Below are 129,987 nucleotides of genomic sequence, written 5' to 3' on the forward strand. Positions count from 1 at the left end.
TATAAGAACATCTTTATAATAATATGCCAACTTATAAAAGAGCGCCACTACATCCTAACTAAAGGCGTAGCCATTAGCGATATTACTAATGCCTTCCTCTATAAAGTTTACCGACTATATAGGTTACCTAACTTAATTACGTCCGACTAAGGTATATAATTTAACTCTAATATATAGAAATAAATCTACTAACGCCTTAGTATTTTTATTAAGATATCTATATTCTTTTATTATAAAACTGCTAGGTAACCGGAAAACGCTAATGCTAGTATAAAAGAGTACCTACAATAGGTAGTTGCCTATAGTTAAGATAACTAGGTGGATTACCTCCTACTAGGTAAATTTATAGCGAATAACTATATCTTAACCACTATAGGACTTACCCCGTTCTTCGCGAATAAGGGTTATTATTCTTAATCTAGTATAGAGCTACTAGAACCTATTAATAAGAAACTGCTATATAGAAAACGCCTTAAGATACTACTTACTAACTAGTATACAGACTATATAAAAAATCTACTTAACTACTATAAGGGAGAAATGGCCTAGGCTTAAGTAAAGTAGGCCTACTTTACTAACTGTTATAAAACACCACCACCGGAGATACGTGTTAGTAACTAGGTATAGCTAAATATATATAATATCTCTACGCAGAGGCCTATAAAGTTACTTAATTATAAGAACCTTGGCCCCTATTTAATTAAATAAGTTATTAATAGGGGAGCCGTATATAAGCTAGAACTCCTACCTACCCTAGCTACCCGCGGGATATAGCCCATATTTTACCTATAGCTACTATACCTCTATTAACCTAACCCCTTACTAGGGTAGACACAGCCTAAACCCTTATTAGTACTAATCTAAGATAAGAATAAAGACGAGAACTATAAGGAGTAGACCGTTAAACGAATTATTAACTTTAAATACTTTAGCAAAGGTAGAAGACGACGGCTCTACTATAGAGCTATATATACAGGATTCGATAGAGATTAGCTAGAATAGCAACTATAAGAAGACTTTAAAAATGTAAAGGATCTAATTAGTAACTTTTATTATGTAAACCTATAGAAACCGGGCCTAAGTAGAGACTTTATACCTAATCCTCTATAGGAGCCCTTATAGAGTTAAACCGTTATATATTACTACGTAAGGGTAAATTGCCGTTAAATTGCCGTTAGATTGCGGTAAAGTGCAATTATATAACCGGAATATTGTTAAGATATCCAGGAACTTTAACCGGCGGTTAAAGTTATCTAATTAGTTAGATTTTTAGATGCCAAGCCCTATTATATAATATTATTTTAAGCCTTTAGTAATACCCCCCTTTTCTTCGTTTCTATACTTAAGTGTCCCTCCTATATATATATAGTAACTATAGCGTCGCCAGAGCTCCGCCTCTATAAGAGGGGGGGTAGTATTACAGAACCCTACCGCAGGGGCCTCTATAGGAGAGCCCCGTGCTCTTACGTATACCTTACGTATAGCTTATGTTAGCTACGCGTAGGTATATTACCTCCTTACGCCCTCGACCCTTATAATCGATTGTGTAACGTCTTACAGACTCCTTAAATACATACGCTTTATAGCTACTATTTACGTCCCGTGATATAAAGAATAGGCCTATTTATAACCGGGGTTTATAATATACTAGTAACTTATATACTATATAGATAATATATAAGGCTAAAGTATAGGTTAATAACGAATTTAATAGGTATATAGCCTTACTATTTATACATCTAGCTATATATAAGTAATTTATAACCTACTTATAAAGTATATATAGCGCTATACTAATATAGCATAAGGCTAAAGTATAGGGTTAGCGGTGGATTTAACGGGTATATTATCTTACTACCTGTAAGTCTGGCTATATATAAATAATCTATAACCTACCCGTAAGGTACTAGCAACCTACCTATATAAGTAAGCTTTTAGAATATTTTTAATAGTTTACTAAATTTAGGTAATAACGTTAAGCTCTACTAGCTCTAAGTATTAAATAGGCTAATTAGGATTTTCTATACTAGGTATAGAAAATTATTATTAGCTTAGTTAAATATGGAAAGTTTTAGTAAGTTAAATCTAATTAATTAAATAACTTTAACTAGTGGTTAACGTTCTTTAATATCTTCGCGCTATGCATATATACTACCTATCTCTTTATATATAAAATTAAGACGCTCTTTCCCCTTTAATTTTTTTCCTTATTAAGGGATTTATAGGGATTTATTAAGGCTTAAGTATATAAAGAATTAAGGACAATCCTATTAAAGGGGGGGGCATTATTAGGTAAAACCTAAGTAAATAGTTATATAGTTGTAAGGTATAGGCGACCCAGGGGCAACCTACGGGTAACTCGCCTATAAGGTATGTACGCTGCATATGCCTAAGGAAAACCCTTCCTTACCTCGTATATAGACTCCTCCTTTCCCTTAAGGATTTGTCTGTCTATATAATATACCCTATTATTCTATTAATTGGACTCCCTATCTATATCCTTATCTTATAATTTTACTTAATAGGTAGCTTAAATTTTAGCCTATAAATATTTTCCCAATATAACTAGCTTAATTTATACTAATAAAGAGGTAAGCTTTTTAATAAAGGTCTTTTATTATAATCTATTAGTCCTTACTAATACTAATATAGAATGCTGACTTACTAAAGTTATATATATCTATAATAATTAATATAGCTATAAAGAGTAAGCTCTTATTAGAAAGCCTTTTATCTACTATAGGTCTTCTCTATTAAGCGCGGAGATATAATTTATAAACACCGTATCGGCGCGCAACCTCTATGACATTAGGCTTAATAGACTTTTAGAGTTCTTTAAGAGCCCCCTAGATCTTATTTTTAATGCAAATACACTTAGCAATTATAGCGTTAATAATATATAATATTAATATTAATAATATTTTGGTGTCTTGGCGAATCTGGCGTTAAGGTGGCCCTACTCGTTGAGGTGGCCGGCACTTACCGGAGGTAAGTTCATTTGCGACCTCGGGACGGGTAAACTGAGGGGATTAATTGCAATATTTGAAGAGCAGATTGGCTAGAAGCGGATTCAGCCAAGACATATGGCTGTAGAGAGCGTGACCAAACACGCCATCACTCTACCTAAGGGGTGCAAATGCATGGATCTACGCGAGCCGAGAGGGTCATCAAAACTTAAAGCTGCTGTTGCCAAGGCTCCTAAGATCGTGAATACTGATAGCCTTAACCTCTGGGAACGAGATAGTGCGTCTCATTGGGTTGGGGCATCGAGCTACGGATCATGGGGAAACAACTCTAACCACGTCTAAGGGGGATCGAAAGACCGCGAGATACAATGAGTGGAGCTGAAGTTGCTGTGGTGAAATGTTTTTTGTGTGCCCGGTTTGAAGATTCACTTTCCCGCCCGCCCATTCAATCAGGAATGCCCATATATCAGCTAATCTAATTGGTTGGCTCTTACCGATGACAGCACCGCGGGCGACGAGATCCTGCACGGCGACCGAATGACCAAGCCTTGTTCGCTGCTGAGATGGTGAGCTGAGGCAGCTGAGGTGCATAAGACGGGGTATGTGTTCTCCCTCTTAAGACCATCAACCTTCGCTTTTGACATAATAGGGGATTCCTTCGAACTGTTAAGCTTTGTTAATACATTCGCAAAAGACAACGGAAGAGTGTTCTCATTCTACCATAGTGATCCGCTCAAAATGTTAGCTCTTGCGTCGTTATGCTCAATTCTCTTCTTCGGTTGGCTCGGCCATGCCACACAGGTGCTCTTTCTCTCCACTCTCACAGGAGCTGAGCTTTCTCTCGTACAAGACGGATCCTTGACATTCGAAATTCTTAGTCCGAGTCAGTGGGCTCTCAAGGATACCAATTACTTCAAATCATTCAATGCCATTATTATCGGTGATCCTAATTCTAACGACGTTTCCTTGCTTGATCCGCTAGTCTCCAGCCGGGCAGCATGGTCTCCCGCGATCAAAGGAAATGCAATCGTCATCGGTTAGAGCTCACAACTCGCAGAAAATAGCGAGGACTTACTCCGTGCACAGGCTCCGACCCAGCCGGTCACAGACCTCGCTCCGACCAGCTCATGCTCAACGGTATCAGATTCGCGATAGCTGGCGAAGGCACCGGTCTCTATATCACTCTCAGCGAGTATTACGAATCCTCATCCCTCGCGACCCTCGCAGTAATGCAGGAATTCGGCAAGTTCACCGTCCGTGGAACCGGCTGCTACGACGCCGCGCACATCGTGGCAAACCACGCGGCGCTCACCTTGCTCACCGACGCCGTCCTCAGCGACTGGCAATGCTCAGTCCACGAGGCGTTTGCAGAGTACCCCAAAGAATTCAAACCTCTCGCCATAGCCTTGAATGCGACGGGCGACGGGGCTAGAAAGTTCCCCGATGGTAGCTCCGGCGTCCCATACATCTTGGCGACGAACATCACGATCGGTTGCGATATCTGTCTTCCGTACCCTGGACAGAACCTGTGCCATCCCACGACGTCCTGCACGCCCACTCCGTACGGAACAATGTGTCTGACAAGGCCTGGGTACAAGGCAGATGACGTGGCTAACGATGACGTGACGTTGCAGTGGCGGATGAAGTGGCCCGTACCTGGCCACGAACACCGTGTTGCCGTCGCACCGGGTAGATCAGCAAATACGCTGTGCGACCCGAAGAATGTGGGACCGGATGTCTGTAAAGAGGTTGCTGTTGCTGATTGCTCGGCGGTGGTGCCGGAAGATAGGAGGTTTGAGAGTGCGCACTATGATACTGATCAGCAGGCGATACACGAGGGAGAATTGTGATTTGGACGGGTATGGATATGATGCTACGAGGCAGCAAGAACTGTGACATACAAAGATCCGGTGGCTGGCGCCTCATCGCCATTGCTATTGCCGCCCAATTCAGCCGTAATGGGTTCTGTTCCGCTTTTGTTCCCAATGTAATTGAGTACGCAATAGGCGCTCTATTTGGCGTATTTCCGAAAGTGTTATAAATAACCCCTCTCGTCCCGATATCCCCTCACAAATGAACTTGTCGCGATCTATATGCCCTGGGTGGAGTTGGCGGCCTCCATTGCTCTGCCCGCAAGCGGAAGGTAGCAGGGTTAAGTCAGTTCCCTAAAGATACTCAACTACCAAGTTTAGAGGTCCTGGAGGGGATAATTAGTGAACGTTCGATCAAACTTTGCGAGATTGCCTGGCGCGTCTAGAGGCCCAAAACGCGGTGCATGGTGTGAAAACTCGGGCTACAGCCAGCAACGAGAACAGCAACACAAGCCGCGTTAAGAGGCTTCACGCCACTACGCTAACAGCTCGCCAAGCCTCGCTTAACTTAGCCTACTACTAAAAAAGTTTACCTTACCTATTACAACTTTTAGTTACCTCTAACGTCTTAGCCACCCGGTCGAGCCAGCCACCCAGTCGAGCCACCTTAAAACACACCAAAATCTACCAACTTTAGCCTTTTATAACTCTACCCCTATTAAAGATATTTAAATAAAAATTTAAATATAGCTACTTATATATAAAAGGATTTCATTTATAATATTTTTATAAAAAATATTATATATTTAAGCTAATATAATTATTTTTAAAGAAACATTTTTAATTTTTAATATTTATTAATAAAAATATTATATTAGCTTAAATATATATATTTAAAAACATTATAAATATAACACCTTTATATATAAGTAGCCATATTTAAATTTTCATTTAAATATCTTTAATGGGGGTAGAGTTATAGGAGGCTAAAGTTGGTAGATTTTGGTGTGATTTAGGGTGGCTCGACCGGGTGGCTAAGACGTTATCCCTTGCACAGTTGAATTCGTCCAATAACTTGCGGCCCGTGCGCAACTAATCAATCAACTGCATTCGTAGGCGGTTAGGCGTCCCGCCATACACATCAGGTTTGACATAAAGCTTCAAATATATATATATTTGTATCTACACTTAATCCTTAGTGTTGATTCAATCTTGGATTTAAGATTTCGTAACATTGTAGTGGTTTACTTAACTGATGAAGTTTTGTTTACACTACTGGCGTTAACGAATTGATGTTACTGACCATCGCGTATAGGCCACAATCGATTGAACACTAGCTGTGCAAGGGACAGCTACTTTATAACACCTTTTAAATTAATATATATATTTAAAATATATTTAATATAAAAAAAACATACAACTAGACCTAGACGCCGGGACACAACTAAGTAGCAAGAGATACGCAATTAAAAGGCTCGATATACACAGCTTCCTTAACGCGGTTAAGCAACAACTCCAAAACCTCCACGTGTAACGGGACAGTCCCGTTACAGTAAAGACGTCTTGGTGAAACACTCGACGATCGAATTCTGTCGAAGCCTGTCGAAGCCTGTCGAAGCCGGTGCACGCACCACGGCTACCCCTATTTATTGACCACGTCGACTCGAATCTATTCTGTTCTTTGTCCGAACGTCTTGTTGTTTGCAAGGTCTATATAGCTTGGCTTTCAATAGAATCTTATTTCCTTTGAAGCTGCTTCAAAGCCCCCTTACACCAAGAAATCCACCTAGTACCGAAATAGCGATATATATTAGCTACTTCGGAGAAAATCGACGAGAGGCTAGAAAAGATTTAGGAAGCGGTTAAAAATAGGCTTAAGGAGCACTGCCTAGAATCAAAGCCAAACCCCCACGCGCGATACGTATGGTCCGTATGGTACGCGGTCCTTAGAGCTAGCTAGCGGAGAGCAAGAAGAAAATAATATAAGAACGTAAGGAACTAGCTAAAAAAATACCCTTAAATACAAAACAAGGAAGAACTAGAGATAATTTATAAATAAATATACTATTAACCTAACCCTCTTCTATAATAAGAGCCTCTAGGCTATAGTAAAATAGGTAATTAAAAAAGACAGAACCCCTAGTAGAAGACCTATACTTACTACCTCTAAAAATAATAATAGGCGAAACGTAGACTATAAATAATAATAATAATAATAATAATAATAATAATAATAAGGTAAAAATCCTTATAGAAAGGTTCTTCCTATTACAAAGCGAAGATAAGTAGCGATAATATAAAACGAAGTAGATATTATTAAGCTATATATATAAACTACATATTAAAGTTAAGAGGTTATATAAGGAAAGAAAGTAAAAAGTAGGAGAAAGGGGTATATATTATTTACTTAATTATTATATTAATAGGTACCGTGCTATATACAGAGTATAATCTAGTAGGCTTATATTAGGCCGTAAAGACGTATATACCGTAACCGGCGAGGCGCCTATATAACGCGGTCGCCCCGTATAGAAGAACCTCAGAATTTAATCTTATTCCTCTTACTTCCCTTAGGGCCATTACATTGCTATAGATCCTTTTAACAGCTTAGTAGAATTTAGTAAAAGTTGTGGATATTATAGATATTATATTAGTAAAATATAGTAGAATATGGTAGAATATAGTAGAATATAGTAAATGGCGTATATAAGGTGTTATAGAGTCGTCTTATAATAGTACCCCCTTTTTTAAACTTAAGTTCTTATAAGATAAGGCTATAGTAGTTCTAAGTTAAGTTTATAAAAGTCTTTATAACTTATATAGGTTCTATAGAGTTAGTAGGTTCCTATAAGTATTATAAACCTTATATTAATAGTAGTAGCACTACTAAAAAGAGATATAAATAGGTTAGTTAAGATAGTATAGGAGGCACTAAAACCGATCGAGTTATAGGATAAGGGGTAGTCGAGTTATATAGTTAGTTACGTTATAAGTTTGGAATATAAGAACGTAGGTATATAGGGACATAATATACTGACGTACTAACGTACTTAGTATATTTCTTAGGCGAAGTATTATATATTTAAAGGACTATAGTCCCTACCTAGATAGTTTTCTTCTTTATAGTAAATCTTAGAATATAATTAGAGTTAATCTATTAGGTAACCTACTCTACTAGTTATATTAGTTATTGTTTAACTATTCCTAAACCTATATACCTAGCCCTTTAATAAGTCCATTATAGTATTTCCTATAAGGCTTCGTTATATATTTACTACTAAGGTTATAGTAAAGGAAGTCGAATAATATGCCACCTAAGATAGTAACTATAATGCTACCTATAGTAATAACTACTTTCTATTACGGCACTGGTGAATATTAGTAGATTGTAGTAGACAATCGCAGACAGTTTTAGACAGTTTTAGACAATTGCCGTTACGTAACCAGAGGATTGTATATAACGTTAAGTAGCGCCACCCTTTGTCTCCTTTCCTTTCTCTAGCTTTAGATCCTTGTTTATAGACTACTAATTATATAGGCTTGCGCGTCCCTCCTACTATACTCGTGCCTTAATTAACTAAGTCACTAATATTATTTAAAGCTTATCTACTCTTATTCCTAAAAAGGAACATAAATATATTTATAGGACTATAAATAAGAATAGAATATAAAAGTAGACCTAAAGACTATTACTAAAACTAGAATAATAAAAAAGAATAATAAGACCTATAGAATACGCATAGACTAGAACCCCTGAATTCTACTAGAAGTTACCCTAATAACTATACCACTATACTAAGAAATACAGCGGCTGGCAAATTAGCCGTAAGACCCTTAAATACCTCCAATAGTAAAATAGTAACTAACTTAAACTTTTAGGTAGAGCTTATAGCAGCTAATATCGAAATTAAACGACTTTAAGAGCTGCTTAAAGCTAAAGAACCCCCTATACCTAGTAAAGAGCTATTAGATACCTAGAGACTTACTATAGTCCTTAAAACCCTAGCTTAATATATAGTATTAGTATTATTGCGATCCGCGAAGGTCGCGGACCCCCTATTACTTATAGGTAGAACCAACCCTATATTTAATAATTAGAAGCTTTAATTATAGAATAAGCTTAAAGTTAATACGGACTACTTCCCTACTACTTAGGCTAAAATAGCCTACGTCTTTAGCTATACTAGTAGGAATGTATAAATACACCTACGTCTGCAATACGTATAGGACTTAGCAGATCCCTTCCTCTTTAGAAAAAAGATAATTATCTACCTATCTTCTATTTATAAGGACCCCTTTAAAGTATAAAACGCCTAACTTAATTATAAAAGTCTAAATATAAAAACGACAGAGACCTTCTTGGTCTTTTAGACCCGCTTTCTATACCTAGCTAGCTAGGCTTAAATTCCCTAGGAAGATTTAATGCTAAACCTATTTAATAAGCTTACCCTAGACCTGCAGCAAGCCGTACTACTAGTTTTTACTACTATATAAACGCTAAAGGAACTTATAGACTAGTGCTTAGCTATTAACTAAGGCCTCCACTAAATTAAAGTATGCGCTAAACGGTATAAAGCCAGAATTTTTTTAACTTAGACTATAAGCAATATAAGAACGGCCTATAATACCCCAGTATAATTAGCAACCCCTATAGCACTACCTATACTACCCACCACTAATTTAGCAGCTAGCTATATAGTTAGTTATACTATAGATCTAGTAAATGCTCGGCCTATATATAGCAACCCCTATATATAGGCCCTTAGTAATTAAGAAGCTTGCTTTTCTTATAGTTAAAAGGGCTACTATATAAAGGATTACCTAATAAACGCAAAAGTAGATAAGGTTCTGTTAATCTAGGAGAATAGTATAAAGTTAGAAAAAGAGAAACCCTAGAAAAAGACTCCTCTTTAGGGTTAAAAGGGATTAATAAGTTATATATTAATCTAGGTTGGCTAGTTAGTAAAAGAAGCTATACTATCCCTTATACTTTATTCCGTAATAGATATTAAGTTTTAACCTTTACTTTAGCTAACTCTAAAGTAAATACCTTTATCTTAATAGATACCTAGTATACTATAAAGCTAGCTAACCTTTTTAATGCACCTATTAAAGAACTACCTAAACTAATTTTTATTTACGGGTATAACGGGTAAATAGGGCTACCTATTATAACCATTTTATGGATTTACCTCCGTATTAACAAACAAAGGTAGTATAATATCCCCTTCCTTATTACGGACCTAGGAAGCTATAATATAATCTTAAAAAGAAAATAGCTAGCCTATTTAGGCTTATAGCTTAGCGTACAAAGTAGGCGGCTTATCTAGCCTAAAACCCTACCCCTAACCCCTTCTTTTATAAAAGAAATTAGCATTATAATAGAAAACCTTATATAGCTTTAGATTAATACTATTTACTAGGTAGATGCTATACATAAGGACTAGGCCTTTAAGAAAAATATACAGCTTAACCCGTAACAGATCTATATACTATACCGCCCCTAGACTAGCTATATTATACTACCTATATTAAAGACCTAGGAAGCTAGTAGTAACCTAGCTAAATTAACTATAAAGGACTTAGGCCCTACGTAGCTATAAAGGAAAGCTAGGAATATTAGACGCTATACTAAACTAATAAATAGGAAAGATAACTTATAGAAAATAAAATATAAGCTAAGGAAGACTATAAACCTTATACCACAAAATATAACCTAATAAATATCCGTAAAGAAACTAGCGGACCTCCTACTAGTTAATATCTGCTATATTAGTGCTATAGGATTCTACTAGAACTTAGTTTAGCCTAATACTATTACCTTTATAACTAGCTTATATAAAATTAATTAAATAATTAAGGAAAAGAAAAGTAAGCTTAGTAGATAAAAAAGCGAGCTTATAGATAAGGAACTAGTAAAATAAAAGCTGCCCTATTAACACTAGAAATTTAAGGATATATTCTCTAAAGTAGCGTCTAATATACTTCTACCTTACTAACTATATAATTATAAGATCGAGATTAAATAGGGCAAGGAAAATACCCTTAGCTTTAGTCCCCTTTATAAGTAGTTTATTGCTAAATTATAGGCTATAAAGTAGTATTTTATTAATAACCTAAATAAGGGCTTTATTAAGCTTAGCTAAGCCCCTTTTACCTTATATATTTTCTTTATTAAAAAGCTAAATAGATGACTCCGCCTCTATATTAACTACTATAAGTTAAATAATATAACCCGCAAAGACCGCTATCCACTACCCCTACTTAATAAGACTCTAGCCTAAATAAGTAGAGCTAAGGTCTTTATAAAGCTTAATATCCGCTAAGCCTTTTACTAAATTAGAATAAACCCTAGGTCTAAAAATCTTAACGGGCTAAGGCACAGCCTAGTTACGGGGTATATTAATAATATAAGTATAATAGTTAATAGAAGAAACACGGAAGAGACAATAAAGACGCTATTAATGCTGCATAAGAGAGTAGAGAAGTAGGCATATATATACGCCTTAGTATTCGCACTATAGAAGTATAAACTTATCTACTTTATATAACTAGGGAAGAAGACCTTAAAAGAGGAACATAAACGTCCTCTAGCGCTTACGCTAAAAAATAGAAGGACTTAAATAATACAACTAATAACGAAAGCTAGATACCTTAGTGTTATACTAGACAATAAGCTAATAGGAAAGGTGCACTTAGACTATATAGTGGAAAGATTAATAAGCTAATTTATATGTCTCTTAGGTATTATAGGATCTATATAGGGTATTATAACTAGATATATGCGCCAACTCTATATAGCTACCATTATACCACGTATACTCTACGCAGCCTCCTACTAGTATATACTAGAAGAAGGGCGTGGTTTTATTAATAAAATAAAGAACGCCTACCAAGTTTTATTATAAATTTAGTATAAAGCACTCTGTCTTATAATAAGAGCCTTTAAAACTACCGCTAAGGCGAAACTAGAAGTAGAGATGCATATACCACTAATTAAAATATTGCTTTACTAGGCGGTTAAGTCCTCCCTAAATTAAATTAGGGGGTTACCGTTATACTATAAGATTTAATAACTATAGAGACCCACCCTATTAAAGTTTAAATGGTACAGCCCTCTTTAAAAACTAGAGTATATAGTAGCGCTCCGCCTTAAGGAAGGGACACCTTCTATAGAAGTAATCCGCCTAGAAATTATTTGCCCGTAAACTAAGCCACTAAAGACCTATATTACTAAAGGGACAGAAGTAGGTAAGCTAGAGTATAACTAGATTATATAGAAAGCTAAGAGTAACCTAGGATACGTATTAGTATATATAAACGGCAGTAAAATTAACGGAGAGGTAGGAGCTTTAGTATATATTCCTAAATTAGGAGCTAAAATAGCTAACTATATAGGAACGAATTAAGTTAGTATAGTATACGCAGGAGAGCTAAGAGGGCTATAGCTAGCTCTTAACTTAGCACTTAAGTACTTACTAATAATTAGAAGATTAATAATATTTATGGATAACTAAGCAGTAATATAAGCAGTAGCTAAACTACGGAACTACTTAGGCTAGTATCTGGTTTATAGAGTACGTAAGAGACTATAAGCCGTATAGATGCTAAGTATACGGGTAGTAATATACTAGGTTCTGTTATATGTAGATATTAATAAAAATAAACAAGCAGATGTTTTAGCGAAGATAGTAATAGGGTAGAGAGAAGGAGAAGGAGGAATAGGACCTAAAGTACCTACCTTCCCATTACTTTAAAGCCTATTATTAGTAGCAAAGAGAACAATAAAAGTAAGACTAAAAGCTTATTAGGCAAATAAATAGAAGAATAGAGAGACTAGAAGAGAGCTATATAGATTTACACTAAAGATCTTAAAGCAGAGACTAAGGGTACACAGTAGCTTACTAAAGGCCTTCTCCGCCACCCTCACACAGATCTATATAGGCAAGGTAGCCCTTAAAAGCTACCTCTATAGGATTAAACGTACGCCTAACTTAAGGTATACGTATAGGGATAAATAGATAGGGCGATACGTCCTAATCAAATGCCCTAATTTTAAAGAACTAAGGAAAGCAGTCTGGCCGTATAATAGCTAGCCTTAGAGCTTTAAAGCGATCTTAAACCAAATATAGTTAGCAAAGAAAGCAGCACAATATATAGTATAAATAGGCCTCCTAGTGCAGTTTCTGGAGGCTAGGAATAGACTTAAAGTAACTAACTAAGTCTCTCTTAGTGGTGGATATAATGTGACATTAGCGGAAGACGGATAGTACTAGAGCAAAAACCCTAGGCCCGTAAAACAGGCCTGGCTCTAATATACAGTACAAAACAGAGGTAATTTACATACTTACTACTTTTTAATTATTTAATTTTAATTATCTCCTTTATATAGGAACTTACCCTACTTACATATATCCTACATTGCTCTAGCGTACGATTCTTATTTCTTAATTTAGACTTAGCGATTATAGGCGTTTGCTTCTCTCCTAGGCACTATATAACTATAGCACGTAGTAAATAGGCGGATAAGGGCCTCACGGAATCACTGCTGTAGGTAAGACGGGTGATTACCCAGGATCTACCTCTGTAAAATAGAAGACCCGGCATGGCGCCCTTAGGGCAGCTAAAACGGTATATAATTTCAAAAAAAAAAGTAAGCTGCCACCCCAAGCGAGCCGCCACCCTTAAAACCCCACCGAAAATTCACACCTTAATATCTTAACAACCACTCAATAATAAATTCTAATAATTTAGATTTAGACTTTTATATATACTTTATAGCTTCTATTAAAGTTCTATAGTAAATAGTTAAGTAGTTTTTAAGATATATTGATTTGGCCTTAATTTAGCCCCTAAATTAGGCTAAATTAATATATCTCAAAAACTACTTAACTATTTACTATAGAACTTTAATAGAAGCTATAAAGTATATATAAAAGTCTAAATCTAAATTATTAGAATTTATTATTAAGTGACACGTTATAGGTAAGTAGAAGATAAGTTAAGGTAGAACGATCTTTATGTAATAAAGGATAAATGCTTTCTAACCTCTTTTATTTAGAGACTAATTGCTAGTTCTTCTTTAGAGGAGAACTAGCTCCCTATATAATCCTTTTAAGACGCTAGCAAAACCCTTCGCCCCTTATCTATCTAACTGTGTCTTTTAAGACATAGATAGAATATAGATGGGATATAGATAAAACCTCTTACTATCTTATCTAATATGTACCTTCCAAGGGATTCTATTATAGTAGGTTAGTAGATTATCTAAGGCTATTATAATCTTCTCTTATAGTTAAAACTATTAGTTTATTATATAGATCCAAATAGTAGTTCTTAAGGGGAGCCTAGCCTTTATCCGCTAGGTATAAGAATTATATCTAAAACTTAGTAAAGGATTAGTTTAACTTTATTATTAAGCTATTATAGTTATAACACGCATCCTATACTTTATTTAGGTTTATATATATAGTAGCTAAATTCTATAGCATTTTACTAATAGATATAAAGCGGGTAAGGGAGTTGTCCTTAAATTTAGCTTAAAGGTAATATTAGGCATCTCCTATAGTTTAACTAAAGAGGTAAAGCATCTTAGCTTCTTTAGAGGGGAAATAGTTATAGTTAACGCGGAATTCTCCTTATACTTAGATCCTCTAATTTTTAAAAGTAGGGTTTATCCTATTAGATAGGAGTTAGGGGTTAAGGAGCTTAATAGACTTTAATTACTTTATTATTATATTTATACTCCCTAGTATATTATATTTAATAGAGTAAGTAAATTAGCTAGGGCTTTAAAAAGGGGAAGTTAGGCTATTTTATAGGGCTGTAAGGCTTTTTAGGATCTTTTATAGGGTCTCTTATATATTTCTTACTTTAAAATAATTGGCTTTCTAGCTAACCGCAAGGGCACGAATCTACTTGCGTATATCTATAATGTTATTATTATCTTTAATTTCTAATCCTAATTAGATTTTAGGTTCCTCTTAAATAGAGGCAGCTCTTTTAAATAAGCTTGCTTTAGGTACTATTACTAGCTTCCTAAGGTTTATTAGTATTATATACTTTGGTTTTAATTTTAGGAGTATAGGTCTAATCCTATCTAGCTTATAAAGTAAGATATTATTAAGGCCTTCCTAGGCAGTATAGTATTGTTTAGTATCTAAGTATAATACGTTAACGCGTTATTGCAGATAAAGTTTTTTTTAGAGTGGGATATTAATTAAGACCTTTCTAAGTAATGTAAAGAGAGCTTAGTATAATATAACGGCTTATATAAATGCCTCTAAACTAAAGCTTGTAGAATGCTATCTTATAAAGATACTAAGCTAAGGAGAAGAAAAAGGGGTTGCTAGGGCCAATATAAACAAATATATAGGGTAAGCCGCTAAGGCGCTAGCTTTGGGCGAGCTAATCGTAAGTCGGCAGAATTTGGCAGAATTTGGCATGTAACGTGCGATAGCGCCGTTATACCTATAAAGTAGCTGTTTAAATACTTATTAAAAATACGCGCGTAGAGTTCCTTCCTCCTAATTATACCTTAGTATATTAGCCTTTTAATTAAGGGATAATTATAAACTTTAAGCTGCTCTACTGGTAATATTAGCTATAATTTATAGTAGAGGTCTTGCTTTAAGATAAGAATCTAATTAAGTAAATGCAAGTCTTATAGGCAATTTAATGGTTAGTTAAAGCTTAGAAGGAAGTTACGCTATAAACAATTAAGAATTGCTTTATTAAATCTACGTTATTTAGCTCTCGTATAGGCCTACGGCCTTACCCTTAAGATTATCTAGATCCTTCTATGGTTAATAAAATATAGCAAATAGTAGAATAACTACTTGCAGTAGGGAGAATTTACGCCGTAATAAATATTTAGGAATTTATTAAGCAACCAGGTAAGGAAGTAGAAAATTCGTTAGAGGATCTTATTAAGTATATAGTGAGCTCTACGCAGGGCCCGATCGCGATATAGAAACGGATAAAGAAGTTATTAAGCTTAATAAGGCGCTTATAGCCTTCTAAAAGCTTCGTCTCTATAGGGAGTAGTAAGCAATTCTAATAGAGACGTAATTATGACTCTATTAAGGCACGAGCGTCGAATTCAAGGCCAACGACCTTAAAACACCAAGCAGCAATCAATCGCGATGTATTTTAGTATAGCCGATCGCTTAATTACGCGTTCACGCACGTAGATACATAATACCATTACCTAATTTTGATCTTGGGTGCATTTTATATACAAGTATGCAATACAACGATACCCTTGGTATTACGATACGCTCGGCCGAATAAACGGTATCGTACTAAAGAGATTTTACTGTATTAAGTATTAGAAGAGGCATAGCGTCGATAAGGCACGCTAGAAGTGCTATTATATTCTTAAGGTCTACTATTTCTAAAGGGAGAGAAGGGGAACGGTTTTAGGACCCTTAATTTCTATTTTCCAGGAATAATCATAGTGGGGTTCAAACTTGAGCTAATAGGGATCCTAATATAAGCTATGGTCAGGGTTATTCTTAGCATCGAGGGAAAAGTCTCCCTCAAAGTGGCCGGAACAACCTCTAGATTCGGCAGCGAATTTCCTGTCAACCCGCGTTGGGGGGTAACATTAAGGCTAGTATTACATTTTATGGTTGCAGCAAGAGCTTCCCCGTCGTTTTCCTACCCTCAATATCCTGCGAGTCGTCAGTACGCTCTACCATTGCACGGGAAAAGAGAGTTTGGGCACTGGGGATAAGAAGCCTTGCATACCTGATGGGCCTGCACAATGTCCTCGAGCGGATAGATCTTGTGGATGTTGACATCCATCTTGTCCTTGGTCATGAAATCCCACAGCTCGTTTGCGTACGTCTCCAACTCCTCGCGCGTAGTGAGGTAGCCAAACAAGTGGGTCCGCATGAGTCTCAGGTTGTTGGGCGCGAGACGTCTGCAGGCTGCGTTAGCTCCTTCGCCGGTCCCTGAACCATCCCCACAGCCAGTCCCCAGACGGCTCGAAACGCCTCCCTAGAAAAAAGGAGAAGAAGAGCAAACCGCACTCACGCAATCGCCACGGGCGGCACCGCCCCGCTCGCATTCCCAAAACTAACCATGGTCCCCTTGCGCTTCACGCACGCCAAACTCGCATCGAACGTCGTCTTCCCCACGCCATCAAACACCACCTCGACGCCCTCCCCTCCCGCGGTATCAACCACCTTCCTCACAAACGCCTCGCTGTCCTCCCCATGATACTCCATCAGCACCTCGGCGCCATGGCGCGCCGCCAGCTCGCGCTTCGCCTCGGTGCTCGCCGTCGCAATCGTGCGCGCCCCGACGGCCCGCAGCAGCTGGCACAGCCACAGCCCGACGCCGCCCGCCGCCGCGTGCACGAGCACCCAGTCCCCCCGCCGCACGCGGTGCGCCTCGCGGATCAGCGTCAGCGCCGTCAGGCCCTGCAGGATGGCGGCGGCGGCGTCGCGGAGCGAGATGGAGCCCGGCACCGGGATGCAGGAGGACGCGCTCACGGCCGTGTATTCGGCGTAGGCGGACGTGCCCATCCACACGACGGGCGTGCCGGGTTGTAGGTTGTAGGTCGAGCCGGGACCGATGGCGGTGATGGTGCCAGAGCCTTCGCGGCCCAGGATGTAGGGGAACGAAGGGGGTGGGTAGAGGCCGGTGCGGAAGTAGCTGGGGGCCGGGGGCCGCGGACGTGTCAGTGGAAGGGTCCTGTGCGGTGGGTGGGAGCGGGGGGAGCAAGCAAACGGGCTAGGGGAGCGGGTTCGAGGGAGCGGGTTTAGGGGGTAAAATGGGAGGAGAGGAATGAGGCGATTGTGTCCTACGTGTCGATGTAGTTTATCCCGATGAACTCGTTCTTAACGAGCACTTCGCCCTCCTGCGGTTCCGGCACGGGGAGGTCCGTCTTGTACTGCAGGACCTCGATCCCGCCCGTCTTCTCGATAATCACGCCCTTCATCGTCTTCGGGAGCGATGCCATGGCGCGGAGCTGGAGCGGGTGTCGCGGGGACGGTGTCAGCTGCGAGCGGAGGGAAGATGGTCTGAATGAGGCGGTCGAGCGTGCGATTGAGGTTCTGGAAGCGGATGAGACGAGGCGAGGCAGGAGGAGGGACATGGGCGAAGAGGGCGGATTTATAACATCAATGGGCGGGGTGGGGAGGAGCAGGAAGTTATGTATGCTGCTTTGTAACTACCGTGCAGGGCGTCATTGCTGCGGTGGGAGAGCTCTAGGGCCACGGAAGTGCCCCGCCCTGTAATGCCCCGCTCTGTAATGCCCCGCTCCTGAAACGTGGGAGCTGTTGCATGACACCCGCATAGAGACTATTGCTGTGCCGGGTTGCTCGTCAGTAGTAGGGCCGGCGCCTGTTCTCGCGGTTCAAAGTGTATTTAGTCAGACGTCAGATTCGATGATGACGGACGACAGGGCTCCTACTTAAGCTGGGAGTGGGGAACGTGGATGGAAAGCTTGACTGGTTAGGGCTGACAGATATTCGCGGTGGGCCTATGGCTGCAATGTAGCCCTTCTGCAATAATTTTACCAATTGCCTTATCAATTAATTCCAGGTGTAAGTGATATCTAAAGAGCGACGGCATCTATCATGTGGTTACGCTTGGTGATGTGCAGCGCCGTCTCTTGAGGAGTTCTTTTGAAAGCAATTGCACCATGTGTGAAATCACACTAGCTAGCAAAGGAGAGTGATGATGATAGAATGACTATGTTCAATTACAAGCTACAGGCTCTCTAAAAAACCCCTAGTGCTGAACAATCAATCCAAATCATTCACTCCCCGATTCTACATCCGCACCATCTCCATTCTGCAACACAGGATGCTGCCGCCCTTCGGAGAAGGGTTTGCGAGACTTGGCCCTGACCCATGCCTCTAGCCTGTCCACTTCCTCCTGTAGGAATCCTAGATACAAGCTCAGCAACCGAAGAGAAAACACAGGCCATCGGTTGAAGAAGTTTGACACGGCAAGCCTGGTAGAATCCGACTTGGTATGACCGCTAGTCGGAGCTACATGTTTGCCATGACGACCGGTGCCAGACCAAGTCTAGGTAGAATATGTGCGGTTAGCACCAGAAGAAGAGCAATGAAATCACCCCAAATCAATATAAACAGTTGAAGACGATAAAAGACACCCGGCCTGCACCTTCGAGCAACAGCTGAAGGAACGCTTACTTTAGTAGGAGAAGGAAAAAAAGGACATCGTCAAAGCACCTATTATCCAAACTAGGATTAGTAAACTAATGGAAGAGATAACTAGATAATTCCTCCATTGTAAGGTCATAGCATGAGCAGGGCCGTTAGAGCAATTACCAGTAGGCTTCCGGTAGCCACACTGTAGTTCTTACCGGCAGCACCCTTCTTGGTTGGGCTTGCTGAGGGAGAAGCTGTTGTGGTGGTATTGGCGCTAGTGCTCTCACCCCCAGGGGTATTGCTTTCATCATTTGGCAGAGGCTTAATGGCCAAGTTCTGAATCTGGTTCCCGTTGCTTGCGTAGACGGCCATTGGAACAGCGGTAGCTGTGACCTGCACGAGCTTCCCGTTGTTCGGGTTCTCGATGCCATTATTAATTAAGTCAGTGGCACCATCCGGTGGGGAGGGAATAGTAAAGTTCTTGCTGAAGCCGGGGTCGTCAATCATGTCAGTAGAGCAGGCCGGCGGAGTCAATGCGGTGGCTGTTGAATCCGCTGACTCAATGAGAGTGATATTCAACTTGTTGTACTGGGCCTGCAGGTTGTCGTAATCTGTACGGAGGGAGACGGTCGAATTGTCGTTTATTACAACGAGGCCGAAATCAGCAGGCTCCTCGCTGTATTCATAAACCAAGCCTCCACTCAGAGCTGTCATTTCGGGGCTGTAGAGAGCTGCAACCTCATTAAAAACTCGCGGAGTACCCTGAGGCTTGTTGCAGCCATACTCCGAAAAGAAGACAGGAATAGTACTATTCTCGAACATGGTGGTGAGGACATCGTAGCCGGAAGTCTGGAAAGTTGCAGTACTGCCACACCAGGAGTAGGAATTGAGTCCGAAAAAGTCCGAGCGGGATTCGTCCGTAGTGCCATCGATGGCGCATTGAAGGTATGCCCAGGTATCTTGTAGGATTTGGCGGACATCAGCTGCGGAGTATCCGACTGGGATTGTTCGAGTAGAGTGCTTTGCAATGTAATTCTTTAGGTCTCTTTGAACGGCCTGTTCAAATGTTAGCTGTCAAGTACTCAAACCTAAAACCCCAAGCTTGAATGAGGAACAGTCGTTTACCCTGATATACGGCGGATTATCCTTGGACGTCGAAATATCGTTCATAACCTCGTTAGCAGCAAAGAAAGCCAAAGTATTCGGATATCCCTTAAACGCCTCCACCACCCCAAATATACGAGTCAGGTATCCAACATTGTATGAGCCAGCCGGATTCGACCTATCAATGCTCTCACCAGAGAGTGGCGAGTTAACATCCAGGATCATGTAGATACCAACGGCATTGAAGATACTCGCGCACTCGTCGTGGTTGGCTGAGGGATCGATATTGTAGACGCGAATCGTATTCACCTAGGTTCATTAACTCTATTCCCCGCAAGAAAAATCTCCGAAGCAGCCAGCCATGACGTACCCCGAGTCTCTGCAGCATTGCTGCGTCGCGAAGGCAGACGGTGCCATTGCTAAGCGCATCCTCACCGGCGTCGGGATTGTAGCCAGATTGTCCGCCAGGCTGGTAGCTGTCGCACCAGTTATCAGCAATTGTTTTCAATTAAAGCTGTTATAGAGCTGGAGGCGGGCTTACTCGACGCCAATGATCATCAGCCGCTTGTTTGTCACCGTGTCCACAAAGTCCTGCCCGTGCACCTCAACCGTGTGTACCGCATAGGTAATGCCGATGAGCGACGCGAGCAGCAGCGCGACTGTGCGCGGAATCTGTAAGCCTTGGTTAGAACAGTGAGTTTCAAACATGTAGCAACGCAATTGGCACTCACGGATAACATTGTAAGTAATTAGCTGGCCGACGCAGCTGTCCAGAATACTTGGTTGATATATGTAAGATTGCACGGCTCCCCAGTCAAGATATGCGGTCGAAGAATGCACTAGTTCAACTTGCAGAGCAACGGAGTCGCGAAGCAACGAGTGGAAGTCGACCAGAAGTCGTAGAGTCGGTGGCACCAGCCAAATAAAAAAAACAGGAAAGGCAAGTTTGTGGAGGAGAGAAAGAGAAGAGGGAGGCTCACTTCACCGAGATGGCGCGCTCCGCGTCCCAGTTAGGGCAGCTCAAATGACGATGCAGCCGATGATACCGGGGGTGTGAGATTAGACCTAATCAAGGCAACCCTATCATCAAACTTGGCAGCGAATTAAACGTCATTGGCGGCAATGGTGAATATGAAATTTCTCTTAGTTTCAAGCTCCCACAGATCCCCTACGAACCCGCTCCGAGAAATGCTTTGCGCTAGTGCCAAAGTCCCATCCTCTTTGTATCATATTCTACATTTCCCCAAGAAATCCTGTCGCAGCCCTATTCCTACACCTTATAGTTCCTTACCCTTCCTAAGAGTCCGCCTTTCCCTCGCCAATCGCTGCCTCTCCCGATGCCGGCCCCTGCTCATCCGCAACCGACTTCCTCGCCAGTGTTGGTTTCTCAGCTTCCTCTGGGAAGAGTTCCGCGAAAAAATTGGGCAAGAACCTGTCTAGTCGCGTCCACGTCTCTGTCCATAATTCCTTCTGCTCCGGGTTCTGATCAGGTGGAGCTAGGTATCCACCATTAGACATGACCAACAGGATGTTTTTGAGATTTTCCGAGACGGCTTCCTCCTATTTAATGTTAGCGGGTGCGCAAAGTAACTATACAAAGTTGTATTCAAGGACATACCAAATTATCTCCTTGGCCACTGTTCGTCAGTCGATCCATTATGGAGATGATCTTGAGCCATAGATCAAGCATGCCTTCCCACTCCGAAAGCATAACGAGATAGTGTAGGAACACCTTGCAAAGCAATGTTGACGCCCGCACTCTCGTTTCACTCATACCCACTGGATCCGACTGGTATACCTCAGGTTTGAGAAGCTGGGTAATTAACGGGAACAAAACCTCGCCGAAAATAGCTGTCCACTCTTTGTGGTCCGGTGAAGCTAGCTCGTTGGACAACAATGTCCGCTGGAGAGAAGCAAAGGCTTGCTGACGGATTTCGCGGCAAGGATTGAAGCATTGCGTAGTAAGCGCGCGTAGAATGGGTGACCAGTATGCGGTCCAAGCTATGTGTCGTAAGTATGTTGTATCATGCAACGTAATAAGATCATGCTCACCTTCGTTCGTCTCCAATTGTGATTGTTCAATAAAATGGGGCACCCGACTCGACATCTGGTAGATAATGGCCATCGCTTGAGTTCCACGGGTGACCACTTCGTTATTCCTTCAAACTATTAGCACCTCCAACTGCCACATGATGAACAGGAACTTACTCAGGCTTCTTGGGTTTCGGCGCCTTCGCTCTCCTTTGCGCTTGATCTCGTCGTTGTTCCTCCAAAGAACCAATGCTACCAGCAGTCGCAAACTCATTCAGAAGGGCAATAGCCGCCTCATAGTTGTCTGCAATTATGCCTGGATTAGTAGAATTTGTCAATTCTTCTACAATTTGGAAAACGTCTCCTGCTGCTTCAGAAACTGAATGTAGTGTGTTGAGGATAGACCAAAAGTCAGGCGAGTTGGCCATCTCATTCCTAAGACCCGAAGATCCTTTGATGCAGTCAGACATCCCTTTTAGAAGTGGTTGCGCGCATTGCTTCAGAAGCTCCTGGTCGAAGCTCGAGAAGCTGTGTAGGACTACCGGAGCTCGGATGAAATCGAAGTTCTGTCTTCAGTTAGTGCGAGCAGATAATCAGAAGAAAGTGAATTTCTTACATTGCTAGCTTTTAGAAGACTCAACAGGTAGTAGACAGACCTAGCTATCACCACCGGGTGCAGTTTAGCGGCGTCTCTTATCACCGTCTGTAAGGCATCTGTAACGTCCTTCGCTAGTTCCTGCACCGTTTCTTCGTCTCGTAAAGCCAAGACAGTCGCTAATTCCAGCACAAAGACAAGGCTTGGGTCATATACAGGCTGATTGAATTTGGCCTTGTTTCCATTTGGCCTTGGGCTAGCTGGAGGTAACTCGGGCTTCACCACAATGACCCGTGGAGAAGTATCTTCTGGAATCTGCTCTAAGAGAGAGAGAAGTAGAGATTTGAGTGACTCGACAGGCAGCTGGCTGATATTCGAGAGGATGTCCTCGAAATGACACTCTTTGACGGTGTCTACAGTGCAAAGAGTATACTCGATTTCCTGATCCGAAGGCTCAGGAGGCTCATCATTTGCAAAGCTGGAGACATAAGATGTCAGAGCGGAGAAGATGCCTGTATCGGCTGGCCGGTCGGCGCGGTCGATGACTTGAGCAGGGCTTTGGAGGGGAATAGGAGGGAGGGCGAGAGTCTTCTGGAAAGATAGGAAGTATGGAGGTATTAGTGAGTTGACGAAGAGGTTTAGCATTATATGAATTAGCTATTTGCTGTTAGCAAATCTTCTCATAATGTGAGCCGGGGGTTCAACTTACATGATTCCAGCCATCCCTTATGGAGACTTCATTTCCTTTAATAACTTTGAAGAGCACAACTGTTGCCAATTGCGCTCTTTCATCACGACCAAATCTGACAGCGGTCTCGCTGACCATTACACTCTTTTTGTCAACCTGAACCTCAGTGTTAAGAGCTGTGCTAGGAGGCACCTCAAGGGCTAGTGTGCTGATATATGACAAGCAAGAGATGATTCGATCTAAAGCGTCACCGAGTCTGTAGTTGGCAGCAATTTGAGCGCACTGGTCAAATCCAATTACAACTCGAGAGAAAACTGCATCATCGGTAGCTGACATAAAGACATAGGACAGGGTCGCTACAATCGGCTTCCACGCGGCGGCAAACATGTCTGCATCGAAGATGTTTGTATCGCATATCACAAGATCAGTGGCGGATTGGATCTTAATTAGAAGCTCCTTCCACGCATGGTCGTAGGCGTGCTTGTTGTCGTGCTCCTCTGGCAAGATGATCTCGCGCGTTTTTATGGAGTCATAAATGTCTTGCAGATAGGTGGGGTCGAAGTCTTTACCACCGTTCACTCCACCAAGATTCTTAGAGAAATCATGGAAAGACATGCGATTTGATGATTTCAGATTCGGATTGTGTTGGTCAGTATTAAGCATGATAATAGCGTACGTAAGCACGAACACGGCGTCTTGATTGGCGATGCCTTCGGGGGTGGCTTTGGAACAGTACTTATCAGAGAATTCTGTAACAATTCTCTCAATGAGTGCAGATTCGCCAGGCAATCGGAACGAATTGAGAAGCTGTCTGAGGGCTTCATCAGCACGCTGACCTGCAAAGTCGAAAAGGTCCATGAAAGCGCTTAGGATAGACTCATTTGACTTCTTCGAAATAAACTCGCCGAGGACTTTCTTGTCTACTCTAGTGGTGCCTTTGACGAATTCGGCTATGCATCGAGGATCATTAGGGTCTTTGATGATTCCCTGCGAGGCGAGAAATGCTATCCCGGCTTTGGGGTTTTCGTTGAACTTTGTTGCACCGCGAATGATAATCTTCTTCCGTGCACGCTGCTCTCTCAGACGGTCTGTGTCGGGATAGCCTTCTGTCACTGGCTTGTCTTCTAGTCGGTCAGCGATGGATTGGACATAACCAAGCAGAGCATCCAAGCATAGCGGAGGCACATTGACAGTGCTCCACGTTGCGGAATCTGGGAATGCATTTCTTGATAGAAGGCCCACAATATCCATGCAAAGGTCGCTACGGTCAGTCTGGCAATCGTAGTTGACAAAGAGCTCGACCATGAATGAAGATATTCGAACCAAAGCTCCTACATTCTCAACCATTGCTTCTCTAGCGTCCGGTTTCCTCGAGCCACCTTCTAGGCCAAGCCGCTGCCGATCTTTCACGGGGACTGGCGTTGACCTGCCACTGCCGTTTGACTGGGATGGTGCTGGCTTAATAAGGCTTGGAGCTTGCGGCACACCTTCGTAAAGAGATGGCTCTATCCCTGGCTCTAGCGGTATTTCAACACGCGGGAACAGACAGGCGATAAGATAAGACAGGTATAATTCTTGCTGAAGCTTAAGAACCCCTCTGCAAGTCGCCAACAAAGTTCCAGCCACACGCAGGGATTCATTGAGGATGGCCATGTTTTCGGAGCGCACAAGCTGGAATAAATGGCGGCACATGGTGTCTTTGGCTAGATTTGCAAGACTTGGATGGTTCGCAATAGAAGGTCCGGCAACCTCAAGCGCTACATCTACAATTCGTAGCGCCATTACCCTCATTGTGTCTGTATGCTGTCGATCATGGGGATCTAAAAGATCCACAAGGACTCGAAATAGCTCCCGTATGGAAGGTAATGAGTATGGCTTAATCTCCACCGGCCTCTCTGCCTCTGCCGTCGTTGGTAGCTCCAAATTACTGCCATTGACGTTGGTTGACGCGGTCTCTTCAGTCTCCTCTTGACTCTTCTCCAAACTACTCGATGACCGGCTATCTTCGGGTTTGACTCCAGGGACAGCAAGGGTGTCGCCATTGACCGCTGGGTCCATCCTGACAGCGTCCATATCATCCTTGGTATTCTCATCTAGTGCTCCAGGTTCTTCACCAGCCTCAATCTCCAAATACTTTAGGCGCTCAAAGATCACCTGGCACATTGATACCATTGATACCTCTGCTGACCTCCGCAGCAATTCCGATAGCCTAGCTTGACAGCACATGCTCAGCCCAGTCTCCATCATTTCACATACACTATCGTCCCCAAGTATATCTCCGCAAGGCCCGGATATCGTGCGCTCCATAAGGTTGAGAATCCTAAGGAGAACAATCTCGTCTGCGGCGGAATCAGTGGCCTCGAATCGGCAGTGTGTAGCTGCTGACGACAATAGCTGCATAGCTTCCGACAACCGGGGGGAATCGCGACTTATAATGTTGTATGAAAGAAATTTGGTGATAGCAATGAGCGCGAGAGAAGTTATGGGGGCGGAGGTCGAAGACGAGCGAATGACTTGAAGGAAAGGATGGAGGAGCGAAGGAGTATCAAAAGTGCGAATATCTTGATTACATTTAGTAGAGCTCCCACATATGATCTAACACAAGGGATTTACCTTTACAATCCTTGAGATCGTTCCGTAAACGCGCAAATGCAGACATCAATGGATTATCTTGCATGCTCTTGCCCTTCCTCCCTCGAAGCCCCCATCGACTAGCCACCGCATCGTCTTCCTCCACAGCGGGTGCTATTCCCCGGCCTGACCTCTCGCGCCTATGGCCCCTAGCTGGTCTAGCTGAGCTCCCCCCTAGTATAGCAGATACAGAAGAATGCGCCCAACGGGCATGCTTCCGCATTGCGGAGGTGACTGTGATGCATTCTGTAACAACGAGAGCCACCGGGTCCACCGCCACCGATATCGCCGGGGGATGCTCGAGAGCCATAGTAGAAGCTTCTAATGTGGACGTGGAGCCCTCCTGTTCAACGTCATTGCTCATGGTGAGCTACTCTTCGGTGGTGTCGAAGATTGTATGGGGGTGCGAGCTGCGTGAATTGCCTAGCTTGGCGAAGGATATTAGAATTTAAGGGCTAGAAATGCCACAGAAATGCAGACCCAAAGACATTCTCATGAGGTCAGAACGCGTGGGGGTAGGTTGCCGTGGTCCTCTGGCTGCCTTGATGCAGGACTACTTTTACGATTCGCCAAGCGAAAAGCGAAGCGGGACTTGAGGACACCTCGGCTTGACTTGCGGACTTCTCCTTTTATGTCGCCGCCTGAGTAAGACTCATCTACGCAGTATCTCTACACTTTTTGAAGAACAATTACATTAAGTTTGAAGTTTAAATATGGCTCATCTATTGATACAACACGCTGTGCCGTCCATATTACACGGCGCCCAAGATGCTGGAGGTCTATATATATAACATCCCCTCCGGCCTCCTTCCTAAACTTCGACAAATTTCGAAGCGCAAAAAGATGAGAACAAGTATGCATAGAATGGAGGCCTGAAAAGAGACCTGCTCGCATATGCTTGCATGGTCCTCTACCCTCCGTGATCATTAAATTCCTTTGAACTCCATCCATGTCCTGCATTTTCTGTGGAATGATTGGAAAAAGTGCACACGCGATGGTGAGAACCATGATGCAATGTTTCAAAAGATTGGTCCCTGGATCTAGCGGGAAATAAATTTGAACGCGAACTCGCTATCAAAATTGAGGTGCGGGCTTCTTGCCTATTACTTTGATTTCATCTAGAGGATCGATGATCTTCACTTTGCCATTATGGGCCTTTTCAACCTTCCTGTGGTTTCATGCATTAGCTCCATTGTGTAGAACCAAGGTAGCAATTGCCTGTCAGGCGTCAAAGTAAAATCCGTTGCACTTACAGCTCGGTTGGCGGTTTCTTCTCCCCGTTAACGTCAGCGTCCTCGCCAGTGGCTTGCTTAATCCTTTCTGTTTCAACATATTCTTTCTTTGCCATGTCACGGATATCAGACTTATCCTGGTCCCATTGACTAGAAGGATTATCGAATTGCTCGTGAATTTTGTCAAGACGCTCTTTCCTGGCCTTCTCTTCGGCCTCTTTGACTTTTCGCTCCCGCTCCATCTCCTCCATATGGCGTATATCATCCACGCTAGGCTCGTAGAGATGCCAAATTGTGTAGTGGGGAAGACCAACAACTGAAAACTTCATTCGCTTCGCCATCTGAAGACAATGTCAGTAATAAGATCTGTCGGATAGTCATAGTTATATGCTGTACCTTGCCGAAGCCCTCAGTCTCTGCATGCTTCTCAAAGCTAAATGCTGGGAAGTGGACTCCAGAACGGAAGACCTTGGCTTTTGCCAGAATACTAACACCGCCAACACCGTCAATCTCCATCTCCATATCTGGATCGCCGTATGGATCCCGTAGATAAGCAAGGTGTGGACGCCATGTAGCGTATTCTGCATATCCCTCCACAATGACGGCATCCTCATCAAGCGTCTCCGCTAGGGCGAGTGCTGTTTCAGACTCTTGCCATGAATTCAAGTCATACGGCTGCTCTCCTCCGAGCCAGTCAGGTAAGGGTCGCCATACATCTAATTGTGCGATTAGCCCGAGCTGCACCCAAAAGGTCACCTGGAAACTTACTAGGAACAATAACGTCCTTGTTGTGGCGCATCAAATCCTCCAATATTGTGAAAGGAGCCGTCTCCACATCGACATCTCGCCAATATACCCAGCTATGTGTTGGACGAAGAGCTGCACTTAGGAGCCAATTCCGAGCCTGGGCCATTGACTTCCTCCGCCCTGCTTGTGCTGCAAAACCGTGTCGACTCTCAACGTCCTGGTTAACCTTCTGGCCGAAATCCTTCTGCATAATAGAAATTTCTCCAAATTGTTGCTTCGGATCCTCATGTGCTTGCAGATCGGTCAACAGATCGGAGAGGAGGGTCAAGGTGTTATCCTTAGAATCACCAACCAGAAAAGCCAGATCGATGAGATTGTGCGGATAAGTGAGATTTCGAAGGTGTCCGAAAAACATGGGTAGATGTGGCGCCGCGTCTCTCAATGGGGCGCAAAGAAGTATCCTCTCCTCTCTCTCCCATCCTCTAGCTGTCCCTTGAACATTGTTCAAATCATAATAGCGGACTGTTTCAAGCAGGAAATTTTCGGAGGCTGAGAAAAGGCCCAAAGACAGGGCGGGTATTAAGCCGGTTCGTAGAGTAGGGAAGACAAATAATAGAATGATGATGAAAATCGCAGTGACTAGTCCTAACCGTAGGATAAGCTGCCGGCGCCTTCTTAGTGCAGGTTGCGATCGAGGTTGAAATCTGCTGTCAAGATATAAGTTAGCATGAATGCTAGTCTGCTACCCTGGTCCCCCGGGTGCAAGGGGAGGGCAATGCGTACTTGTGAGGTTGAATGGAAAAGGTTCCACTACCACCCAAAGGATATGCTGCATGCCCGTTCAAATAGGCATGTCGGTGCATCTTTCCTCTGGGCGATGATGCATGTAATGGTAGCATCCAGCAAGGTACGCAGCGCTCCTGAGATGTCCCAAGACCCCCCGTCACCCTTCAACCCGCCAAATTCGATATGTGCAACCGGCGACGAGAGCGCTTCCAGAGAACTCCAAGGGATGGCCGGGGAAGTTGAATTGATGGCCTAGGTGAGCCAAGTTGGATGGGTGTGCTTTCGGTCCAAGTCGCTTGGGTCTGGGGGGTTTTCCCAGGTCAAGGTGCAAAACTGGCCCGTGATTTCGCTAGTGGGCACTGTTGAATGATGGGAGGCGCGCGATAGCCACGCGGCGTTAAAGCGCTGAGGCTGAGAATTTTAAGGGGTTAATTGGTATTCAAGCTGCTTCCGATAGGAGAAAGAGTACAATGAACGGTGAGCGCGATTCTTCCCAAGTGTCGCTTGAGTTTCTTTTCAGAAAGGTGAAGATGTCCCTGGTCGAGGGTCAACTCTAAGCTTTTTGATGGGAGAGCTGAGCCCAAAATTAGATTTGCCTCGTTCAGCTGCACCACCAAGCATCACCAAGCAAGCAAGGAACTTCAAAGATCTACCACAGCCGTGTATCAGCCACCATGATCCTTTTGCCTTTACTCCAATATACAAACTATTTTGGTTTATGCTGGTTATACCTTGCTCGATTCCAGTGCAACCATGCCGAAGATAAGGGACACCTATCCCAAGTACACTACCGGAAACGGTCAATGGCGCTCTTCGTAAGCCGGCTGGTGGGGACTCAACACGCAGACAAAAATTATGTATGAAACCTATACGAGGATCTAGCAGCACCTTGTCCCTTTTTGTTGTACATATAGAGTTCTGACGTCACATGCCGGGATAATCGTCACCCGTATGCATGCTTAACGATGAGTTCCTGTCGTATTCACAGTAATCATCACAATAGAATGTACACCACCCTGGCACATCTGGTTGAAAGCGTGTCGATCAAGCCTTCTAATAGCCATATCCAGATCGATCGCCGATATCAAATGGAAATATCCGAACAACCTCAACTCGTGATTGTAGAGCTGAAAAAAACGAGGTCAAAGGTGTCGCGATCGCATTAGGTTGTAATGCGGCTATTCTTAGTTTCGTATTACTGAGCAATATTTACGACACCTAACGCGTTCCCATACGCCTCTTTTAGGCTCTTTAGAAGATGATGAAGGAGCGAATTACCTAGCGTCGCAACAAGCCTCGTATAAAGGAGCAGATGTAACAGGTAATTCGGGAGGAGTGGGACAAGATTATATAAGAAGATCTATACGACGTAGTTGCAGCTAAAGGGGGCATAGCTGAGTGGTAGATTTAGGTGAGAGCTTGAAGGAAGGAATTGGACACTCGTTTGGCAATTTAACAATCGCTTGATTGCTTCTTTATAGAAATTAGTATATAGGCAATTACTTATAATCGTTTGATTTAAAAAGCTTTATTTAATTTTAAATGGGCACTCCTAATCGCATACTCTCTAATTACTGCACGTACAGTACCCCTTACCTAAAAAGGTTCGATCCTTCTACTTCAAATTAGAATATCGCGTGTGTTTGACTTGTTGACACCTAAATCGCGAAAACAATACCACGCGTTTGCCTTACCTTCTTATCCAAGAGCCTGCAGTTATAGAGCGTCGTTACGGTCGCCCGGCTGGCTATCCCTTTGGAGTCCTACACTTGGCGCCAAGCCTAGGAACATCGTGCTCAGCTGTACACACGGGCGCCCAATGCGCGCCTCTTATTGGCCAGGCCCTTATCGATACCGTAGGACGCAAACCAACGTGCGAAGGGATACAGCTGGCTCTACGAATCGCATTAATAACTGTACTCAGCAAGCTATACTACCCGCAGTTGCGGGCGCGGGCGTGCCCGTAGAGGCAATCTACAGACGTTAAAATAGAAGCAGCAGCACCTAATCTAGTTCTTGCAGCGCCTTGTAGAGCACTCCGTAGTCCTATCGGTCATTAGGTATGGGCGCGTGGTGTTATTCTTTATCTCAGGTGCCCCAGACCCTCGTTGAGGAATTCGCCTCTCACTTTATGAATATTATACAATTCTGTCATAAAATTCTGCTAAGGAAGGTACCGTGCGCAAGCGATCTAGCCAATTAGGGCACGTGTGAGGCAATTCCTCTCCGAGGGTCTGAGGGAAAATGGTTACGTTTTATACTCTTACACCTTATAGTTTTCTTATGCTTTTGAGATAGAACTTTCCCACTATAACTTATTTTTCCCTAAGATTGGGTGAGCTACTTTTTAGCTATAATAAGAAGTAGCTTACCTAATCTTAGGGAAAAATAAGTTGTGGTGGTAAAATGCGATCAAGGTTCCAATATAGCTGGTTGGGTGGATACGGGTTCAAAAACACGTTTTTAAACTTTAAGGCTGTACTTCGCCCCCTAATACGTTAGTTAGCTAGTTTAATTAATTAGAATATATTAGTAGGAGAGATTATAATGCAAATGCATCGCGAACTGTAGCAATAGCTGCTAAATTAACCCTAATATAGCTATTTGAATTTGACATATGTTGGAAATGGTATACGAGTTGCACCAAACACGCGCCCATAAGCTCTCAGACGCTTCGCAGAGGATTGCTGGGTCACGTGGAGTTGAGGGTTAGTAAGAAGTTATGCAAAGGGGCGGGCCTGCCAATCATCTACGAAGCGGCTGAGGCACCTGAGATAAGTTATTCTTGCGATTTGGTGTAAACAAGTGAAACACACGTGATATTCTAACTTGAGGTGGAAGGATCTAAGCTTGTTTGGGTAGGATATACGCGTAGTAATTAGGGAGTGTATGTGCAGTAATTAGAGGGTGTGATAAAGAGTGCCCTTTAATATAGGCGTATTTTAAAACACACTGATCTGTCGGAGATTAACCCCATTTTAATTAGTTAAACAAGCAGCGTTCTCCGAACGATCGGCAGCACCAAAAAGGCACTTTCAACCAGATGCGCCAGGGTGGTGTAAGACATGTGAATGTTATGATTGGTTCTAAGGTCCACTATCAACTTCTGAAGCCGAGACAATATCCCTTCGTCCTTTCTAATTAGCACCCATATCTCGAAAATCTCGCTAAAGCCAGGGTTTGAGGCGAAACTAAAAAGAGACAGTTAGTGCCTATTTAAGCATAAACAATCACAATAATGAAAGCGATCAACAAAAGCGCTCAGAAAAGCCGGTTTGCTCATGCCCCACTGCCGGCTATAGGTCCGCACAGATCCAACACGGACTGCATGGCCTATAACTCGAAGACCACAATTATACGCAGTTGAACATTAATCAAGAAGATAGATGTTTTCCACAAAACTCCACAACCCATCATCCCAGCCGAGACTGGTAAGGTGCGGGAGGGTGACCCGTCAGAAAGGGCGTCGTTGAATGGATAGACTTCTGTCATCTTGGCGCGAATATCATACAGTACAAAATAGCATAAGCTTACCAACTAATACTTGCAACATGCAGCACATTGAGCTACATTATCTTGCCAAAGCATTGTTTAGCTTCTGCTTCATGCCGACTTAACATCTATTTATTTTAGTTATCAGCAACAACCAAGTACCAGAAGAGATGAAACATGACAATAAGATCTCCAAGTTCAGACAATTTGGTAAGTTGGTATATATTTTCCTCAAAGTGATTCAGTAGCAGAACTGAAAAAGATACATTCATCATAAAGAGATTCGGTGCATATATGAAAGGCTGGGTTGACTTACCCAAAAGAAGTTTCATTTTGCGGTTTCCACAATAATTACTCCAGTAATATTTGCTATCTCCACCCACTGCGCTCTCAGGTATTGTTCAAGTATATCAAAATCAATTTCGCGCTTCTTGACCTTATCCGCAGCCCGAATAATACACTGCTGTGCTCCCAGTAATTTGGCGACACAATCTTGCAATAAGAAAGTTTCGTGGACCGGTCCAGCATTCTTGGGGGGTTGACTTTCGCAAACGCGGCTGCATAAGGCTCTGGAGGGAACTGTCTAATAGCAGCACTATTGTTGAATGTAGATTTTCCTCCAGCATGTTTCTTATGACGCTCAGTCGAAGTGGAAGGGCGGCCAATGTTTGTTCGGCCAGCCAATAAAGCACCTTCTTCGCGAGTATGCTCGAAGATTGAAGGAACATATAATGAAAATGTTGGCAATGAATTCAAGGCTCTCATACGCTTCAAAGAGACATGGTTTGGAGACGGGGAGGGATCAACGGGTTCCTCTTCGTTCTGATATTGTTAGAACGTATAGTGGAGAAAATTGAAAACATGGCGAGTCGACTTGAACTCCGAGTTGGGCGCGTAAACACGGCATTCAACGTGATAGTCTCTGCACATTGTGCCCAGCAAGCATATCCATTCGCGCCTCTTCCGGAACAAGTGTGATTCCAGTCCGATAGGACGAATACACGTCCTAAAGGGGTCATAGCCACACTGCACAAGGAGCTCTGATTGCAGCTAGCTGTTGGATGCGATTGTTGAATTGAAAGTTGGAGCGATCACCAAAGACATGAAGGATTATCCTAGGGCCGCCATTGAAGTGAGGATAAGGTGAATGTGCAAAGGGGTTATTATCCCGCTTCATTTCACCCTTCCGATTCACATTTCATACTAGCGGACGAATGTTCGGTATCTGTAACGCAGTGAAGAGATTAGCTGACAAGCTCCTCAACAAACTTGAGAATTCTTAGATATCAGATGAATGAATCAGATGGTAGTGCATGTTGTTCAATGGCTCATGGAAGAATCGCCAGAACGAAATTGGTTTAGATTTCCTCATATTGCTCGCAGTGGGAGGGACAAGGAAAGCTTTCAGGCATACGTACAGATGAATGGCCATATCTCAAACATCTTTCCTATCCCTAAATACATCAGCGTGGGATGCATAATCTGTTCTGAGCTTTTCGTGGTGAGGGAATGAAGCAGCAAAGAACTCGCTCGCTCGAAGAAAAGTGCGGCACGAATCTTCTCGCCTAGAATCTTGGCGCCATGCCCGCAAAGCGCAGGGATACTGACTTCAAGAAAACCCACCGCGAGTATCTCCAGCTCCCAATGCCACCACGCACACCTCAATCATGACAGACCGCAGAAGAATAAATGCCCCCAGCGGCGGCACCAGCGCTCCTGTATTCGCCCGCACCGTTAAAGACCCCGATTCCCTGCATACGTTTCGTCCAACCCGCACCAGGCAGCCGGATGAGCTGCGCAAGATCTGTAAATCCCCGCCTACACCCCTTTTTAGCTCCTAGTTACCTCTTAGAATACTCTAACAGGAGTATGCAGTCCTAAAAACCGGCCTCACACCCTCGGCCAGCGGCTCCGCCTACCTCGAAATCCCCCCTTCGAACCCCACCACCCCTCCCTCCCATTCCTCCATCATCCCGCCCCGCAGCTCCCTAAAGCTTACCTGCGCTGTTCATGGCCCCAAGCCGCTCCCGCGCTCCGCGCCATTTTCGCCGCACCTAATCCTCACCACCACCGTGAAGTTCGCGCCGTTCGCTACACGGGCGCGCCGGGGCTACATCCGCGATACCTCTGAGAGAGACTTAGGTGTGCATTTGGAGACTGCACTGCGCGGCGTAGTTATTGGCGAGCGCTGGCCGAAGAGTGGGGTTGAGGTTATTGTAACGGTTTTGGAGGGCGAGGAGGATGCGTGGTGGGGGGATGAGTTTACAGCGGGGCTTGGGAAGACAGGAGGATGGGGGCTTATAAGCGTGTTGGCAGGCTGCATTACTGTTGCTAGTGCGGCGATTGCAGATGCTGGGATTGACTGTGTAGATTTGGTTTCGGGGGGTGTGGCAGCGATTGTAAGGAATCCGGATGTGAAGGGGAAAGGGAGAAGTGATGGAGAGATAGAGACGAAAGCGGAAGGGCCTTATGCAGTGCTAGATCCGTGTCCGGCGGAGCATCAGGAGATTGTTGCAGCGTGTGTAGTTGGGTATCTGGTAGGACGGGATGAGATCACAGAGCTCTGGATGAAAGGCGGGGCTGGAGAGTTTGCAGAGCAATTGGTGGATAAAGCTGTGCACGCTTCAATCGCTACGGCGACTGTGTTGAGGGAAGCGGTTAAAGAAGCTGCGGAGCTGAAGTTCCGGGGTTCAGCTGGTGGAGCAAAAGAAGACATGAAGAGCTTAGCCGTCTCGAGGGATGTGGAAATGGTAGGATGAATTAGTGTCGAGATGCTACTAACGCTCTTGGATTATTGATTATAGCATAGCGTTGGCGTTTTGGACTGGCGGGATTGGTAAAGCTCCAAAAATTACCGGTATGGCAAATCCAGATGCTCGTAAGCATCTAATGTTTTATTGACTACTGGGATGCGTTCACACGCTTATCTCCTAAAATATATTGCGTGCAGCTCTCAAAACAATTGTTTCAACAGTACTAAATGTGTTGCTCAACCTGCCTGCGACATCTATTCAACGATACGCCGAACGTGAATAGTTAGAGTCGAATCAAATTATTCAGGCGACCTCGTCATCAACTTGCTGCTCACCAGTGTTCGCAGAACTATGACGAAACCCGCTATAGCCATCATAGCCTGCAAAGACATCGTAATCTTCCACTTCAGGAGCTGTGTCCCAACCACGGTCATTATATACCTTCGAGCCAGCCACTAACCTCCTTGATCATATCAGTAGCTTTCCTTGTAAGGCTTTTCTCGTAAGGTGTGCATATATTAGGTTGGTCAGACTCACGTGTATCATTTTCAAACGAGGTGCCCGTATAAGAGTACTCTTGCTCGATGCCGAATTCATGTCCCTCCACATCTTGGCCCAAATTAGCGTGATCAGACACTTCCTCCTTAACCTGAGAAGTCTTCGAGGCCTTTGTAGCTTTTGGAGCCTTCGGCGGTGGGGGAACCTTTGTCTTCAAAGTAGCCTTTGGCTTTGCGGCCGCCTTCCTGCGTTTGGGAGTCGGGACGGGTTCATCCAAGACTGCATCATGAACACTTTTGTCCTCACTGAGACTGTCTGGTTCGATGGACTGAGGCGCATCCCCCTCGGCGTTATCAGTCACTCTCTTGCGCTTCGACGTAGTTGCTTCGCCAGATTCGCCAGCACCAGTGCCAGCGCCTGGCGCAGCAGCTCCAGTTTCCATGGCCTTCTTCAAGCGAGTGAAGCGCATGGACGCGGCACCAGGTTTGATATTGCAAGCATCAGCGATGACTTTCCAGTCAGGAGACTGGACATGAGGTCAGCTATACGGTTTGCTGTTTTGGGATAGGAGCCATAAAGCTCTCCGAGCAGTGTGAATGCACCACTAGGGTTCATAGCGAGATTTTGAGTTGCAATGAAAACGATTGAGATTTATCGGGATTGAGCCTAATTTGCTAATCACCAAGAATAGACATACCTTGACACGGGTGCTGTTCTTAACGGCAAGCCAAAGGAATTGGTGAGCAGCAGGACCTGGAGGTTTGCCCTTCTCGATAGCTTTCTTGAGCCGAGTCCAACGCATAGAAGTAGCTCCCTTCTTGAGGTTCAATTCGGCACTCATGGCATCAAAGTCAATCTGCATAAGGCATGTCAGCAGCATGTTTTAATTAGGTACAGTGGCTTTAAGAAGATGTAGAAGGGAACCGTGAGAGTAAACTCACCGAGGGCATGCCGCCGGCTGTAAGCACCATCCACAAGAACTTCACGTTCTCTTCGTCGGTAGGCATGATTGCTGATATTGTCTGCCGTCTGATGCTTGTTGTAGACGTCTTGTGTGCTGGGGTGATAGACGAATATGTTTGTGGTGGAGATGTTGAGAGACAAAAGAAGGTAAACAAGAATGTAAAAGTGACTTTAGTGGACGCGTGACTCTTTCATAAGTCATGTAGTGGAGTGAATGTAACTTGGTTGCGTGATATTTTTGGTAAGGAGGACCATAGAATCTTTACGTTGAATACTTCATGACAGCTCACCCCGAATCCGAAATGCTCAGCTCAGAGAAACCACGCCGAAGCAAACATTCACTCACAAAATCGAGATACTGACCAGAAGAAAGTCTCAATATGGGTATCTTCGCTGCTCGTAGTCGAAATATTAATATGCAGTAACCAAACCCAAGCGCGTCATGAGCTCACTCCCAATCCAACTGGACTTATACCTTCTGTGCCATTCCCTCCATTCCCATCCTCCGCGCCCTTTCCAATGAGATCCCTAAAGTCAACTCCCACCTCTGAGAGCATCGAGGCATGCGCGTGTGCTTGCTCCATGCACTTTTCCCAAAGGTCGCTTTCCCGATCTTCGCTGCTTAACTGCCTTGCAAGAATCACGTTGAAGTTGTCGACATGCTCTTTTGCCCATTTGACACAAGCTGACATCATGGCTTGCGGGAAGCAGTTCTGGTAGATATGGACTGTGTTTTTGATGACAGTGAAGTAAATGAAGGAGATTTGATAAATGTAATCCGGGAGATTGCCTTCGAAGATACATTGTCTGGACAAGGTCAACACTGTCAATCAATCATTTCAAATCTTGAAGCGTACCTAGCCCTTTTTTTAATCACTTCGCTTCGTGTGTCAAGATACGCCTCCCTAGCTTGGTCCTCAAATCCAAGCCTAATAATCCAATCGGCATATGTCTTTGTTGAGTTCATCCAAGAGTGGCTCTCGACTAGTTGCCGTATCAAGACGGATGCAAGCTTTGCAGCTCGCTCATTGACTTTGAGCGTGACAATCTCTTGAGCTACAAGATTGCCTCTAATGTTCTTAGCTAGATTCTTCAACCTCTCTACTCGTTTCACTGCCTCTTCAAAACGCCGAAGCGCAATGTCGATATCTAAGTCGTCTAGCTGGCTCTCCACCCATCGAATATTCTGCTGTTTACCATCGACATCCACGAGCATACTCGCCCTGTTGTTTACAGAATTGTCCGATAAGCTGTCCAATAGATCAGTCTTTTTAAGAATACTCAGATCCCTCGTAGCAAAGTAGTTGACCGAGTCTTGAGCCTTGCCTCTTTCCTCAGTCTCGGGACCTAAAGTCCTACGCAGGTCTTCCACAGTCTTACGGAAAGCGGAAAGCAGCGTGCTTTTCTCGCTACCATCGCCTCCCGCGGTGGCAAATGTATAAGATTCGGTGGCGACGCGGACGTTGATAGCATTCGAAGACCCCTCGCGATCTCGGCTTCCTGGAGCGGAGCGAGATGTTAGGTCTGCCATTTGCACATCTTGAAGTGCCCAACACCGCTGAGCAACCAACTGCATCGGAGCTTGGTTCTTTTGCTTTGCATCCCGTGCATTCTGCGCTGCCATATCCGTTCGCTTCTTCTCAGATGCTACTAGCAGGTGGTCGTTTAGGAGAATCATATGTACCCGCCGCCTCACTTTCCACGTGGCAGCATTGAGCTCTACCCATCGCGCAGACTCGTATACAATATGTCGTCCGGGTATGGCGGGCAGGAACTTCTGCGATCCCTCAACACGCTTCCATAGTGTTTGTAGATGCGTGTTCCATAGGGCCTCAAGGTTAGCAACTGAGCTTCTGTTGGCCTGCTTCCGGGTTGTTTTAGTATCCCCAGCCAATCCAGCGGCCGACGTCGTCTGTCCCAAAGTTTGCGTCAGCTCAGACATCAACGTCCGTAGTGTCCGCATCTCCCCTTTGAGCTTCTCAGCCTCCTTACTGATCTTGATAAATTGGGTTCGGTTCTGATACACGTTGTGTTGGAGGTCTGTGGAGGTACGGTTCTTAACTTTACGCAGCTCGTTTTGGTAGTCACGAATATCTTGTTCAGAGGCATCTGCCAACATTGTCGCAACATCTATGTTAAATCAGTTTCGCATATTCAAAAAGTCAATGTAGCTCCACCCACATTGCTCAGGCCGTAGATTCGGGTCCCTCAACGCCTTGGTATCGACCTTAATCCTCTGCCCATCTGAGCTTCCAGGCGGTCTCCCATCCCTCGAGGGCGGCTGCGCAAACTGGCCCGGCATACCCGGCATAGAAGGCACCGGGGGAGCTCCAGATCCGAAATCCGTAGGCAGTTGCGTATACCGCGTTGAGTATCTCCTTTTGACCAAATCTGACGTCTTGCCGCTCTGCTGTGGGCGCTCCCGCGATGCATCAAGCCTTCTGGGTCCATCAGAATCGCCAGGTTTTGTAAGTCCTACTCCTTGACCCGATGAAAGCGTGCCCGCAGCTAGGCCGGCTGGCATAGGTGCACTGATCTGCTTCGGAGCGCTGATTTTGGGGCGTACGGTGCGCTTCTTGCGGAGAGAAATTCCCCTGCTCTTTTCTTCAGACATCTTGCTAGCAAGGTATTCTTCTTCGTATAGGTGTGAAAGGTATACGGTAGTTGTAATTGTGCAATTGGTGAATCGTGACCTTGGTGCTACCGACGATGCGAGCAGTATGTAAGCAAGATCGACGCTCGAGCCGCCTCCTACCAAAAAATCATCGAGGAACCAACCCGGGCTCAGGAATCATCGACTCTCCATTACAGTCTGCCTTCTACTATTCAAACAGCTCCTTTAATAAAATCAATTGCTTCGACCCCACCTCTTAATTACCCCTCCCCTGCTACACATTCCCCATGTCTTCTTCCCTGAAACCATCAACAGTCGCCATGATGGGCGCCGGCGTAGTTCTTACGGGCGTCCTCGCATACGCCGTGTATTTCGATTATAGGCGGCGGTCGGATCCTGAGTTCAGGAAGATGCTAAAACGGGAATCAAAAAAGCAAGCGCGTGCCGCAAAAGAGGAGGCCGAGGCGCAGGGAGCGCAGCAAAAGAAGGCTATCAGAGAAGCCGTGGATAAGGCCAATGAGGATGGCTTCCCGAGGGACCCAGAGGAAGTCGAGGCGTACTTCATGCAGGAAGTTGCGCGCGGAGAGGGCCTTTGCCAGGAGGGTATGTCATGCCAATTCTTGAACACCGTATTGCCGGTTCAATGTATGAAGAGGGGTGCTAACACTACGGCGGCACAGGCGCGGACACAATAGAGGCAGCCTTGTGCTTCTATCGCGCACTGAAAGTTTATCCTCAACCCAGAGAGCTGATTAACATTTATGACAAGACAGTTCCTAAGGTATTTCCTCACTAAACGCGTCTTATTGACCATATCCTAACATCACCTAGCCGGTCCTCGACGTCCTCGCCGAAATGATCGCTGTAGACTCCAGCATCCCCGTTGGCAAAACACCATCCGAATCCGGCTCCGCGGCTGTCGATGAGTAGATACCTCTCCCATCTCGACTTATAGAACGGGGCACAATTGCTTGCCCCAATATCTGCGGACGATCCTTTCCGCATTAGGCCACAATCCCACCTCATGCCTGTATACTTTTTGTACATATGTATTGCTCGCCTTGTTGGAGTTTGGGGCTCGGGATGATATGGGGGATACTTTGCTGGCATAGAAAAACGACGTTTTTATGAATGGCAATGCGATTAATGGCAGCGTCAATTATGGGATGACTACTACAGGGAAGTATAGATTATGCAGGATTAGTGATTCGCATCTTCCTGATCCGGGTTTGGCGCATTTGTTCTCCAAAGTAGCTCTCAATGCCAGATGTATGCCATTGCCATCCTGCTCATTCCAACTGCAGTTCCATTAGAAAGTCAAGTGGGAAGCCGTTCAGTTAGCGTGAAGAATGACCATGTACACTTCATTCTGATTAAGTATACGAGTTTTACATGAAGCGAGGAAGCACAAGCATATACTACAAGAAATGCACTAGGGATTCCCTACTCTCTTGCCATGCTCGCTTCGTGGAGACACCCCCGGCCACCGTTTCCCAAGACGCCTTGCTTGCAAGTGTTGCCCCAAGAAATATGAGAGGCAGAAAAGGAAATCTGAAATAATTACGTTTGCGACTCTAGTAGCAGATAAGAGAAAGGGTAATGGTGTAGCGAAAGTTGAGTGGACAGGGAGGGGATCCTAACAGGAGCAGCCTTGATTTTCGGTGGGTTGGCTGGGGTTGATGTTTACGTCAATCACTAAATATCTCGTCAGTACTTTGTAGTTGGTATTCACGGTTTGGAAGTGATTCTCGAGCTATGCAAGACGAGCCCCTTTCCCCCACACAATCTGTATAGGCAACCGAGACCACTCACTTTGACTCTGTCCCTGTTGGCTCTCCCCTTCCATACCCGGCAGTGCCTGTGCGATTCTCCTGAACAACGTCTTGACGTTGTGTCCCACTTTTGCGCTTGTCTCGATAAACATCAGGTTGTTCTTCTTGGCCTCCTCCTCTCCCTGTGCTTGGGTAACCTCCCGCTTGTCGTTCAAGTCGGTCTTGTTGCCCACTAGTACAATTATCACATCATTTCCACGTTCCCCACGCACATCGTCAACCCATTTTCGTGTGTTCTCGAACGTTTTCCTGTCTGTTTGTCCCGTTAGGCATCAATTTATCGTTGCGTGCAAAGAGGGAAGCGAGTAAACGCACTCGTGATGTCATATACAACAACTGCTACGCTAGAATCGCGGATGTATGAGGGTATTAGACTGCGGAACCGTTCCTGGCCTGCCGTATCCCAAAGCTGTAACCGCACTGTCCGGTCTTCCAAATACATGGTCTACGATTGTTTTCTGTAAGCGTCTGCCTATTCACGCCGGCTAATATGATAACCATCTCGTACCTTTGACAAGAAATCTATGCCAATGGTTGCCTGATATGTATTATCGAAAGAATCGTACATAAACCGTGTAATGAGAGACGTCTTCCCAACTATTATTACGGAGGCAAATTAGCATATTCCCGCGCAGATCAAAGGGCTGTTAAGAACACATGCATACCACTCTGCTCCCCTAAAAACACCAGCCTGTGCACCTCAAGATCAGTATTTGCACTTCAACATTATTCATAGGTCTTTGATCATCGTACTTGAATTTCTTCAACGGATTTGAATAACCGGCAAGCGCCATTGTGAAGCAAAGTCAACCCTTCGACTAGGACAGAAGAGCGAAAAGCAAGTCTGGAGAAATAGGCGGCACAAAATATATCGTGTGTTGAAGGGAGTAGTTAAATAGGAGGGAGCCTCGGTGAACTTTATGGAGTTTCTGGAACCCTTCCAACCAGCCGCCTCCAGATCAAAACGCCAAGCACGATTTGGGCTTGGGCCGCGGCGGTCAGAGGCGGCACAAAGTGACAACCACGAAAATTCCCAGCATCGCCAAATCCTCATTCGAATTTTATGAATACGACTATTTCCTGAGGTTAACCAGGAATCTCAACATGTCTATCTCCGTTGATGCACCGGCACAGCATAAGCAGCCCTCCAGGAAGGGCAAGAAGGCATGGAGGAAGAATGTTGATGTTACCGAAATTCAGGAAGGTCTTGAAATTGTGCGGGACGAGGTGATCAAAGGGTATGCTCTCTCAATCTCTGCTTGTCTAAGATATGCAATGCTAAAACATTATCTAGAGGTGTTATTGCTGAGAAGCCGTCTTCTGAACTCTTTACCCTCGATACGACTGGCTCTACAGAAATTCAGAAATCAGTTACTGAAGGCCGGAAGCCACTCAAAGCAGACGAAATTCTCGCGCAGCGCTCCGCTGTCCCCGCAGTTGATTCCCGCAAGAGGCCATCATCGCGGATTACCGATGGAATTGTACAGCCCGCTAGCAAAAAAATGCGCGTTTCAAACAAAGAGCTGGACCGACTTCGAGCAATTGCCTATGGTGGAGACAGCGTACAGAAAGACGTGGTGAAAGTGGATGATGCACCAAGCCATGACCCTTGGGCAATGGAGAAAAAGGAAGAGGACCCGAAGTTCTCTTTCTTAGAAGAAAAGAAGCCAATCCGGGAACCAAAGACATTGAAGCGTGCTCCAATTTCTCTCGCGGCGAGCGGCAAGGCGCTCTCGGCTGTCAAGAAGCCAGAAGCTGGCAAAAGCTATAACCCCACAGCTGAAGACTGGGTCCGACTGCTCGCCCGTGAAGGAGAGAAGGAGGTCGAGGCTGAGAAGAAACGTTTGAAAGAGGCCCAAGAAGAGCAGGAAAGATTGATGAGGGTGATGGCAGCGGCTGCTGAACCGGATCCAGAGTCTGATGACGGCGAGAGTGCTTGGGAGAGTGAGTGGGAGGGTATCCAGAGCGAAGTTGAGGAACAATCTCTAAAGAAGAAGCGTCCGGAGAGGAAGACTCCAGCACAACGAAACAAAATTAAGAGGAGAAAAGAAGCTGAAAGACAGGCTTTGCACGAGGCTAAGATGAAGGAAAGGGAACGGCAAGCGACGCAGATCAAGGCACTCGCCAAGGTTGTGGATGAGAAAGAGAAGGCCAGAGCTCAGGCTTTGGTGATTGTCGAGAACGCCAACTCATCAGATGAAGGAGAGGAGGTGCTGAGGCGCAGGAGACTGGGCAGATCAGCGTACGTATAAAAGTCCCGCAGAAGTCTATTGACTTCGCTGACACCTTGACTAGTATTCCCGAACCACCGCTTGAAGTGGTACTGAGTGATGAGCTGCAAGATTCCCTGCGGCTCCTCAAGCCAGAGGGTAATCTTCTTAAAGACCGATTCCGCAGTATGATGGTTAGAGGCAAGATAGAGACCAGAAAAGCGATCCCGTATCACAAGAAGGCGAAAACTACATATACTGAGAAATGGTCATACAAAGACTGGAAGCTAAAATAGTTTTGTTCATTATACAATCAAATTCCACTTCAGAAATGATGAATTAATGAGCCAAGTTTGAACGGATTTAAGAACGCACTTAAACTGTTAAAAACCTTCTCGCGGTCTGCGAAGTTTCTATTTGCATTCCGTATACTTTTCCGCGCTCTACGTAGTTTACTACGAAACATTTTGGGTATTGCAGTCCTAAGTCATCCAAACATCCGATTATGACAGACATGCTTCCCATGTTTATCGAACAGTAGCGCCCTTGAGCGTCTTAACAGTACACACGCCAGCTGATGTCTTCAGCTTGCCCAATTCTTCCTTCGACCCGCCCTCATTAGCCAGCTGTGGCACTGCACTGACCTCAAAGCCCACCTCCAAGTCTTCCGTTGTCGTAAAACCAGGCTGGATAGTCTCCCAGATTTTCTTCTTGGGATTGAGAACGCCATCTGGCTCTCCCTCCCAGCCCTCGAAGAACACCCTATCGCCTGCCTTTGAATCAGCAGGTGGGTTGACCAACTCCACAGGACCTTTGTGGCTGTCCTCGCCTTCGGCTACTCGAGGCGATGCAGCTAATACCATGGCAGCGGACTTAATGCCACGCATTGTCACCGGCTTGAGGTTACAGACAACCACAATTTTACGGTTCTGCATCTCCTCCAACGGAATGAGTCCGTTCAGCCCTGAGCAGACAGTACGGACGATTTGGCCCTCGTGCTCGGACGTATTCTCAGTCCCAGGAGGATCACCACATGCGATGGTGCTAACATAGAGACTGTCAGCGTTGGGATGTGTTGTGGCCTTAAGAATGTGGCCGACTCGGAGATCAATGAGACATGGTGATAAAGGTTTCTCGACCGGCGGTGCTTTCTGGGGTTTGGGCTGCTTCTCCTTCTTCTCTTTCTTGCCCTGGTTCCGCCCTGCGACACCAGGTGTCTCTTTGCCCACTACAGACGCCACAGCGTCGCCGACTTGCTGGACTTTATCCTTAGCTTTCTCCTTGCTCTTCCGTCCACCCTGAGCCTCACCCGCCGGCTCTCCCGTCATGGTTGTTAATGTAACGCCTCCTGCAGCTACTGCACCTGCAGCCGCTGCCTCCTTCTCCTTCTTCTTTCGCTCCTTTTCAGCTTTGGCATCAATTGGCTTGATCTTGAAAATGACCTCATCCGGGTCAATCTTAACCTTCTCATCCAACTTCAGGCCAAACGTCGGCGAGTACTGCACAAAGTCCAAGTGCCTAACAATGTGGTGATAGCCCCGCTCGCCTGTCCTCTCCTCAGGTGTCCATTTCGAGACCACCGGTGCTAAGTTTTGGTACAGCGCAATGTCTGCGACGGAGGGCTTGCTGCCTAGGAGGGTAGTGCGACTAGATAGATGTGTGTTAAGGGAGGCGAGACGTTCGTCTATCTTTGCTCGGTCTTCGGCAGGAGAGGCAATGTGTGAGGCCGTGATAAGCCATTGGTTGATCTCGGCCTTTTCAACGTCGGAGTAATGCGCGGTAGGAAAGATGGATGAGGAGGCTTTAACGGCGTCGGTTTCAGTAGATATGTCCGTGGAAGGGAAGGAGGATTTAAGGAGGGAGGCGAGTTGCCCATCCAGAGCAGAGGTCGCCATGTTGCGCGTTTGTATCGTAGTGGGGCAGAATTTGAAGCTGTTTATTTGAGAATAGTCCGCAGCTTTGGCTCCTCTATGGTAGCCCCTAGTGAGAGATAAAAGACGGCAGTAGGTTGTGGGTGACTGCCAACAATGTTTCAACCAGGAAAACTTTTGTGGTCGAAGAACTGCGGTGTAAAGAGAGTTGATGTTCTTATGTGGCATGGCATTTCATTGAGTCACAAAATGCTCGAAAATCGTTCGAAGTCTAGTGTTACCAATCAGGCGAATTTCATCCAACCTCAACCCACCTCTAATAGTACAAAAGCTAGCAAAAATAAATCTATAAACTGAGACCAGGTGCTTTGGTTAATCGAAATTCATACCTGATTGGTCAGATAATCCATTTCCATTTAACGCAGTGCTTTAACTAAAGAGTAATGCAGCGCAAGCACCTCCAAAATGTGCCCCTCTATGCTACCATGACTACTTCGAATAAAATTTTTGCATGCAAAAATGATGCGATCAATTCTCTCAACCCCCATGCTTTCGCTGTGCTAGCAACTTGTCAACAAACTCCTTTGGTGGACTTTGGTTGTATCCTTCTGGATTGTTCTTAGTCCACTTCCACAAATCACGACAAGCATCCTCTAAAGTCAACTCCGTCTTCCAGTTTAGCTCGGTGTTTGCTAGAGTAGGATTTGCAGTTAGGTCCAAGACATCCCCAGGACGACGGCCTACAACTTGATAAGGGAGGTCACGTCTCACAGTCGCGCTGAATGCTTTAATCATGTCGAAGACGGTTGATCCTTTGCCGGTTCCGAGATTCCAAGCGCGAACACCCGGATGGTGCTCACGAAGATAGTTAAGAGCGACTAAATGGCCTTTGGCCAAGTCAAGAACATGGATATAGTCCCGAATAGCAGTACCATCCTTTGATTTATAATCTAATATTCAGTCAGACATCGTGTACTCTGGTTAGAAAGGAATATGCTTACCGTCTCCATAAACTAGCAGTTTCTCCCGCTTGCCGATCGCAACTTGAGCGAGAAGAGGGAGCAGATTGTAAGGAACTCCTAGCGGGTTTTCACCCATGACACCACTAGGATGCGAGCCGGCCGGGTTGAAGTATCTCAGAAGAGCTGCATTCCACTGCTCACCCGACTGGCCTTGCTTCTTGGCGTTGTTACGCTGGGCCTCGATATGGTCCGTAATGACCAACTCGACAGTAGATTTTGTTCTGCCATACGTGTTGGTTGGGCCAATCGGGCAGTGCTCGGGAATAGGGATCATGTTGGGGAAGCGTGTTGCATCTCCATAGACGGTTGCAGAAGAGGAGAAAACAATGTTGGTCACATTGTGCTTGGTCATAGACCGAAGCAGGCAGATGCTGCCATAGACATTGACACGATAATATTCCAACGGGATCTCAGCAGACTCGCCGACTGCCTGTACAGAAAATGATATTTAGCTCATCACTCGATAAATTCCTCGTACTCTAGCTCACCTTCAGGGCAGCAAAATGGATAACATTGTCAATATCGGGATGGTCATCGAAAACCTTGTCCAGTGCAGCCTCATCAGTGATATCAAGTTTGTAGAATGCCGGACGCTTTCCGCATATTAGCTCGATCCGATTGACCACTTCTTCGGACGAGTTGTATAGACTGTCGACGATAACAACTTTGTAATCAGCTTCGAGAAGAGCAAGAGCTGTGAACGAGCCGATATAGCCCGTGCCTCTGAGAAAGTTAGATATTTAGAGAGAGATGACACAAGCAACGACTCAGCTTGACAGGTGTCGTGCAACCGGAAAGCTGGGCCAGGAACGATGCAAGATATTGCGCCAGGGCGCCCCATTGCACGGGGTGGTCCCCGAAAAACAAAAACCCGCCACAAGACCCCACAGCCGGAATCGACGAAGTTGAACGAAAAACCAGACGAGTGAGAGGGGGGGGTTGCCCTTACCCTGTGACCAAGACCGATCCGACTGCCATCTTAGCTAGAATTTGAAGTTCTCTTTGACACGTGTAGCGAGTAGAAAAGAAGAAAGTCTGTGGCGGGGGGAAGATGTTGCTGCGGGTCGTCCCATCTTCCCTGCCTCGCATGCGCCGCTTGAGGCGCTCGCACTGGGCAGTCTGAGGAAACATGGCCCGTGCACAACTTTCCGAAAACATCAACAGCTAGCCTGGAGGAATGCAACGCGACTTCGTCACTATCACCTACTTCCCGCATCTAGCGTGACGAGACGATGCCACATTCTTTTGCAGAACGACAACCCCGACGCATTCGCATATGTCAAGCGCCATCGTTACTGCCCCTGGCCCCTTGTTCTTTCCGCACGTGAAGCCGCGCCCTACATCTGCCCAGGTGCCGATTATCTATCGCTATCAAGAAACCCATGACCATTATTCATTATTATTAGAGACAGCGCAGGTAAATTTATAGACAGGGACGGTGGTGTCACTGTACTTGTGGTAAGCAAAATCTCTTCGATTCACCATGGTCAGTCTGAATATTCTCCGGTAAATCTCCATCTGGCCTTTCCGCTGGCAGATATCCTTAGAAACGCTCTTCAACACATAAATTCATCCCTCTGCATTTCTTTTCCATCTCTAGCAATTTCTGCGAACTGTCTCATTTCGTCTTGTCTTCTCCTGCAAACCTCGATATTTATCAACTTAACGATTCACTCCCATTGACGCAAGCCGTCAGAACATCCTGTATTCCCTTAGAGTTAGTACTTACTTTGAACTTAAGACGAATTTACGCGTCCTTTGGTGTGATACGGTGCTAATTCTACACAGCACGTGTTCCTTACCGAACTAAACATGTCTCAAACGCCTCGACGCTCCACCCGTCTTGTATCAGCGACTGGATCCGTTGCTGGTTCAGTGGCTGGCTCTATCGCAGCGTCAACCGCGACCCCATCGAGAACAGTTGCTAGGCGCAAGGGACCACTCCCAAAACTCAAGGTCAACCAGTCACACGCATACGGAGCTTCCGGCCAATTCAATCCTGCTGTCGATCTTCAAGTTCCCACAAGCGGCTTTTCACAAGCCTTTGACAGCCAACGTGACAACGCAGTCCAACGCGACGACATCAGCCAAGCTGGGGGCAGCCGTCGCTTCGCTTCAGTAAGCTCAGCTTACGGTTACGATGAAGCGGGCCCCAGTCATCATTATGAGCCTACCCCAATTGCTGAAGAGGCTTCATCCGTTATTGGTGAACGCACTTCTGTTCTCGACGTTTCCAAAAGCTTTGGAACCAACCATGAAGGCGGCATGAACACGAGCTCCATCCTTAATGGCCATATCAGCCCACATACTCCGGCGACTCATGACCATGCTATTGATTCCAACGAAATTCCACAGCCTTCGCAGGTTAGAGTCGCTGGTCGATTCCTCCACCGCAACTGGTCGGACATTCTGAAGATCATGATTTTCCTCTCCGCCATCCTCTCAATGGCCTACATCTTTATTGGCGCTACTACATATGGTCATTCCGCACCGAATCCCTCCGACGATATGGTGGACGTTGGCATGATTGACGCAATTAAGCTCCGTGCCGTCCACACCTGGTATTCTCTCAAGCATGGACTTGCCTCAGGGGCTCATCGCAAAGGCTATGAAGTATCTGATGATATCTCCGAACGGGTAGATAATCTTGAGGGCCGGTCTACCATCCACGACCGCTCAATTAAGCATATCCAGGAGTACTTGCCCGAGAAATTGGCTGTCCCGATCAATCGCCAATCTGGAAAACCCGAGATCACGGATGATTTCTGGCGTGCTTTACTCAGCAAGATGCAGAGAGAGGGATTTGGCGACCCTTCCACTGCAAAAGAACAAGATTGGGCGGCATTCCTGAAGAAGAATGAAGCAAAGGTGGAAGGCATGTTCGGAAATGCATTAGAATCTAGATTAGCAAAACACAACATTCTCACCCGGGATCGGTTCATGGAACTGATGGACGAAAACTACACGAGACTTTCGGATAGAATCCAGAAAAAGCTCGACGCGAGTGTAAAGGAGATAGGCAATAAGGCTGTCCGTGATCAGATGAGAATTGAATCCCTCGCGTACGCCAACCTCGTCGCTAACAGCGAGCTGGCTTTGAGGACTATCAATTTCTTTTCCCCCGGCCTCGGCGCAAAGGTCGACCCATATCTCACATCGCCAACTCAGAGCAAGGATATACCATGGAAATCACGGATATACACATCCATGTTCTGGATTCCAGCCCGACGTCCTCCTGTCACGGCGCTTGAGCGCTGGGAAGAAGCTTCTGACTGCTGGTGCGCTGCAGCCGCAGAAGGAGGCAAAGCCCAACTCGCCGTCACAATGGCGCAGAAGATTTTCCCAACTAAAGTTACAGTCGAGCACGTCCCGAAGGAGGGAACACTTGACCCACGCAGTGCACCAAAATGGATGGAATTATGGGTCGAGATCAAAGACGTTAACAAGAGATTGGAGGTGATAAATGCCTGGAATGAGGTGAACACAGAAGGGTGTAGCGAACCACGAGTCAGTACGAACTTTGTCTGTATAGGACGATTCAGATACGACATTCACGCTGCCAACCACGTCCAGACTTTCAACCTAGAGCTTGATTTAGCAGAGTCTGGAGTCGCGGTAACGAAGACGGTTGTTCGAGTTACCGAGAATTGGGGTCGTCCTTGGACTTGTATGTATCGCATTCGCATGCATGGTGAGCTTGTCGAGCCAGCCAACGGGATGGTTCAGTAGCTTGGAGGACATGGTTCTTGGAGGTGATATCATTGGGCGTTTGTTTGCTAAATATATTGTATGACCACATGGGGTGATTCGGATACCCTACGCATTTCTTTCAAAACGTCGTATGGAGTTGATTGTGAGGGAATCTGGTTTGTGTTAACTGTAGCCACGGTCCGTTCTCATTGGAGGGGTACTTGGAAAGGGCTAAATAATTACCTTGAGATTGGCAATTAGACTCAGAAAAAATGAATATTGATCCACGCTTCGACGTCACACCTTTCCGCCTGCATGTGGCTGCCTACCCCTCGTGCCAGGCGCCCACCGCAGCTCAGAGCTTAAGCTGTTATATATACCAACCACCACCGCTACCTTCTTCATACTCGTTCTTTACTGCTGTTTCTGCTTAGCTTAAGCATATAATCATGGCCTCGACCGGCGGATCAAGCTCATCTCAGCACGCGAAGAGGTTCATACCACTTGGTAAGACGCCACCCTCCACAGCGGTATAATATTCGCCAATAAGAGATGATTTTTAATGCAGAGAATAACCCGGAGGTTATGTCCTCCTTGGTACACAATCTTGGCCTACAAGAGAATCTCGCATTTCACGATGTCTTTAGCATCGACGATCCTGAACTCCTCGCCTTTGTTCCTCGGCCGGCATACGCACTCCTCTTGATCTTCCCAGTTAGCGACACGTACGAAAAATTCCGGGTGCAGGAAGACAGTGATAAAAAAGAATATGACGGGTCGGGTCCGGAAGAAGAAGTTATATGGTACAAGCAGACGATTGGAAATGCATGTGGTTTGATTGGGCTGCTTCACGGAGTTTCCAATGGCAAAGCTCGATCGTACATCGGTTCGTGAAAAGCGTCGAGCTTATGAGCCACACTTGCGTGAAAATCTAGACACTAATTACTTGCAGAGCCTGAGTCAAATCTTTCGCAGCTATTAGAGAATGCAATCCCACTGAAGCCTGCCGAGCGCGCAAATCTCCTATACGATTCAAAAGCCTTAGAAAATGCACACCAATCTGCCGCCGCTGGTGGAGATACTGTAGCTCCATCTGCGGATGAAAAGGTCGACCTGCACTACGTTTGCTTCGTTAAATCGGAAAAGAACCATCTCTGGGAAATGGATGGTCGCCGTAAAGGTCCTCTTGACCGGGGCGTGCTCACTGACGATGAAGATGTGCTTAGTGAGAAGGCGCTGAATCTGGGGGTTCGTAATTTTCTCAAGCGGGAACAAGAGTCAGGAGGAGGTGATCTCCGATTCAGTTTGATTGTGCTGTCTCCAAGTTAGGCGATGCATAGACTAGCGTTCTCGACACTTCAAGGGGTCATTTCTTTCATGAAACATCATTAGACTAAGATCTGAATTCTTTGCGGCATGGGCTCTGCATAACTCATAAATTTACCACCTTCCAAGTTTCCCCGCAGCAAATGAGAAAAGAACTAAACGCTACCATGAACAGACTACATAATGAAGCGGTGTCAGACGGTGTTTGATAGGTGGTTGAATGCAGGTGAGACAGCGCGTTTATTGGGATCTGGCACAGTCTTCTATTAGCAGCCTTTTGCTCGATTGTCTTTGTTGGTGTGCTGGGCTCCTCGTGCAGGGTAGATCTGCCGCAACTCTTGCCACCGCATAACAAACAATTCTTCAAGCGATCTTGCTGCATACGGGCTAATACGCTTTGCTAATCCTTGGGGTGCAGTATCCGTATACGCGAGTACTACGTTCAGGAACACATCTCGATAAGTTCGATGGGCTGAATTCGGATAATTTTCTTTGTCTTCTACGACTTTTCCGCGTTCATCCATTATAAAACCGCAAAGAGCTCCTGAGCTTGTAGGTATGCGTCTAAATAGCACTTACCGCTCCGGTTTGCGTCCGAATCACTATCTATCGTCATCAGCTTGCCGCTTATCCCGCAGTTCAAGATGGATACTCTAGAAAGCTACCTGTCCTCCCCAATATTCTTTCCCGTTGAATAATTTCTCGTGAGAGTTGTGTTTTGAGTGCTAAAGCGTCACTACTGCTCAAGGCAGAAAAGGAAGCCTCAGTATGCCAGCTGTGAGAAGGTGGTTCTCTGTGTCCGCTTATATCAAACGAGATACTAAATGGCGCCAATTCCCTCCTAATTTCTATTTCTTTACGTCCATTCTTAGTGTCCCACACCCACAGCCCTTAGTCGATGCCCCACTACAGCATGCTGCTATTCCTTCAAAGCCTAAACTCTTGTCTCGCGCCTTCGATCCATCTCGCCTCGTTAGCGACCATCGCAAACTAGTTATACAGACTATCGCGGTTACGTGCGCGTACTAGCCGCTACAACTACGTTCTACTGGCTCTGCCGAATGAGGAAGAGGTTTCGACATAGGTAATGATCGGCCGATCGAGACCTCCTTGTCATGACGCTAACATAAGGCATGTTCAGGCTCATTATGCTACTCATCTACGGTGACTTAACTCGAGCAACTTGGTATTTTATATTTGCCATAGCCTCATTTCGAGGTGGAGCTATACCTACACAATCGCCCTTTTGTCAAGCCAGTGGGTTCTCAATACAATATGGAACTGAAACGAGCGGTCTGTATTTCTCAAATCCACGGAGAATATAAACTCTAGCTTACTGAGAGTTCAAATAGACTACGCAGTCCTCACCATTGCGATTCACAGCGCGATTCAAGTTTTTCGACCTTCTGTATCAGTCCGTTCCGACGTCTTCTACAGACAGCATTACTACATCTATGCAGGAGGCCTCACCATGCCCGCGCTAATGGCTGGGCTAGCATTTGTAAATCCCACCGCTGGCTATATATCGAATGGGGCATTTTGTTCTCTCCCATTGCGACCATATTGGTACCGTCTCGCATTAGCATGGATTCCTCGCTATCTTATTGGGTTTACCATTCTTGGACTAGCTGTGGCTATCTATACCCACTTTGGATTCGAGTTCCGTGCTTTTACCAAAGCAGCAAATAGGTCCACATCAGTGTCCACCTCTACAACTATACCAACATTGGTAGCAATGGAATCTAGAACAGCTACAGGATCATCAATATACCGGAAGCAATCAGACACCCCAGGTCAGGAATCGGAAGATCCAAGTAGCTTCATCAAACAGGAATTAGATCGCACGCGGAGGGTCTCAGGTGTTATGTCGATAGCGGAGACCATTAATTCGAAAAGTAGCTCTGCAGATTGCCAAATCACTAGCTCGCCACCTCCTCAACTGAGCAATGCACCCGAGCACAATGACCGTGGCCAAGTTCGGCAATCAATCGCTAGTGTGTCAACAGCATATACGGCGAACACGGGCAGAACCATCACCTTTGATAGCGATGCTCAAATATTCCCCGCTCTTGGTGATGCCCCCGAACCATGTCGGTCGACCGAACGGACCAACTCGACCCATCGGAGCCACGCCGACAGTAATGACACGGCCCTTGAACGTATGGCCCTACAGCGCAGCCGAATCAACCGACAACTACGTCTCCTCTTCATCTACCCTATAGCCTATATCTGTATGTGGATTATCCCTTTTACTATTCACTGCATGCAATACAACAATTACTGCCCAGCACCCTCCCTATGTCCTCAGCTGCTTGTCCATATTTTGCGTTACCATCATGGGTGCAGTAGACTGCCTAATTTTCAGTCTGCGCGAGAAACCCTGGCGTAACATTCCTGCCTCAGATCGGACTTTCTGGGGCAGCTTCTGCTTCTGGCGCAAACCGGTGCCTCCCTCAAATATAGAGCAGGGTGAGGATGAAAAGCGCAACAGCAGCGTCGGCACTGATCCCAACTCTGCCGCCGTAAGATCGCCGTTGCAGGTCCCCGAGCCATTCCAGCTACCCCGACTAGCACAATTTTGGTTATCGAAATCATCAGATCAGCAGAAAGCGGCGGAAAGCGAATCGAGCCAAAGAACCTACTACGGTAGAGCAGGGCGCTGGAACGCTAGAATGTAGGGACTAGTTTGAGCGGAAGGAGTCGCTGTCATCTAGCAAGAGAGAGTTCAGAAGAGCCCGAATCAAATCCCGAGTCACAGAAGTCGGGCAACATTTAGACTTCAGAAAACAAAGAGGCATCGTGAAGATGTGATTACGTGCAGCCTGGTTGTCAAGTGACAAGTATACCGATTTATGCTTAATTCTCACTTTCTTGACGTCTTGTTTTGCACATAGGTAACTCTTTAGCGGAATAATCATGTGTGTTTTACGAGAGATTTTTTCTGATGCCCTTGATACCATTCCAATGCTCCAAAAAAAAGGTTCAGAAGCTCCCAGTGTTGTTCTAAGCAACCCTATTGTTCCCAATGGCCGTATGCTGAACGCAACCCATAGCCAGACATCCTCGAACACCGTCTTTAATTTTTAAAACAACCAAAACCTCATAATAGTGTGCAAGCTGTTTAGTAATACACAACACAGCTTGGTTACATCCAAGCCAGATAATGTGCTCCCGAGCGAAACACGACGGAGCACCCAACAGCACTTCATTACACAGGACGGATTATCAAGCCATCTTTCAACTCTCGTCATCCCTTTCCAAGAAACCCGGATCATGCTCAATTCTCTTCTCAAACTTCGACCACCAATCCTGGAAGATCTTCAACGGCACGACCTCATTTCCACCGGGGCCATTTCCCGCAAAGCTCGCGAGAAAATTGAACGCATTCTTGATGATTTTTTGCGCCAGCGCCTTCGTCGAAACCGGCGAGTTCCCAGGCGGACATTTCACGAGCTCTAAGCCCAAAGACGACTGCGCAGCCTGCGCCTTCATCTGAGTGATATTCGCCGCAACCTGCGCCGCCGGCTCGATTGAGATGCCCAGCGTGACATTTCCGGTAACACTATTGCTCAGCGGGGGCGCAGCGCTCTCATCGACCATTGCATCATCATCGTTATTCACGCCATAGATCCCAATCGCCTTGTTATTGACCTTGAAAATCGCAGTGGGTTTCTCGTTCGCGATGCCGCCTAGCAATTTGAACTCGGGCGAGTCGGGGAGCTGCACGTATACTGCGGCAGCCGTGTCAGCAGGCAGCACGGTGCCTGGGAGCAGGAAGATGACGATGTGGCTAAAGGGTGGCGCGGCGGGGAGTGTGAAGGCGAATTGGGTTTGTGAGATTGTTTGTACGTCGGTGAGCACCGGGCGGCCGGAGACTATAACGCCGAACATCGTGGGCCGTATAGGGAGGACATTGGGACAAGTAGGCGGAGGGGTGAAGACGAGGGTTTTGTGGGTGCCCGCGGAGAGTGAGGGTTATTCTGGAGCATTCGGAATGAGTCCATGGAGGTCTTCAGCCCTATGCTTATCGATAAACGTGGCGCAGGAGGAACCTCCGCGACACGGGGCTTACACTAAATCGACTTCAGAGGCCGATAGGCCATCACTTTTAACAACAGTCAGCTTCAAATATGCCTTCCGAGTCCAATTTTAGATAAAAATACTAACAACATACTGTCCACTGCCTAAAACTTATCCACTGTCTAGAATCTCCCAAAATTCGGTCAAAAAAGCCAAGCCAAAGGTGCATCGATGCTATTACTTTTCATTAACTCACTTTGTAAATGTGTAACAAGCAAAAATCTCTCGATATGCTACGCATTAGCCTAGCGGCCGTCAAATTTCGCCAAAGATTCAGGTTTACAAGTAAGAAACAAAGCTTCGGGATTCTTACTGCCTCCAGCAATGCCCTAACCTCTTACTCCAGAATGAATATTATTCCCGAGAGCACTGTATTCTCCCAAGAATTCTATGCAGCGGCTATGATATCCTCGTGGATAATAATCAGATGCGAGCCCCGCACACTCTCAAAATCCTTTACTTTCATAATACGGAATCCAGTTTTACGGAAATCGTCGACTTTCTTTAAAATATCTGCAGTTGAATGCCGCCAGGAGTCCACAGCTACGCTATTCCAGACCTCTACAGGACTTTGTTTTGGCTTAGGTTTCAGTATTTGCCTCCATGATATGTCCGCAAATACGCCCCCTCTATTAGAGAAGTAAGGATCCACTTGACCAATAGAGATAGCGGAATCTCCAGTTCCCGAGCTTGAGGAATTAGTCTGACTTGAGGAGTCTCCCAAGTTGTTCAATAGCTCAAGCGGTTGGCCCTCCCTCGGGATTTCGTGGAGGACGTCGACAAACTTGCGTAGAAATGCACCAGGAGTAGATTCGATATCTCTCGACATGCTGTCTACAGAAGAGCATACGTCAATTTTTGATCTATTCAAGCTGACAGCTATTCTATTGAATGAAGCTTGATCGGTTTTTAGAAGTTCAAAGCAGGAGTCCCGCACAAAGGTCACGGTTCTGCGAGCTTGTTTTTCTCGGTTTGACGTCGCTATATGATCCTTAGCTTATTAGAATAACTAGGTGCGGCACAAAATATACTTACAAATTAGGCCCTCTGGAAGACCTGTTTCAAGAGTATTTGGGTCGGCATATCCCTCGCGGAGAATTTCTGCCGAGGCCTCCTCAAACACATCTCTCCACCCGAAAACGAGCGCAATGAATGCCCATCCTTCGCAATTATTACCTCGACGACAATCTTCAGGCCATGATCGATCTCTTATGAGCTCTGCAACGCTTCGAAATGGATTTACTGCGCACTCGTATTCCCATAAAGCTCGCGACAGCTCTAGAAGCTCTTTAAGCTCTTTAAAACGCCATGTCGTTGCCTTCGGTGTTCCACCATTAATCACCTTAACTATGGCCAACAGGGCTGGGGCACTGATGAGCTTTGTTGACTCTATTTGTGTTATTTCCCTTTGGTGCCTCCGGTCTTCTTCAACCGCCCCGTGCAGACGTCTGGAGAATTCTCTAATCTTCCCCGCTTGGACTACCACCTCTGCATCTGGATCCAGTGGCCGTACAATTACTATCGTGTGGTTTCCAGACATTCTCAAGGGTTTTTGTGGCAGATGCAGCTATAAAGATCGGTCACCGACACAGCCCCGAATTGCCGGCCAGGCTTGAACACTTCAGGCCTGCAGGACTGCCAGCTGAGAGGCCGTTGATAACGGGACAAGCGGTAAGAAAGGAGTCTTTGGAGTTGTTGATGTTGCTGGAAGCTTTTTGGGAGCGGAACGTAGCCAAGAGAAGTCCACGATACAAAATTAAGAGCCGCATGATAAGCAGACCCTCGGTCCTTCACTCTAAAGTCCGTGAATCTGCCTAACAAACACATGCTCCATGATAACGCACTCGCTCCTAATTCGCCAGAGAGGCCATTGTTTGCCTGGCAGAGGCTGATGCGGAGACAGAAGAATTCTGGCCACGAATTCATCAGCTGGGACCAATTGGAAGCGTTCAATATATTGGGCTGCAAGCCATGTGTAGGCGTGCGTCCATCACACGCCACCGCCGAATTGGGCCGGAAATTAAAGACGAAGTCAGCCTCACCTCGTGAAACCGTTTCTTTCACGAGCTTCTTGTCCTAGGCTCCAACAAAGTGACCAAATGATCCGCACCTTCTCATTTCCCCTAAACATGCTACGATTTGGATACCGACTTCCCCCATATTACTTACACGAAACAGACGTCCTTCAACTAATAGTCTACGCTTGTTCTTCTAAACCCGAGTAACAATGAGTGATACTTTCAAGTTCGACGTCATCCCAGCACTGAAATATAATGTCACAGCTACGGCTCAACAAGTTCATGATCAACCATTTCTGTATTTTCAGGTGAATACCGGCCCATGAATTTCACTTTTAGCAATTCATATTCTTATTAANCGGAAACATAAGGGTGCCGACATAACTTGGATGTTAATTTCCAGCGCTCTAGTTCTCCTCATGGTACCAGGAGCTGCTCTTTTCTATTCGGGAACTACTGAACGCCGATCAACATTGTCAATGATCTGGCTTCCAGTAATGACAACAACAGTCATCGGACTTCAAGTAAGTCTCGAACACCTCGACAATATTGTTGACAATTCTGCTGAGAATCACCTTCAAGTGGTATTTATGGGGCTACTCAGCAACATTTTCTTCATCATCCACCCGGTTCTGGGGAGGTCGAGATGGCATTGCACTTCACAACGTCCTCCTGAAGCCAGTAGGCAATCCTTCGGGTCCTCAAATACCAGAACTGCTCTACGCCTTGTATCAAGGCATGTTTGCCTGCTTCACGTAAGTTTCGAGGGACCCTTGAGTAGCAGTCTCACAATCTAGCTAACGCAGGCTAATAATTACCAGTGCATCACTCGTAAGCGGTGCCGTTGTTCAAAAGTCACGACCGGGTACTTTCCTCATTTTCATCGTTATATGGAGCACTTGCGTATATGATCCAATAGCACGATGGACGTGGAGTCCCGAGGGATGGTCCAACCATTGGGGAACCTTAGACTTCGCTGGGGGTACACCCGTTCACATCTGCTCGGGAGCTAGTGCTGCAGCATATTCAGTCTTTCACAGACTCCGAATTTGGAGAATACGTAACCGCCAGGGGGGTAACCGCCAGGGGGTCACTTCAATTCAAATTCAGAGGACTGGGCATCACAACGTAACAAATGTTGTGCTTGGTACTGCTTTTCTCTGGATAGGATGGTTCGGGTTCAACGGTGGATCTGCTCTAGGATCCAACATGAGAGCTGTATCTGCTTGCATGTCAACCCACATTGCGGCCTGCGCGGGAGGGGTCACGGCCTGTCTTCTTGGAATGGCTCTGGTATGGTTCCAGGCCAACCGTGATACAAGCGAGCCCGCACGATTATCTACTCGGCAGTACTCAATCATCACATTCTGTAATGGTGCCGTTGCGGGGCTTGTGGCAATTACTCCGGCGGCAGGTTATGTTCGTTCTCAATCAGTTCGCAAACCCAGTTTCTTGACTGACTATTCCGCTTTCCAGGTTCCCGTATCCTTTTCCCCACTATTCGGAATACTAGGAGCGTTGTTCTGTAATATAGCTCTCGATCTGAGCAAATATTTCTGGGATAGTCTTGATATTTTCGCAGTTCATGCGATTGGTGGCTTGGTTGGAATGATCCTAACAGGCTTCCTTGCAAGGTTAGTATCTCATCAGACCGTTCCGAATTGTCTGATTGCTAACTTTTGTATATCCGAGTAGAGATGATATTCCGCAGTTAGATGGGTTTACCACCATTCCTGGCGGAGGTTTAAGCGGCCACTGGGTTCAATTGGGGTCAGCGCCATCGACTCCTTCCATAGCTTCTTTTTATACTGACTGGTTGATAGAAAGGAAATAGCCGATGCTCTAGCCGGTTTAGGATGGGCATTTGTCGTTACTTTCATTATATTGCTAGTTATGGAATTTTCTATGCATCTGATGAGGGGCAAGACTGATCCTCAGGAGTATATTGTGGCGGATCTGGACTTCATTGACGAAGCGACGGTATAACAGCCCGCTTTAGATTGTCTCTTTTGGGATATTGTGGAAATAAATTTGCCTCGAACCATCCTCGGGGTTTCCCAAGGCAGTTTCTCTCAGACTTTTGGTAGGCCTGTCACAATCGGTGAGAAATATAATGCGCTAATGTCTGACCTGATTACTAGACGCCATTCTATTGGCCTGGTGTCGGTGCATGAGGGTGGTTTCCTGGAAAGGTTCTGTCCGCCTCGAGCCAACAGAATTGCCTTAATTCTGCCTTCCCTTTTCCAGGATTAGGCCACTGTGTTCCGGGTTGAGGCAACAAACTCTGAAATGCAGAAGCTGCTATCCAATGGAGTGGTTTGTTCAATAAGCCATTCGACTAAAACGAGAAGTGGCTTCAACGGCATGGCTTGAGATTTCGCCCAGCCTCCGCACACTAACCCAAGCTGAAATCTTGGTTTCACCGCAGCCTCATGATAATTCGCTGACAACTTCCGATGTCGCTTCGTCACATTTCTCGCGTGATCTTTCATATCCGGCCTCTGTCGTGTTACCGGAAGTATACGCCTTCAGTGGCGCATGAGCGTGCCGCAGCATTGCGAACCTATAGATGCCTGGAGGCAAGGCACCTTTATTTCTAGATCTGTGCTCGGGATCCGATAGTTGCGTTGGTATGCCACCAGATAGTTTTTGAGCTACAATTCTTAAATTATTTCCAACAACTCCTCGAAACGTACGATGGCTCATATTCCAAGGGATACGACTGAAATAGAGGACTACGAACATGAATGTAGAAAATTCCGGATATGCATTATCGGACGAGCTGGCGTGGGCAAATCAACCTTGCTAGGAAAGGTATTCGGCTTAAACGATGAAGATGTGAGCTCCATCCACACCAAGCGTCGAAGCCCCTATTGCGCTCCAAGCACCTCGAGACCTTACTAATAGTGGTGTCAAGGCCCAGGTAAAGCACAGGGGTGAGGGTAGCGGCAAACACAGTATCTGGGACCCCATTGCGGACGACAACAGGAACAGCGCCCTCATCATACATGATTCACGTGGGTTTGAAGCTGGAGAAACAGAAAATTTAAAGACAGTCACAGATTTCATAAATTACAGGAGCAAGCAGGCCACGCTGTCAGAACAGCTGCACTGTATATGGTTCGGCATAAAATATGCTCCCATTTGTGTCTTGGTGGCTAACGATGCATTAATGTAGGTATTGCATTTCACTAGAAGATGTCAGGCCGCTCCAGACAGCGGAGAATACATTTTTCAAATTCTTCCAGGACAAGGGGATCCCTTTAGTCTTTGTATTGACAAAATTTGATAAATTGGTAAGAGATAAGCTTGATGAGATTGCGGGTGACGAGGACCACCCCACTGAATGGGAACGGCAACGAGCAAAACAGGATGCAAGCAGCTTTGTTGAAGTTTTTCGTACCGATTTGGAGAATGCAACAGGGAAAGGCGTTAAAGTTCAGGCAGTATCTAAAAAGGGTGAGCTCCCAAAAAAACACTACTGATTAAAGAAAGCGGGTTGAGTTTTGTAAGTTTGCTAAAACGGTAATTACAGACGACCGACTTGTCCGGAAATTAGTGATCGAGACAGCCGCTATTGTCAAGCCAACGCTCAAAGATGTGTGGGTCCGAGCACAAGGGGTGGTTGCAACCCAAAAGCGAGAGTGTAGGCAATTACTTCTGCATGTGCTTATGGGGGCTGCAGCTAATATTTGACTTCCAGCCTGCGTTAAAGATCTGCCAACCTCATACTTTAAGAACGTCCTGATTGGCTGCGCACTGCCATTCAATCCCTTCAAGGCGGTGGTCCTAGACAGTTATTTCGAGCGTGTCTTCCATCACTGCATGGTAATATGGAACCTACCAGGACAATCCGTACTCTTTACAAAAGATTACATTACTAGAAGCTTCCGCGAAGCCACGCAAAGCTATACCACCCGTGCCAGCGCTGCATCCATAATCGACCTCGTAGGACCGCTGACCGCCCCACTTTATGTCAGGTTAACCATCAAGTTAATCTGCGACTTGATCATAATATTCCAGCAATTATTCTGGGCAACGCCACGGAGACAACTTTTGACAAGGAATGATTTAGAGGATCAGCTAGTAATCTATAGGAACTCTTCCGTGCGGCAAAGCATCCACAAGCTCGTCGATGGCTCGGTTGGTATTACGGATCTGGTGACATCTTTCTCACCTACAAAGCTTAAGCAGATCGTTGAGGAGGTGGTGAGCGCTGGGCATGTACTTATTTCTGAAGAGCTGCGAAGCAGCGATACAGGGGAAACCGGTGAGATTCCTCTTGCAGAACTTCCTGGCTGATCGAAACATGAGTTACTTTTAGAGCCTGGCAAACTTATATTGCATTACTTTTAACACTTGTCACTTGCTGTAAAACGTAGAGCAATTGCATCCCATGAATTCTCAGCTTGAAGTCCTAGAGGAGGCATATCCCGCTATCCAATTTCGACTAGTAATTTAGTGCCTCTGAGCCATGTCCAGTGCATATCAATATTCAATACTTATCTATAAGGATTCAGTATTAACACCATCGTGACATATTGTTGAATAATAATATAGATATTTAAACGCTTTTTAATCTATATTTAATTCAATAATATGTTATTATGATGCTGTTGAGAAATACTAAATCCTTATCGATAAGTATTGAATATTGATAAAAGCACTAGCCAGACAACCGTACGTTGACATTAGGAAAAAATCTAATCTTATCTCAATACGATCGATGATCCAATATACGAAGGCGCGCGGCATTAAAATCCGTCCATTTTTATTAGTCGCGTACGCGAATCAGGAACACCAAAAAGACTTACCCCACCATAGTAAATTGTATACAAATTAAAGTATTAACCATGGAATTTATTCCCGCCTTCAAATTCTATAATAAGAGTATTAATAGCAGCCATTCTCGTCACTAAAGTACGTATCCTATCCTGTGGAAACTTGTCCCACTCCACTCTCCACGCGCAATCAGTCCATTCTATTATATGTAGGGCATTCCACTGCTTTATAATCTCTATTCTTAATAGCATCCAAACCCCCTTAATTGCGTTCATTTCTGGAGAGTTACCAATATATTCTAGTAGGGGAATGCCCTCTTTTTAAAGTCTCCGCTAGGTCTATTTGCTTACATGCGAAGGAGCGTTATCCTATTAAAAAACATAAGGAAGTTAATCATATTTAAAAGTGTCTGGATCATAGCGTTAGAGTATAAGTTCCTTCTAATAAGGAATTAGCTTTAGCTTAAGGACTTCGTATGTATAACGTAGATTGTTAACTCCACCTTATAATGCCCCCTTTTTAAATATATTCTTCTTCTAAAAGACCTCCTAAGAAGCACGTTGTGTAGGCCACTTTTGCCCCTTCTTATCCCATTTCTTTTCTTTCTCTTTTTCTTAAGTATTAAAAGCTGCACGGCACTCAGCTTCCATCTCTTCCTTATTTATCCGTTCCATCTCTGCCTTATTTACCTCCTTTTATTCCTCCGTTTCTTTATAGTAGATATAGTAAGGCCCTTTACAATCGTACGTAAAGCACCCCCAAAACATAGCCTCTAAGTAGTTATTATACCGCCGTTCAATACAATCCGGGTAATATCTCTCCTCATCTCCTATTAACCGTAAGATATTTTATATACCACGTTTTACGGAGACAATAATAGAGGCTTCGTTAGAGAAAATAACCTTCCACCACTCTTCTATCCCCTAGTTCTTCTGTAACAACGCCACCCTATACCATTAAGCTCTTTAGATATCCGTAAGACTTAGCTTCTTTATAGACTTTGCTTGGCGGAGGCCACAGGCCCGTAACTTCTTCTTAATTATTCTACGGTGGATATTAAAAAAGCCCTCTTCTTTGGCAACAATATGCTATAGCTTCTTTCTTTGTGTTTTGTTCAACGTATAAGCTTCCATTAACTTAATAACCTCTTTATCTATAATCTTCTTAGAGGCCCTACTGCCTTTTTTACACTTAATTTACTCCACTTGCTCTTAAATTGTGGGGGGAGGGAGGCCCTTTTTGTTGTACTGGATTTGGACCTCTGCGGAGGCATTTTTAATATCTGTAGCAGTTGATTTGGTAAGCCCTGCTCTACGCGCAGCTTTAGCTTGATGGATATAAAGTAAGTGGGTTAAGAAGACAGCTTTATCGACGTCAGTAGCGTGCTTCCCTATAATCAAAAAGTAATAAATTTAGATTAGTGTTGGTGGGACGAGGAGCTTTTGGTGGAGCTCGCTAACAAAAATCCTCGCCAATGTAACCAATAAAAATGGACGGATTTCAATGCCGCGCGCCTTCGTACCGGTGTTCATGCACGAGCCAGCTTGGCGTTGCGCCTCACCAAGTGGTCCGTGCGCGAATATCATGCTTGCACCTATATAGATTCCATTAAATAATTACCTACTATAATGCCTTCTAATCGTGCTAGAATTGATATAGATTTTGTTCAGCATACTTAGTATTGGGCACTCATATCGAGCGACTTAACTCCTAAAATTAGGCGTGTATATTTAATTACAATACAATTAAAAGCTTTATATTCCTCCGTACGGCGTTAAATTCACCTCGATTGATTGGTTAGTTCTTATCGATAACCGTTAGACGCGAATTAACGGGTCAAGGGATATTCCGCTTATCATAGGTAGTAAAGTAAAGAAGGGTAGGCCAGTTGGCGCTTCGGATCTGTAGCAGACTTGAGGTCAAAATGGTGGTTCAATGAGACAAATTCGGAAATCATCAACCGTGTCGAGGCCATTGCGAAAGAAAGGGGTGTCAGTATGACTGCTATCGCTATTGCATGGGTAATCACCAAAGGATGCTGTCCAACTGTAGGCCTTGAGAGTGCAATTGGACGGTTTATTGATTTCTGGGCCGGCAAATCATGGCGATATGTCTCTTTGGAGTCTTGTTAAGGCAGGTGCCGCGCTTTTCCTAACTTGTTAGCCTTATGCTATCGATAAGGCGGAATTGGCACTCAGGCAGGACGGCACTTCAACTCAGTTCACTTCATCCACAATGGCGAAGTCAAACCTTGATCTCGTGGATGACTGCGACAGGTGAATTCTACCTTCAGAACTACGCATCCAGATCTTGTCTAAACTCAGTAGCTTCCCGTATTATCAGAGTGACTCCGCAGCCTACGTCGCGAGCATTTCAGCGTATTACCAGCTCCGGGTCGCCAACCATGATTATGCAGTTGGATATATCCTGTCATCTGTCGCTGAAATTTTCCGAGACCTCACTGATTGGGCCATCGATGATGACGAGCGCACTCTGACACTCACCACCGGTGCCACTGAAGCGGAGCGCAGCCATGTGGTCATGCGAACAGTGGCAGCTATGCGCGAGACAAAACACTTCCAAGTGCTGCAAAAGTGGAGGAACGAACTCTACCCTGTATATGGCCGCAACCGCGAGCTGTTATTCAACGTGGAGCGTTGTGCCAGTCCGTTGTTGGGAGTGGTCACTTACGGAGTCCACATGACGGCTTTCGTGCGGTTGAAAGATGGCTCAATGAAGATATGGATTCCCAGGCGAGCAAGGAACAAACAGACATATGGTGGAATGCTTGATAACGCTGTTGCTGGGGGGATTGCTTCCGGAGAAGTTCCATTCGAGGGTTTAGTCAGAGAATGTGAAGAGGAAGCTTCGTTACCAGAAGCACTGGTTCGTGAGAGAGCAAGGGCATGTGGCACAGTCACCTTTTGCTACATCCGCGATGAGAGGGCTGGAGGAGAGACAAGATTGCTGCAGCCCGAGTGTCAGTATGTCTACGACCTCGAACTTCCCGAAGACGTCGTTCCCAAACCCTGCGATGACGAAGTGGAAGAATTCTACCTTTGGAGTATCAAGGAAGTTCAAGAAGCGATGGGTAAAGCGGAATTCAAGCCGAACTGTGCGCTTGTAATACTTGATTTCTTTATCAGACACGGTATCCTGACAAGCGAAAACGAGAAGGACTATATCGAGATCACTTCGAGACTACATCGAAAGTTGGGATTCCCAACTCTCTGATCTGTTTTCGGGGTATCCAAAACGCCTATAAAATAGTAGAGTAGCTGAACCAATTTCCGTTAACGCCGCCTATGCAGTCGTAACCAGTCTAAACTCTAAAACGCCCGCTAATAGCTAGCAAAATACTTTCTGTCAGGCTGGTGGACGGCTACTAATCAAGACGATTATAGCCCGGCCTGTCTGAACAGAAAGGTATCCAAACACTCTTTGAGGCTAAACTTTCATTTCTTAAGGAGCATGTAGACATAATCGATGCGTAGTGGCGTGAGCTTTTTGTAGGGTCCTTCGATGTAGAGGAGTAATCCACCAAAGGAGCAATATACCTTTCTAGCGTACCAGATTTGTTAGCATCCAGTTGTCTTTGCTTAATGCATACGTCTTAAATGCGGACGAGTCGAGTCTGCAACCCATCGTAATTGGCCGCAGAGGGAACTCACATATTGTCTCCATCTCCCTCTTCAAACCTATACACCTTCCCATAACATACATAGTCATACATATCTGCGAGCGTGCTTTCGCTACTCCGTGACAGGTCTTTCCAACCCTTTTCGGGCTTTGTTCCATCGAGGTTCAGTGTGCTCGCGAGAACCATCTGGATGTTTTCGCCGGTTGTAATCGGATAGAGCTCATGGTTAATGTCGAGGGTCATAGAGGTCGCATTGTCGGTAGAGGTGCCAGTTATGCGCGATACTCGGTCGTACTTTTGGTTGTTAATGGCCGTAATGTTAAAAGTATCTTCGAAAAGCTGCGAATCCGCCATGGTGTGCAGGTGAGGTGAATGGGGTGGCGTCTTCTCTGATTGTGAAGCGGATCGAGATGGGTTACTAGGACTGAACTATGTTTCGCTGAAAGAGCCCAGCAGCTGTAGGGTTTTGAGGAACAAATTTCTTTAAAAGAAAATGTATGAATGCGACTGGGGGAAGACTTGGCAGCGGTTAATTCTCGGCAATGAAGCTCCCATGATCCCCACCGCAGGAACGAAGCCGCCAGACCAGGCGCTTCGCCGGACAAGAACATAAAGCTTCGTCATCTGCCTCCACTGACGCATCATTAGATTCAACCTTGCTTCATCGAAATACTTTCTCTCTGAATCTGACTCAGAATTTGCTTGATACTGGCGTTTCCTTTAGGCATTCATGCCCCTATGCGATACCCCCATTCTCTACCAGCCTAACCAAACATGAGCTCAGACATGAGCCAAGGATGATAGTTGGTGAGTTCAATCGCCAAGAAGCAGCATTAACTTAAGCGGATGCTGAATGGGCCTAGATCAGGTCAATTACCAAGCTCAACAATTTGTTGTGCTTTTATGAGGAACAGCTAGCAGAACGCCAAGCTAGACTCAATAGCTCTCAAGCCAAAAAAAAGAATACACTGATTTCAGGTTTTTTTCCTACTTGCTAGCATCTTCTAAACCTAGAGGAATCCTTAGTGGATGGAATTGTGGAAAACCGCTGGCCTCACTCTTGCTTAATCTTTAGGCTGGAACGTGCAACATATTGATACATTCATCCTCACTGTACCCGTTAGGTTGCAAGGCTCGGAAACTACCCTTTTCTCTTTTTTCTACTTCTATGGACTATTTTCATCATATTCTTCAGACCCAACCCCGAAATAGCTCTATCGCACATAGTGTGATACGAATGATGGAGACCGTGAGAAGGATGGAGAGCACAGATACCTCTGTCGACATTTCGACATCAAGCACAATGGAGAATACCCCAACAACCCGAGACACTGAAGAGACTCCAGAACCTCAAGACACTGAAGTCCCCTTTGATGATCGGGAGAAGTTGCAGCCCACTTTTCTAGGTATCCCTGTCGATATTTTTCGATGCATTGTCGACTACCTCGATCGAGGGGATGCATGCACTTTGAAGCTGGTCTGTCGAGGCTTGTCCGACTCGGAAGTCGTTAATGAGCTGATGTACCGAGAGCCTGTTCAATTTGACGATGTCAGAGAGATTCGTATGGCTGACTGGCTGTACAAGCCATTAGGTCGTCAGCGATGGGAGGCATTTCGCTCGTCTATCAACGACAACAATAGGTCATTCGTTCAAAGTGTTGCACTTTCCCATTTTTGTTCTATTGAGGACTTCAAATGGGTGGAACAGAACTTGCCCAAATTGACATGTCTGGATATCGCCAACATCAAAGACTTTGTCTGGACCCCGGGCGAGGTATGGACGTGGAAGGAGTTACTCGACGCTTGTCCACTCCTCTTCGCTCGATTACAGGAACTCGAGGTTTGCAACTGGGCCGATTTCGCAGCCCATTCTCGAGTAGAATATAATTATTCGTACAACGATTATCTCTTCAAGAGCAAATTCCGCATTTCCAGGCGTAGAGATGGCAGTTCTATTCCCACGACTATCCTCAAGGCCTGCACTCAACTCAAGATATTAGGTATTCGAGGGTGCTCGCGTCATATTGCTTGGAACGAGTGGGAAGTCCACCAACGTATCTGCACATTGGTTGATGGCATTGTTTCGAACGCTCCACCGATGTTACAGACTCTGAAATTACATGAAATGGCCCCGTTTCTGTCGCTAATGCTCTCCGAGGTTTCGAGATTAAGGCAACTATCTACCGTATCTGTTGGACTGTGTTCCTGGATGCAGGAACATCGAGATAATTTTCGAAACTATCCTTTGTTGATGCATCGTATGATACCAGGCACGCAACACCGGGATGAAGAAGAAGCCTTTGACGAAGGGACACTCGAAACGTGTAATCGAAACCACATGCAACTTGGCCAGCAAATTGTAGATGGCGTAAGCCATTCATTAAGCAACATGCTGAAACAGCTCTTGTCTGCGGTTCGCCAGCAGACAACAGTCAAAATCAAATCGTATGACTCTCTCCAAAACGTAATCCTTCATCCATTTCACTTTATAAACGTCCACCAGCCTACTCGACATCAAGTCGAGAATCCAGACTTCTCTGAATCTAGGGAGATGCAGGATGCAGTACGATGGATGGCAACAACCTGTGGATGGAAGCCAGTCTTCACGTGGGATACAATGATGTGCGACGTATTCCCAGCAAACATCGATACTCCAACGCTGAGACCGAGGGCAGACATCTTGTCGCAAATCAAGAAGACATTTGAAGGTCTTAAAGCGCTCGGTATTCCTCTTCGGCTTACCATAGGTGATCGTATCCTATCATGTTCCAATTCGGGCTTGGACAGATCACTATATTTCGGTGACTTCAAAACACTCATAGGTGATCCTCCTAACCATACACAAACTCTTCAAAAAACCCAGGCTCGCTTCAATCTCACCGGCATCGCTCACCTTGTTGACGAGCTCATTATCCACTACTCACTAGATATGCCTGGCGTGGCAGGCTGGGGTAAGACCAACAGGCAACTCAGTGATGGCGAGAAAGCGCTTATAGTCCGTGAAATGAAAGGTTGGCGGAAATTCTGGGCGCGGTATGCGCTTCAGTTCACGAACCTGAAGAAGTTAAATGTCATGGTCCCCAAAGGGATCTTTGATGATTGGGGGAGGTCTAAACAATTGGCACAGTTGCTTCAGGATGAGTCTTGGCAAGCATTAGAGCTTGACGTAAGGCGTGCAAAGTATGGTAGTACTCCTATCACGCCGGGGTTGCTGTTGAGGCACACGGACAAGAAACACCCTCGCATGAGATTTGTCAAGCGGGTCTTCTTCCGCCAAAACGACAGGAAGCTGCGTTTCGATGCGCCTTCTCTGACGGAAGAACAGCAAGAAGAGGAGGATGGCTTCTCCGATAATGCGGAAGAAATCGCGGATCTCACTAAGGAGCAGGTCAATCGATTCTGGAATTTTGAGAGGAAGCCAGAGAAGCGTAAACTCCAGGACATCGTCGAAGTTGGGTTGGCAAAGAAGGGCCGCGTACAGTAGATGGGACTTAAGGATCTTCTGGGATTGGTCATTGCATGAAATATGGTAGACGGGGAGTGGCTGTTATTAATCTATTCTTGACGTCAGGCAGTGCTCTAGACGCAATACTCTTATCAACTAACAAAATGATCTACCGATCTATATTTCTAGGAGCCTAGGTATTAATTCATGTCATATATGCGGAAGAATAATTGCTAAATGCTAGCCTTAACCCCGGCAATGCGACTGCGGAATGATATCCCTAAATGCTTGGCAAGAGTTAGTGATCGACCTCGCTTCTGTAGGGCTGAAAACTTCGCCAAAGCTGAAAACTATCTTCGTTGATCACCCGCACGCAACCCCAACATGGCGTTTCGTAAACGTAATGTAGGAATATCGCGTTCGATACCTGGATTAGGCTCCGCGTCTTCTTCACTAATCGCACCGTCCGCATCACCTGCTCCGTTACCAGGTGTTCGTCCTTCTCCAATCGATGGTCGCCCTACTACTTCTACGGGCACTCCCAGTTTTGATGGAATACTTGCAGGACACGCAGGGTTTGCTCTTGGCAGCTCCATATTGATTGAGGAATCAGGGACTACAGATTTTGCTGGTGCCCTGCTGCGCTACTACGCAGCTGAAGGTGTCGTCCAAGGCCACAAAGTCCATGTTATAGGAGTTGGAGAGCAGTGGGGACGAGAGCTGCCCGGATTAGTTGGTGTTTCGGGTAGTGGTACAGATGACGATGGGTCTGGGAAGGAGAAAAAAGAGAGGATGAAGATAGCTTGGAGATACGAGAGATTGGGGGAGTTCGGATCAGGTATTTCTGGGAGTAGAGGTGTGTGGGATGAAAGCCCTGTGTATATATCTCAATGCAAAATTCTATTCAGCAATTCTAAAATATTATTTTACCGTGCTGATCTCCCTCCGAAGGAACTACAGCACCGCCAGATAGAGCACAACCAGTGGCAGAAGCGTCGACTGAATTGGCAAGCTCTTCTGAACCAGCAGCATTTTGCCATATTTTCGACCTCGCAAAAAGGCTCGCTTTCCCAACTGGCACATTTATAAACTTCATTCCTCTTCCACTACAGAGTGCCGACTCGTCCCCGTTCCTGCCTATACTTCAAGATCTCTCTAAGCGCCTCTCTTCAAGCCCACCCTCTACGGTACATCGGCTTGTCATCCCAACACTCCTCTCACCCGCATTATACCCAACAACTGCCAGCCAACCACACTACCTCCTTCAATTCCTCCACTCTTTACGCAGCCTACTCCGACAGTACCCAACCCAACTCACAGCCCTAATCACTCTCCCACTTGAATTATATCCTCGCTCGTTAGGTCTAGTACGATGGATGGAAATGCTCAGTGACGGAGTGTTAGAGTTAACGCCCTTTCCACACCCCATGGATGCGCTAGTCACCTCGGGTGCAGCAACAGCGCATGAAGAGCGGCCGCAGGGTATGCTAAAAATCCACCGCCTGCCTGTATTCCATGAGAAGGGAGGAGGTGGAGGGGGAAGTAGCGGGCTAAGCGAAGACCTGGCGTTCACTGTCAGCCGACGGAAGTTCGTCATCAAGCCTTTCAGCTTGCCGCCTGTAGAGGGGGATACGGAGGCACAGCAGGGACTAGGGGAGGGAGTCAAACAAACCAAAGTAGACATAGATTTCTGAGTTTTAGGCTAGGACAGCAATCCACTAATCTTCGAACTTATGGAAGTCCGCAGTCGCTGGTACCGTTCCGTGCAGATTGCTCAAGCTTCCTCATCTTCTTCTCGGCCGAGCATATCTTCCATCTCGATTTGCTCCCATCCTGCCTGACCTGCGCCAGATCCCATTGCTCTTGCGTAACTTCGTCCGAAGGACGCGTGACGAGGGTGTATAGTAATGCCAGAGAATCTAGCGCGGAAATTGTCGCCTAGACAGGATGATAGGGCAAGATAGGCTGCAAAGAGTAGCAAGGGGAGGAAGAGGAGCAGGCTAAGCAAAAGAAGTACGTTCATCTTGGGTATTTATAGAGCTTTTTGAGAGTAAATGGGGAGAACGAGTCCATGTCCCCGGAGATAGTACTGTGCAAACAATGCAAAGCCAAGATTTCGCTAAAGATTGCACGTTAAATTCACACTGAGCCAAACTTGACCTCCATAACCACACTGACATGATGAAACACAAGGATCTAAGGCCGCCGTAGCTTTATAGGATAAGTATGTTGTCTCTCGAGGCTATAAAAGCTTATGTTACTCCCAGAGCCTTTTTCTGTTTCATGATTATTCCAAAAAATTCAATCTGTCAATCTACTGACTCCTCCGACTTTGTCGGCTGGACCTGATGACCGATATTCTAACATATGACTTATCTCCATCTTTACATTGTTTTGCTTTTGCGCTATTTTGATGGCATTGTTCTGACCTAGCTGTGGCTCTAGGAGACTTCTCGAAGTCGACATATCCGTGACTATGGCGGACATCTCGGTCCAAGAGCCATTTCCGATTTCGCTCATCGCAAACCGCCATCTCCTGTTCGACATTAACGCAGTGACTTACGCTCGTCGTGAGCATAATATATGTGGTGTCCTGATTGGAACAATTCCCCATCTCTCACAACAAAATATCTTCCTAGGCATCCCTCTCGAACTCATGCCTGAAGAAGCCCGGTTGCTGGTAGAGAGAGGACACGCATACGTCGTTGAAGATGTGGAGGCGCACAAATCGGGCTTTCTAGAAATGAGTAGAGAGGAGCGGTTGGCTTTTCTGGAAGTGATGGACAAGCAGGGCATGGAGACTGCGTTGAGCAGCAGGAAGAAGGCTGAAGAGAGATCAGAGAAGGCGCTGCGACAAAAGGGTTTGGCCCGCAAAACACAGGGAAAGAGCTCCCGGCGTGTTTCTGAAACTGCAGAATTAGGCGCAAGGGAAACTTCTGCGGAGGCGGATGTAGAGACGTCACTTTTTAACTTGCCATCCCGAACTGCTTCGCCAGCATTCTCGCAGAGCTCAGCTGCACTCGAACCTTACTTCATCACACCCACAACGTCATACCCTCCTCTCATACCTCCGCCCACCACACTAACTTTGCCGCTTCCGGATGTTCCTCGAACATATCCACTCTTTGCATATCTCCACTCTTTAGGGTATTTCATGACCCCCGGCTTACGCTTTGGCTGCCACTACACTGTTTATCCTGGCGATCCACTCAGATTCCACAGTCACTTCCTTGCTACGGGTGCAGACTGGGACGAGGAATTCGATCTGCTGGATATTGTCGGTGGCGGCAGGCTAGGTACTGGGGTGAAGAAGGCCTACCTGATTGGTGGAGCGGATACTTCTCCTAAGTCCGAATCTGGAGGTTGTCTGGATGCAGGAGAGGGAGTGAGGGCTTTCTCTATTGAATGGGCGGGGCTGTGAAGCTATATCTGTAATTCTCATGCAAAAGTTAGCGCCATACAAACACAAAAATTATAAACTCCACCACTAACCAACGCATTTATCAACAAAAGCTCGACGTTACGCTTGTTAGCTTATTAAGGCGATTCAGAGGGTATTCCTACCTTTATTAGTAGAGCAGTGGTTCTTGCCGCATTTTATCCGCGTCACCATTACCAAAACAAGGCTGTACACAAATCTTTACCTAGAAACCTATTAAAGGCCCCCTAAGCGCCTCTACCAACTCAAATACAACCATAAAGCTCTGTAGGAAGGCCCTATACGAAGCTCTGTGGTGGAGGGTACCATTTGTCGTCATTGTCGTCGCTGAGTAGAGCTCTGCGTCAGGCTCTGCGTACGGCTCTGCATACGGCTCTACGTGGCTGTAATCGTAATTATTAGAATTTTAGGTGCCTTTGTGATGGCTTTAGGGGGTTAACAAACAAAGCTTCGGGTAGAGCCTCTGTACGTAAAGCTATCGTACGATCAAACGCAGAGCCGTACACAGAGCTTCATCTGGCTGCCAAGTCTTTCTTACAAGTGCTTAAAGTACGATAATAATCTATAGACTAAAAATCGGGCATAAAAAACGACGTAGCCTTCTTTACTAGCCTTCCTCTAGTACTTCCACTTGCTAGGAATTTCTATAAGAGTTGTAGGTATCTATATAATTTGCCTTAAAGTAGGTATATATTAGCCCTCTTCCTTCGCTAACTTGTCAACGAAATTCTACTCGCTTACTAGACCTTCTAATGAAGATTTTCTTGAAACGGTTTAGCGTGATAGTAAAACCTCGGCAGAAGGTTCTGGCTCGAGATAACTCTATACGGTCACCCGAAATTCGATTCTAATAATATAACCACTCCTATCCTGCGGAACCACAGCTCCTGATATCACGTATACCCGGTCACGCGATAGTCAGGAGCCGTACGCTTGGCAGACCCTCGAAACCAAGCACATAAAACCGCTCTAACAGCTATCCAGTGCCTCGCTAATTTGTTCTGCCGTCAGCGGTGGGCTCGGGGGTGGCGCTATCATCTCTCGTTAGGTGCAATTGTCACAAAACATTGGCGAAAATATAGTCAGACTTACGGTAAGTCCCATAAAATCTCAGCGACCAGGCCTTCATCTCCTCCTCCGTGAGCTTGTCAGTTCGAAGCAGTTCATCCAAGTTATCCTCGAGGTTGGATGTATTGGACTTTATAGCCGGCGTCTTAGATGCCAAATCTATCGCTGGAACTGCGACGGGAGACATGGGCTTCGGGGTTGTTGCAGATGTAGCAGTTGTAGTGGCTTGCTTGGCGGCATTCGTCGGCTTTTTGGAGGCTAAACCTATCATTGCGACGGGGGACGTGGGCTGCGGGGTTGTTGCTGCGGCTGCAGGTGAGGACGCACAGTCTATTGCATGACCAGCTTCACCCCCTTAAGCGAGCGCTGCGAAATTTTAAATTCAGTATCCAACCTCGCTTGATTGCCACCAACTGTACATAATAATTGTAGCGAAGCCGTATGGCTTGGCTGCAAGACCTTCGCGATCGGCCTTCTTCCGCAGTGCCGTGATCTTTGTCGAATGTCGTAAGGTTCCCACCCGTACGATATTGCCAAATTTCATCGACCTCTCTGCGGAGACGGCGTTGTATTCGCGTTTTGGCGCCCACAACGGAGGCGTGGTTAAGGGGGAGAAGAGGAAGCGCACGTCTTCAATTTGATTCTCCTGGCCAACCAAGGCGCGATTCTTCAGGGCAACCAAAAAGGTCCTTGCGTGTAGCCATAGCCATTCGCTACAATTACTATGTACAGTTGGTGGCAATCAGGTGAGATTGGATGCGCGTACCGAATTTAAAACATCGCTAACATGGAAGAATAGACTACTTGATTGTGCAGCTATCTAGGTTCAGAATTTTGTAGAGAAGCATCCGGAGATGCAGCTTCTTCGAACACTCCAAGAGATTCGAGATTACATTAACGGCCGATTTCAGATGCACTAGGTCCCCGGTTTTTTCAAGTTCGCAACTAAGTATATTGACTTTGATCACGTTACGGACGCTGGCCTTAGGTGACTATAGTTTATGATGGTCTACATTCTTACCCATTCACACCTTACGGGCCAAGGAACTCGAGCCTACTAATGAGGCACTTCTTTAGTATAACCGATTACACTTAAATGGTTCTGTCGACGCGTTAAGCAAGAAGGAATTCTTTAAGGGAACTATCTCTAAGGATGACTTTCCAACGGCTATGGCTAGGTCGGATTACAAGATCCGCCATCAGCTTGATCTTAATAAGGACTCAGACGCCGATGTTGATGAGTCATTCTTTGGGTCAGCGTATGAATGGCTACCGTAAATATCCTGGTAATGTGTATATTCCTAATTTAGATATGCAAAAACTGTTCTAATATCTGATTAAAGGGAACTGCTATAGCTACATTTTAGCCTAGAATATTGACTCTCTCGATGTTTTAGTATCATGGATTACGATATAGACTGGCTTTTATAGAGGCTAGGTTTTTCTAGCTTCTCACTTTTTACTATCTTGCTAATTAGGCCTGTATGCTTCTTTATGGTGTTATAGGTCCTGCTATATCTTCGTGATATTTTTTTTATCACATCGCTGGTATGGTTGATTTTCTGGTTTTATAATTTGCAGGCTTCTTTCACAACATTACAGCACTATGTAGCTACCTATGTGACAGGACATAGGTTTATTCGTGACGCGACGAGTTATACTGTGATATTATAACCCTTCTCCAATCCGGCTCGGATACACGGGAAATTTAATTCGCGTAGCATGCTAGAATTCTACCGTGTGACTAGATGGCCCTAGCTCTAAGAATGCTAGAAAAGTGGTGTCAGGTGAAGTGAAGTAAAGATAGCTGCCGCGCAGCCTTTTCTTTTAGCCAACTCTCCTCTCGCCCAACCCTCTCACCAACACTTTACCCTTCCTTAGCCGTCTAGTTGATCAACCTTATCAATTATTCACGCTCTACATCTGTCGGGAATGAGGCAAGCGGTCGTCACGTGACGCCGCGGCACTAGCGTGGCGAGGAGTCTTAAGCTCCTCGCCCTTCCTCATTCCAATAGAATAAGCTTTATCAACCAACATCACTGTAACCTACTCGAGTAGTCGTTATTGGTGAGTCACCCTGTGTGACCAACAACATCACAGCGCTCTAGGCCGGTGGCCTCTAGATCAGGCGAAGCTACGTTTAGTCAGGTCATAGGTAAATTGAAGGGAATTGCATGCTATAATCCTGTGGGCTTCACTTAAAAGGTACCTGGCCCTATCCCACTACATCCTAGACGCGTATCATTCCAATAATATCCTTCCTCTAACTAATATTGCTTAGCAGTAGCTTATAGGTCACCGCAGCTACTCGCGGCGCACACATAATGCCTCCACCAGCTAGAAAAAGACAACTTCGGGTATTCCAGAGTCTGGAAAACCTTAGTAAAGAGCTCGAGTTTGATTCAACTCACTCACTATGCGCGTGGTTCCAGTCAGATTTGTTTCAACCGTACTGGGACATATATAAACGAGACTGGTTGGACAAGCAGGCTGGAAAGAGCGGGAAGAAGGGCGGAGATCTGTCGCATGTGGTCAAACGTCTTGCTGAGGGAGAGGCGGGAGGGAAGCGCATCTATTCAACCGACTTCCCTAAGAAGGATAATTGGGGTGGAGTTGATTATCAGGCAGCCCTCCTTTATAAACTGGTCTCTGTCAACCGAGCAGACGTCAATGGAGCCCTCTTCGGAAAACAACATCCCCTTAGCGAGCTCCAGAGACGAATGTGGCTCGCAATTAATCGAAAGACCTGGAAATTAGCCAGCTCAAGAGTCACTCGATGTAGCAAGGAAGACACCATCTCTAGCTCTGATGACCCACCGGCAGCTACGGATACAGCACTAACGGAGCCCGCACCTATCCCTTGACACGGCAGGGTCCTTTGCCAAGTTCGCTTATATTGACGACTGGATTCAATTGGATATTTATATTAACCCAGCTTTTCCGATTGGTTGATTCTTATCGATAACATGAGGACCCAAATTGCCGTGTCAAGGGATAATTAATAAACACCGTGGCCTTGCGCGTGTTACATGGGTGAATATTCCATTGGAACTTGAGGAAGACGGCGCTCTTTCAATAACTACGATCAAAGGAATTTGCGATATGAGTCTCGAGGATCTCCGCCAAGAAATTACTACAATTTTTAAGCTAGAAACTAAAATTTCGCATTGATGACATCTCATATGGCAAAAAATTCTCAACCTTTGAGGAATTTCAGGACTTTGCCGCAGCCACAGAAAACCGAGTGGAGATGGAGCTACGCACCACCGCGCCTCTGGGAGGAGGATTGAGCGTCTAGTAGCTAATGCGTAGTGAATAGCCAATGAGTGGTACTCCTTATGGCAGGGCGTCTAAAAATTATAGTCTCAGCCACCTAATACCTGACTCGTGTCTATCGTCTAGCCCTTACCGCTGCTTGCCTATATCGGCGCCCTCCTTAAAGCTCATCCTTGCTGCCTACCTTACTATTACCATCTCTTAGTATTGTTCACCATGCCCCGGGTATAGTAGCGCATCTTCCCTCTATGCGTATCTTCTGCCTCTAACGATATTATCCTCGCCCCGAAGTCAATTAATCTGAACGCCGTTAACGCTACGAAGGATATAGAGGAGTTCCGGCTGAACAGCAAGGTATATATTCGGTGTAGAGCTCTAACGAAGCTAGTACTGCATATCCCATGCGCCGTTAAGGCGCTTCCACGATTTGTGACCCGTGCGCGAACACCAAAACATCAAAAATCTAGATGATTTGGTTGGTCCGCTTACGATAACCCTATCCCTTGCAACGTCAAAATGAGTCGTCAGGTTATCGATAAGAACTAACCAATCAGATTAGCTGGATTCGGTGCCCGTACTTAGAAATTTGTGGGTTACTCTGACGTTGCAAGGGATACAAGGGGGTAACACGGACGGGTCAGACGGCCCAATCATTTTGCAAAGGTTCGCTTATTTTGATAACATACTAGCAGGGAGGGCCGTCTGGCCCGTTCGTGTTAACCCCTTGTATCAACGGCGCATGGGATAAAGCAGTACACGTCCTTTAGCAGAGCAACTAGCTAATCTAGAAGGTGACGATATTACTAGCGAGAGAGGAAGCCAGTGAGGATAGTAATAAGGATAACGATGAGGATTAAGGGCGTTAAATTAGTAAGATTCGCACTAAGTTTCCTCAACACCAAAAGGTTGCCAAGACTTATATGTATATACTATTAATAGTATAGTCACGTCCTGGAGCTCCTAGAGCTCCACCAGCTATTTGCTGGATGGAGTGGATCTGAGCCTTAATCCACTCCACTCCAATCCATTTCCGTCACTGCCAACACGATGACTGGTGTGTCATGACCCTTTCGGCGAGTTTCCCACGTCCTTCAATTTTGCCAACAAGGAATTCTCCACTGCTGATATGGTTTCACAGTCCGTTGTCATGCTTGCCATCAAATATAGAACATTTCCTAGAACTCTCGAGTGAACGATCCATTTATGGCCATGAGATTCGTAGAGCAACGCATCACGTAAGTGGTTTGCTACGTCGGAGGTATAACCTGCTCCATTGATTAGCACGACGATGCAAGTCGACCGAAATTTTAGGTTGCTAAATGTATACCTGACCCAGATTCATCGTGCAGGGAAATAGCCAGGACTGAGCCTAGAGCTATGACCGCATCAACCTGTTCATTATGAGATAATGCCGTCACTGTCTCCTTGGACCACATGCTCCATGTAACTGTAGACGACGAGACTGGAATCTGCCACGATTTTTGGTAATTTTGCCAAGATTTTCCCATTTCTAGCTTTTCCATCTTGTTCAAGGACACATTTGCGACATGACATCCAATTGCGTGAGCAGTGTAGCTGTGTCCGTGAAGCAGAGCGTCTGTTTTGTCGTCGCTTAGAAACGCGTCGAAAATGCTCTGGCTAGCAAGCGTTGTGCAAAGTGGAAGCAGGCCTCCGGTTAGCAGTTTGGCGTGGACCGAAATGTCGGGGTGAACCTTGAGGAATGAGGCTGAGCTAAAACGGCCGAGGCGGTAGAGTCCAGTGAAGACTTCGTCGAAGACAACGGGCAGACCGGTCCACATAGATGATGCATCGCCTGTTTCATCTAGGGGTATAAAGGGTTGTTTAGAAGGCGAATAGAAAAGATTCGACTTGCGCACAACGTTGACGAGTGTGCGCTGGAAGAGCGGGTCGCTCAAGTTCACGTCAGTTTTTGAAGCAGTCGCAAAGCGAGTGGACTTACACGAAAAGCATCCCACCTGCCCCAAGCAATACAGGCTCTATGACCAAAGCACCAAACTTCCGACCCCCAGATTTTATGAGCCAGTTTAAAACCCCTTCAATATAGCTCTCATATTTTAGAGAATCTCTTGCTTCGAAGTCAAAAATTTCATCCAGGTTTTTGAAAGATCGAGGCTGACCAAATTCGGTTTCCATGCCTGGGGGTGGCTCAACGACCCATACGCCTTTCCTCATTTTAACCTGGGGAAAATCAAACCAATAGCCGCGTCCGTGATACCACTCTACCTTCTCATTGTAAGTTGACGGCTCGGAACAATCCATTGCACCTATTGTGTCGCCATGATAACTGCCTTTCAGACCCAGAATCCCAATGTCTTTCGAACCGGGTTCCCAGCCGTATCGGATAGAAGAAGCTTTCAGAGCCATTTTTATAGCCACTTCGATACCTGTACTACCGTTATCCGAGAAAAAAACCTTCTGGAGACGTGGATTCTCTAATCCTTGCAACATCTTGTTTGCAATTGATAAGGCAGGTTGATGTATAGCTCCAGCAAACATAACATGCCCGTATCTACCAGCGGCATATGCAGCAGCAAGTGACAGTTCAGGGTTTCCATGCCCAAGGCCTTGTGTCCACCATGACGCTGACCCATCAAACGCTGGTTGGAGGAGCGATGTATTATTTTGAGTCGGCGTCGACTCTTCGGATATGAAGTCGTACCCCGCTGGTAGTTGTGATGAATACGTTTGAAAGAAGTCCCCGTACGCAGAGTCGAAAGCAAGTATGCTGCTATCCGTCCGATCCTTATGTTGAGTGAAAGGATGCCAGATCACACTATTTGCTTTAGAAGCCATACGTTCTAAATCTTTTAATCGAATGAAATGTCGATTGACCAGAAGCTGAGCTAATCTGGAGATGTCTCTTTGCTGACTGACGTGCTTGTAATAAGAGGCCATGCTTTCCTGTATTTTTGAGACGTCGCCCGCTGGGGGAAGAGCGGGAAGTTCAAAGATGGGTAGTTTGTGAGTCTTGAAAAATTTCATCAGGTAGCCAGTGTTTCCAAGATTGCCGCTTTCAAATATCATTACAGCTTCAACATCGTACCCTCGAACTGTGAGAGACTCGAAGGCTGAAATGGTAGCAGCTATACCACCAAGTCGATGGTCACCAATGAGAATGACTGGCAATCGAAGTGGGCGGTATAAGTCAGCTTGCAAGCTTCCAGATGGAGCCGGCGACAGAACACCTCCAGCCGTCTCTACCATGGTGATTCCATATTCCCCTTTTGGCTTAATGCTTTTCGCATGTTTAAATAACTCCTCGGAAACACGGCCGAGAACTTGTTGGTCCGAAGGAGGCTTTTCAGGCATCAGAACCTAGAGGGTAATGTAAGGAAGGGGGTGTCGATAATCCTACCTCTATATGAGCAGCAATATGTGGGCTCACGGGGTCAGAAAATTGGAAGATGCATTCGGCCCTATGGCCGGTATATCGTTTAACGTACCTAAAGGATGATTATTACATGATTAATAAGAGAAAAATCCCTTTCCTAGACTGAAGCGATCACTAGATGCGTAAATGACTTACTTATCATCAGCATCACTGGCCGGCCCCGTTGATACCGGCTTCAAATAATTGATTTGCCAGTCGGGATAATGAGTTCGAAAAGCCTTTCCCAACACGGTGCAGGCTACCGTCTTCCCCACGCCTGTATTGGCGCCATAGACCTGAAAGGCTATCAGCTTATGCCACAAACCAGATGTAACCGGAGTCATCGACGGCCACCTCGATTTTGCGAGGAGGAAGCTCAATTGTAAGTTAGATCCCCGTTGGGTTTGCGTCAATTAAAGCCTTTCACTAGCGCGAATCACGAGCCGAGGGGTGACGGGAGGGATGAACAACTATAAAATTTGTGGTTGAGAAACGCTGACCTGTCCTCCGATTCTTCCTAACGTCGAAAATATGCGAGATGAAATTCTAGCACATCAATTGCCCATTGAGAAGTCTTTACGCCAACTTCTGGACCGCCGACGCGCCCAATCTACACTCCGCAAGTTGACCACTAGCCCAGCTCAAGCCGTGGATTTCTCCTCGAACGACTTTCTCTCATTATCTACGTCTTCCATTCTTCATGCTGCGTTTTTGCGGGAACTCGGAAATTCTAAACTCGGGCTCGGGAGTGGTGGTTCACGGCTACTTGACGGCAATTCCAGTTACGCCGAGGATCTAGAGCGCGACATCGCAGCCTTCCACAGGGCTCCCGCGGGTTTACTATTCAATTCTGGATTCGATGCGAATTCCGGGTTCTTTGCGTGTGTGCCACAGCCGAATGATATCGTAATTTATGACGAATACATTCATGCTTCAGTACATGATGGCATGCGATTGAGTCGGACCCGTCAGCGCCTTTCCTTTGCACATAATTCAGTAGCTGATCTCAAAAGCCTGCTCGAGGAGTGCAAGAGGAATAATGGCCAGATTGAAGGAGGCCAGTCTCATGTGTTTGTTGCTGTCGAGGCAATCTACAGCATGGATGGAGACTTGGCTCCACTCAAGGCTATTGTTGAACTCGTCGAAACTGTACTACCTCGAAAGAACGGATATGTTATTGTGGACGAAGCCCATTCGACGGGAGTCATCGGGCAATACGGACGCGGGTTGGTTTGTGAATTGGGTCTCGAAGACAAAGTTTTTGCCAGGCTTCACACATTTGGAAAATCGCTGGCTTGTAATGGCGGTAAGCCATAAAATCATATTATTTCCCACTGAAAAACATTAAGTGGGGTTGAAATCAAAGAAACTGACAGTTGCCTTTAGCAATTCTGCTTTGCTCACCGCTGCTCCGTCAATACCTGATTAACTACGCGCGGCCACTTATATACACCACCTTTCTGTCATATCCAGCGCTAGCAGCCATAAGGGTCTCATACACGTTTTTCCAGCAAGGCAGTACAGAGCCGGTAAGTCAATTTGGTGAGTGTTATTTCCCCGTCCGCCTGTATGCCTAACTTTCGTTTGCCTTCAAGCTCGCCCTTCATCTGAAAATGCTTGTAAGGACGCTGTTCAACCAGCTTCAGACTCTCATGACCAAATATGGGTCTCAGAACGCCACAGCCGCACTTATTAGCGTTCCTTCAAAGTGTCCGCAGTCTTCAATATTTGCTATCTTGACTCCGCAGCCACGAAGTCTTGCGAAGCATTGCCAAGACGGAGGCTTTGTAGTTCGCGCGGTTGTGCCGCCTACTGTGCCTGTTGGCAGCTCCAGAATAAGAGTTTGTCTTCACGCTGGCAACACCACAGAGCAGATTCGGAAACTGGTCGAGAGAATAGATGATTGGATCAGTCTTCAATTGGGGCAGCAGGAGGCCGAGAACAATGGCTTGGGTATCTGGGCGGAAAAGGCTCGGTTATGACGCCTAGATTGGTGTAAAACTTTGTTGGGAATTATGAAGCACACTCGGCTCCAAGCATTTTGTTTATCCCATGCGCCGTTAAAGGCGTGCACGCAAGCGAACCAACTAGAGTCTCTAGATTGAGTCGGGTCTTGGCGAAATGAAGCTGTGGATTTGGTCAACGAATTAAGGCTCTAAATCATTATAATAAAGCTCACACTTATATATAATTGACTCTACCGTGCCCTAATTAGGCTAAGATGTTCCTAACAGCAGGGTCCTTCTTTACAGAGGGGTATATTGCATAGAGCACAGCCGAATTAGGTCCTTAGAGGACGTGTTGATGTTTCGGTGTTCACGCATAGGCCTCTTTTGGTGTACGCCTCAACGGCGCATGGGATAACATTACCGGTAGCATATAGGCTGAAACGGGTTCTATCTATATCCAATATATGGAACGGTGCATAACCGCCTAAAGAATTCTGGGATTAACTGTCCCATTTTAAACTGGACTAGCCGCACTCTGCTGTGCCCCATCCGTAATGAATTCTTTCGCATCTTTCAAAGCTTGTTGACCTTGAATAGTTTCGTGGCTCTCCATTGGCCGCAGTCCCCATCTATCGAACATCTCTTTATCCTCCTCCCACCCGTTGCAGGCGGTCGTCAACATCTTCTCCCCTGTGAAGACCGCATTTGCACCTGCCATGAAGCACAACATCTGCTTCTCCTCGGACATTGTGTTTCTACCTGCAGCAAGGCGGATAATGGTGGCTGGGAGGACTAGTCTGGCTGTGGCGATCGTTCTCACTATCGCATCGAAAGATATAGCTTTGCTTTCTCCCAACGGAGTGCCCTTGATAGGCACTAATGCGTTGACTGGAAACGATTCTGGGTGTGAGGGTAGTGTAGCGACCGTGTGAATCAGTCCAACATGATCTTTTGCCTTTTCACCCAATCCCAGAATACCACCGGTGCAAACATTGATCCCGGCTTCGCGCACATTGTTGATAGTTGCCAACCGCTCGTCGTATGATCTTGTCGTGATAACAGAGGGATAATGCTCCCTTGATGTATCCACATTATGGTTGTACGCGGTCAAACCGGCGTCTTTCAACTCCTTCGCTTGCTCGGCATCAATCATGCCCAAGGTCACGCAAGCCTCCATCCCCATTGCACGCACACCTTTCACCATCTCTTTAATGTTCCGTAAATTAGTCTTGCGGCCTCGCATGTCCCGCCATGCGGCACCCATGCAGAATCTGGAGCTACCGTTCTCCTTTGCTATCCGTGCAGCATCCAGCACTGATTCGACAGTGACCATTTTGGAGGCTTTGAGGCCCGTGTTATAGCGAGAAGATTGCGCGCAGTAGGAGCAATCTTCGCTGCAGCCACCAGTCTTAATATTTATAAGAGTGCACATTTGGATTGCGGCTGGGTTGTGGAAGCGGCGATGAACAGTGGCCTTTGTGGATAAATTAAACAGGTCAGTACTACCAAATAGAATCGAAGATGAGCCACACAGATAACTGGCTCTTAATTGCTCTACCATTCTCGGCTAGAAATCAACAAACAACTAACCGCGGCAAACGAAAGTTCCACCAGAGGAGTATTATAAACCTTAGTAATCTCCTCTCTTGTCCAGGTTGTCCTTGGTAATGTTGCCTGAAGAGCATTTTGGAATGTCGCAGATGCCTGTGGTGCAGGATTTAAGGGGGGATGAGCCGATGAAGCCGACAAGATTGGCACATCCTGAACAGTGCTGAAGGCCCTCGAAGTCAATTGGAGCTGTCTAGGTTTCAATTGAGAGATGGATTTGGCCCTCTGCTGACAAACGAAGGTGATTTGTTTGGAGAAACCACCCGACATGGCCATAGGGAATGAATTTGTGGAAGAGAGTGGATGGGCGATCTCGAGGATAAGACCGAGAAATGGTGGGGTTGATCTTGGAGGGGTTGGAACGGGACGAGGCGGGCAATCCCGGCAGATCCAACGCGTCTCGATCTGCTGCCAGCGCGGCTTCTCAGGAATCTACCATATTACCTTCCAGTTGATGTACCACTCTGCCCTGCTGCCACGAGGCTTACTCTTTCGAAAATGGCCACTGTATCGCTCTAATGTGTCGTTATGAGCTTTTGAGTGTCTTAATCGTATTTTTTCAGGGTCGGTTTTGGCAGCCTAAAAAGCCAGGGAATGACGAGTAAGTGGAGCGTATAGAGCTCGTCAATCTTGAATTTCTTGGTTGCTCGACTTTCACTCCTGTCTGACAAAGTTCATTAGAGAGAGAACTGTCAATGTAACCCCGGACCCGCGACAATGCTCCACGAAATCCTCCTTTCTCTCTCGGGTCATCCCTCAGCGCTCTTCGATACCCCGAGAGGAGCCGAGGGATTAAAGCCTGATACTTGCCCTCTTCTCTCTCCTCCCGAAGCAGAGCTTTTATCGTCGATCGGGCGGTTGTCTCGGCTGCATCGGCTGACTCGAGAAACCGCATCTCGAATATCTTCCTCGCATCCATCTACCATTTGCCGAGCATTGGCCACAGCTATAACATCCTCACATCTCGCCAGGTTTCAGCAAAAAGTGCTTGATGTAGAAAGCCGTATCCTCAGGAAGGATGCAAGTGCCGTGGGGGCCTACAATATCGTCCCTTTGGCTGGGGTCGTAGGAGAGTTTGACGAATGGACTAGGCTGATGGAGTGGCTCTGGAGTCTTGTTAGTTTTGTTATGCCTCCAGATTCCAGTAAGGATGGCCTTCAGCACATAGCTGACCACAAAACTCTGTCATCCGGAGCAGCGATTATTGACAAGTTACGCCATGAAGCTCAGACTGGCTACCCGGATATCGAAGAAGCAGCTCTTGATTTAGGAAAAGTTGCCGAAACTGCTTGGCTGAAACAGCTGTCCACCTGGCTTTTGTACGGTCGACTACCCACTTTTGGAGCAACGGATTTCTTCATCCAAAAGGCTATCGATGAAGTGACCGAGGTCCAATTTGTCGTAAACAACAAATTATTGCCTAAGTTCGTGTCACAGCAGACAGCATCGTCTATCCTTTTTATTGGAAAATCTCTCAATCAGATCCGAGCTCTTGAGAACGCATCAAATGCGCCAGTCGCCATCCTGTCTAGAGCTTCCGAGCTAGAGCTTCTACCCGTGCATTTACGGCATCTCTCGACAGTTACAGCACCTATATCATCTGCTGGGTTGCTGGAGGCCGTTGCCGCAATCCGCCTTTCTCTTTCACGTAACATGCTACAACATCTGCTCCCATTACCAAAAATCGTCGAGATCCTTACGTTGCTCCAGGAATTCTTTTTACTTGGTCGGGGTGAATTCGCTGTTGCCTTAGTTACTGAAGCCAATGAACGTATACGCTCCCGCCATCGAATGCCTGGACGGGCGCTGCAAAGCAAAGTTGGACAAAGCCTCCAAGGTATGCTCTTGAAAGAGAGCGAGATTACCGCTGTATTAGCGCGTACTTGGTCTGTCTTATCAACCCTAAGTGGGGAGGAAGAGCATTCGGATGATGGTCTCGACCTTGCGATGGATGTGATACACCTTGCTTTACACAAGTCATCTAATCCTCGACCAGCCACACCTGGCCGAGCAAAGGGAACTATAGAATCACTCCCAAAAATCTCAAACGTTGTTTTCAACGATCTTCTGCTCTCCGTACCAACTTCGTTAACTATGGACATCCGCTCCCCTCTCGACCTCTTCATTACGAACACTGATATAGATACTTACTCTTCCATTAACGCCTATCTTCTGGCTGTTCGCCGTGCTCATTTACGGCTGGCTGATCTTTGGAGGCAGAGTTCAATCCGGAGAGAACATCCAGCACCCCCGGCTCCACAGTACAGTTCCACACCAAGCGGAAAGGCTATCCTACGAACAAGACGCCAGCGAACGAATGCGCGCGGCAGAGAGATGAGGAAAGTCTGGGCCACATGCGGAGCTGCGATCTTCCTTCTCTCTGAAAGTGGGGCATATTTCGAGGGCGAAGTCGTTCAGGAGTCGTGGAAACACTTCCGCGAATGGATTATTCGTCCAGAGCAGAGGCTAAGCTCACCAGGACTGCCTCAATCCTCTGCGCCTGCCATTATGCCTAATCGGATCACTGAACTATCTCCACCGGACTCTCCATCAGTAGGTTTCCGAAGGAGTGTCACCGACCCAGAACACCCCCCTCATGATCCTGAATCGCTTGCCTCCGCGCACCGTCGCTTCCTTGACTCTATTACATACTCCCTCCTTCTTACAGACTTCTCCTTTACTCGTTCTCTTCGTGAGTTTTTCACTCATGTTGACGAGCTTGTGGCATTTGTAACCCGCCTCCAAATCATCCAGCAGAACCTTGACCTGGAAGGAGATGGTGTTGTCGATGACCTAGCGAACTATGCCCAGGAAGAAAAAGAAGTCGAGCTTGAGCTTGACCGAGCGCGAAAGCGTGTAGATAGCGATTTGAAGTCATTAGTAGCGCGGCTGCGAGAGATTGATGCGGAAAGGGTGGGGTCCGGTTCATATCCTAGACAGAGCACGTCAAGAAGTGACAGCTATGAGCCCTGGAGAGTGGGAGGTGTGGATCGTCTTTTGATGAAGCTTGACTGGGGAAGCGGCGCAGACGATGAAGATGAGGATGGAGATTGGGATAACTCATCAACCACCCCACGCTTCTAACGATAACCATAAACCCTCAGCATAATTCATAAATGGTAAATTATAGGCCTAGTATCAGACTACCCTAAGATTGAGCAGACCAGCCCAGTTCCTAACCGTCTATCGTATCTTCACTCAAGGTAGCCGATAAGAGAGCAGGCTGTACGCAAGTACGCAGGTCTTCCACGTCTTATCTTGAGGGAAGAAACCATGTTTTGTTCTACTATCCCCCGCAACAGTAAATTCGTCCACACGTTATCGATAAGGCTTGGCCAATAGGATCAATAAGATCTAGGTCATAGGAGTCGTAATCCTCAACCCGCAGAGGTTCGAATGTGGGTAGCGGCCAGGGCTTCGGGGGAGGTTGTTTGGCCTTCTGAGTTGGTGGAACAAAGTCTATATCATTAGAAGTACGATTAGAAGGCATGGTTGATAAAAATATATTGATTGAACGATAAAAAACCAACCAATTTTGAGTATTTGAGACATGATTTAAAGATAAAGAATATAACATTGCCCGAGCGAGGAAAATATTTTACCACATTGTATACCAATAAAATCTACTCATTTCGTCTTTCGATATAAAATACGGTAATATTTGGTATATAATAGGTAGGAGTTGATACCGTAGGAGTGCCTCGGAGCTCTCCGTTGACTATATTATGGAAAGTAGTGAAAGAAGTGAGGGGTTCTTGATGGTAATTAGTGATGTAATTGGTCTGTCCTCCGAACCGAACCAGTCCAACCAGTTCGCGAGCCGGTTAGCCAGTTAAACCGGATAATTACCTTAAGAGACAAGTAAACTTCCTCTATACGACTGGTTCTAGTTACGGCCGCCAACCTAAGTATCCGCCGCTTTAACCCAAGCTAAGCGTGAGTGGCTTTAAGCGCTGCCTAAAGTGAACCTGAGCTCACTACTTCAGGCCATGACGACGAGATTACAGGATCAAGCTGCCGAAGGAGGAGTTGGAGAATCTTAGGGATGATCATCCTGAGCTTAGGTTTGTGTATTGAGTTTGGGCACAGAGGCATTGTTTGAGCTATTTGGTAGAGTGAGGAACTCGCAAATTTGTCTGGGTATATAAAGGTATAGAGAATAGGCCGAGCATAAGAAGTCAGCGCTCTTTTAGACTATTGACTTTTTCAAATACTGTGGAGATTTGCCGCTCTGCATATATTGTAAGTTATCTCGTATATATAGAACGGAATCCGAGCTGTTCGTGTGCTTATCGATATATGAGCTGAGTTAGAGGGCTAAATCTGCTATCCACACATAGTTAGCGCCGTATTTCTTTTCCCCTCCCCTTTTTTTTTTGCCAATGCTAGAATGTAAAAGAAATGTTCACGTACCTATTTGAATAAATTACATTTAAAAAAAAAGCATAACCTTTGTATAAATAGACAACTTTTAAAGCGTGTAATTTGGTTATTCAAGCGGAATAGAATGCTGTGAAACTTGTTAAAAGGAAGTTTTCTAAGTTCCTAGAGTTAACGCGTACTCGAAAAGTGTGTTTTGGTATAATTGTTAAGATACTCTCCTAGGAATAAAAGTAATACCATCTAGGTATCATACCTCCAATTTCCAACGCCTGCAAAAGCTAGTTTATTACGAAGTTTCTTAGGGTTCCTCCACAGCCAACCCAAAATTTAGGGACTCAGCCGTTCAATTTTCCATGCCCCTTCCTTCCCCTCCCTCATATACCTAAACCGATCATGCAACCTTGACTCCCTCCCCTGCCAAAACTCTACTACCTCCGGCACAACCCTCAACCCACCCCAAAATGGCGGCACCGGAATCTTGTCTTGGCCCTCAAACTTCTTCTCAACACCTTTTACCCTCTCCTCTAGCTCCTCCCTCCCCTGCAACACACTACTCTGCGCACTAGCCCACGCCCCGATCCTGCTCCCCCGGATCCTTGTATCAAAGTAAACCTGGCTCTCCGCGTCCGTCAGCCGCTCCACTATCCCCTCCACCCTAACCTGCCTCTCGACTTCGCGCCACCAGAACGTCAGCGCCGCGCGCGGGTTGCCGCGCACGTCGCGCGCCTTGCGGCTCGTGTCCCAGTTGCTGTAGACGACGAAGCCGCGCGCATCGAGCTCTTTCATGAATACCACGCGCGCCGAGACGTGGCCGTCGGGCAGGGATGCTGTGGCCAGCGTTACGGTTTCGGGCTGGTATACGTTGGCGGCCTGCGCGGCGGCGAACCAGGCGTGGAACTGGGTGAGTGGGGAGGGCGAGAGGTCCGTGAGTTTGAGCGTGCCTTGGGCATATTGGATGGCTTTGCTGGGGTCGGTGGAGCCGCCGGTGGGCGCGAAGATGAGTTTGGAGGGGTTGGAGGGGTTGGAAGGGGAGGCGGCGGGGTTGGCGGGGTCGGACATGCTGGAGGGTTTCTGAGGTTGTGATTGAGATGGTACGTGTGATAATTGCTGCAATTGAAGGCGCAATGGCGTAGCTTTCTTGATCTGTTCTCGTATAGCGTGGGTTTTTATACAACTTTTAGGAATTTCCTGGGCTGTGAGGGTTTTTTTTATTCGGGTAATTCACAGAATGGTTTAGGTGAACGGAATAAATCTGGCCCCGCAGCAAATACACTTCCCGATTAGGAAAGAGCTCTTCTCTCCCAAGCGACGTTTGAAGCAGGTCATGAGAACCATAATAGGCGATCCTGCACAGGAGCTTCAATGCGACTTTAAAAATACTCTATAATTGCCATTTTACCTCGTGTGGATCTCTCTCATGGCTTCTCATTGGACGACAAGCTGCTAGCGTCCAACGTATGAAGGACTCTATGCTTTGTGCCTCTAGTTTGTTCTAGAGTGTGTCCCTATTTTGAAGTGTATAAATTCTATCTACGAAAAAATGAGCAGGGATGAGAAGCAAAAAGAAAAGGAAAATTACAACAGCGAGCTGCGACAAAATTCAAGAAATGTTCCGCCCTTCAAACAGCCACTGCTCGCTTGAATAACTTTCTCATATAGTACTTGAAATCCTTCGTCACCGCTGGCCGATCTTCCTCACCCACATTATGCTTCTCCACAACCCTTAAGAAAACCTCATCAAACGTAGACGGCGAGACGGAGTAGAACTCTAGCCCGAGGACGTCCTTATTTTCCTCGAGCAGGACAAACAAAGCACCAATCGAGATGCCAGCTTCGTCACGAATGAAAGTTTCCGGAGTTTTTTCATTGTTTTGTTTTTGTTCGGGTTCCGACAGGTATTTTTGCGCAGGTATGTTGAATCGCATCTGTCCATGATACGGCTTACCTTCTTGCTGAGCTCCTGGAAGAGACTTTTCAATCCATAACTTAACCGTTTCCATTTCTTCCGTAGAGGTCAAGGGTGCGGATTTGCTGATGAGATGAATGTGGAAGCCATAGCCGTGTTTGTTGCGAAGATGTGCCGTGGAACCAATGTCGAGCATTCTCTTGGCGAGAACGCCGACGCGGTCAGCTAGGTGATCTGCCTCTTCCATGGAGTGGGTCTGGAAAATCGGTTAGCGAAGTACAAATTTGACAGCCAGCAGGACGTACTGTGAGAAGAATGGACCTGTTTGGCAGAAAGGTTGTGAGAGTTTTCCACATTGTGCGCTTGGCAAGAGGGTCCATGCCGGATGAAGGTTCATCGAGGAGCACTACTTCAGGATTGCCTGCGGCACCATGTGAGCGAAAGGGCTAGCTAAATAAGATAGCGTAAGACTTACCTATTAATGCGATACCCAGACTCAGCTTCCTCTTATTGCCCCCCGAAAGTCTCGAGGCCATCCTATTAGCAAAACTCTGCAAGCCTACAGCTCTTACGACCTGTCGTGCATTGTGCTTTACATCCTTGACACCTCTCACGCCTGCGTAGAACTCAAGATGCTCGAGTACAGTCATCTGATCCATAGCGTCGAATTGCGGACAGACGCCAAGGTGTGATCGAGCAGTCTTCCTCTCCTTGGCAATATCTATACCTTCGACATAAATCTCACCACCTTTTTGAGAAGGTTGGATTTCTCCTCTGAGCATAGTAATAGTTGTAGACTTTCCCGCTCCGTTTGGGCCGACCAGTGCAAACATTTCCCCTTTCCTGATGCCAAAGGTTATGTCCTCTACAGCCGTTACATTACCGAAAGCGCGAGATTTATAGGTCTTTGTTAGGTGTAAGACGCGTAGTCCATCATCACAATTTCTAACTCTTTCAATCTCATCCAAGACCTCTTTTTCCTTGGTGTCATGGACCTCAACATCCGGAGCGGGGGCGGCTTTCTTGAACCATGACAAGGTCCAGCCGTGATCCCACAACATCAAGACACCGAAGAGAACGAGGGATTGTCCCACGAGATAGACAATCGGGCCTCCGTAAAGCTTGATCGCACCAGGGTACGTTGCCATTTTTGGTGGTGCACCGGAGCAGAGGAAGGAAAACATGTTCATGGAAATCATCATCGCTCTGATCAAGTTTCCGACTGGCGTCACCAGGTTGAGCGTGAAATTGACAATCGTGATATCGTCATCGACCTTAGCTGGATCGACACGGGATTCAATGTTGAAGACTGCCGTCATATACATCAGAAGCATGAATCTGTAACACGAATTAGTCATGTCGTTTAACTTCGAATGGAATAAATCCTACGCTTGAGAGCCAGCGGCAATGGCAAAACCTGCGAGCTGAGTTTTGGCAAAAAGAGAAACCAAGTAAGACCACAGGATAGATGCTAAACCATACAAGAAGAGCACGACAAAGAGGTAGGAGAGGTTCCACCAGGCATTCTTCGCAGCTCCCGCGAAGACAATCGTGACAAAGACACTAACCAACAAGGCGATAATCCAATCGAACGAAAGATACGCGAGCCTAAAGAATATTAGTGAGTTACTCTCTAGATATATACACTACGCGCTAGAAGATACACCGCACATACCATAGAGGAAGAGAGCGGACTCCGTTGGAGTATTCTAAGGCTCGAATTTTTCGCAATCTTTCGACGGTCGGATAGAGCGCAAAGAATGCTGGGTAGCAGGCCATAATCAGACCGAAGTAGAAGACAAATTGTATAGCATTTCCCATATCTGCTGGCCATGGGTAGTTGAAGGCGCTACGATAATATGAGTAAATGTTTAAGAGGGTATTACAACGAAAGGCAATGGGATATTTAATGAGGATTGCTGTTGCAGGAAACGAAGTACTAACCGAAGTTGGGTAGTAATTGAAATGTTCGTTAGCAGAACGTCGAAAGCATTCTGCATAAAAATCGAAGAGTAAACGCCGAGATATCCAACATTAGAATAATAACTGAAAGTTGGTGTAGTGCCATTCCCACCCAGGAAGAAGCCACCAGGCGTCACATTTGCATAGTTCTGGTGGATGAACGCATTATACTCGTCCATAGTATCGACTAGATGAACATACTGGAATATGGCGGATTGGGAACTGTTGGCATCGCCAAATTGTTGCGGTAAGAGGCCTTGAAGTTTGGTGAGGTCTGCTTTCAAGAGTGCAGTCGTTGGACCGACGACCAGTAGAGGCTTATAGTTGCTGTTGGTGGATAATGTCTCGAGATCTTGAGTATTAACTTGCTGAGCCGGAGAGCATCCTGGATAGTTGTAGTTCTTGATTAATATGGACAAGAGAGCTGCTGATATAACAGGAATAAGAAAAGCGGCAGCATAAGGGATGTAGTTCCTCCGAAGAATTGTCATCCGTTTCCGAAATAGAATCAGAGCTTGTTGGACAAAACCGATCCTTTTACCACTCAGTAATGGTTCCCCACTGTGTTTCTGCGTAATAGTTGCTGTAGCTTTCTCGTGGTGGTGAGAAGGAGCCGGAGTGATAGCATTTTCGGATACCGAATCTGAACTTTCTGATGCTTTCTCAGAATCCGGGTCCTCGGCTAGCTTCATGAAGACTTCTTCGATCGTAGGGCCGGTCACTTGATACTTAGTGATACCCTTATTCTCGAATTCTTTAATGACTTTCATTGCCCGACCAGTGTCTGACACAGTGTATATCGTTTGGTCATACATAACCTCTTTTGGTACGTCACTCAAAAGATCGATGGTTTCTGGAGGTGGTCCATAACCAGCCCCATGAAGAGTGTGGATACGATATCCTCCTCCAAGCTTATTTTTTAACTCAGATACCGATCCTTCAGCCTTCAGTGTACCTTTGGACATTATGACCATGTGATCAGCCAGAAACTCTGCCTCGTCTAAGAAGTGTGTCGTGAGGATGATTGTTCGGTTGCATCTTTCTGCGAGGAGAATATCCCAGACTTTTCTTCTTGACAGAGGATCAAGTCCACCAGATACTTCATCAACACAGCAGACTTTGCTTCCGCCGGTCAACATCATAATGAGCTGTAGCTTCCGCTTCTGGCCCCCTGACAATGTTTTAGAGTATGCCTTCAGCTTGTTGGTCAGTCCACAGTCATATATGAGTTGGCTGAGTTCGCCGTCGGAGGTAGGGCTAATTGTAGTAGATTTGATCCTATTGAATATCCTAGCATGTTGCTCGACCGTCAAAGTATCCCATAGAACGTTCTAATTTAGAAGTCAGTGAACTCTCAATGATTAAACTGAACGCTATGCATCGAATATGGTGTAAATACCTTTTGCGGGCATATTCCAATACCGCCAGTTCCGTCTAAGGTAATAGAGCCACTGGTAACATCGTTGAGGCCAGCGATGGCATTCTACACATGCTGTTAGTCTGTAATTCCATAATACGTCTAACTAGGGAGCGGTACCAGGGTAGTGGATTTTCCACAGCCGTTAGCACCAACTAGGACCATGATTTGGCCTTTCATTGCAGAAAGCGAGAGATCTTTGACAGCAACCACTGGACTTTTCTTGAAACCAAGGAGAGGCGTAATAACTTGGTAGAACCAGTTAGGATAATAGTGCTTGGTAAAGTTTATCAAAGTTACTGGTGTTGTGGTCTCCCCGAATACCACTGTTCTCCCTCTTTTTGATGCAGTGCCGTACAAATACCGCTCGACCAAAGCTCCTAGGATGGGATACACAAATATCTGAACGATCAAAAAGATCCAGAGGACAATACCAGGGAGCGTCCAAGTAGCACCTGGTGTAGCTTTGATCAGGTTTGTATGCTGTTGCAAATGCTCAAAACGAGCCATGAAAATGAAGAAGAACACGAAAGTCATGGGAGTAAATAGAAGACTTAGGATAGCAACCGCGCCAGTGGACAGGCTTTTGGCCGTAATTTGAGCGACAACTCCCAGTATGAGCGTTATGACTATGATGGTAATACCGCTCAACTGAGCTTTTTTGAAGAATGATGCGCCAAGTATCGAGAACGAGTTCAGCGCGAGGCCAGCCAGAATATTGAAGATAATAATAATCCCGGCAGAAAGATTAGGGAACAGGCCGACTTTTGTGATAATTGCCATTGCAAGCCATCCTGGAAAGTACACCTGTGATAAAGTTTGTTAGTAAAGCTACAGTAAAAGTGCGCGCCGTTCATGGGGTAGTTACTAAACACTTACAATCGTAAAGGCTATATGATGGCCTAGGAGACGAGCTGCTTGCGGTTGCCAGCGAGCCGTGTTCGGCATCATTGATTCGATCAGATCTGCCATGCCATGCTCTCTTTCTCTTGCTATTACACCAACAATATGGTAACACAGACCAACAAATCCGAGATACCATACGATGGCAATGTAGTAGATATTAGCGTGCTGAATTGAGGTCCTGATGGAATCGTTCCACTCTTTCTGCGTCTTGGAGGTGAATGGATACTCCTCGACGTTGCTTGGGAGATCCTGTGTACTAGCGCCGGTCTCCACTGATGCAATAGCTGAATCGATTGCATGTTGGAGAGGGAGGGAATAGATCTCAGGGTCATTGTTATTTTTGTTGGTGTTGACATGGTATCCAAACGAACCGTCGCTTCTCAATGTATAATTCCAGTGACCGCCTTCATTGATAGACGAATAGAACTCAGCTGCACCATAACACTTGGTAGTTCCAGAGAGAGAGCTGCGACAGAGTGTGAGGAGTTGGTCAGGGTTAGTCAGGATTTCAACTGCCTTTCCACTCCCTCTAGCTGAAGTCGCAACCATGTTGATGACTTTGTCGATTTCACCGCCAGAAGGACCATAATTGCAAAGTGCGAGTGTGTTACGGCCACCTCCTGCGGAATTCATTGCGTCCGACAAGCCTCTTATGGGATTGGGTGTGCCAACGCCATATACCTCTTGAGGCCAGTAGATGCGAATGATAAATGACATGTAAATGGACAAAACAATGGGCGCTGTGAGCGCGCGAAATATGGTTGAAGCATTTCGCTTGCCATTAAGGACGAGCAAGAGGTCCTTCCAGGCAAGCGTCCATATTTGGCGGAGAAATAACGGTGGACCCATTTTGATTCTATCTCAGATGATGAGGTGTTCTGAGAAGAGACATCAACAATTAAACATCTGAAGAGAGACTGTAGGCATCAGATGCATACAGATGAATATATTGTTAGAGTGAGGCGCTAGAGTCGACCACATTACGGGAATAAGGCGCGTATGCGTGGTGAATGATTGATGCCCTAAAATCTGCCTTGAAGTTTAGGCTTCGTATTCCCGTCTGTGGCGTCCTTGGGTCAGGTTGTCCGGAAACAAAGCGTGCCCCGTGGGTCGGTAAGGAGAGACAAACATGCAGAAGACACGCGGTCTGCAGTCTTCAGGCTCTTCGCGAGGGCATTGCCATGATCGCTGGGCGACGAATGATGTAAGTTGCGCTGATTATCGTACTTATACCGCGGTAATATGATGGTCTAGGGGAGTCCAGACAGCCCCCAAAACAGGATCTCGCATTAAAATCGCAAGCCCTGCCCAATCTGGGGCTTTTGCGTATATATTTCCAAGAACGTCTTACTTCTGCCTTCGTATTTTGAAGATAATTTATCTAGGCGCCGTCACGTCTTCTTGGCGAAAGTCACCGGGGTCCTAAGGCATACTCTTGAGATTATAACTAAAGCCGAGACAGGGTTATCTACAGGGTTGTTGAGTTTAAGAGAAGGGGTACGAGTTGTACGTTGTTTAGCTGCACTCTGAGGTCATTCAGAACAAGCCTTGGCCGACCCGATGAGGAACCAGAGTGGGGATCAATCGCGCCAAGACATGCACGATTCCGCAGTGTTAAATCATCCAGTGACTTCGTTATGAAGATCTGTATTACGAAGTCAACCTCACCATTCTCATGACTGACCAAGCCGCCGTCGAGGAGGCGCAACACATCGCGCACAGTCTCCTCGCACGCGCACACTCGCCCACCACCGCCAACCGTATCTTCACCGAGCGCGTATTGCACAAACCGCTCCCACTCCGTCCCTCGTCGCCAACTCCCTCCGCGCGCTCAACACGTCGCCAGGTTCGCGCTGCCCGCAAAGCTGCGGCTAAAAAGCGGCAGTCCCACAAACCACGCCCACTCTCTGCCGCACAGAAGCGCGCGCTGTGTCTCTACGATATCCCGAAGGCGCAACAAAAATACAGCATCTATGAACCGCTGCACCGGCTATGGTGCGGGTATATGCGAGAGATATTGGGGCTAGAGCGGGACCCTGGGGATCCTGGAAGTGATGGGGTTGCCGTGTTCGAGAGGAAGGGGCAGTATGTGAGCCCTGCCGGCGCTGGACCGGTACTTGCGAGTGCGGATATGCACGGGGCGCTAGTGGAGGTTGTGCGGAGTAGGTGTGTGAGCCGTGTCGGGCTGAAAGGCATTGTAGTCAGGGATGCTATGTTTGTGGTTGAGATTGTGACAAGCAAGGATGTGATGAAGAGTGAGCCTTGGACTTTTCTCTAAATGGTTGGTATAACCACTGATAACAGTTTCTAGCCATTCCCAAGGAGCATACAATCTTCAGATTCGAAGTCCCGCTCGCTGCGAAAGAAGGACAGGAGAAGCTTAAGCCGCTCGTATTTGAGATCAACGGCGAACAGTTCAAAAACCGGGCACCGGATCGAGCGAAGAAGAGCTTCAAGATGCATAATCAGCCGGACCTATGATTATATTAACGGAGGAAGTTGTTAAGACATAAAGTATATCAAGAACAATATTAGCCACATCAAGCATGGCTGTTGCAGGGTATTTCATCTTGTTGATTATTGAAAACATCACCAATGATGCGTTGTCTCAGTCCAGAACAAGCTCTCTCCACTATGGGATTAGAATGTCCTCTATAACGCAGAGGCAAAATATAGGAGCTGGACCTATTTAATGCCAGTATGAGGGTAATGTCACAGGTTTGTCCAGCCTGACCGTAGTAACCCTATTTGGTAATGTTGCTAATTATACTAGCGATGGCAAACTGCCCTTCGCGGCCTCGAATACGCTCTGAGCCTTCGGAAAGCTGATTGTAGACATGTGTCCAATATCTATGTATTGTAGAAGACTATTGCAACAGCATGGGTATAAATTCATAATACAAATACCATTGAGATCTCTTCAGAATTCATGCAATACCTCAACCAAGGTTAAACTCATCGGCGACACCAACCCCTCTCATGAATTTCTCCCTTGCCCTAACAGCCTTCCTCATTTTCGCTGCTTCTTCCTCCGTTTCGCCAGAACGAGGAACACCCAAATCCATTTTTGTACTTCCACCCGCCTTCGTGGTTTGCCTGCCCTCTGTTCTCTTTGCCTTAGCAACTCCTTTCCCACCATCCCTTCCAGTTCCCGTCCTCAGTCCAGGCACCTTCATCCCACTAGGGCGTTCTCTCAACGCGAAGGCTTTCGCTAAATGTCCCAAATGCAACTCTTTAATATCAAAATACCTCCGCTCAGCTACAACATGCGTAGCGTATGCCCGAACATGACTCTGAAAGGCTCTCCTAGCGCTCTCCAGCCGAGCGGGGGAAGCAAGCGCCCAACGTTCAATAGCAAGCTGCAGCTCTGTCGCTTTCTCCGCATATCCAATCTTCTCCGCTTTGGCAATTTTTGGGCCCTGGTTTGGTTCGGATAACGTGAAGCCTTTTTTGAGGATTTCATTTGCATCTTGCCGTCCGATATGCAGCCGGGCTTCGCTTTCCTTCCTGTCTTCTTTGAGGATATCAACGTAGCCCTCTTCGCACCCTGGCATTAGGAAGATGCATGCCCGGCCGTCGCGGCCGGCTCGTGCTGTGCGGCCGATACGATGTAAATGGTCTTCGCGCGCAAAGGCGGGGTCGAATTCGATTACCAGATCCACGTTGGGAAGATCGAGACCACGAGAAGCAACATCAGTGGCCAGTAGGAGGGATGGTTCAGAGCTCTTAGTAAAGCGGGCGAGGGTCGAAGTGCGGAGGGCTTGCGGGAGGGAGCCGTGAAGACGATAAGTTGTGATGGAATGTGTTGGTGGTGACAGGAGAGGAGAAGGTGCGTGAGTTACGGCAAGCGTAGTGGGATTGGACTGGGTAACGGATTTGGTGGCCTTCTGTTTGCTCCCGGATTGCTTTGTCTGCTCCTCAGGCGTCTCCTTATCTTCGGCCAAGTCTGAGGTCGACTCGGTATCGAGCTGACTAGTAAGAACATCAAAGTGGAAGTCGACAGAGTCTGCGCAAGAGATGAAGACAATTGCTTTCATAACGGATCCTTTGCGTGCAAAAGCGCGTTTGAGGAATGCGACAAGAGAAACTAAGCGTAGCTTAGCTGGGACAGTGGCATACGACTGCTTCAGTTGTGCCGGGGCCGAGAATCCATTCTCCTTTGCGTCTTGAATGCCACCCACATCCTTGGTATCTGTTGGATCGGCGTGAATGTGTACGGCCTCCTTCAAGCTGATTTCTCCGAGACGTTGAACGTCCATCTTCATAGTTGCCGAGCATAGGATAGTTGTTCTTTTCGCTGGTAACCCTGGTATCCTGAACTTTGGATCCTTCGTAGCTCTCATCCGGAGATTTAGATTCCCAACAATCTTCTGGATTTCTTGTTCGAAGCCAAGCTCCATCAACCGATCACCCTCATCAAGCACCAGCCAACGCACATTGCTAACATTCAACCGCTCTGTGTGTTCAAGATGATCTGCTAATCGGCCCGGCGTTGCTACCAGGATATTGATACCCTTCCGTAGGCGTGCTTTTTCGGATTTTTTCTTCTCCCCACCAATAACAGTCCCAGCCACAATCCAGTGGGCGCAGCGGAGCAGGCTCTCCAGCACCAAAGCAATCTGTTTGCTTAGTTCTCGAGTTGGAGCAAGGATAATTGCAAAGAGCCCAGAGTCTCTGTGCACGGCATCAAGACCATCTTCGACATTTTGTTTCTTTAGGGTTTCCGATAGCTCTATAATCCTCTGCACGATTGGTAACAGATATGCCAGCGTTTTCCCTGACCCAGTTTCTGCCTGTATGAAAGCATCCGAATCCTCCTTAATCAACTTTGTTATGGCAACTTTCTGAATTATCGTAGGTGCCTTCAGGTCCATCTTATGCAGTAGGTGGCTTGCTAAAGTTGTAGAAAGGCCAAGGGAAGTGAAAGTATCGAGCTTGCTGGTCAGAGGTGCATTCGAGGGTTCGACGGGCGGCTCATCTTGAGCATCATTTTGAGGTATTGATATAGTGGTCGAAGTAGGGTTATAAGTGAATAGAGAAGATATAATTTGTTTCTGGTGACCTTTCTGGGTTTCGTGTCCACCTGTGCCAGTCTTTGCTATGTTGGACACTGTATGATTATTCGATGCAGGCTTGAACTCTCCATTAATTCGAGGCTTCTTTGTGGTTCTTGGGCCAATGTACCCTTTCGACCCCTCAGAATCTGGACTCCTATGCTGTCTTCCATTTTGTGTGGGTTTCAAACTTCCTGCCACCTTTTTCTGCCAGTGCAATGCTGCTTTCTTCGCTGTTAGTCTATCCTTCCAACGCCCACCCTTAAATGAGGGCTTAGCAGTAGTGATTCCATCTCCAACAGAGAAATTGAGTAGCATGCCGTCGTCTGCCATGGTGAAAAGGTCGGCCTACCCAGGCCTTGCGGACGATGCTAGCCAGTGATAATGGATTTTGAAAAGTCGACCCCACGAAATTATTTTGCTGGATGTGGTCCGAGCTTTCCCAAAATCGCGCCAAGATTTTGCAGGTACGCTAAATCTCGCCAGCCCTTCTTTCCTAAATATTTCCACATAAATCAAACGAAGGCTCGCCTTTCTGTGAACTTGCGCCTCACAACGTGCGCAATCTACCAATTCTCAAATCTTTGCACACACTAGCATCCTGAGCTCGAGCATCGTCAAGAAATTGAAGATACCTAGGCGATAAGACAGGCTACAAGCCCCTTCAAGCTTACCCCAATCCTATGCAACGTTTGGTGTCCTACTGTAGGTGGTCCGTGGGGAACACCAGAATCAGAGCTGGCAGAAGCTTCGCAGAATTCTGTTCAGTAGGAAGGGCGATTGCTAGAACGCCTATCCCAAACGAATCTCTACCAAGGATTGAGTATAGATATTAAAATATATATATGTTGAGCTTTATATTCCTTATCACGGCTCAAAGATCCTAGCGATCTAATGGCTGGAGCTTATCGATAAGAATAGGACACGAATCAACGTTGCAAGGGATACCTAAGCCTGTGTTGCTTGATATGAAAAGTACATAATTTAAAAATATTATGAATTGACTGCCTATAACCCTTTGAAAGGATTTCGCTCTATTTGAAAGTTGCTGCGTACCTTTCAGTGAATTAGAGAGGTCTGAATGAGCACGGAGCCTCAGCCCAAGTTATCGCTGCCGATAGCGCCTTCCTAAAAGGGGAAGCTTGGCCCGGTGAAAGGAACCTCACTTCCCCTTACTGCTCAGCATGCCCCTCCGAGACATTGCGGAGGCCTCTAAGAATCCGGACTCATCATGGAGGCTGCAAGAGCAAAACCTGCGTGGCTAGTTCTTGCAATAGCTAGCGGGGCCTGCGCAGCTTTCAACGGTGTATTTGCGAAGCTGTACGTTCATCAGATAAAATTCCTAAAGATTCCCTCTGCGAATGCTAATACGATAACTATATTGTTTAGGACCACTACAGAGCTCACTACATCATGGGCAAGCGCAATATCAAGGGGCCTAGACCTCAGTCCTTCTAATAAGATTGTCGAGTTCTTTATCCGTGGTGTATGCAATCCGCAATCTGGTATAACAGCAATGGAATGTGCTTTCTAACGTTCCACAGCTTTTTTTCGCCCTCAACCTCCTTTTTAACGCTATTATGTGGGGCCTCTTTACTCGCGCCTTGACACTCGCTACATCGACAGTCCGCGTGAGCATCATAAATACTTCGGCAAATTTCATGATTACCGCATTTCTCGGTGCTTTGATATTTTCGGAGTCCTTGCCAGGGCTGTGGTGGCTGGGTGCTGCGCTACTTGTAGCTGGGAGTGTTATTATTGGTAGAAGAGAAGAAGGAAATAAAGTTGGGAGTACAAGTACTGCGGGCAATGAACCGCTACTGGCCACTGGGGATGGTGATGTTTTCTCTGGAGAAAGGTTTAGCGATGAAGAACTAGATAAGAGCGGTGCTGGTAATGAGAGTGAAGGAGGAGAGACTCTGGAGCTAGCTAGCGTAAAAAATGCAGATGACGATGATGAAGATGGCGTGCTCAAATAGGAGGAAATAGCAAGTAATTGGCTTTAGGTAGAGGAGCAATTGGATAGACATTGAGGTAACCCAGGTCCAAGCTTACTTGCAAAAGGCGATTCAAATCCCCAAAATCGAATTTACCGCGGTATTTAACCTTTTACGATTAGGACGATCGACCAAGTGCATAACTCCTATGCGACTGACCTTGAATAAGCACGCTTCAATTAGTGCAGCAATACTTCATGCATCGAACAAAGCCTTCTAATATGTGTCTTGTTCGATATGTGTAGAGGATTCTTGGATTATACTTCGTCATACAGTCCATGATAATCCCATTGCAGTGTGGCGTTCACAGGCCGGCTTATGATTCTGAACAAGGCCGTCAGTAAGTAGAACATGCTGAGCCATTGCTACTCCCAGGTGGTATACAAAAAATAAGGTTCATGCATAGTATAGCCTTTTACCTTGCATTTCGTGTGCTCCATTATATGTAAGTTTCCCACGAATGCGGTCTGCAAATATTTCCGATCTTCGATATTAATGTCTAATCTGAACAGGAGGACTAGAAGTTCTTTGCAGTTTCAATCTTAACGACTAAATTTTTATAATATGGTAGGTGATATTTGCATTGGGTCGGGGAGCACGTGATTCGTACTAGAAGTCTGCACGGTCCCACCTCGTGCACGGCACCAAAATTATGCAAAATACGTCTTTCTAAAATGCTTATATCTTAATAACCATAATAGCTATTCATATAAAATAAAAATATAGTTTATCAAATAGTAAAAAAAGCTTTTTATAAAATAAAATATTTAAAATTAGACCTTACACAATACTTTTTATTTTTTAACCTGTAGAAAAGTGATTTTCTTTCATATTATACTATAAATTATATTATTTTTATATTTTTATTTCATAAAAAGCTTTTATTACTATTTTATAAGCCATATTTACAATTTTATATAAATAGCTATCATGGTTATTAAGATATAAGTATTTTAAAAAGACGTATTTTGGTGCTGTGCACGAGGTGGGACCGTGCACAAGGTGGGACAGACTTCTATCCCTGAACCCGCCAAAATTCAATACAATCAAACCGTCGTGATTGGGAGTATGAAGCCGTTAGTATTTGCTAAATAGTTTTTAGCAACTCGATTTGGTTGAACATTATATTAAGTCGGCTGAATAAGGTCTACATCATTAGAAGTACTATTAGAAGGCATAGTTGATGGTATTGTATTAATTAAATCTACATAGGCTAGTCAGCGGGTTAAGGGATAATTCTACCTGCAGGCTTTATTAATTCGAGGGGTTCTTCATGCGCTTAAGGTTTAAACCATTCCGATGTGGAATCGACTTGCGGCGATCATGAAACCTCACCCCATCCTTTCACCATGTCAGACAATCATGATGAGAATGCTACGCCGATGTGTTTCCTCGATCTCCCTCGCGAACTCCGGGATATGATTTACGAATGCTCTTTAGTAAACACCAAAGCGATCGACTTGACGAGCTGGAATGATGATTATGAGCCACGAGTACGATTTTCGTATCGCAAAAGCGGGCGAAATAAAGCAAGGACAGCAAACCCTCGCACTAGCCTTGGCACTAATATCCTGCGCACTTGCCATCAAGTTTATAATGAAGGAATTGAAATTCTCTATGGGAAGAACTCTTTTCGAATTTTACACAATAGCGAGGAACCTGGCTTGTTCAGTTCCTATGAGTCTCCGCATCCTTCTTTTAGACATTTCCACATATTAACAGTCCTTCTCCGTGGAGACTTTTCCTCCATCATCTTCCACTCTCCCTGGAGCTTCATAAAACACTTGACGAATCTCAAAATGCTTAAGATCGTCATCGCATTCACCATGTGCATCACCTCTGATGAGGAACAAGTCTACCTACCGTTTATTAAAGACTATATCCGCCATATCGTTGAGGAAGCCCCCGCGCAGTGCGAGCTGAAATGGACGTGGGCAAATCTTGACGAAGACGAGAGGAATTGGGTTAATGCTGAGCTTGCTGGTCCAATGCGCAGCCAAGCTAACAGAGGTCCTGCCGTAGAGGACTTTAACGATGAGAGGCTAGGAGAGCTTGCCGCCAAGTGCACAATTCGCTAATGTCCGGGCTCATCGTCTAGCTGAGAACACGGATGGGAATTTTTTGACGATTTTGGCGATTTTCTTTTGGTACTTATCCATTCACGTTGGTAAACGGAGGGTTCACAACTACCTATGTCTTCTTTATGACAAGCATTCGAAGTTCACGATTCAAAACTTTGGACAATCACGGCTCAAGAGTGGCACAGGAAATGCTTTGTGTGCTTATCTCATAAATCCAGAAGATTCAAGTGACACAAAGATGCACAGACGCTAAAAAACTCCTGCAAACTCCTAAGCCAATTAGAATAGCGCACTAACTTTAGTTCCCTGTACACCCCCTATTACCTATAAATCTTCTAAAAGCTTGTAGGCGTCGCTTTAGTAGTAACAAAATATTTTAAATCGCGTATTTTAACTTTAAATAGCTCTATAGAGGCCCTACTAATAGTTATTAACGCTTTACTTAATATATTTTAATCTTTAAGTAATTGTCTTTAATTCTATATATATAAAAGCTAATTATAATATAGTTAAAGGTATAAGATATAGCGCATAAACCCTTAAACGCGTTTTTAAAAAAAATCTATATACTACCTATCCCTTGACACGGCAATTTGGGTCCTTATGTTATCGATAAGAATCAACCAATCGGAAAAGCTGGGTTAATATAAATATCCAATTGAATCCAGTCGTCAATACAAGCGAACTTGGCAAAGGACCCTGCCGTGTCAAGGGGTATTACTACTATATTACGCCTATTCTAATTACTTATTAAGTCCTATAACCTCCTATAAATTCCTATAAATTCCTATAAACCCCTAGGCTAATTAGATTACCTGTGTGTATATAGAACCTAAGATACGTCAGGAAAACGGGAGAGTGGTAGGGGCTAGCCAGGGGCTAGCCCGGGGCTGGCCCGGGGTCATTTTAGCTGGATCCGCTGATCTGCTCATGTACACTTCTTTACGCTAGCCCAGGGCCACTTTAGCTACTTTAGCTACTTTAGCCACTTTGTATCTAATAGTTATAATATTTATAATATTTCCTATAACTGCAATATTTATAATATTTCTTATAGCCATAATATTTATAAAATTAAATTTTTTAAAATTAAATTAATAGCAGTTAAAGGGGGGAGCCTTTCGCAGAGGCTCTAAATCGTTAATTGGCTAGTCTAAATAATCCGCTACCCGTATGCTGATTTCCTAACTAGGTCTAATGCCTATTTACCTGCCTGTCTACCTGCCTGCGTATCTGCGTACCTGTCTACCTGCCTACGTACCTACCTGCGTACCTGCCTGCGTACCTGCCTGCGTACCTGCGTACCTACCTACGTACCTGCCTACGTACCTACGTACCTACCTGCGTACCTACCTGCGTACCTGCCTGCGTACCTGCGTACCTACCTACGTACCTGCCTACGTACCTACGTACCTACCTGCGTACCTACCTGCGTACCTGCCTGCGTACCTGCGTACCTACCTACGTACCTGCCTACGTACCTACGTACCTACCTGCGTACCTACCTGCGTACCTGCCTACGTACCTGCGTACCTACGTACCTGCCTGCGTACCTACATACCTGCCTGCGTACCTGCGTACCTGCGTACCTGCGTACCTACCTACCTACCTGCCTGCCTGCCTGCCTGTGTCTGTTATAGGAGCTCTACGTCTTTTTAGGGAGACTACCGCTCAGGCTTCGAGCGATTAATTGAGGAGCAGGGGGGAACCTCACGTAGAGGCTCCAAATAGTCGATTACGGTATTCCCGATAATCTGCCGGTCGTGTACCGATTTCCTAACTAGGCCTAGGGCCTGCCTGTGTTAGTGTCTAATTCAATTTAGGGGAGGAGTTGGTTCAAACAGTGGTCATCTAGGGTGCCTCCCTAGGAGGCCTTGATCCGATTTGATTCGGTAACAGGCTGTATCGAGGCTCTGGTTCGATTCGATCGATCGATCGATTGAATTGTTCGTGGTGTTCGCTGGCTGGTCGTTGTCGTCTGGTTCTGGCGACGGTCGTCTGGTTCTGGCGACGGTCGTCTGGTTCTGGTCACAGTCTGCTAGCTATCGTTTTGGTGCCTCCCTAGGTAGGGAGGATGTAAGAAAGGGTAAAAAAATAAGGTGGCATTTAGGTGTACAAGGGGTATGTAAAGACACGTGTCGAGGCTATCGGGAATATAGCGGGGACCCGATGGTACTTAGGATAATTTAAATAATTAGGAAAATTAAAGTCCTACCAGAGCCTGCTTAGAGCCTGTTTAAAGCCTACCAGGAGGCCTTTAGGATTTTAATACCCTAATAGCAATAAATATAATAATAGTAACAATATTTATTTTATAGCTATAAGCTAGCGTATAGCTCTAGGGGGTCAGCTAATATGGCTAAAAGCTAGCGTATAGCTCTGGGGGGTTAGCTAATATGGCAGAAAGCTGGCGTATAGCTCTGGGGGGTCAGCTAATATGGCGGAAAGCTGGCCCCGGGCCCCAAAATCACTTTTAGCGAAACCAAATTTCGTGCGCCACCTCCCGTTTTCCTGACGTACGTTACTCTTCTATATATACCTGTTGTCGGTTAAAATATAACTAATTTGTATTCTTTTTAACTCCTACTAACTTCTACTAACTTCTATAAACCTACGAACTCCTAGGCTAATTAGATACCGCCTAACACTTCTATACTAATAGCAATTATAGGAAGAAATAGTATAAAGGCTAATAGAAAACGGGGATAAATGGGGTAGAAGTTTATCTACGCCTAATAGGTAGTATTATACCCGAGTATAGAAAAGTGTAGCTGATCATGGTTTATGACATATGACCATCCTTTTCTGAAGCGACTGTATAGCCCTTGAAGGCAGGAGCCACACTAAAAACACCACGCCTGGAATGCATCGACATTATATTTCCATCTTAAACGTGGATGCTCCGGCAAAATCCTTAGATTACCACTCAATAACAAATGCTGAAATCCACCATTTTGCCCACAACCCCATCGCCCCTTATACTCAATGCAACCTTCTTAGCGCTTCCACCATGCTCCTTACCTCCTCTACATCAACACCCAAGCCCTCTACCACCTTCTCCTGCACCTCTGCAGTGCAGTCTAAGAACCGCTCAATGAGATCCCCATCTACAAATCTATTCGGCTCATCCGACTCCCGCACTTGGTTTTTGAACGCGCGATACTTGTTGAACGGCACATCCCCGGGACTCTTGACGAGTTCGGCCAAGTTCGATTGGAGGGTAATGAGGAGATTTTGTTTTGATGGCGTGATGAGCGCGAAGAGGTAGAGAGATCCTTCAACCTATTGCGCGATGTATCAGTCACAATTCCTCACGTAGTGTATATGCTGGGGTCCGGCCGGCGAAAACAGTGTAGGAAACTCACAGTTGCAATGAAAGCCCTAGGAATAACAGCCGCATCCGGAGCCGTAAGGACTTCAATTCTCCGAATACGATTCGCCATTTCACCAAGCAACATCTCGCTACTTATCTGCAACCTCCGTTTGTCATCGTCGGTGACGCCATTCGTATCACGGTAGAGCACCATCAGATTCCCTTCAGCGTCGCTCTCTAGGTACGTGTTCTCCGCAACCTCAGCAACAGCGGTGCCCCAAGTTGTCTGGAAATGTCGAGCAATTTCGGTAAGTGTGTCTGGTAGACCAGCCCCACCGCGCTTATACTGTACTACGGATACACTCTTCATAAGATCGGCGACAACAATGGTGTCGCCGTTGACAGTGACGTCGATAGGCGCTGTGGATGTGCGGAAGCTGACACACTTGGTGAGGCTTGGAGGGCTGGGAGTTGAGTATTCGAAGGAATATATGACGACCTAATGTGATTGTTACATGTGTGTTTAATTTTGGTAATTAAGAATGCTGAACTTACGGTCTTAATGAGCGCAGCTACAATTTTCCCCTCTACCATAGCAAGACACCTACATCCGCCTTTGAGGGAGAGTTCCGTAACCAGCTTTAGCATCCTATCTTCAGTTACTTCTAGGATTATTATGCGCCCCCGTTCAGCTGCCGCCGGCTCGTCTTCGAGATATGCAGTCCCCACAACGAATCGTTCAGCAAGAGAACCAGTGCCGTCATCTAGCTCGCAGCGCATAACGCTCTCAACTAGTTCATCTTCATTCAGAGGATACGTATCGAGTTCCTTGAACAGGATTTCATCAGCGAGTTTGAAGTGGCTTTGCATGATCTCAACTCCGCCCTTTAATATCCGCTTGATAGTACCCATACCGAAAGCCTTTAGACTTGGCGAGTAGGCTATCCGCCGTACAGTTTCATTGACCAGCAATGTCTGTACATGTGTTGTCCTCTCTGCATCCACTAATGCAATTCTGAGATCTTCTGATGTTGCGATTGCAATAGCGCCGGGATAAGACTCAGAGTCAAATGAGCAGACGGATGTTGCTTTCTCCGCGGTGACCGCAGAGTAAATAATCCGGCCTTCCGAACCGTATATTAGACTGGGATGCTCACAAGTAGCTAACACATTGAAGAGACCGTCTCCTCTTGGTAGAGCGCGAAAAGTCGCTTGCTGTGTTCCAAGAACAATGCTTTTCTTTCCCGAGAGTTCGTGTGTTTGTGGATCCATTGCAAAGGTAACGACGTTTCCATCAGCCATTGCGATAAACAAGGTCGGTGGCTTGTTTTCGAAAATTTTCGTGAGAAGCAGTGATCTGGGAACAGAACCGTCCGCAACAGTGACTGTGTTTATACTTTTAAGTGTCATCAGATCAAGCACTGAAACCGCAGAGTTCTGCCAAAATCCGACAAAGCAAATCGTCTCAGGAGCTGGTGGAAGGGCAATACAAGCGACCTGGCTCTCTACACCATATACTTTCCCGGTGACCATTTTGATGCCATCATTAATATCCAATACAACCAAACCGACACCACCAAGGGAAATGAAAATATTGCTGTCGTTCGCGGAGGCCGCGGTAATAGCTTGATTATTCGATGGTGTCCATTCAGAACTAACCATGCCACTGTCTAAGTCTGTCACTTGGACACGAGAACTAGTGACCTGTAACAGTCGCGCTTGAGGTATATTGGCGGCCAGCAGTGTGTTCTCGGATAAGATCATTCCCTTAAACTCCTCCACCTCTTCAACCTCTCCATCTGAGTCAAAACGGAAAACGCGGGACTCGTTCACGAAGGTTACTAGCAGCGTATCCACATATTCAGAGGAAGGGTTAGACTTGAGACTGAACAGATTCGAGATGTGTTCCATTTCACCTAGTACTCCAAGATCTTCCAGGCCCACGCCACTCCGGACACTTCGCAGACTGCCGTCTTGATAAGCTCCGCTGCCCGTTACGATACGAGCTTGGCCAGATGAATATTCGTTACTCTGGCCTTCGCCTGATCTATTGCCCATGTCCATTATGGTAAAGTCGAGAATAGGAGCTATATTAGCAAAGGTTTGAATAATCTCCATAGACTTCTCGGTGATTCTGATGACCTGCGAATCTCCTTGATGAGATCCGACAAATATTTGCCCCGCATCTAGATATATGAGCACTGAGGCTCGAGATGTTTGTCCAATTATGTCCAGCTTCCAGTCTTGAACGGTGCTGCCATCCATGACCAACATTAATAAGTATAGCCTGCCGTAATCATCAGCCAAAACAAATCGTTGGCTGTCCACACGTTCCCAGGCGACAAAAATGGTAGCTTCCTCGAGCGGCTGCATATGCACCTCATTAGTTGAATCGTCGTAATATGTAATCGACGTTTCTCCCAGTATTAGTAGACCATCTATTGCTCATTAGAAATCGTAGAATATAACTGTAGTCTTGAAACTTATCTTACATGCAGGCTCTGAGATTGGGATTAGGTGACTCGCTCCAAGCTCCAGCTCTTCTCGCAACCCTTCCACATCTTCGAGCTCAACAGCATCTCCGCTTCCCACTCCGGCTGAAAATGCAAGCTGCCGTAATTTTAATCGAATTTTAGAATGCAAGTCCTCATACAGGAGGGCGAGCTTCGGCTTCTCTATCTGGGTTGACCTTGGATGTAGAAAGGCTGACGACCGAACGAACATTTCCGTTATCCTTGTTGGCACTGGCTCTCCCACATTCCCAATTTCCATATCCTGTTTTTTCTTCTTGCCTTTCTGTATGAGGGGTACAACAGTTATGATTCCTTCATACAGCTCGAGAGTCATAAATCTTCCAGTCGGATCGATAAGGCATCTCTCTCCAGTCTGAGATTCTCGGGCAGCCTTATCGGCCACACTTTCGAACTTCTTCTCTGTCCGTAATTGCCTGCTCTCTGGGTCCCAAGATAATGTAAAGTAGACGAATCTATCTGTCCCTACGAAGAGGTGGTCTGTGGTTGACGCAGCTGGGCGGAGCTTCTGGAGCATCGTAACTTTGCCATAGATGGCTTTTGAATGCTGAAGAGATAAACCATCGGAATTTTGGGAGTAGAATTCCAGGCGGTTGGCTTTCCTGAGTAAAATATCCGTATTAGCATACTGAAGCCGTCTAGCCTTCTATCACTGCTTACGCAACTACAAGGCAATCTTCCTCCGCAATCAGGAAGTTCAACTTGAGCGCATGGCGCACGCTGCTTGGCCGGTGGATGGGAGCTAGATATGCCATGATTATAGGAGCCTTCTACAGCTCTACACTGAGGGTTATCTTCGGAGGTATTCATGTCATTAAAGCCGAGAGCTTGGAACGCGAATTTCAGACGTGACTTGGACGTGGTATGGTGGGGCAGCCTTGAACTTTTTTTTTTGAGAATATCAACTTCATCAACACACAACCACCATGGCTCGTAAGAACATACTATCTTGCCCTGAATCTCAGGGCTTAAAATTCATGAAATTCCCAAGAATGCTAACTTTTTTGTTTTGCGACAGCCGCAGCAGTAGATACGGAAGACGACGACCCAGTCGTTGCGGAATACGATGTCTTCATCACCTCTGAGCTCATGGAGCAGACTTACCTCTTACAATATCTAAACCGTTCCAAAGACCAGCCATACAACTATAGGAATAGGATGCAACCCATGGAAATGCGCATTAAACCCAAAGTTGGCTTCATCGAAGTCGACGTACCCATGAATGTACATCTTAACTACAACAAACATAAAGGCGTTAGATGGGGTGAAGCCCTTCGAAAGGCAAAGGAGGATGGCCAGAATTCTTTTGGTGTTGCTTCTGGGTTCGAGCGTGTACCTATACAGAGAGGTGTGGGAAGTCGGCCTGGTGGACGTCCCAGTCCTACGAATCCAGGAGGCGAAGATACGGAAGATGATATTGACGATCTCCTACGCAGATTTGATGATGCAAACGATAAAGGTCATGTTATGAATAAACAGACACTAGGAGGGCAGGTTCTCAAGGAGGAGCCTGGCAAACCTAGGTACATGCTTGGGACATTTCGTGGCAGTGTGACTCCCTATCCTGCCTCGCACCTTTTCGCTTCCGCTAAATCCAAGAAACAGATGAGTTACATCTCACCAAGCTCAATGGAATCGTTCAGATGCGTCCGCAATTCCACCATCTTGATGCGCTTGCACACCAGGACAACGCAGCACGTCGCCGCGAGCGAGAAGCGGCCGAACCTCCTCGCACAACCGAACCTCGCGCTGTTCAGCTACAGATAAAGTCTGCTGATGGTGAAAATGTGGATATGACCTCTACAAAGAACTTCCTCCGTATAGCCCAAGAAGAACCGTGGACCAAATTAAGATATCATGATGAAGATGTGAGTACTGTTTTCGTCCTTGAATTTCTAAAAGGCCGCACTAAGATTCTTAGTCACCTGAAGCATATGCCACTTATCGTGAGAAACTTTTCGTGCAAAATACTGCGGCAGCACCTAAACTACATTCATCTATGACCAACGAACAGTATCTCGATGCTATCAGTGCTCCTCGAATAGACCCCAGCGACAAAAACAGTAAAAAGAAACCGTTAACCAGGAGACAAATGCATGCTGTTGATGAATCCGAGGATTCGGATGACCAAGCTGAAGACCCCCATTTGACTGAGGAAACTCCGGGAGAAGCTCCGGTAGAAGCTCGTATGGGTGTCGACGACGGAGGGAGTGATACGGCCCATGAAGGGCCATAATAAGTGGAGAAGGGAAATGAAGGAAATTTAGAATACCTGATGTTCCAGTAGATAAGCTTCCAGCACGTGTCTTATGCATAGCGGCAGCGTTTAAAAAAGGGTTCTCAAATTTCTTGTACAATAGAAACTTCTTCGATTGTAGAACAATATGCTGCGGCACTACATCCCTTCTATTTTTCATGCATACCATAGTTACATTAAACTAGATTTTCAGTCACTCCAACTACATGTTTCACCAGTAGAGGTCACGTGGAAGGGGGAAAACTAATTCCGGTGGCACAAATTTTCGTCTTGCTTTTTCTCAGGGGACAACAGTTAATTTCAAGCTCAACACCGAAACCACCAAGCTGCATCTGGGAAATCCTTAGCAGATCAACCTTCAATTACTCACACTACAGTTTTCATCGGCCATGGCGTTAGCCTTGGCTTTAAGGGTCCTCTTCCCGCGAAAAACTGCTCCAGCGGCCTCCGACAGGTGACTGCTGCCACGACCTCGGTTCAGGATGAACCAAATTGCGGAGACCCTGGAGACATTCCGGCCACATGACTTGATCCTCTTGGCCATCAACATAAATCCACAACTCACATTCGAAAGAACCAGAAGAGATGCGAGCAGCGACAGCGATAGCTTCACCTTTGAGGCGGCTCGCTACTCTTACAGCCAGGCAAACTTGTAGACGATGTTTCTCCAGCTCACAGAGTGTACAAGCAGTATGGGGATTCATAGGTCTCGGCCGCATGGGTGCGTATTATATCCGGAGTTCACATGACGACAATTAGTTATACTCACACTGACTCCAGGGTATCCAATGGCAAAGAATCTCCGTGCAAAATTACCCATTGACGATACTCTTATTATCCAAGACGTCAATCTTGAGGCGACGAAGAAGTTCCTCCAAGAGAACCCTGAGGGCGTGGGAATCGCAGATAGTGCGCGAGAAGTTGGTGAAAAGGCTGTATGTCTCCAATCTTACTCATTCTTCCTGCCCGTCCTTTCATGATGAGTATGTTCTATCAATGATCTAAGTTGGGAGTTACTTTCTGTAACTCTTCCTCTGATTTCACTATTTTATTTTAGCCAATCCTCTGAATTCTTGCAAGCTATACCGGTTATCAAAATGTCCGCCATATTTGATGCCGGGACCTCGCTGATTCGGTTGCTTAGGAAGCTGTCATCACCGTGCTGCCAGAACCGCATCATGTTCAGGGAGTGTACAGGTCTATGCTTCAACCACCATCTCTTTTGAAAGATGGTACCGCTAAAGAAAGGCTTTTCATCGACTGCTCGACCATTGACCCAACGACGTCTCGGGAAGTTGCCAATGCCGTCCACTCATCTGGCCAAGGAAAGTTCGTCGACGCTCCGATGTCGGGGGGTGTTGTCGGAGCCCAAGCAGGCACTCTGACTTTCATGATTGGCGCCGCTCCGGAACTCGTTGATCGAGTGACAGAGATCCTCTCGATGATGGGCCGTCGGGTTCTTCACCTTGGCGAACAAGGTGCCGGTCTCCATGGTAAACTCGCAAACAACTACCTCCTGGCTCTAAACAACATAGCCACCGCTGAGGCCATGAACATGGGCATCACCTGGGGCCTCGATCCTAAGGCTCTAGCAAACATTATCAACACCAGCACAGGCAAATGCTGGCCTAGCGAGGTTAACAATCCCGTTCCTGGGGTTATCGAAGGTTCTCCAGCAAGCAGAGGGTACGAAGGCGGCTTCGGCATCGCCCTCGCAAACAAAGATCTCAAGCTAGCACTAAAAGCCGCGAAAGAAGCCAACGTCAAGCTAAGTCTCGGAGAACCCGCGAAGCAGCTTTACGATGAGGTGGAAGCCGATCTCAAGTGCAAAGGCCGGGATTTCTCAGTTGTGTATAGATACCTTGGGGGCAAAGAATAAAGCCAGCCCAGTCGCGTACAAAACTAGCATAAAATAACTATTCAGATGCCATGTGCATTACAGAATTTGGAGTTGATGTTCCTATGCCTGAAGCCATCAGAAAAGCCCCCCACCGCGTCACGCCTTTGTCCCATACCCCATAATCTCACACTTGCCGCCAATAGCCTTGTCAATCAAGTAATTCCTTACAGTCCAGCTCTACTCTTTTATCATGCGTCTGTGTCTATGGCGACTGCACCTTATGATTACCGCTAATCACATCCGCATACGTCGGCGGAGCATCCTCCCTCGCCTCGCTCGGCCCCGCCGCTTGCTGCGGTGGCTGCTGCGATGGCTGCTGCGATGGCTGCTGCGAAGGGGGCGCCTGGCCCTGCGGCTTGGGCATCTGCGCAAAGCTGTTGACGGTGCCGCTCTGCTGGCCGGGGAACTGGCCGCCGGCGGGCTGGCTGCTCACGGTGCCGTAGCCGTGGTGAGGGCGACGCGGCGGCGCGGGGCCTTGCTGCACGTAGTAGTACGTGACGGTGGCGTTCTCGCGGTCGCCGACTGGCTCGTAGTCGTAGGGGTCCGGGTATTTCAGGATGATGTACCAGGCGTGTAGAAGGCCGGGGAGGAAGCCCAGAAAGCAGAGGGCGATGTTGATGAAGGAGTCAGCGCTACAGATGCCGCGTTTCACCCAGACTAGAGGATGGAATGTTAGCTTTGGCGGGTTGTGGGAGAAGGGATGAGGAGAGGGAGCTGGACGGTTAATGTTTCGTGGTGGGATGGAGGGGTTCTAGCTACGTACCACCGATAGGTGGGAAGAGGATGGAGAGGAGACAGAGGAAGCAGTCTGTGCCGCACATTATGAAGGTCGCTATAGATGAGCTCAATGTAGTGTTGGGTTGATTGAGAAGATGGCAAGAAGTGCGCAGAGCTGCCTTGGATACTTGGAAGTCGTCTTATCAAATGACGCGGAATACGGGGGACCGTGCGTGACTCGTGAGTTTAAGGCTTAGCAGACCTGAACAAAGTTGTTCTTCAGCCACCCCGGGCTTTTGTGTCATCGGATTCCTCCGCGGCGTCGGATGGAGGCAACTTTCAGAGCGTGGAATGAAGAGGTACTGTCACGCTTCTGAGATCCCTTGCCACGGACCCTGGATCCATACATCGTCCTGGATATAATTAGGGAAACGATAATCATACACCCCCAAATTGATACGCATACACTCCCTACCCAAACAAGCTTAGATCCTTCCACTTCAAGATAGAATATCACGTGTGTTGACTTATTTACACCTAAATCGCGAAAATCAAAGTGTATAACACCTTTAAGATCATGCTTAGTTGACTTGTAGGACTACGGAGTGCACTGCGAGGCGCTGTAAGAACTAGATTAGGTGCTGCTGCCTCTATTTAACGTCTGTAGACTGCCTCTACGGGCACGCCCGCGTCCGCGCCCACGCCCGCCCGCGGATAGTGCAGCCAGTATTTCGCTCGAATGCTGAGAGCTCCCGCTGAGTTATTAATGCGATTCATAGAGCCAGCCGTAGAGCCAGCCGGGCGACCGCGACAACATTCTACAATCGCAGGCTCTTGGATAAGAAGGTAAGGCAAATGCGAGGTGTTAATTCAGATGGGCGCGTGTTATTTTGGGCAACACACGTGATATTCTAACTTGAAGTGGAAGGATCTAAGCTTGTTTGGGTAGGGGTGTATGATTATCGTTTCCTATAATTATGTCACGAATTCGGAGCTTTCGCAGCAAATATTTCGGGAGCGATCAAAGTGAATATAACATAACCGAGCACCTTGTGCGCGCGACCTTAATAGGACTCTCGTTCGCATCCAATATCTCATTAATATCCTCATCTACTACTACCTTTCTATGTTTGGTTCGGGCCTTCTTTAATATTTAAAGCTTCCTAGCTTTAATCTTAAGCTGGCGCTCAGCCTCATGGGCCTCCTTAGCTTGCAGTTTTTAAAGCCGTAGAGCCGTTGCCTCTACCTCTCGCTATATCTTATATTATGCCCGCTACTACTTTCGCTGCTTAATTAAGCGCCTCTTCTCTTTCTTTTGGGCTTGCTGTTAAAGCTTCTCCTTAGCTTTAAGAGCTTATTCTTGGTGTTTAGCCTACTCTTACTTAGCTTAAAGCTCTTAAACTTGCCAAATCTTCTTAGGGCTGTAAAAGGTAGCCTTACTCTACTCTAGAGGAGTAAGCTGGGTAAATAAAGGCTTGCCCTAACGGCGCGTCTTCTTATTATATAGAGCTTCGGTAAGCCTATTAACGCAATATTATAATAGCTTGTTTTTAGTTATAAGATTTATAACGGTATTAGTTAAGAGCTAAAAGCGCTTATTACATATATTAGTAATTATATCTTAAAGGAGCTTCTAAACTTGCCGCTAATTATCTGCTATAAGTGTTACGGACCTTATATCGGCAGTAGTGCGACTACTGAGAATGGACATAAACGGGTTAGTTAAGATAGCACGGGAGGCGCTGGAACCAATTAAGCTATGGGATAAGGGGTAGCTGAGTCACATGGCTAGTCACGTTACAAGTTTAGAACGTAGGAACGTAGGAATATAGGAACGCGACGTACTAACGTACTAACGTACTAATGTACTTAATGTTACGGACGCTTTAAGTACGATATTACGACTACTTAGAGAAGAGTTGAAAGAAGCTAGTTAGTTAATATAGGCATAGTCTAGGATGGAACTGGTAGAACTATATAATGAAGAATAGTAAGCGAGTTATATAACGTGCTATGTGTAAAATAAGAGAAATGGGAGGAACTTACGTACCTTATATATAACACGTATATTACATATAAGAAGGATTTCTTAGGAGTTAGAATGTATATTTAAAGGACCACAGTCCCTACCTAGATAGTCCCTTCTTATAGTAATTTTTAGAATATAATTAGAGTTAATCTATTAGACAACCACTCTACTAGTTATTATTATATTATTAACTTTACTTATATTACCTATATACCTAGCCTATTAACAGAACCTACTATAGTTCTTACTATAAGGTTCCGTTATATAATTACTACCTAGTTATAGTATTAAGAAGTTAAATAATATGCCACTAAAAGCAGCTATAATAATGCTATTAACGGTAGTAATAACCTTAGGGTTAGGTAACGACACTAGTATAGCAGATATTAACTTATAACTAGTTACAGTCGGACAATTATAAGAAATAGTTAATCGATTAATAGATAATAATAGAATACTTAAAGATAGAATTAATAGAATAGGAGTAGCTAAGGTTAAGTTACCTTTAATTAAATAATTCTTAGGAGAGAGATTAAAGCTTAAAGGATTCCTTATATAAATGCACTTTAAGGTTATATAGGAGGGAGTAAAACTAGGAATATTTATAGATTAAGTAGCTTACGCAGAACTATTCTTAATAGAAAGAGTACTTAAGTAGTTTAAACCGTATCTTATGGAGATATAGGAGTATAGTATAACAACCGCTAATTAGAAGGTGCGGTTTATATTCTTAAGTTAGAGCGGGTTTATAAAATAACTTACGTAAATATTTAAAGACCTAAAGGTAATAACTATAGTAAAAAGAAAACTTTAGAACGTAGTATAATAAACTTTAGCAATTAAATATATAATATAGTTTTAGATATTAGCTATATGGGTTAAATAGAATAATAAGGCGCTTATAGCATAATATAAATAGGGACTTAAGGCTAAAGTCTAGGACGTAATTATTCTAATAAAAGATATAGATACCCTAAGGGAACTAATAGATTAAGCAATAAAGATTAATAATAGGATTTACTAAAGGGAATAGACTAAGAAAGGTTAAAATAGAGTTTTATAGTTATATAAGGCGCAGAGTACGTAATAACTAAAGCTAAGTTAAAAACTATAGTATAGCGTAGAGCTAATAGACCTAAGCGGTACTAAAGAAACTTATAAAAGATAGACTAAGAAACTATAAAAACCTAAAGGTTAAGGATTAAGTAATTATAGAACTAAGGAGTAAAGGCTAAATTAGGGATCTTATTAGTAGAAGATATTTAGGCAAACTTTATAGCGAAATTAGTAATTTAGAGATAAAGCTTATATAAATTATAAAAAATAAAATTACTTTGCTAGGGATTATAAAGATAGTTAGAGTTATTATATAATAAAAGGAACTAGACTAGTAGATAATATATATATATAAAGGGATAATAGTATACTATAAGGAATAAAAGAATGTTTAATTAATAGTTTTGCATTTTATTATAATAATATATACTAAATTTATAAAGACGCTAAGTATGGCGTAAGCTATTAGCTATAAGAGCTAGAGTTAAAAGGACTTAAAGGAACTAAAGAGTTAAATAAAGAATAAAATTAACTTTATAAGCTAGATTAGGATATTATAGTAATATACAAATAAGGCGTTCGCCCCTGAAAAGTACCAGCTTATGCACTTTACAAGGTAACGGCGCCACGCCACCGCAGACCTTGCGTCTACCGTGCGTATCGCCGGCTGCGAGACAGCCCCCTAGAAAACCAGCATGCGAGTCCTAGGGATCTGGGTAGACCCCAAGCCCCAATAGAAAGAACAGGTTAAAAAGGCCGCGAGTAAGGGCTTAGCAGCCTTTGAAGCGATGTTAAGGATCACCGCGTCTACATGGGGCCTATTAATGCGCCGCTCACGCCTCCTATATACAGCTACCGTCCGACTAGCGATACTGTATGGCGCCTAAGTGTGGGGAGTATGGGACGACGGCGGAACGCCAGCGAAAAGCTTGCTTAAACCACTATAGAAAGTCTAGAACTAGTGTCTCCGCAGGGTTATAGGGGCATACTAGTAAACACTAATAGCTATAATAGAGAAGGAAGCGGCTATTCCCCTAATCTAACTCTATATTAAAACAACAGCCCTCTAAAGAGCCGCTAAGACGGCCTCTAATAGAGTAGAAAAGGAATTAGTAGAGGCACTTAATGGTATCTAGAATATATTAGTAAAGCACCAGTAAAAAATAAAACGGCTACTAGTACTATTAGAAGCGCTTAGGGAACGCGTAAAGGACTATAAAAATGAGATATAAGGCTTCCTTACGCACTAGAAGGACTATATAGAGCGGGAAGCTATAATAAACCCCCATAAGTGTGGCTAGCGGAATACTGGCAGAGCGTAGGCGGAGCGCCGCTACTATATAGGAGGTCACCAGCACTAAAGGCAGGTAACTACCTTTATCGCGAAATAGGCAGATTTAGAATAGCGATGATAGTAGTAGGCAAAGGCTAAAGACCGTATAGAAACTACGTAAAAGACCCTATAGGGGAAACCTATAATCCTATTATACAAAGGCCTAATAAAAGTAGAGGCTATAGCACTATTTCTCCTTTGTATAGAGGTAATAGGGCTTAATATATGGCTTATATCCGTTGGTGTACTAGCGGTTCTCCTATGGTGCGAATATGGCTAGATAAGGCAGATAGTCCACTATATGCTGTTTTAGTGTCCACACTACTAAAGGGCGGACTTTATAGCAAAATGCGCCTCTAAACGCCTTTAGGATGTTTTAAATAATAAAGAAAGCGCCTAAGTAGCAGCAAAATGGCTAGTATAGTTAGGTGTTTTACTCTAGTTTTAGGTAGTAAAGGTAATAGATATAGAGGATATAAGTAAATACTAGCCCTTTTAAAGCCTAGAGGACTGGTAAAGAATAAGGGTAAAAGGATAAGGAAAGAAGGGGGTAGAGTAAGATTGTCCGCGAAGCGCGGCCAGTTGGCTTAATATGCAGACTTGAAGGTAGGTAGAAGGCGAGCCGTAGGCGCTCTAATGTCGGAACGCTGCTATCTCTCTAGCGCGGCCTAAGGTAGGGTTTTCTCTAAGTTAGAGTTTTTCCTCTAGAAGGTATTAGCCTGCGTGGACCTACTAGGGGGACTGGGACAGGCGGTAAATTGAATTTATTATTAATATACGAATAATAATTAGCTATAATAATAATAGAGTTAAAGTACTTATTAATTAATAGTAATAAGGAAAATAAAGGAACTAACTAGGGGTATCTAAACCTTAATAACGCGATTATAAAAGTAGAGACTAAAACCGCTATAAAGTAAGGTTTAGTAACGGGAATTATAACACTATTAAATATAATATTTATTGCTTTATAAGACGGTAGGAAAAGTATCTTATAGAGATTAAGTAAGCAAATAAATATTAGTGCTAATTTACTACTTAATAAAGGTAAAAGGCCAAAGGCTTAAGATTTTTAAGACGAGATAAGAGATGACTAAGATTTTTAAAATGAGATAAGGTATACCTAAAGACTTATAACAAATAAAAACTAATAGAGTAGGTTTGTAGCTGTGATGGTGCTAGGGCGCGTTACCTGCCAAATTCTACTATATTGCTGCCAAATTCTGCCAATCTGTTATTGGCTCACTTATCACTAGCGGCTTGGCGGCCCTTATAGGATATCTGTTTACTCTGCCTCCTATATATACCTCTTCTTCTTCTTCTTTTTAGCTTAGTATCTTTACTAGATAGCAATCTATAAGCTTTAGTTTAGAGGTAATTATACGAGCCGTTATATTATATTAAGCTCACCCTATACTGCCTGGAAAGGCCCTAATAATATTCCACCCTAAAAAAAACTTCGTCTGCAATAACGCGTTAACGCGCTATACTTAGATACTAAAACAACTCTATACTGCCTAGGAAGGCCTTTATAATATCTTACTCTATTAGCTAGATAGGACTAGACCTATACCCCTAGAATTAAAACTAAAGTATGCGATACTAATAAACCTTAGGAAGCTAATAATGGCACCTAAAGTAAGCTTATTTAAAAGAGCTGCCCTAACCTAAGAAGAATATGAGATTTAATTGGGATCTAAAATTAAAGATAATAATAATATTATAGATGTATATAAACAGATTTATACCCTAATAGCTAATTAGAAAGCTAACTATCTCTAAGCTTAAAGTATATAGGAGACCCTATAAGAAATCCTAGATAGCCTTACAGCCCTTTAAAGCAGCTTAGCTCCCCTTCTAGAAGTCTTAGTTATCCTATCCACTTAACTAAATATAATATACTAGAGAGTATAGATACGATAATAAAGTAATTAAAGTTTATTAAGCTCCCTAACCCCTAACTACTATCTAATAGGATAGACCCTACCTTTAAGAATTGGAGGATTTAAGTATAAGGAAAGCTCCGTGTTAACTATAACTATTTCCTTTCTAAAAAAGCTAAAATGCTTTACCTCTTTGGTTGAACTATAGGGGACGCCTAACGGCACCTTTAAGCCAAGTTTAAGGACAATTCCCCTATCTAATTTATATCTGTTAATAAGATGCTATAGCACCTAGCTGCTATTTACGTTAACCTAAACAAAGTACGGGATGCTTAGTATAACTATAATCGCCTAATAATAAAACTAAACTAACCCTTTGCTAAATTCTAGACCTAATTCCAATACCTTATAGGAGAAGGCTAAGTCTCCCTTAAAAATTACTAATTGGACCTATATAATAAACTAATAATTAGGCTATAAGAAAAGATTATAGTAACCTTAGATAACCTACTAAACTATAAAAGACTCGCGGCTTATTGTGTAACGGAACCTTATAGTAGGTACTACGGTAGGCTCGTTATTGGGCTAGGTGTATAGGTAATATAAATTAAAGTTAACAACGTAATAATAACTAGTAGAGTGGTTGCCTAATAGATTAACTCTAATTGTATTCTAAGAATTACTATAAGGAAGGAACTATCTAGGTAGGGACTAAGGGTCCTTAAATATACAACTATACTCCTATAAAATCCTTCTTATACGTAATATATGTATGCTCTATTTACTTTATTACGGATTATATAGATCCTATAGATTATATAGATTACGTTACGTAACCTTAGTTACTATTTCTCGTCACATAGCTCTATCGGCTCTATCCTAAACTATGCTTAAATTAACTAACTAGCTTCTTTCGTTTCTTCTCTAAGTAGTTATAATATTATACTTAAAGCGCCTATAATACTATTTCCCTTCTTTTTATCTTTATTTTTGAAGATTCCTAATATCTCTAAGTCGTTTATTAGAGGTATAATATCCATCTGGTTAATTTAGTTAATATTATTACTTATTATACCTAAAGCAATTTCCTCTTTTTTAACTGCTTATTGTGTCCGTATTATTACTATAATATTATTTTTTAGTAAGATTATACTATCTCCGTATTCTCGCTGTTTAAAAGAGGGGCTGGTTTATATTATATTAGTAAACCTATCTTCGCAATAACTGTCCTTTTATTTAGAGTATACTAAAGCAAATATTTATTTATTCTGTAACGTTTGCTTTATCTCTAATACTAAATATATATAACCTATTACTCTTAATAGTTGTCTAGTTCCTTAATTAATTTATTTTAGGGTTTTATATTTAATCTACTGCTATATAGCTAGATAATAAACTATTTATTACTTAAATAGTAATATGCCTATTTCTTTTTAAGGTGTTGCATTATATATAAACTATATAACTAGTAATAGCGATACCTAATTATTCTACGCGTAATTAATATAATGCCTTAGATACTATTCTAGTGTCTAATTTAGTCTTTCTATTTAACCGTCTATCTGCGGATAATATACGGTAGAAGTTGCTGCTCTAACTCTTTATTCCACTAAGAATACCTCCTAGAATACTGCTATAAATCTTAAATCCCTATCTAATATAATTTTACTTAATACTCCATATCTTATAAACACTTCTTTAATATAAATTTTAGCAGTATTTTCCGCTAAGATTTCTTCTATATATACTATAAAGTATCCCTACTTTATAAGCTTATCTATTATTACTAAGATTGCGTTATAATCTTATCTGGTAATAGGATCTCTTAACTTTAGTAACTTAATAATAAAGTTCTACAATATAACCTTCTATAGTCTTTTTAGTATTTTAATAGGTTATAGCCCTCTATATGGCTTATACCTTATTAATTAATTTCTTTAATAATCTAGATATTCTTTTATAACTTTTTACGCTAAGCCCTAGATTCTGTTAATAATATACTCCTCCTAAAGTCTTAATACTAAGCCTATAGCTTTATTATATCCTTAAGTTATTCCCTTATAGAAATCTTCTATAAAGTGCTCTACTATACTTCTTAGGATATACTTTACTTCTTAGTTTTCGTATATATCTATCTATAAATCTTTTAGCTATGCTTTTAGAATTCTTTATACCTAAAAGCTCTTTAGTATCTTATAGACTCTTCCTAGTTTGTTATCCTCTTAAGTTACTATAATTTTTAGATAATTATACCTAATTAATCCATCTATGTCTTTTTGTAGTAAAGCCCCTAATAGCTTCTTATTGTTTTATAATTTAGCTTTCTAACTTAGAGCATCTACTTATATATTATCCGTACCCTTAGTATACTAAATCTTAAAATAGTATTCTATAAGCATCTCTACCCATCTAACCTATCTTTAGTTAAGTTCCTTTATTATTAGGAATCCTATTAGGTTTTTATAATCCATCTTAATTATAAATAGTTCTTTTATACCTTATAAGAATGCTCTTTATTTCTTTAGTGCTGTAATTATACCTAATAACTCCTTATTATAGATATTATAGTTTAATTCTAGTAGTATTATCTTCCAACTATAGTATGCTACTAGGTGCCATCTATCTTAATATTTCTATATAAAGTATACCCCTAGTGCAAAATCTAATACATCCGTCTCTATAACCGTCTCTAGTCCTAGTTAATAGATCTTAAAAACTAGCTCTTAGGTAAATAACCTTTTAATTTCTTTAAATAATTTCTACTATTCCTCTCCCTATACCTATAGTTCTTCTTTCTTTATTAATCGCGTAAATAATTTAATGTCCTTTAACTATTGCGCTATAAACCTTTTATAGTAATTGCAAAACCCTAGGAACGATCTTAACTGCGTAATATTCTCTAGTTCTTACTAATTTACTATAGCCTTAATCTTCTTTAGATCTATGCTAAGTTAGCCTAGTTTAATAATAAATCTAATAAAATTGGTCTTCTTAGTAAAGAACTTATATTTCTTAATTACTACTAGCATCTATTTTTCCTATAGTCTCTTTAAGACCTATTTAACGTATTCTCCATATTCTTCCTTAGTTATTAAGTAGATAATAATATTATCGAGATATACTATAATAAATTTATCCAAGTATTCTCCTAATATATTATTAATACGCTTTTAGAATGTTACTAGTGCGTTTATAAGCCCGAATTATATACCTAATGGTTTATATAGTCCTTTCTTTAACCTAAAGGCTGCCTTTTATTTATTGCCTTCCTTAATCCGGATCTAATAGTATGCCTATTTTAGATCTATCTTTATAAAGATTTATACATTGCCTATCCTATCTTAGATTTCGCTAATTAAGGGTAAAGGATACCTATCCTTTCTAGTAATACTATTTANCTACCTATAGTTAATATATAGCCTTAGTTTGCTATTTTTCTTTAGTACGAATAGTACTAGATAACCCGCTAATAACTGCGATAGTTTAATATATCCCTTTTATAAGTTTTCCTGGAAAACTCTTTTAATGCTCTTCCTTCTTCTTTAGTAAGCTTATAGATTAGAAAAAACCATAGACTTATTCCTAGTTCTAATTCTATTTTATAGTCCTATACTATATATTTTAACAGCTTCTTGCTTTCTAGTAACTATAGTTTCTTACTATACTTATGGTATCTCTTTAGTATATAACTTAAGCCTTACTTAGTCTCTTTATATATTACTCTAACTTAGTACTATACTAACTTAGTCTATTATTATATCTTACGGCGTTAAGTATCTCTAATATTAACCTAACCTGTAATCTAATTAATCTTTAGATTATATTTCTATAACTAAAGTATTCCTAGTACTGCCTTATTATTCCCTAATAGTAATATATTAAAAGACATCTTAATCTATCTCCCTTTAATAGTTAATTAAATAGGTCCTGTTTTAAGATTAATAATGCCTCCTCTATAGGCTATCGGATCTCCTAAAATTATCACTAATAGGTAAGGGTGCTCCTTTTTCCTATATAGTAACCCTATTCTTCTAACTGCTGCTAATAAGATATAGTTCCTTATTACTTTACTATCTATTAATACTTTAAACTATTAATCTTACTACTTAATTTATAGATTTAGGTATTACCCTTAAATTCCTTTACGGGTTTAAGGCTTTACCACTAGTTCCCTCTAGTCCCGTAGGCCTCTACTTTTCCTAACTATTAGCTACTTAATCCTATTTATACTTAGTCTATTTTTAGCTAATACTTAGTTCGCTTTTTATCTTTAATATACTATAGATATATATTCTCTAGGTATTCCCACCACTATTATTTATCTAGGCATTCTTCCGTAAGGAATCTTCCTAGTTAAAGCGTTAAGTCCCCTTAGGCTTATATTTTTACTAGGTGCTAACTATATATATACCTAGTATTTTAATATTTCGCCTTATCTAATAACTAGTATATCCTTACTAGGTACTTCTGGTTCTTATCTTTTAGTACTCTATATATATTATATACATTATCTATATACGTAATCCATGCCAATATATAATATGCTTAGTGTCTTAGATTAACTCTTAGCTTATCTTTATCCTTAAGTTTAAACCTTTCTCGTATTAATCTAAGCGTTATAACTTCGTTTATAGGTACTATAATTTACCTCTCGCTTCTTTAGTCCTCTAATTACTCCTCTAGATCTTTTAACGTTATAATTAAGGCTCTTTTAATATAACTTATAGCCTTCTCTATAATTAGGTAGTCTTAGATAACTTTCTCGTCTAACTATATATAGAAATCTTCTTATTTATTATTATGCCTTTACCTATACCACTTTTAGTATAGCTACTAGAGTGTATACAGTTCGTTATAACGGAACCTTATAGTAGGTACTACGGTGGGCTCGTTAATAGGCTAGGTGTATAGGTAAAGCAAGTTAAAGTTAATAATGTAATAATAACTGGTGGAGTGGTTGCCTAATAGATTAACTCTAATTATATTCCGAGAATTATTATAAGGAAGGAACTATCTAGGTAGGGATTGTGGTCCTTTAAATACGCAACCGTACTCCTATAAAATCCTCCTAGTATATAATATATATATACTCTATCTACTCTATCGCGGATTATATAGATCCTATAGATCCTATAGATTATATTATATAACCTTAATTACTATTCCTTATTACATAGTTCTACCGGCTCTATTCTAGACTATACCTAAATTAACTAACTAGCTTCTTTTAATTCTTCTCTAACTAGCTATAACATTATACTTAAAGCGTCCATAACACCATCTCCCTCCTCTTTATCTTTATCCTTAAAGATTCTTAATATCTCTAAGTTGTTTACTAGAGGTGTAATATCCGTCTAATTAATTTGGTTAATATTATTGCTTATTATACCTAAAGCAATTTCTTCTTCCTTAACTGCTCGTCATAGCCGTACTATTGCTGCGATACTATCTCTTAGTAAGATTATGCCGTCTCCATATTCTTGCTGTGTAAAAAAGGGGTTAGTTTATATTACGTTAGTAAACCCATTTTCGCGATAACCATCCTCTTGCTTAGAGTGCACTAAAGCGAATATTTATTTATCTTATAACGTTCGCTTTATCTCTAATACTAAATATACGCGACCTATTACTCTTAATAGTTGTCTAGTTAGACAAAGGATAGCTACTACGTTATTCCTAGACGTAAAGGGGGCTTTTGACCATGTCTCTAAAAACCAGCTTCTATCTATCTGTAAGGAACTAGGACTACCTATAGCGTTTANACAATGGGTGGCTACTTTCCTAAGTAATAGAAAGATACAGCTCTCCTTTAACGGGCAAATACAAGAAAAAGTAGAACTAGAAACAGGGATACCACAGGGATCGCCTATATCCCCTATCTTATTTCTACTATATCTACGCAATATCTGTAGGCTAGAGACAGAAGGAGCCTACTCCCTCAGCTATATGGACGATTTTGCAATTACGGTTATATTAAACTCTACTAAATCTAACTGCAAAAAGCTAGAGAGGATTGCGCGAGAGCTAATGTCTAAAGCTAAGGAAAGCTGCTATTAGCTTTAATATTGGCAAAACAGAGCTTATACACTTCCATAATAAGCGTACTACTATAGAGGAAGGGCTAAAGCTAGGAGACGTAGAAATATCCCCTAAACCCCTAGTTAGGTGGTTAGGAGTATTCCTAGACTCTAAGCTTACTTTTAAATAATATGTGGAAATAAAAATCTCTAAAGCAAAAGCAGCCTTTTATTTAATTAGAAGACTAGGCAATATATAAAGAGGTCTATCCCTATAAGCCCTTCGACAGCTTTATATAGCCTACGTTACTACTATAGCAGACTACGGAGTACAATGCTGGTGGAAAAGCAAATCTAGAGACTACCTACTAGCTAGGTACCAATCTCTACAAAATAAGGCCCTAAAACTAGTTCTAGGAGCGTTTAGAGGATCTCCAAGCCAAGCTATAGAGATTAAAGCTTCTACTCCCTCCCCTAGAATTAGATTTAAAAAGCTTTACAATAACTACGCATTAAGAATCCTAAAATTTAAGGAAAATTACGCAATTAAAAAGGCCTATATAGAAGAGGTTAATAAAGATAGGGACGAACAGCAGCTAGTTCTAGCTCTAATTCTAGCCCTAAAAACTCTACTATAAAGTACCTCTTACAGCCAAAAACACAGCTACTATCTCTAACCACTAGAGTTTAGAAGCTAATCCAAAATTGGAATATAGAGAGAGTCTCTCTAGACTGGCAAAAACCGTAGTCTCCTCCTATTCCCGCTTTCTTTTCTATCTCTAAGGGTAGTAAAGAAGAAGCTGCATAAGAACATCTAAGACTAGTAGAAAATCTACAAGAATCCCTAAAGTGGGACCTAGTAGATATATACTATACAGATAGCTCTAAAGACAATAAATCAAATATAGCAGCCGTATGCAAAATAGGAGAGAGAAATAGGATTAAATATGCAACAAACTGGAATCTAGGGCCCTATATGGAAATTATAGATATAGAGCTTTATGCAGTCTATAGGGCCCTAGAACACCTAAAACAATAAAGACTAAAAGAGAAACAGGTTTATATCTTTATAGATAGCCAAGCGGCTATTAAGAGATTACAGCTTAATTCTCTTACAGGAGGGCAAGAACTAGTCTTTAAAATTACGCAAAGCTGTTCCTATCTAGCTAGCAGGAATATCTCTATTAACTTCCATTAGGTCCCTAGCCACCTAGAAATTTACAAAAATAAAATAGCAGATAAACTAGCTAAAAAGGGCCTCTCTAGAAGAAAAATACAATCTTCTTATTCTTCCCTAGCCCACCTAGGGAAATAAGCAAGAGAAAAGATACTAGAACAGTGGAAAAACAATTGGCAACAGAACAAAAGNAAAGGAAAACACTATACTAGAATCTATAAAGGAAACTACCCTTTCTNTTTTAAAGCNACTAAGGATAAATATCCTAAAAAGCTANAATCAGCTTTCTTTCAACTAAAACTAGGAAAAGGCTTCTTTAAATCCTTCTCTAAAACAATAGGGAAGGATAAAGAAGGTAGATGCTTTAAGGACTNTANCNCGGTACAAACCCCTACGCACCTCTTACTAGAATGCAGACTACATTAGGAAGATAGAAAGGAAATGCAAAGANAAATAGGCTCTTCTCTCTCCTTANAGAAGCTTTTTTNTACAAAGAAAGGAAGAAGGGCGCTTTTTCTATTCTTAAGTAGGACAAAAATAGCTACTGGGAAGTGGCTAAGAGCAAAAGGATCTCTAGAAGGAGGCAACTCCTACTAAAGTCCTAGTAGATAGACCATAGAAAGTAAAAAGACAGAAATAAACTATAAAAAGGACAGGGACAGGCATTAGGATTATTTATAATTTTATTCTAATTTTTTCTTCTATTTTCCTATCGTTTTCTTACTACCTAATAGTTATTAGCAACCTAGTATCTTACTAGGAAGCTATAAATCCCTAGCTTAGGGATTTATAAACTACTAGGACATAGCTACTAGTATATATTAAGTTGCCTAAAAAGGATTTATATATATAGAACTATAGCGCTATAGCCTAGAGGCTGCATGCGCAGTATTATACGTAGTATAATATAACGGATATAAAAAAAAAAAAAAAAAAAAGTTATCTAGTTCCCTAACTATCGGTATCACCTAAGGGGGTACTGCAATTGCAATATAAGGTAACTGGTTCTTAATTCATTTGTGTTCTTTTTTCGTCATCTACTAAAAGAGAAAGAAAGGGGTAGTAAAGGTCGGGCTATCTATCGGGCCGTAGGTAGTTAGGTGACCTACGCTACGCCATGCGACCCCTGCCGCATACGCTCTGCGCGTAATACAATTTACAACCTCTACTTATATAGACACTAACCAATTTATCTTAAAATCTTATATTTAATCTGCTGTTACGCGGCTAAATAATAAACTGTCTATTACTTTAGCGGAATTGCGCTGTTCCTAGGACGCTAAACGGAAGGCTACTAATACTTAGTAATAGGCCCTTAAGTCTTATCTAGCGGCGTCCGCTTAGTTAATCCGTCTTAAAAAGGGTTATAAAAAGGTGCGTTTTAAAGAGTAGAAGCTTATAAAATAGGGTTTATAGGAACTTAGTAATAAGAAAATAGACTTTCTTCTAGCTAAGAAGGAAATAGATCTAAGTAGTTTAGCAACTACTCTTCTTAGGTCCCCCTTAGGTAACTTATTCTTTAGCGATCCTTCTTTATTAATACTACCTAACCTAATCTCTTCTAATACTCCTATACCTTTCCTATAGCATTTTTTAAATTCTCTAGTAGTTCCTAGGTAGTCTTAGTATAGCCTATCCACTTTACTTTATACTATATTTTATCGTTAATGTCCTTATAGCTAATAATCTTTAAAACTTACTATTTATCTTCTTCCTATCCTCTATATATATCTGCTTTATAGATTAGTGGCTTAATATTTCCGTATGCTAGTTCTAGTATTATCATATACTATATAGGGTAGATTTTTATTTTAGCTAATAGGTCTAACTTAAACGTAATCGGTGAAATCCTTTATATAATTTTAAAAGGTCCTAGTCTAACGTAGTTTAACTTCTTACTTAGTTATTAACTTTTAAAATTTTTGTGTAGTAGCTATACTTTATCTCCCTTTTTAAAATCTAGTCCCNTAGATCTCTTAGCATTATAGTACTTTTTTATTCTCTTTTATACTTTCTTTGCTGATTCTATAAGGTCTATATAAAGATTTAGTAATATCTTTATTCTTTTTTTAGCTATGCTACTTGCTTTCTTTACCTATTATAGTAATAATAATGTTCTTAGCTTATATCCGTAATTTGCCTTAAATAGTAATATGCCTATTTCTTCTTATGGTGTTATATTATATATAAATTATATAACTAATAATAACAATACCTAATTGTTCTATGCGTAATTAATATAGTATTTTAGATACTATTCTAGTGTCTAATTTAATCTTTCTATTTAACCGTCTATCTGTAGATAATATACGGTAAAAGTTACTGCTCTAACTCCTTATTCCGCTAAGAATACCTCCTAAAATACTGCTATAAATCTTAGA

General features: G+C 44.5%; 45 protein-coding genes across 45 annotated transcripts; 22 read left to right on the forward strand and 23 right to left on the reverse strand.

Moving 5' to 3' along the window:
- Positions 1–4,459: 4,459 nt before the first annotated feature.
- K441DRAFT_490061 (uncharacterized protein) lies at positions 4,460–4,729 on the forward strand (the record flags this gene model as incomplete). Its single annotated transcript, XM_067641972.1, has 1 exon — positions 4,460–4,729. A coding segment is annotated over one exon (270 nt), but the record flags the coding sequence as incomplete, so codon positions are not given.
- An 11,675-nt stretch (positions 4,730–16,404) lies between these two features.
- On the reverse strand, positions 16,405–17,747 carry K441DRAFT_560645 (NAD(P)-binding protein; the record flags this gene model as incomplete). The annotated part of the gene is made up of 4 exons (XM_067643499.1): positions 16,405–16,452; positions 16,529–16,703; positions 16,817–17,440; positions 17,593–17,747. The coding sequence occupies 4 exons, from the start codon at positions 17,745–17,747 to the stop codon at positions 16,405–16,407; spliced, it is 1,002 nt and encodes a 333-aa protein (XP_067503942.1).
- A 1,203-nt stretch (positions 17,748–18,950) lies between these two features.
- K441DRAFT_110875 (glycoside hydrolase family 72 protein) lies at positions 18,951–21,026 on the reverse strand. Its single transcript, XM_067639957.1, has 5 exons — positions 20,742–21,026; positions 20,552–20,682; positions 20,381–20,486; positions 20,032–20,319; positions 18,951–19,962 (listed from the first exon to the last, which is right to left on the reverse strand). The coding sequence occupies exons 1-5, from the start codon at positions 20,748–20,750 to the stop codon at positions 19,054–19,056; spliced, it is 1,443 nt and encodes a 480-aa protein (XP_067503943.1). The 5' UTR covers positions 20,751–21,026; the 3' UTR covers positions 18,951–19,053.
- A 99-nt stretch (positions 21,027–21,125) lies between these two features.
- On the reverse strand, positions 21,126–26,489 carry K441DRAFT_636142 (Sec7-domain-containing protein). The gene is made up of 7 exons (XM_067646461.1): positions 25,938–26,489; positions 23,346–25,885; positions 22,658–23,293; positions 22,219–22,607; positions 22,063–22,169; positions 21,629–22,011; positions 21,126–21,570 (listed from the first exon to the last, which is right to left on the reverse strand). The coding sequence occupies exons 1-7, from the start codon at positions 26,317–26,319 to the stop codon at positions 21,307–21,309; spliced, it is 4,701 nt and encodes a 1,566-aa protein (XP_067503944.1). The 5' UTR covers positions 26,320–26,489; the 3' UTR covers positions 21,126–21,306.
- Positions 26,490–27,083: 594 nt separating this feature from the next.
- K441DRAFT_110925 (glycosyltransferase family 62 protein) lies at positions 27,084–29,059 on the reverse strand. The gene is made up of 4 exons (XM_067639958.1): positions 28,718–29,059; positions 27,956–28,638; positions 27,584–27,903; positions 27,084–27,528 (listed from the first exon to the last, which is right to left on the reverse strand). The coding sequence occupies exons 1-4, from the start codon at positions 28,831–28,833 to the stop codon at positions 27,205–27,207; spliced, it is 1,443 nt and encodes a 480-aa protein (XP_067503945.1). The 5' UTR covers positions 28,834–29,059; the 3' UTR covers positions 27,084–27,204.
- Positions 29,060–31,850: 2,791 nt separating this feature from the next.
- On the reverse strand, positions 31,851–32,521 carry K441DRAFT_659729 (uncharacterized protein). The gene has a single exon (XM_067648581.1). It carries the CDS (start codon positions 32,210–32,212, stop codon positions 32,054–32,056), a length of 159 nt encoding a protein of 52 aa, XP_067503946.1. The 5' UTR covers positions 32,213–32,521; the 3' UTR covers positions 31,851–32,053.
- A 1,323-nt stretch (positions 32,522–33,844) lies between these two features.
- On the forward strand, positions 33,845–35,252 carry K441DRAFT_705500 (uncharacterized protein). The gene is made up of 2 exons (XM_067653602.1): positions 33,845–34,018; positions 34,088–35,252. The coding sequence occupies exons 1-2, from the start codon at positions 33,880–33,882 to the stop codon at positions 34,969–34,971; spliced, it is 1,023 nt and encodes a 340-aa protein (XP_067503947.1). The 5' UTR covers positions 33,845–33,879; the 3' UTR covers positions 34,972–35,252.
- On the reverse strand, positions 35,164–36,861 carry K441DRAFT_111011 (uncharacterized protein). Its single transcript, XM_067639959.1, has 3 exons — positions 36,405–36,861; positions 36,161–36,319; positions 35,164–35,989 (listed from the first exon to the last, which is right to left on the reverse strand). Exons 1-3 carry the CDS (start codon positions 36,468–36,470, stop codon positions 35,399–35,401), a joined length of 816 nt encoding a protein of 271 aa, XP_067503948.1. The 5' UTR covers positions 36,471–36,861; the 3' UTR covers positions 35,164–35,398.
- A 5-nt stretch (positions 36,862–36,866) lies between these two features.
- Positions 36,867–39,040, reverse strand: K441DRAFT_561009 (uncharacterized protein; the record flags this gene model as incomplete). The annotated part of the gene is made up of 3 exons (XM_067643513.1): positions 36,867–37,233; positions 37,284–38,556; positions 38,608–39,040. The coding sequence occupies 3 exons, from the start codon at positions 39,038–39,040 to the stop codon at positions 36,867–36,869; spliced, it is 2,073 nt and encodes a 690-aa protein (XP_067503949.1).
- A 287-nt stretch (positions 39,041–39,327) lies between these two features.
- Positions 39,328–39,970, forward strand: K441DRAFT_687074 (protein import receptor MAS20; the record flags this gene model as incomplete). Its single annotated transcript, XM_067652058.1, has 3 exons — positions 39,328–39,643; positions 39,721–39,821; positions 39,872–39,970. 3 exons carry the CDS (start codon positions 39,328–39,330, stop codon positions 39,968–39,970), a joined length of 516 nt encoding a protein of 171 aa, XP_067503950.1.
- Positions 39,971–40,638: 668 nt separating this feature from the next.
- Positions 40,639–41,789, reverse strand: K441DRAFT_111028 (ras-domain-containing protein). Its single transcript, XM_067639960.1, has 6 exons — positions 41,626–41,789; positions 41,538–41,563; positions 41,381–41,469; positions 41,188–41,317; positions 40,853–41,125; positions 40,639–40,735 (listed from the first exon to the last, which is right to left on the reverse strand). Exons 1-6 carry the CDS (start codon positions 41,664–41,666, stop codon positions 40,677–40,679), a joined length of 618 nt encoding a protein of 205 aa, XP_067503951.1. The 5' UTR covers positions 41,667–41,789; the 3' UTR covers positions 40,639–40,676.
- Positions 41,790–41,912: 123 nt separating this feature from the next.
- On the forward strand, positions 41,913–43,833 carry K441DRAFT_636154 (P60-like protein). The gene is made up of 3 exons (XM_067646462.1): positions 41,913–42,110; positions 42,167–43,114; positions 43,168–43,833. The coding sequence occupies exons 1-3, from the start codon at positions 41,977–41,979 to the stop codon at positions 43,376–43,378; spliced, it is 1,293 nt and encodes a 430-aa protein (XP_067503952.1). The 5' UTR covers positions 41,913–41,976; the 3' UTR covers positions 43,379–43,833.
- On the reverse strand, positions 43,610–44,977 carry K441DRAFT_560821 (multisynthetase complex auxiliary component p43; the record flags this gene model as incomplete). Its single annotated transcript, XM_067643506.1, has 1 exon — positions 43,610–44,977. One exon carries the CDS (start codon positions 44,975–44,977, stop codon positions 43,610–43,612), a length of 1,368 nt encoding a protein of 455 aa, XP_067503953.1.
- A 513-nt stretch (positions 44,978–45,490) lies between these two features.
- K441DRAFT_687078 (UDP-glucose 4-epimerase) lies at positions 45,491–46,953 on the reverse strand (the record flags this gene model as incomplete). The annotated part of the gene is made up of 4 exons (XM_067652059.1): positions 45,491–45,903; positions 45,955–46,405; positions 46,464–46,698; positions 46,925–46,953. 4 exons carry the CDS (start codon positions 46,951–46,953, stop codon positions 45,491–45,493), a joined length of 1,128 nt encoding a protein of 375 aa, XP_067503954.1.
- An 834-nt stretch (positions 46,954–47,787) lies between these two features.
- Positions 47,788–49,704, forward strand: K441DRAFT_677330 (uncharacterized protein; the record flags this gene model as incomplete). The annotated part of the gene is made up of 1 exon (XM_067651055.1): positions 47,788–49,704. The coding sequence occupies one exon, from the start codon at positions 47,788–47,790 to the stop codon at positions 49,702–49,704; it is 1,917 nt and encodes a 638-aa protein (XP_067503955.1).
- Positions 49,705–50,049: 345 nt separating this feature from the next.
- Positions 50,050–51,358, forward strand: K441DRAFT_659739 (cysteine proteinase). The gene is made up of 3 exons (XM_067648582.1): positions 50,050–50,172; positions 50,234–50,551; positions 50,618–51,358. Exons 1-3 carry the CDS (start codon positions 50,115–50,117, stop codon positions 50,992–50,994), a joined length of 753 nt encoding a protein of 250 aa, XP_067503956.1. The 5' UTR covers positions 50,050–50,114; the 3' UTR covers positions 50,995–51,358.
- A 261-nt stretch (positions 51,359–51,619) lies between these two features.
- On the forward strand, positions 51,620–53,526 carry K441DRAFT_111129 (uncharacterized protein). The gene is made up of 3 exons (XM_067639963.1): positions 51,620–52,075; positions 52,133–52,284; positions 52,344–53,526. Exons 1-3 carry the CDS (start codon positions 52,053–52,055, stop codon positions 53,378–53,380), a joined length of 1,212 nt encoding a protein of 403 aa, XP_067503957.1. The 5' UTR covers positions 51,620–52,052; the 3' UTR covers positions 53,381–53,526.
- Positions 53,527–54,090: 564 nt separating this feature from the next.
- K441DRAFT_111110 (DUF775-domain-containing protein) lies at positions 54,091–54,973 on the reverse strand. The gene has a single exon (XM_067639962.1). It carries the CDS (start codon positions 54,880–54,882, stop codon positions 54,229–54,231), a length of 654 nt encoding a protein of 217 aa, XP_067503958.1. The 5' UTR covers positions 54,883–54,973; the 3' UTR covers positions 54,091–54,228.
- A 925-nt stretch (positions 54,974–55,898) lies between these two features.
- Positions 55,899–56,955, reverse strand: K441DRAFT_111218 (uncharacterized protein). The gene has a single exon (XM_067639964.1). It carries the CDS (start codon positions 56,609–56,611, stop codon positions 56,081–56,083), a length of 531 nt encoding a protein of 176 aa, XP_067503959.1. The 5' UTR covers positions 56,612–56,955; the 3' UTR covers positions 55,899–56,080.
- Positions 56,956–57,298: 343 nt separating this feature from the next.
- K441DRAFT_560692 (Rh-like protein/ammonium transporter) lies at positions 57,299–59,075 on the forward strand (the record flags this gene model as incomplete). Its single annotated transcript, XM_067643502.1, has 7 exons — positions 57,299–57,397; positions 57,461–57,613; positions 57,672–57,844; positions 57,911–58,508; positions 58,566–58,723; positions 58,782–58,859; positions 58,913–59,075. 7 exons carry the CDS (start codon positions 57,299–57,301, stop codon positions 59,073–59,075), a joined length of 1,422 nt encoding a protein of 473 aa, XP_067503960.1.
- A 711-nt stretch (positions 59,076–59,786) lies between these two features.
- On the forward strand, positions 59,787–61,391 carry K441DRAFT_677336 (uncharacterized protein; the record flags this gene model as incomplete). Its single annotated transcript, XM_067651056.1, has 5 exons — positions 59,787–59,927; positions 60,007–60,263; positions 60,295–60,548; positions 60,625–60,735; positions 60,793–61,391. The coding sequence occupies 5 exons, from the start codon at positions 59,787–59,789 to the stop codon at positions 61,389–61,391; spliced, it is 1,362 nt and encodes a 453-aa protein (XP_067503961.1).
- Positions 61,392–61,936: 545 nt separating this feature from the next.
- K441DRAFT_560598 (uncharacterized protein) lies at positions 61,937–62,188 on the reverse strand (the record flags this gene model as incomplete). Its single annotated transcript, XM_067643497.1, has 1 exon — positions 61,937–62,188. A coding segment is annotated over one exon (252 nt), but the record flags the coding sequence as incomplete, so codon positions are not given.
- Positions 62,189–64,080: 1,892 nt separating this feature from the next.
- K441DRAFT_636177 (thiamine pyrophosphokinase-related protein-like protein) lies at positions 64,081–65,551 on the forward strand. Its single transcript, XM_067646463.1, has 3 exons — positions 64,081–64,147; positions 64,199–65,432; positions 65,543–65,551. The coding sequence occupies exons 1-2, from the start codon at positions 64,107–64,109 to the stop codon at positions 65,103–65,105; spliced, it is 948 nt and encodes a 315-aa protein (XP_067503963.1). The 5' UTR covers positions 64,081–64,106; the 3' UTR covers positions 65,106–65,432; positions 65,543–65,551.
- K441DRAFT_560227 (DNA-directed RNA polymerase core subunit RPB8) lies at positions 65,327–65,865 on the reverse strand (the record flags this gene model as incomplete). The annotated part of the gene is made up of 2 exons (XM_067643484.1): positions 65,327–65,432; positions 65,543–65,865. The coding sequence occupies 2 exons, from the start codon at positions 65,863–65,865 to the stop codon at positions 65,327–65,329; spliced, it is 429 nt and encodes a 142-aa protein (XP_067503964.1).
- A 949-nt stretch (positions 65,866–66,814) lies between these two features.
- K441DRAFT_561049 (uncharacterized protein) lies at positions 66,815–68,995 on the forward strand (the record flags this gene model as incomplete). The annotated part of the gene is made up of 1 exon (XM_067643518.1): positions 66,815–68,995. The coding sequence occupies one exon, from the start codon at positions 66,815–66,817 to the stop codon at positions 68,993–68,995; it is 2,181 nt and encodes a 726-aa protein (XP_067503965.1).
- A 315-nt stretch (positions 68,996–69,310) lies between these two features.
- K441DRAFT_659746 (PAXNEB-domain-containing protein) lies at positions 69,311–70,673 on the forward strand. The gene is made up of 2 exons (XM_067648583.1): positions 69,311–69,812; positions 69,908–70,673. Exons 1-2 carry the CDS (start codon positions 69,341–69,343, stop codon positions 70,648–70,650), a joined length of 1,215 nt encoding a protein of 404 aa, XP_067503966.1. The 5' UTR covers positions 69,311–69,340; the 3' UTR covers positions 70,651–70,673.
- Positions 70,474–70,985, reverse strand: K441DRAFT_659748 (uncharacterized protein). Its single transcript, XM_067648584.1, has 2 exons — positions 70,629–70,985; positions 70,474–70,518 (listed from the first exon to the last, which is right to left on the reverse strand). Exon 1 carries the CDS (start codon positions 70,977–70,979, stop codon positions 70,731–70,733), a length of 249 nt encoding a protein of 82 aa, XP_067503967.1. The 5' UTR covers positions 70,980–70,985; the 3' UTR covers positions 70,474–70,518; positions 70,629–70,730.
- A 423-nt stretch (positions 70,986–71,408) lies between these two features.
- Positions 71,409–72,640, forward strand: K441DRAFT_659751 (SEN34 subunit of tRNA-splicing endonuclease). The gene is made up of 2 exons (XM_067648585.1): positions 71,409–72,404; positions 72,470–72,640. Exon 1 carries the CDS (start codon positions 71,433–71,435, stop codon positions 72,375–72,377), a length of 945 nt encoding a protein of 314 aa, XP_067503968.1. The 5' UTR covers positions 71,409–71,432; the 3' UTR covers positions 72,378–72,404; positions 72,470–72,640.
- A 724-nt stretch (positions 72,641–73,364) lies between these two features.
- K441DRAFT_677341 (uncharacterized protein) lies at positions 73,365–73,734 on the reverse strand (the record flags this gene model as incomplete). Its single annotated transcript, XM_067651057.1, has 2 exons — positions 73,365–73,426; positions 73,488–73,734. The coding sequence occupies 2 exons, from the start codon at positions 73,732–73,734 to the stop codon at positions 73,365–73,367; spliced, it is 309 nt and encodes a 102-aa protein (XP_067503969.1).
- A 1,668-nt stretch (positions 73,735–75,402) lies between these two features.
- Positions 75,403–76,796, forward strand: K441DRAFT_610908 (uncharacterized protein). The gene is made up of 2 exons (XM_067645551.1): positions 75,403–75,668; positions 75,745–76,796. The coding sequence occupies exon 2, from the start codon at positions 75,788–75,790 to the stop codon at positions 76,325–76,327; it is 540 nt and encodes a 179-aa protein (XP_067503970.1). The 5' UTR covers positions 75,403–75,668; positions 75,745–75,787; the 3' UTR covers positions 76,328–76,796.
- Positions 76,797–77,798: 1,002 nt separating this feature from the next.
- K441DRAFT_610909 (bifunctional dethiobiotin synthetase/adenosylmethionine-8-amino-7-oxononanoate aminotransferase) lies at positions 77,799–80,496 on the reverse strand (the record flags this gene model as incomplete). The annotated part of the gene is made up of 5 exons (XM_067645552.1): positions 80,287–80,496; positions 80,116–80,203; positions 78,700–80,057; positions 78,067–78,650; positions 77,799–78,007 (listed from the first exon to the last, which is right to left on the reverse strand). Exons 1-5 carry the CDS (start codon positions 80,472–80,474, stop codon positions 77,799–77,801), a joined length of 2,427 nt encoding a protein of 808 aa, XP_067503971.1. The 5' UTR covers positions 80,475–80,496.
- On the forward strand, positions 80,377–82,214 carry K441DRAFT_610913 (PLP-dependent transferase). The gene is made up of 4 exons (XM_067645553.1): positions 80,377–80,512; positions 80,561–81,436; positions 81,517–81,659; positions 81,726–82,214. Exons 2-4 carry the CDS (start codon positions 80,662–80,664, stop codon positions 82,110–82,112), a joined length of 1,305 nt encoding a protein of 434 aa, XP_067503972.1. The 5' UTR covers positions 80,377–80,512; positions 80,561–80,661; the 3' UTR covers positions 82,113–82,214.
- Positions 82,215–82,304: 90 nt separating this feature from the next.
- K441DRAFT_659758 (biotin synthase) lies at positions 82,305–83,554 on the reverse strand. The gene has a single exon (XM_067648586.1). The coding sequence runs from the start codon at positions 83,509–83,511 to the stop codon at positions 82,594–82,596; it is 918 nt and encodes a 305-aa protein (XP_067503973.1). The 5' UTR covers positions 83,512–83,554; the 3' UTR covers positions 82,305–82,593.
- A 581-nt stretch (positions 83,555–84,135) lies between these two features.
- K441DRAFT_610917 (uncharacterized protein) lies at positions 84,136–87,235 on the forward strand. Its single transcript, XM_067645554.1, has 2 exons — positions 84,136–84,288; positions 84,369–87,235. The coding sequence occupies exon 2, from the start codon at positions 84,405–84,407 to the stop codon at positions 86,769–86,771; it is 2,367 nt and encodes a 788-aa protein (XP_067503974.1). The 5' UTR covers positions 84,136–84,288; positions 84,369–84,404; the 3' UTR covers positions 86,772–87,235.
- A 1,005-nt stretch (positions 87,236–88,240) lies between these two features.
- On the reverse strand, positions 88,241–89,279 carry K441DRAFT_659760 (pyridoxamine 5'-phosphate oxidase). Its single transcript, XM_067648587.1, has one exon. The coding sequence runs from the start codon at positions 89,127–89,129 to the stop codon at positions 88,398–88,400; it is 732 nt and encodes a 243-aa protein (XP_067503975.1). The 5' UTR covers positions 89,130–89,279; the 3' UTR covers positions 88,241–88,397.
- Positions 89,280–89,434: 155 nt separating this feature from the next.
- On the reverse strand, positions 89,435–95,421 carry K441DRAFT_636209 (P-loop containing nucleoside triphosphate hydrolase protein). Its single transcript, XM_067646464.1, has 9 exons — positions 94,235–95,421; positions 93,476–94,162; positions 93,338–93,421; positions 91,921–93,269; positions 91,652–91,825; positions 91,366–91,584; positions 90,452–91,314; positions 90,282–90,397; positions 89,435–90,232 (listed from the first exon to the last, which is right to left on the reverse strand). Exons 1-9 carry the CDS (start codon positions 95,108–95,110, stop codon positions 89,690–89,692), a joined length of 4,911 nt encoding a protein of 1,636 aa, XP_067503976.1. The 5' UTR covers positions 95,111–95,421; the 3' UTR covers positions 89,435–89,689.
- Positions 95,073–95,485, forward strand: K441DRAFT_659762 (uncharacterized protein). Its single transcript, XM_067648588.1, has 2 exons — positions 95,073–95,139; positions 95,200–95,485. Exon 2 carries the CDS (start codon positions 95,272–95,274, stop codon positions 95,467–95,469), a length of 198 nt encoding a protein of 65 aa, XP_067503977.1. The 5' UTR covers positions 95,073–95,139; positions 95,200–95,271; the 3' UTR covers positions 95,470–95,485.
- Positions 95,486–95,936: 451 nt separating this feature from the next.
- Positions 95,937–96,742, forward strand: K441DRAFT_687093 (RNase P/MRP, p29 subunit; the record flags this gene model as incomplete). The annotated part of the gene is made up of 2 exons (XM_067652060.1): positions 95,937–96,516; positions 96,573–96,742. The coding sequence occupies 2 exons, from the start codon at positions 95,937–95,939 to the stop codon at positions 96,740–96,742; spliced, it is 750 nt and encodes a 249-aa protein (XP_067503978.1).
- A 281-nt stretch (positions 96,743–97,023) lies between these two features.
- On the reverse strand, positions 97,024–99,683 carry K441DRAFT_659764 (ATP-dependent RNA helicase-like protein dbp7). The gene has a single exon (XM_067648589.1). The coding sequence runs from the start codon at positions 99,646–99,648 to the stop codon at positions 97,201–97,203; it is 2,448 nt and encodes an 815-aa protein (XP_067503979.1). The 5' UTR covers positions 99,649–99,683; the 3' UTR covers positions 97,024–97,200.
- Positions 99,684–100,517: 834 nt separating this feature from the next.
- Positions 100,518–101,482, forward strand: K441DRAFT_636217 (uncharacterized protein). The gene is made up of 3 exons (XM_067646465.1): positions 100,518–100,635; positions 100,705–100,801; positions 100,860–101,482. Exons 1-3 carry the CDS (start codon positions 100,547–100,549, stop codon positions 101,292–101,294), a joined length of 621 nt encoding a protein of 206 aa, XP_067503980.1. The 5' UTR covers positions 100,518–100,546; the 3' UTR covers positions 101,295–101,482.
- A 1,179-nt stretch (positions 101,483–102,661) lies between these two features.
- On the forward strand, positions 102,662–103,621 carry K441DRAFT_696351 (uncharacterized protein; the record flags this gene model as incomplete). Its single annotated transcript, XM_067652876.1, has 1 exon — positions 102,662–103,621. The coding sequence occupies one exon, from the start codon at positions 102,662–102,664 to the stop codon at positions 103,388–103,390; it is 729 nt and encodes a 242-aa protein (XP_067503981.1). The 3' UTR covers positions 103,391–103,621.
- Positions 103,622–105,972: 2,351 nt separating this feature from the next.
- K441DRAFT_636220 (DNA damage-binding protein 1) lies at positions 105,973–110,038 on the reverse strand. The gene is made up of 5 exons (XM_067646466.1): positions 109,898–110,038; positions 109,199–109,839; positions 107,262–109,144; positions 106,759–107,205; positions 105,973–106,675 (listed from the first exon to the last, which is right to left on the reverse strand). Exons 1-5 carry the CDS (start codon positions 109,990–109,992, stop codon positions 106,376–106,378), a joined length of 3,366 nt encoding a protein of 1,121 aa, XP_067503982.1. The 5' UTR covers positions 109,993–110,038; the 3' UTR covers positions 105,973–106,375.
- A 125-nt stretch (positions 110,039–110,163) lies between these two features.
- K441DRAFT_696353 (uncharacterized protein) lies at positions 110,164–111,473 on the forward strand (the record flags this gene model as incomplete). Its single annotated transcript, XM_067652877.1, has 4 exons — positions 110,164–110,170; positions 110,256–110,786; positions 110,843–111,105; positions 111,159–111,473. The coding sequence occupies 4 exons, from the start codon at positions 110,164–110,166 to the stop codon at positions 111,471–111,473; spliced, it is 1,116 nt and encodes a 371-aa protein (XP_067503983.1).
- A 606-nt stretch (positions 111,474–112,079) lies between these two features.
- K441DRAFT_687098 (3-hydroxyisobutyrate dehydrogenase) lies at positions 112,080–113,373 on the forward strand (the record flags this gene model as incomplete). The annotated part of the gene is made up of 3 exons (XM_067652061.1): positions 112,080–112,215; positions 112,275–112,429; positions 112,639–113,373. 3 exons carry the CDS (start codon positions 112,080–112,082, stop codon positions 113,371–113,373), a joined length of 1,026 nt encoding a protein of 341 aa, XP_067503984.1.
- A 223-nt stretch (positions 113,374–113,596) lies between these two features.
- On the reverse strand, positions 113,597–114,215 carry K441DRAFT_687099 (uncharacterized protein; the record flags this gene model as incomplete). The annotated part of the gene is made up of 2 exons (XM_067652062.1): positions 113,597–114,051; positions 114,158–114,215. 2 exons carry the CDS (start codon positions 114,213–114,215, stop codon positions 113,597–113,599), a joined length of 513 nt encoding a protein of 170 aa, XP_067503985.1.
- Between the last annotated feature and the right edge of the window lie 15,772 nt (positions 114,216–129,987).

Source organism: Cenococcum geophilum (assembly GCF_001692895.1).
Source record: "Cenococcum geophilum 1.58 unplaced genomic scaffold K441scaffold_21, whole genome shotgun sequence".
In the NCBI taxonomy this organism is placed as follows: domain Eukaryota; kingdom Fungi; phylum Ascomycota; class Dothideomycetes; order Gloniales; family Gloniaceae; genus Cenococcum; species Cenococcum geophilum.

Bases quoted from the DNA above. Each gene is read 5' to 3' on its own strand.
- K441DRAFT_111110 (XM_067639962.1), bottom strand. From the start codon at position 54,882: ATGTTCGGCGTTATAGTCTCCGGCCGCCCGGTGCTCACCGACGTACAA.
- K441DRAFT_610917 (XM_067645554.1), top strand. From the start codon at position 84,405: ATGCTCCACGAAATCCTCCTTTCTCTCTCGGGTCATCCCTCAGCGCTC.
- K441DRAFT_636217 (XM_067646465.1), top strand. From the start codon at position 100,547: ATGGAGGCTGCAAGAGCAAAACCTGCGTGGCTAGTTCTTGCAATAGCT. The intron at 100,636-100,704 runs GTACGTTCATCA...TATATTGTTTAG, and splicing joins AACGGTGTATTTGCGAAGCT to GACCACTACAGAGCTCACTA. The intron at 100,802-100,859 runs GTATGCAATCCG...AACGTTCCACAG, and splicing joins TCGAGTTCTTTATCCGTGGT to CTTTTTTTCGCCCTCAACCT.
- K441DRAFT_111028 (XM_067639960.1), bottom strand. From the start codon at position 41,666: ATGGCGCTTGCCGGTTATTCAAATCCGTTGAAGAAATTCAA. The intron at 41,564-41,625 runs GTACGATGATCA...TGAGGTGCACAG, and splicing joins AATCCGTTGAAGAAATTCAA to GCTGGTGTTTTTAGGGGAGC. The intron at 41,470-41,537 runs GTATGCATGTGT...CCGTAATAATAG, and splicing joins GTTTTTAGGGGAGCAGAGTG to TTGGGAAGACGTCTCTCATT.
- K441DRAFT_659748 (XM_067648584.1), bottom strand. From the start codon at position 70,979: ATGAACGTACTTCTTTTGCTTAGCCTGCTCCTCTTCCTCCCCTTGCTA.
- K441DRAFT_705500 (XM_067653602.1), top strand. From the start codon at position 33,880: ATGACAGACCGCAGAAGAATAAATGCCCCCAGCGGCGGCACCAGCGCT. The intron at 34,019-34,087 runs GTAAATCCCCGC...AGGAGTATGCAG, and splicing joins GGATGAGCTGCGCAAGATCT to TCCTAAAAACCGGCCTCACA.
- K441DRAFT_659739 (XM_067648582.1), top strand. From the start codon at position 50,115: ATGGCCTCGACCGGCGGATCAAGCTCATCTCAGCACGCGAAGAGGTTC. The intron at 50,173-50,233 runs GTAAGACGCCAC...TTTTTAATGCAG, and splicing joins GAAGAGGTTCATACCACTTG to AGAATAACCCGGAGGTTATG. The intron at 50,552-50,617 runs GTTCGTGAAAAG...AATTACTTGCAG, and splicing joins CAAAGCTCGATCGTACATCG to AGCCTGAGTCAAATCTTTCG.
- K441DRAFT_110925 (XM_067639958.1), bottom strand. From the start codon at position 28,833: ATGCTACCATTACATGCATCATCGCCCAGAGGAAAGATGCACCGACAT. The intron at 28,639-28,717 runs GTACGCATTGCC...TCTTGACAGCAG, and splicing joins TTTTCCATTCAACCTCACAA to ATTTCAACCTCGATCGCAAC. The intron at 27,529-27,583 runs GTACAGCATATA...CATTGTCTTCAG, and splicing joins AGACTGAGGGCTTCGGCAAG to ATGGCGAAGCGAATGAAGTT.
- K441DRAFT_111218 (XM_067639964.1), bottom strand. From the start codon at position 56,611: ATGTCTGGAAACCACACGATAGTAATTGTACGGCCACTGGATCCAGAT.
- K441DRAFT_111129 (XM_067639963.1), top strand. From the start codon at position 52,053: ATGAGGAAGAGGTTTCGACATAG. The intron at 52,076-52,132 runs GTAATGATCGGC...AGGCATGTTCAG, and splicing joins AGGAAGAGGTTTCGACATAG to GCTCATTATGCTACTCATCT. The intron at 52,285-52,343 runs GTCTGTATTTCT...GAGTTCAAATAG, and splicing joins ATATGGAACTGAAACGAGCG to ACTACGCAGTCCTCACCATT.
- K441DRAFT_636142 (XM_067646461.1), bottom strand. From the start codon at position 26,319: ATGAGCAATGACGTTGAACAGGAGGGCTCCACGTCCACATTAGAAGCT. The intron at 23,294-23,345 runs GTAAGTTGAACC...AACAGCAAATAG, and splicing joins TAAGGGATGGCTGGAATCAT to CTAATTCATATAATGCTAAA. The intron at 22,170-22,218 runs GTAAGTTCCTGT...AATAGTTTGAAG, and splicing joins CCGAAACCCAAGAAGCCTGA to GAATAACGAAGTGGTCACCC.
- K441DRAFT_659764 (XM_067648589.1), bottom strand. From the start codon at position 99,648: ATGGCAGACGACGGCATGCTACTCAATTTCTCTGTTGGAGATGGAATC.
- K441DRAFT_610908 (XM_067645551.1), top strand. From the start codon at position 75,788: ATGCCTCCACCAGCTAGAAAAAGACAACTTCGGGTATTCCAGAGTCTG.
- K441DRAFT_110875 (XM_067639957.1), bottom strand. The intron at 20,487-20,551 runs GTAAGCCCGCCT...CTGGTGCGACAG, and splicing joins CTGATGATCATTGGCGTCGA to CTACCAGCCTGGCGGACAAT. The intron at 19,963-20,031 runs GTAAACGACTGT...ACATTTGAACAG, and splicing joins ATAATCCGCCGTATATCAGG to GCCGTTCAAAGAGACCTAAA.
- K441DRAFT_111011 (XM_067639959.1), bottom strand. From the start codon at position 36,470: ATGCCTACCGACGAAGAGAACGTGAAGTTCTTGTGGATGGTGCTTACA. The intron at 36,320-36,404 runs GTGAGTTTACTC...TGCCTTATGCAG, and splicing joins CAGCCGGCGGCATGCCCTCG to ATTGACTTTGATGCCATGAG. The intron at 35,990-36,160 runs GTATGTCTATTC...CCTCATGTCCAG, and splicing joins AGAACAGCACCCGTGTCAAG to TCTCCTGACTGGAAAGTCAT.
- K441DRAFT_636209 (XM_067646464.1), bottom strand. From the start codon at position 95,110: ATGGGTCCACCGTTATTTCTCCGCCAAATATGGACGCTTGCCTGGAAG. The intron at 93,422-93,475 runs GTACCGCTCCCT...CAGCATGTGTAG, and splicing joins GTGGAAAATCCACTACCCTG to AATGCCATCGCTGGCCTCAA. The intron at 91,826-91,920 runs GTTAGTACTTCG...ATATTATCGTAG, and splicing joins TCAATTACTACCCAACTTCG to CGCCTTCAACTACCCATGGC.
- K441DRAFT_659760 (XM_067648587.1), bottom strand. From the start codon at position 89,129: ATGTCCGACCCCGCCAACCCCGCCGCCTCCCCTTCCAACCCCTCCAAC.
- K441DRAFT_610913 (XM_067645553.1), top strand. From the start codon at position 80,662: ATGCGAGATGAAATTCTAGCACATCAATTGCCCATTGAGAAGTCTTTA. The intron at 81,437-81,516 runs GTAAGCCATAAA...AGTTGCCTTTAG, and splicing joins ATCGCTGGCTTGTAATGGCG to CAATTCTGCTTTGCTCACCG. The intron at 81,660-81,725 runs GTAAGTCAATTT...TTTGCCTTCAAG, and splicing joins AGCAAGGCAGTACAGAGCCG to CTCGCCCTTCATCTGAAAAT.
- K441DRAFT_659729 (XM_067648581.1), bottom strand. From the start codon at position 32,212: ATGACAGAAGTCTATCCATTCAACGACGCCCTTTCTGACGGGTCACCC.
- K441DRAFT_659758 (XM_067648586.1), bottom strand. From the start codon at position 83,511: ATGTGCACTCTTATAAATATTAAGACTGGTGGCTGCAGCGAAGATTGC.
- K441DRAFT_636220 (XM_067646466.1), bottom strand. From the start codon at position 109,992: ATGGCATATCTAGCTCCCATCCACCGGCCAAGCAGCGTGCGCCATGCG. The intron at 109,840-109,897 runs GTAAGCAGTGAT...TATTTTACTCAG, and splicing joins GAAGATTGCCTTGTAGTTGC to GAAAGCCAACCGCCTGGAAT. The intron at 106,676-106,758 runs GTGAGTTTCCTA...ATCGCGCAATAG, and splicing joins CTAGGGCTTTCATTGCAACT to GTTGAAGGATCTCTCTACCT.
- K441DRAFT_659751 (XM_067648585.1), top strand. From the start codon at position 71,433: ATGGCGGACATCTCGGTCCAAGAGCCATTTCCGATTTCGCTCATCGCA.
- K441DRAFT_659762 (XM_067648588.1), top strand. From the start codon at position 95,272: ATGATTGATGCCCTAAAATCTGCCTTGAAGTTTAGGCTTCGTATTCCC.
- K441DRAFT_636177 (XM_067646463.1), top strand. From the start codon at position 64,107: ATGGCGAAGTCAAACCTTGATCTCGTGGATGACTGCGACAG. The intron at 64,148-64,198 runs GTGAATTCTACC...TAAACTCAGTAG, and splicing joins CTCGTGGATGACTGCGACAG to CTTCCCGTATTATCAGAGTG.
- K441DRAFT_636154 (XM_067646462.1), top strand. From the start codon at position 41,977: ATGTCTATCTCCGTTGATGCACCGGCACAGCATAAGCAGCCCTCCAGG. The intron at 42,111-42,166 runs GTATGCTCTCTC...AACATTATCTAG, and splicing joins CGGGACGAGGTGATCAAAGG to AGGTGTTATTGCTGAGAAGC. The intron at 43,115-43,167 runs GTACGTATAAAA...CACCTTGACTAG, and splicing joins AGGAGACTGGGCAGATCAGC to TATTCCCGAACCACCGCTTG.
- K441DRAFT_659746 (XM_067648583.1), top strand. From the start codon at position 69,341: ATGGCGTTTCGTAAACGTAATGTAGGAATATCGCGTTCGATACCTGGA. The intron at 69,813-69,907 runs GTGTGTGGGATG...CTCCCTCCGAAG, and splicing joins AGGTATTTCTGGGAGTAGAG to GAACTACAGCACCGCCAGAT.